The sequence below is a fragment of the Erinaceus europaeus genome, chromosome 3, assembly GCF_950295315.1.
Source record: "Erinaceus europaeus chromosome 3, mEriEur2.1, whole genome shotgun sequence".
Lineage (NCBI taxonomy): Eukaryota > Metazoa > Chordata > Mammalia > Eulipotyphla > Erinaceidae > Erinaceus > Erinaceus europaeus.
This window is the reverse complement of record NC_080164.1, coordinates 113,077,450-113,215,211: the sequence shown is the minus strand read 5'-3', so window position 1 is coordinate 113,215,211 and position 137,762 is coordinate 113,077,450. Positions and strand designations below refer to the sequence as shown.

The 137,762-nt window shown below is 41.1% G+C and overlaps 1 protein-coding gene and 1 long non-coding RNA gene across 2 annotated transcripts; both read left to right on the top strand.

Annotated features, from left to right (window-relative positions):
* Positions 1-21,482: 21,482 nt before the first annotated feature.
* Positions 21,483-69,488, top strand: HPSE (heparanase). The gene is made up of 12 exons (XM_007537490.3): positions 21,483-21,865; positions 31,111-31,256; positions 33,588-33,713; positions 41,848-42,021; positions 44,471-44,639; positions 45,561-45,608; positions 51,991-52,084; positions 52,972-53,078; positions 56,035-56,149; positions 61,403-61,521; positions 64,173-64,316; positions 68,600-69,488. The coding sequence occupies exons 1-12, from the start codon at positions 21,678-21,680 to the stop codon at positions 68,757-68,759; spliced, it is 1,590 nt and encodes a 529-aa protein (XP_007537552.1). The 5' UTR covers positions 21,483-21,677; the 3' UTR covers positions 68,760-69,488.
* A 1,873-nt stretch (positions 69,489-71,361) lies between these two features.
* Positions 71,362-76,371, top strand: LOC132537519 (uncharacterized). The gene is made up of 2 exons (XR_009548985.1): positions 71,362-73,729; positions 74,025-76,371. It is a non-coding gene; the product is annotated as an uncharacterized LOC132537519 (long non-coding RNA).
* The last annotated feature ends 61,391 nt before the right edge of the window (positions 76,372-137,762 follow it).

Genomic DNA, 137,762 nt, shown 5'->3' with positions numbered 1-137,762 from the left:
TATGTTGTGCAAGACACATAGTTCTGGCTACTTTGCTGTGGCAGCCCTCACGAAAGGATGAAAACATGCAAACATATAAATCTTTCACAGAATCGGAATCAGATTTATGAACTTAACACATTCAATGTCAGGAGGGAAATATTCACAACTGATATGACTTTTGAGTTTCATCCTATAAAATAATGAGAATCCAATGACAGCCTTTAATCAGAGTTGTTTTGCTTCTTGTTTTACCCAAAATAAGTAGATTTGAATCACCAAATCTAAAGTTACCATTGTAAATGCCTCTCAATCAAATAACCACAGATGATAAATAAACTAAACCTCATTCAGAAAGAAATGAGTGTCTGATACCATCTAGAAGTCATCTGTGCTGCTCTGAGAGGGTTTTGTGGTGAGCTAATCTTGGGTTGACAGAAGATGACAAGTGGATTAAAAGCACTGACTCCATGTGCACTGCCTCACTGCTGTGGTCACACTTTTGCCTCACTGAGACTTCCTGTGCTTGCAGCTGCCCCGTGGGGAGGAGCATGGGAGACTATCACAGGGAGTCAGTCAGGTCCCCTCTTGTGTCCTCAAAAGTTGCAGAGGAAAGAGAAGTATAACAGTGCTTTGCTTCCTTGGCTTTGGCAGCTATGATTCCGGTGACCCCTGGATAGTAATGAAGCAAACCACAGCACTGGATGCTTGCATACCTCTACTTCTCGTCACCTCCTGTGTGACCTAGATGTGCTCACTTGCTTTGCCTCAGGTCCTTGTTTGTGGTGAGGCAATAGAAGCATCAACCTCATGTGGTTGTTGTGAGAGATGAGTTAAATCTTTATAAATTGTATAGCCTGGCCCAAAGGATTCATTCTGGCTTTATATTAATTATTGTTACTCTTCTTTGGAAGGTGGAGGTGATATGGAGGCCACTTCCCTGCAGTGTAGCGCTCCACCTCTGGCAAGTGCCATCTTGGGTCCACAGGGCTTTTCAGCAGCCCAGTTCTGATGCCCATCAGCTTCTTTCTGGGTGTCCAGAGTGTGGGCTATGGACATGCGTATGTAAAGTCAGCACATCCTGATTCAACCTCTGGTTCACAGGAGAGCTAATTCTGCTCTGTGTTCTTGAGAATCAACCCAGAGGCCCAGAATGGAAGCCTCTCCTCCCGTCTCTTTAACAACTGTGTAAGAACTCAATTACCTATTGAAAAGTCCTTTCTGCATAATGCACATGGGGTGGTGGTTTATCTTATAACTGAATCCTGCATTATCTACTTAGGTTAGCTTTGCTCTCTCTGTGAACCTAAGAAAAGGTTGAATGGCCCATCACGTGCTTCATACTATGTGCACTTAACGCTGTGTTCCACAGCCTGGCCCCAATGGCCCATTTTGAAAGTTTGCTGCCTGAGACAGTGTAGAACACTGCAGAGGCCTGGACTCAGCTGGTGCAGATGAGGAAGAAAGTCTTGAGGAGGCAACACTGAAGGCCCACCTGTGTCTGTGAGTCGCTGGAGGAAAGGACATGGGGTGTTGCGACTGCCCGGCTTAGCCTCTGTTGGGGAATTCTTGAGGATGAGAGATTGAAGGCCCTTGGTCCTTACATTATCCCATACACAGACAGCTGACAATGCGGGTTAAGGCATCACATCAGAGTCATCAGAACTTAACTGAGATGTTACTTGTCTCTGTTGCTTTTGTTATAGAATAAATACTTGCTCCTCCTATGCATATAACCTACCTGAACAAACTATGTAGAAGCTGAAACCAAATTGCTGAGGAGTGGAGACTGACACTTGAAAAGGCTGACGGCCTGCTTTCATTTGCCTGGCATGTCTTTTCCTGTCTTTCTTCTCCTCTGGCTCTACAGATGGCTAACCCACACCCTTGCCTTTGGAACCCTGTCCACAGAAACTCCTATTTCTCCTTCAGTGACATCTTCCTTGTCCCCTGAGACTCAGTTTCCCAGCAAGAAATGGCTAAACCTAGACTACATTCCCAATCTTGGTCAGTCAACTGTGGCAAGAAATATTAACCATCATGTAACACAGATTATTTTTATACTTATACACCAATGTTCATGGGAACTGTCTTTATAATAATCTCAAACTGGGGGCTAGGTGATAGAACCTGGTAGAGTTCACAGCTGTGTTCAAGCCTCCAGTCTCTACCTGCAGGAGGGAAATCTCATGATAAGCACTGCAGCTCTCTCTCGCTATCTCTTTCTCTTTCTCCACCTCTCAATTTTGCCCTGCCATGTCAAGTAAAAAGAAGAGAAGGAAGAAAAAGGAACAGGAGGAGGAAAAAAACTTAAACTGAAAATTTAACCAGAAAATTGTGGTATAGTTACAAGATGGAATACTACTCATCAGCAGGTTAATGAACCATTAATACGCCAGCATTTATACTGTACCTACACATTTATATTACAAAGTGCTATTTGTGCCCTACCATGAGTTAATCTCAAAATAATTTTTGAGAAGCCCCCCCCCCAAAAAAAAAAACAACAACCTAGAAAACAGAGTACATAGTTTATGGCTCCATTTAAGTCAAATTCTAAAGAATGAAATTAACTTATGGTTAAGACACATTCAGGAGACATCCAGAGGTGGGGCTATGGAGCAGCAGCAGCTGTATTTCTCTCCTCTCCTCTCCCAGGTCAACTAGGAATACCAAAGAAAATCATCTAGGACCACAACAACACAGAACTAGAACGACCTCAGGAACCAACCAAATCACCAGAGAGTGCAAATAGGTGTGCTCCTGGACACAGAGGAGCCTAGGGAGAGATTAAGTGTCTGGTAACAGTCTAGCAGTCTACCAGTTGAGACACCATCTCCAGTCTATTTCATGAACAAAAAGATGGCTAAAGGGAAGAGAGGACTCCTTAAGACTCACCAAATGCAACTGTGAGTCTCCACTGCTACTGCCCTCAGAATCAGGAGCAATGGGGGGAGGCCCTGTGCTGACACCAAGGGACAGAGGAAACTCAGAAGATCTATACCTCGGTGGACTAGCAGTGGGGGTATAAGAGTCTCTTTGCATAACCGCTGGGTTATCTCTGCCCCACCCTGTTCTGTCTCTTGGTCAGGAGTGAGGGATTAAGCTAAGAACCCTACTTATAACCTACAGGGAAGAAAAAGAATAAAAGAGGGGTTTAAGCCACTGAGCTCCAACTCAGGGATTAAAATAATATTGAAACAACTGTCAATTTCCACAACTGTGAACCCTTTAATTACCTTACTTAGACACAAGTCAATCCAGGCAGGAGTGATCAGTAATTTGAAAAGTACTGAGAGAGGGACCTCATAGCACACTATATAGAATGGTTAAACCAATAAGAAGAAATATTACAGAAATGAACCAGGACAAGAGTCCATCTAAAAGCCCCCTAAAGGTTGAGACACAAAATAATGAGGTCAACATACAAACACTAGTTAAGGAAATAATCACAGGAGTGAGTAAAGAGTTTGAAAGAATTGTCATCAGAAATGCAGAAACAACAAATGAGACTCTGGAAGAAAATACTAATTATCTCAAGGTTATTAGCTGAAATATGAAATAGCTGAGCTAAGAACACAACTAGCTGAACAAGCTAAAACAGCATCAGAACAGGGTAACAGCATAGATGAACTCCAGAAAACAGTAGAAGGGAGAGAGAAAAGAATCAATAAAGCTGAAGACAGAATTAGCAAGATTGAGGATGTTTAGAGACAACTAAAGAAGAAGTAAGAGAGCTCAAAAAGAGATTAAGAGATACTGAAAACAACAACAGAGACATATGGGATGACTTCAAAAGAAATAATATATGCATTATTGGCTTACTAGAGGAAGAAACAGAGGGAGGGGAAGAAAGCATTCTACAGGACATAATAGCTGAGAACTTCTATAGTCTAGACAACATCAAAGATACAAAAGTTCAAGAAGCCCAGAGGGTCCCAAACAGAATTAACTCAGACTTAAAGACGCCAAGACACATCATATTTAGAGTGGAAAGGGAAAAGCATAAAGAAAGAACACTGAAGGCTGCAAGAGAAAAACAAAGAGTCACCTACAGAGGAAAACCCATAAGATTAGCAACAGACTTCTCCACACAAACACTTGCTAGGAGAGAATGGCAAGATATCTATTGAATGCTCAATGAGAAAGGCTTTCAACCAAGACTACTGTATCCTGCTAGACTGTTACTCAGACTAGATGGAGGCATAAAAAAACTTCTCAGGGGAGTCGGGCGGTAGCACAGTAGGTTAAGCACAGGTGGCGCAAATCACAAGGACTGACATAAGGATCCCGGTTCAAACCCCCGGCTCCCCACCTGCAGGGGAGTCGCTTCACAGGTGGTGAAGCAAGGTCTGCAGGTGTCTGTCTTTCTCTCCCCCTCTCTGTCTTCCCTTCGTCTCTCCATTTCTCTCTGTCCTATCCAACATTGATGACATCAATAACAACAACAGTAATAACTATAACAATAAAACAACAAGGGCAACAAAAGGGAATAAATAAATAAATATTTAAAAAAAAACTTTTCAGACAAGCAACAGTTGAAAAAATCAACTGTTACCAAGCCTACCCTGAAAGAAGTTTTGAAAGGTCTCCTATAAACAGACCACCATAAATATGCCATATATCAGAACACTAAAACTTTACAAGAATGGCGTTAAAATATCTTCAATCTTTTTTTTTTTTTTTTTTTTTAGTACTAACAGGTTATTGGCTTCATAAAATCCCTCCTTTAGGTAACCTAAAGGGTGCACTGATTGTGGTCCCCAACTCTTCACTTTGAAGAACTGCCAAAATGTTTTCTTTCTTTCTTTTTTCTTTCTTTCTCTTTTCTTTCTTCTTCTTTTTTTTTTTTTTTTTACAAGAGCACTACTCAACTCTGGTTTATGGTGGTGGGGGATTGAACCTGTGACTTTAGAGCCTCAGGCATGAGAGTTTCTTTGCATGACCATTATGCTACCTACCCCCACCCCCAAAATGTTTTCCACAGGGACTATGACAATTTGTTTTTTTTTCCTTTTTCCCCAGGGTTATTGGGGGGCTTGGTACCTGCACTATGAATCCACTGCTCTTGGAGGCCTTTTTTATGTTTCGTTGCCCTTCCTTGTTGTTTATCAGTGTTGTAGTTACTATTATTGTTGTCGTTGTTGTTGGATAGGACAGAGAGAAATGGAGAGAGGAGGGGAAGACGGGGGGGAGTGGGAGAGAAAGATAAACACCTGCAGACCTGCTTCACTGCCCGCGAAGTGACTCCCCTACAGGTGGGGACCCGGGGGCTCGAACCAGTATCCTTAAGCTGGTCCTTGCACTTTGCACCACGTGCGCTCAACCCGCTGCGCCACCGTTCGACTCCCAACAGTTTTTTTTTTAAATTTCTTTATTGGGGAATTAATGTTTTACATTCAACAGTAAACAGTTTGTATTTCTATCAGCGGTGTTTAAGAGTTCCCATTTGGGAGTCGGGCAGTAGCACAAAGGGTTAAGCTCAGGTAGCACAAAGCGCAAGGACCTTTGTAAGGATCACGATTTGAGGCCCGGCTCCCCACTTACAGGTGGGTCGCTCTACAAGTGGTGAAGCAGGTCTGCAGGTGTCTATCTGTCTTCCCCTTCTCTCTCCACTTCTCTGTTCTATCCAACAACAATGACATCAGTAACAACAATAATAACTACAACAATAAAAAGGGCAACAAAAGAGAATAAGTAAATAAATAAATATATTTAAAGAGTTTCCATTTATCATTCATGTATCTTTTAAATGTTAAAAATTAATGTATTGTATTTGATAAGATGAAGAGAAATTGAAAATGGAGGGACTGATGGGGTAGGGAGAAAGAGAGATCTCTTCAATCTTTAATATCAATAAATTTCAATGGCCTGAATTCACCTATTAAAAGGTCAGTGGATCAGAAAACACAACCCAATAATATGCTGTCTACAGGAAACCCACCTAACTCAACAAGACAAACACAGTGAAAGGATGGAAAACTATCATGCAAGCCAATGGCCCACAAAAAATGGCAGAAACAGCTATTCTCATATCTGACATGATAGATTTTAAAATAAATAAAATTAAAAGACATAGGAGGGACATTACTTAATGCTCAGAGGATCAGTCAGTCAAGAGGACTTAACAATTATTAACATCTATGCACTCAATGAGAAGCATAGATGTTTGATCTAAAGACATCAAACATCTACTGAAAGAGCTACAGCAATATATTAACAGCAGCACAGTCATAGTAGGGGACTTCAACACCCTACTCTCTCTCAACTTGACAGATCATCCAAGTACAAAATAAAGAAATGAGGGAGCTAAATGAGGAAATAGATAAACTAGAGATGTTGGATATTTTCAGAGTCATTCAACCCAAGAAGCTGGAATACACATTTTATTCAAGTCCACATGGGTCATTCTCAAGGACAGACCATATGTTAGGCCACAAAGACAGCATCAGCCAATTCAAGAGCAACTGAAATCATCCCAAGCATCTTCTCAGACCACAGTGGAATTAAACTAACACTTAACAATCAACAAAAGATTAGTAATAGTCCCAAAATGTGGAAGATCAACAGTACACTTCTTAACAACCTCTGGGTCAAAGAGGAAATAAAGGAAGAAATCAAAAATGTTTCAAGAATTCAATGAAAATGAAGACACAAGCTATCAAAATATTTGTGACACAGCTAAGGCAGTACTGAGAGGAAAGTTCTTAGCCATACAAGCACACATTAGGAAACAAGAAAAAGCACAAATATACAACCTAATTGCACACCTTAAAGATATAGAAGAAGAAGAATAAAGGAACCCTAAAGCAACCAGAAGGACAGAAATAACTAAAGTTTGGGCAGAAATAAGTAACATTGAAGGTAAGAAAGCCTTACAAAAGATCAACTAAAGTAAATGTTGGTTCTTCAAAAGAGTGGACAAAATTGACATTTAGCCAGATTCACAAAACAAAAAAGGGAGAAAACCTAGATAAATCAGGTCATAAATGAAAAAGGAGATAAAACAACAGACACTGCAGAAATTCAACATATCATGAAAGGCTTCTATGAACAACTGTATGCCACCAAGAACTTGGAAGAAATGGACAATTTCCTAGATACCCACATACTTCCAAAATTAAATAAAAAGGAACTAGATAATATGAACATGCCCATCACAGCTAATGAAATTGAAACAGTTATCAAAAACCTTACCACGAATGAAAGTCCTGGACCAGATGGTTTTACAAATGAATTGTACAAAGCCTTCAAAGAAGAACTCATACCTCTATTTTTAAAAGTCTTCCAGAAGATCTAAGACACAGGAATACTCCCTTCCAGCTTCTATGAAGCCTACATCACTCTGATACCAAAAGTAGACAGGGACACAACCAAAAAAGAAAACTACAGACCAATATCTCTGATGAACATAGATGCTAAAATATTGAACAAAATTCTAGTCCACCAGATATAGTAGTATATTAAAAAGATTGTTCATCATGACCAAGTGGGGTTTATCCAGGCATGCAAGGTTGATTTAATATACATAAATCAATCAACGTGATCCACCACATCAACAAAAGCAAGACCAAAAAATCACACAGTCATATCAATAGATGCAGAGAAATCCTTTGACAAAATCCAACATATGATCAAAACACTACAAAAAATAGGAATAGATGGAAAATTCCTGAAGATAGTGGAGTCTATATATAGCAAACCTACAGCCAACATCATACTCAATGGTGAAAAACTGGAAGCATTTCCCCTCAAATCAGATCAGGTACTAGACAGGGCTGCCCACTATCACCATTACTATTCAGCATAGTGTTGGAAGTTCTTGCTATAGCAATCAGGTAGGAGCAAGGAATTAAAGGGATACAGACTGGAAAAGAAGAAGTCAAACTCTCCCTATTTGCAGATGACATGATAGTATACATAGAAACACCTAAGGAATCCAGCAAGAAGCTTTTGGAAATCATCAGGCAATACAGGAAGGGGTCAGGCTACAAAATTAACATTCAAAAGTCAGTGGCATTCCTCTATGCAAATGCTAAGTTAGAAGAAATTGAAATCCAGAAATCAATTCCTTTTACTATAGCAACAAAAAGAATAAAATACCTAGGAATAAACCTAACTAAAGAAGTGAAAGACTTGTATACTGAAAATTATGATTCACTACTCAAGGAAATTGAAAAAGACACAAAGAAATGGAAAGATATTCCATGTTCATGGGTTGGAAGAATTCACATCATAAAAATGAGTATACTACACAGAGCCATATACAGATTTGGTAGTATCCCCATCAAGATCCCAAACACATTTTTTAAGAGAATAGAACAAATGCTACAAATGTTTATTTGGAACCAGAAAAGACCTAGAATTGCCAAAACTATCTTGAGAAGAAAGAGCAGAACAGGAAGCATCCCACTCCCAGATCTCAAATTGTATTATAGGGCCATTGTCATCAAAACTGCTTGGTTCTGGAACATAAATAGACACACTGACCAGTGGAATAGAATTGAGAGCCCAGAAGTAAGCCCCCACACCTATGGACATCTAATCTTTGACAAAGGTGCCCAGACTATTCAATGGGGAAAGCAGAGCCTCTTCAACAAATGGTGTTGGAAACAATGTGTTGAAACATGCAGAAGAATGAAACTGAACCACTATATTTCACCAAATACAAAAGTAAATTCCAAGTGGATCAAGGACTTGGATGTTAGACCACAAACTATCAGATACTTAGAGGAAAATATTGACAGAACTCTTTTCTGCATAAATTTTAAAGACATTTTCAATGAAACAAATCCAATAACAAAGAAGACTAAGGCAAGTATATACCTATGGGACTACATCAAATTAAAAAGCTTCTTCACAGCTAAAGAAACCATTACCCAAACCAAGAGACCCCTCACAGCATGGGAGAAGATCCTTACATGCCATACATCAGACATCAAAAGGCTAATAACCAAAATATATAAAGAGCTTGCCAAATTCTACAACAAGAAAACAAATAACCCCATCCAAAAATAGAGAGAGGACATGGACAGAATATTCACCACAGAAGAGATTCAAAAGGCTGAGAAACACATGGAAAAAAATGCTCCAAGTCTCTGATTGTCAGAGAAATGCAAAGAAAAACAACAATGAGATATCACTTCACTCCTGTGAGAATGTCATACATCAGAAAAGGTAACAGCAGCAAATGCTGGAGAGGGTGTGGAGTCAAAGGAACCCTCTACACTGCTGGTGGGAATGTCAATTGGTCCAACCTCTGTGGAGAACAGAGTCTGGAGAAGTCTCAGAAGGCTAGAAATGGACCTACTCTATGATCCTGCAATTCCTCTTGTGGGGATAGATCCTAGGGAACCCAACACATCCATCCAAAAATATCTGTGTACACATATGTTCTTGGCAGCACAATTTGTAATAGCCAAAACCTGGAAGCAACCCAGGTGTCCAACAACAGATGAGTGGCTGAGCAAGTTATGGTATATATATATACACAATGGGATACTACTGAGCTATAAAAAATGGTGACTTGACCATTTTCAGCAAATCTTGGATGGACCCTGAAAAATTCATGTTAAGTGAAATAAGTCAGAAATAGAAGGATGAATATGGTATGATCTCACTCTCGGGCAGAAGTTGAAAAACAAGATCAGAAGAGAAACACAAGTAGAACCTCAACAGGAATTGGTGTGTTGCACCAAAGTGAAAGACTCTGTGGTGGGTAGCGGGGAGGAGAATACAGGTCTAAGAAGGCTGACAGAGGACCTAGTGGGGGTTGTATTGTTATATGGAAAAGTGGGAAATGTTATGCATGTACAAACTATTGTAGTTACTGTCAAATGTGAAATATTAATTCCCCAATAAAGAAATTAAAAAAAATTATCTTATGGTAACAAATGGGAAGTCAGTAGTTGCTTGAGGGCTGTGGAAAGAAGGGTCGGTTTTTGCTACCAGTAGAGCTTCAGGGGTGAAGGGTGTGCTCCACATATCTCTTGTGTTGTCTGCTTACAAATGTGTAAATATCAAGCCCAGGTGGGACAGTGGTGCTAGGGTTGGACTTTACGTAAGAGATCCTGGTTGGATCCCATGCACGGTGGATGCCAGAGTGATACACTGGTTCTCTCTCTCTCTCTCTCTCTCTCTCTCTCTCTTTCTCTCTCTCTCTAGTAAATAAGACTTTTAAGAAAGAAATTACGTCATTAATATTTGTGTTTACCTATGTCCATAGCAGCACAGTTTGTAGTAGCCAAAACCTGGAATTAAACCAGGTGTCCAACAACAGATGAGTGGCTGAGTAAGTTGTACATACACAATGGAATACTACTCAGATATTTAAAATGATGAATTTCCTTTCTTCACCTCATCTTGGATAGAGCTTGAAATAATTATGTTAAATGAGATAAGTCAGAAAGAGAAGGATGAGTATAGGATACTCTTACTCATAAAAGGAAGTTGAAAAACTAGGTCAGAAGGGAAATCATTGGACTGGAGTTGCTGTATTTCACCAAAGTAAAAGACTCTGGGGTGGGGGGGGGGGAGGATAGGGAGGGCTCAGGTCCTGGAACATGATGGTAGAGGAGGACCTAGTGGGGGCTGAATTTTTTTTCCAGTTTTTAAAATTTTTTATTAGTAATTCAATAATGATTAACAATATTGTAAGATAACAGGGGTACAATTACATATAGTTCCTACCACCAGGGTTCTGTCCCATTCCCTTCATTGGAAGCTTCCCTATTCTTTATCCCTCTGGGAGTATTCAAAATTCTTTTTGGGGTGCAGAAAGTGCGAGATCTGGCTTCTGTATTTGCTTCTCTACTGGACATTGGCAGGTTGATTCATACTCCTAGACTGTTTCTACCTTTCCCTAGTGGAACAGGGCTCTGGAGAGGTGGTGTTCCAGGACAGACTGGTAAGGTTGTCTGACCAGAGACATCGGGTTGCTGTCATGGTAGCATCTGCAGTTGGGTGGCTCCATATGTCTCTTTCCTTTTCCTTCTCTCTCTCTGGGTGCTGATGGAGCTGGAATTCAGAGCCTTCTTATCTTCCTCCTATCACTTCTCCCTCACTGGCAGTATGGATCATGGTTCTTTTTGGTGAGCAGAAGGTAGGAGTTCTGGCTTCTGTAATTGCTCCTCCACTGAATATGGATGTTGACAAGTCAAGCCATACCATGGGGGTTGAATTGTTTGTGGAAAACTGAGAAATGTTACACATGTACAAACTAGTGTATTTTACTCTTGACTGTAAATCATTAATCCTCCAATATAGAAAAAAAACCCCTGCTATATATATAGAAATATTATACTTAAAATGTGTGATTTGTACTTTGTTTCTTATACCTTAATAAAGATAAAGCTCTAAAATTATACTATGACTTTTCCTCAAAAAAGCGCTGTTACTTGGAAGCCCAATAAATAAAACAGAAAGCAGAGCAGGAGTCCCAGCCTTCTTATTTCTGGAGAGAGCTGTGTGCAGAGGTGGGAGGGATAGTTCTCATGGCATGAAAAGCAGTCAGACAGACTATACCATGTGTGTGGCAATATCCTAGGGAACAAAGAATTTGCAACTTTAATGGGAAATTAATTTAACACATAAACTGCCTCCATTTAGGAGTATGACCATCACATGTAAAAAAAATCCTATTTTAATATGAATATCCATCTTCTTATAACAACTCAAAATAGTTCCCTTTAACTCAGGAACTATAGTATTTCCCTTAGCCAAGCAATAAGATGCAATCACTCTGAGAATAGTTATCAACATAACTAGAAAGTTAACTAATGAGGCAAATAAAAATCGAATGTTAGATGTTGCTGGGTGACTGAATCATGCTCAGGATGTTCATTGGGTTATTTGAAAAGGACATTCATCTATTCAGGTCACCACTTACAGTATGATCATTCTGGTAAATGGGGGTAAATAAGACCCTAGTTACTGAAACATTTAAATCTGCTTCCAAAATCTCTAAGCTGCACCTCAGGACTCCAAAGAAGACTCTAGGTAGAATAAATAGCCAGATAAATAATGCAAAGGTACATAGTTTGGGCCAAGATGGAAGGCATCTTTGAGATATGTTGCTTCTATAAAAGATGTATTTATTTATTGAGGGAGAAGGAAAGGGAGAGGAAGAGAGAGAGAACGAGAACCTGGGACTTGCAGGGTCCCAGGCATGCAATTTGATGCTCTAACAAGATAAGTTATCGCTCTAGACCTTTGATGGTTGCTTTATTTATTTGGTTGTTGTTGCTGCATTTTATTTTTCAATCATTATCTTATTTGCAATTCATAGTGGTTTATGAGATTGCAAAATTACAGGGTATAGTTGATGGTTGTAGAAAAGTGTGTTTTACAAGTAGAACCTGAACTGGAGTTGGCATATTGCACCAAAGTAAAAGACTCTGGGGTGGATGGAGGGGAGAATACAGGTTCAAAAAGGATGACAGAGGACCTAGTGGGGGTTGAATTGTTATATGGAAAAGTGGAAAATGTTATGCATGTACAAACTATTGTATTTACTGTCTGTTGAATGGAAAACATTAATTCCCCAATAAAGAAATTTAAAAAGTGTGTTTTGTAAGAAGGGGATCACTGTACATTCATTATACAGGTTTTGACACTGGGTGTTAGTATCCAGGTCATATGAGTTCAAACATGAGATGCATGTTTTAACTTGGGGCTGAGATCCCAAAGTGGTGAATGGGAAATTTAGGCCAGAGCACTAGGTTCCTATTGTCTCTTGGCACATCCCCCAACTCAGCATGATGATTAGTCCTCTCCCCTTCTCTAAAGCACACTTTCTCCGTGGTAGCCACTTGGATTCTTCTTGTCCTCTGGGTGGTTTTGGTACAAAGAAGTTATTTTTGTTGCTGTCTTAATTAATTAATTAAAAATTTATTTCTTTATTGGGGAATTAATGTTTTACATTCAACAGTAAATACAATAGTTTGTACATGCATAACATTCCCTAGTTTCCCATTTAACAATACACCCCCCACTATGTCATTTATCATCCTTCATGGACCTGTATTCTCCCCACCCACCCACCCCAGAGTCTTGTACTTGGGTGCGATATGCCAATTCCATTTCAGGTTCTACTTGTGTTTTCATTTCTGATCTTGTTTTTCAACTTCTTCCAGAGAGTGAGATCATCCCATATTCATCCTTCTGTTTCTGACTTATTTCACATAACATGAAATTTTCAAGGTCCATCCAAGATCGGCTGAAAACGGTGAAGTCACCATTTTTTATAGCTGAGTAGTATTCCATTGTATATATATACCACAACTTGCTCAGCCACTCATCTGTTGTTGGACACCTGGGTTGCTTCCAGGTTTTGGCTATTACAAATTGTGCTGCCAAGAACATATGTGTACACAGATCTTTTTGGATGGGTGTGTTGGGTTCCTTAGGCTATATCCCCAGGAGAGGAATTGCAGGGTCATAGGGTAGGTCCATTTCTAGCCTTCTGAGAGTTCTCCAGACTGTTCTCCACAGAGGTTGGACCAATTGACATTCCCACCAGCAGTGTAGAGGGTTCCTTTGACTCCACACCCTCTCCAGCATTTGCTGCTGTTACCTTTTCTGATGTATGACATTCTCACAGGAGTGAAGTGATATCTCATTGTTGTTTTTCTTTGCATTTCTCTGACAATCAGAGACTTGGAGCATTTTTTTTTATGTGCTTCTCAGCCTTTTGGATCTCTTTTGTGGTGAATATTCTGTCCATGTCCTCCCCCCATTTTTGGATGGGGTTATTTGTTGTCTTGTTGTTGAGTCTGGCAAGCTCTTTATATATGTTGGTTATTAAACTCTTATCTGATGTATGGTATGTAAAGATCTTCTCCCATTCTGTGAGGAGTCTCTTGGTTTGGGTAGTGGTTTCTTTTGCTGTGAAGAAGCTTTTTAGTTTGATGTAGTCCCATAGGTATATACTTGCCTTAGTCTTCTTTGTTATTGGATTTGTTTCATTGAAAATGTCTTTAAAATTTATGCAGAAAAGAGTTCTGCCAATATTTTCTTCTAAGTATCTGATAGTTTGTGGTTAATTAATTTTTTTTGACATCTAATTGCTGCCCAGGTCTGCATCTAGTATTGCAATGAACCAAAATAAAAGAAAGGTGATGGGCAAATATATATATATATATATATATATATATATATATATATGTATATATATATATATAATTTTTTTTTTCTACCAGAACACTGATCTGCTCTGGCTTTTGGTGGTGTGAAGGGATTGAATTTGGGGATTTTGGAGAATCAGGCATGAGAATCCCTTTGTATAGCTACTGTGCTGTCTTCCCTGCCCCTAAATGGACATTGCTTTTAAAAATCTACAATATAAGGGTGGGAAAGATAGCATAATGGTTATGCAAAGAGACTTCTATGAGGGGCTGGGTGATGGCACAATGGTTTTTAAAAACATTTTTTTAGACATTAGGATTTTTTGCGCCACCTGCGCTTAACCCGCTGTGCTACCACCCGGCTCCCGACATTAGGATTTTTTAAAAAAAGAAATTAATGTTTAATGTTGAACTCATTGTACAGAGAGAACTCGGACTGTTGGTGTGACCCCATTCAACTACCTCACCATACTTACTTCCTTTCAATACAATAAAAGAAAATGCATCTAGGTGGTTTCTGAATTTCATATAAGCTACATGTATATGACTGGAGTTTCAACATTTGTTATATTCTACGGGGGATTGTGGCCCCAAAGAGGTAAAGCACTGTAAAATTCCCAATTCTAGCTTGTTTTTTTAATGATGTATTTCCTGTACTCCTTTCCTTTCCCTTCTTTCCTTCCTTCCTCCTTCCTTTCTTTCCTTCTTCCTTCCTTTCTTTCTCTCTCTCTTTCTTTTTTTTATCTTTTTTATTTTTATTTAAGAAAGGAGACATTAACAAAACGTAGGATAGGAGGCGTATAATTCCACACAATACCCGATCTCACTATCCCATCCGCTCCCCTGATAGCTTTCCCATTCTCTATCCCTCTGGGAGCATGGACTCAGGGTCGTTATGGGTTGCAGAAGGTGGAAGGTCTGGCTTCTGTAATTGCTTCCCCGCTGAACATGGGCGTTGACTGGTCGGTCCATACTCCCAGTCTGCCTCTCTCTTTCCCTAGTAGGGTGGGTCTCTGGGGAAGCGGAACTCCAGGACACATTGGTGGGGTCTTCAATCCAGGGAAGCCTGGCCGGCATCCCGATGACACCTGGAACCTGGTGACTGAAAAGAGAGTTAACATACAAAGCCAAACAAATTGTTGAACAATCATGGACCCAAAGGTTGGAACAGTGCAGATGAAGTGTTGGGAGGTACTCACTGCAAACTCTAGTGTACTTCTGCTTTCAGGTATATATTTTGCCCTAGTTTATGGATACGTGTGAGCATATGCTCTATCTCATGGAACCTGGTCTATACCTAGGTTTTGGGACTTTGTTGGGAAGTGAACCACCTGGGATGGAATTTGGGATGTTATTAGAGAATACCATGAAAGGAAATGTCTCACCCGAGTAATAAAACTGAAGGGTTGTCATTCCACACCTGAAGTCTCTGGATATAGTCTGTGGTGAAGCATGCTGAGGTGGCACTGGTTGTGTTGATTAGGTTGCGATCGGCGGATGCAATATTATTTGATAAAAATTGAGAGAAGCATGCAGGAAAGTGAGCCCCACCCTAAGGTTCCAGGACTGGGGGCAATATAGGCTCTATAGTGGAAATGTGAGGTTCTTGCTGTCTTAGGGTTCAAGAAGACAATGGATAGTTATTGTTATCATCACATTATTTGGTAATTGGGTTAACTTTGAAAAGTCCCTTTGTTAGGGTTTGCTGTCTAATACCCAGTATCTTGTATATAGCTGTGCCACCACTTGCTTTTGATCTACCTGGTCTAGGCTTTTGAGACAGTCCGCATATTCACATATTCATATCAAAGACTCAGCCTGTGTATTAAAAAGACTCAGTCTGTGTTTTAAAAAGTTCGAGACATACAATCCATTTCCCGCCTCTCATATTAATTAAATAGTGATTTATATGACTACACTTTAATAGAAGTGTACATAAACACCATTCCCACCACCAAAAGACTGTGTCCCATTCTGCCCACCCACTCCCACTCCACCCCACCACCCTGGGAAGCCAAATGTCCACCCTCCCCCTCACCACAGGGTTTTTATTTTGGTGCCATACTCTCAATTTAGTCAGATCCTGCTTTTAGTTTCCATTTCTGATCTTCTTTCTCAACTTCTGTTGATGAGTGGGATCATCCCATACTCATCTTTATCTTTCTGACTTAGCTCACTTAACATAATTCCTTCTAGCTCTGTCCAAGATGGGTCAGAGAAGGTACGTTCATTGTTCTTAATAGCTGCGTAGTATTCCATTGTGTATATATACCACAGCTTTCTCAGCCACTCATCTGTTGTTGGGCACCTGGGTTGCTTCTTTTTTCTTTCTTTTAGACAGAAACAGGCGGAGAGGCAGAGAGAGTGAAAGAGACCATAGCACAGAAGCTTCCTTTGGAGGCTGGGCTTAAACTTTGGTTGTGCACATGGCAAAGCAGCACACTAAGTAAGCTATTTCACTGCACCTTTCTTGTACTCTTTTTTTTTTAATGACCACAAAACTTTTAAACATTTTAAATCAAAGACATTCCAATTACATGAAAAAAATAGCACAATGTACATTAATTAATTTTTTTGCTTTGCAAAAAAAAAAAAGATACCAAATTCTGTGATATAAGTCAAAAACATTTTGCTATGTGTGTGGATTCTGAAGACTAGTAACTGGATCGTTCTGCAGGGGAGGGCTTGTTCCTTCACCATGTCTGGAATCTCAACTGGAAAGTCCAGGATAGTTTGTATGACTTGAATCACTAGGACTGCAATCATCTGGAAGTTTCTTCACTGGTATGTCTGGTTCCTGGGTTGGGGTGGCTTGAAAGCTTGTCTTATCTGGGGATGTCAACTAAAGCTTCTATATAGGGATCACCAACTCCATTTAACTTAGGTTTCTGTAATCTGGCACATTGGTTTCTCTCTCCCTCTCTGTCTCTCTCTCTCTCTCACACACACAAACTTTACACAGCATGGGGGTAATTGTCAATGCCTAAGAGATTATACTCAATGAAGAGACTTATTTATTTAAAGATTTTATTTATTAATGAGAAAGGAGGAGAGGGAGAAAGAACCAGACATCACTCTGATACATGTGCTGCCATGGAATGAACTTGGGACTTCATGCTGAGAGTCCAGTGCTTTATCCACTCTGCCACCTCATGGACCATAGTGAAAGGATTTCTATACAGGGAAAACCTGAATTTTCTAGATAGACAAGTAAAAGATTATTTTCTGACGACAACTGAAATCAATCTATTGTGTTAGGAGTGTTTTTAGTAACTGACCAAGTGGATTCCTAAAAAAACAAAACACAATTGAAAATCAATGCAACGGGAGTCGGGCTGTAGTGCAGCGGGCTAAGCGCAGGTGGTGCAAAGCACAAGGACCCACATAAGGATCCCGGTTCGAAACCCGGCTCCCCACCTGCAGGGGAGTCGCTTCACAGGTGGTGAAGCAGGTCTGCAGGTGTCTATCTTTCTCTCCTCCTCTCTGTCTTCCCCTCCCTCTCTCAATTTCTCTCTGTCCTATCCAACAACGACAACAACAATAACTACAACAATAAAAAAACAACAAGGGCAACAAAAGGGAATAAATAAATAAAAATAAATTAAAAAAAAGAAAATCAATGCAACAGTCACATGGAAGTGGTCTCTGTTCATCATTTATTATTATTATTTTCCCTTTTGCGGCTCTCTTATGCGGTTATTGTTGTGGGGAGCCGGTGGCTCAAACTGGGATTCTTACGCCTATCCTTGTGCTTTGCGCCCCATGCGCTTAACCCGCTGCGCCACCACCTGACTCCCTCTGTTCATCATTAACTGCATCAGTTCATTTGTAGGTTTTTGTTTCTAAATCATTATCATCATGTAATTGTGAGTTGTCTAATGTGGACATTACAATGAGAAAAGCCTGGACTTGGAATCAGTAGGCTGAGTCTAGACCCACTTTATGTGAAAATTAATTAAAAAAAATAAACTCAATTGTTGAGTACCCACTCATATTGCACTTGGAACTAGGTGTGTTACATATGTCAGTTCAGTTGGTTCTTTTAAAAAAAAAAAGAAGACACTGGGAGTCGGGCGGTAGCACAGTGGGTTAAGCGGAGGTGGCACAAAGTGCTAGGACAGGCATAAGGTTTCTGGTTCGAGTCCCTGGCTCCCCACCTGCAGGGGAGTCACTTTACAAGCGGTGAAGCAGGTCTGCAGGTGTCTTTCTTCCCCCTCCCCCCCTTCCCCTCCTCTCTCCATTTCTCTCCTATTCAACGACGACATCAGTAACAACAACAACTACAACAACAATAAAACAACAAGGGCAACAAAAGGGAAAATAAATAAATAAATATTAAAAAAACTTAAAAAAAGACTGGAATATGCATTATTCCTTTTATTTTATAATTGGGGATACTGAGACTCTAAGAGATTGTAAATGATTCTACAACCTTTCCATGTATTTAAATTGGAATTTTCCATAAAACGGTGAAGTATCTACAGTCTTCATTCCATGAGACAGTTTCTCAGTATCCATATTAATTTTAAAATTTGCAGACAGTGATTACTGTGTACAGTTCTATGGATTTTGAGAAATTCATATGTATGTGACTACTGGTGCTATATTGTTGTGTGACTTAAAAGATTTTCCTTTTTTCTTGTGGGATAGTAAGTGTATGGTTGCACCAGTTTATAATTATTCATCTGTTGAGGAATATCTTTTTTTTTTCAGGAATATCTTGACCAGTATAGCATTTGGTGTTTATAAATCAAGCTGCTAAACTCTCAAAAAAAATAGGAAAGTATCTAATTATAACATACTTCTGAAGTGATAATTCCTGTTTTTTTAATATATTTTATTTATTTATTTTAATGAGATAAAGATAGACAGAGCACTTCTTAGCTTTGGGTTATCGTGGTGCTGGGGATTGAATCTGGGACCTCAGACTTTTTTTTTCTGGTTTTTTGATTTTTATGTTTATTGGAGGAATGTTGTTTTATGAGACATTTATCTCTGGGGCACAGTTTTACATCTTCCCAAAATATCTACCAGCATACCTCACTTCAAAGCTCCACTTCCCTCCACCCTAGTGCCCTGCAGCACAATTTCTATTAATTGTCATATATTCCTCTTTCCTGTGTGCTGATCTAGTCTCATTACCTGGTATAGTGAGTTGAAGCTTAGATTCAAGAGGCAGAAAACCATTTGATCTTGCCTCATTTATGTTTTTCCAGTTTACCTATTAGTGACCTATTAGTGCCCACACAGGCTCACATCTCAGGATGTCACAGAGATTCACTATTAAAAAAAAGGGGGGGGGGTTGGGTGGTAGCACAGCGGGCTAAGTACAGGTCTGCAGGTGTCTATCCTTCTCTCCCTCTCTCTGTCTTCCCCTTCTCTCTCCATTTCTCTTTGCCCTATCCAACAATGACAACAACAACAACAACAACAATAACTACAACAACAACAAAAAAAAACAACAAGGGCAACAAAAGGGAAAATAAATAAAATAAATTAAAAACGACAAAACACTTAAAAAATGTCAGCGACCCATTTTTCTTTCTTTCTTTTAAAAAAATATTTTATTTTTATTTATTCCCTTTTGTTGCCCTTGTTGTTTTATTGTTGTAGTTATTATTGTTGTTGTCGTCATTGTTGGATAGGACAGAGAGAAATGGAGAGAGGAGGGGAAGACAGAGAGGAGGAGAGAAAGATAGACACCTGCAGACCTGCTTCACCGCCTGTGAAGCGACTCCCCTGCAGGTGGGAAGCCGGGGTTTGAACCGGGATCCTTATGCCGGTCCTTGTGCTTTGCGCCACCTGCGCTTAACCCGCTGCGCTACAGCCCGACTCCCAACCCATTTTTCAAATCACCTAAATATCCCAAAGCTTTGGTGTTACTTTTGTATCATGACTGGATCAGTGTCACACAAAGATAGAAGGAAAAGAACCCAGGTTTTTACTTTTCCACCTCTAAGTCTGCTGCCTCATAACCTCTTGGTACCTTAATGGTTGAATATTTAATTGTTGCCCAAGTTCAGTTGCAGGATACAATCATAACTCAGAACAGCTACTGACACACACACACACACACACACACACACACACACACACTTCAAACTATATTCACAATTAACTATATCTTTATCTTTTATATATATTTTTATTTGTTATTGGATACAGACAGAGAAATTGAGAGAGAAGGGGGAGACAGAGAGGAAAAGAGACAGAGAGACACCTGCAGACCTGTTTCACTGCCTGTGAAGTGACTCCCCTGCAGGTGGGGAGGGGGATGGGGAGAGGGCTTGAACTGGGATCCTAACCGGCCTTGCCCTTTGTGCCACGTGCATTACTGCCTGACTTCTTTATCTTTTAAGCTGCTTAAGAATAGACAGATCTATGCAAACTAGATGCACTTTTTAAACAATCTATTTGTATTTATTTGTTGCTTTGTTGATGGTGCAGTCTAAGTGGAAAATTCTTCTGGTTTTGGTGTCATTTACTAAATCAACATATTTGCTGGATGGTTTCTAAGGGTCAGGCACAGAGTCACAGCTTTAGGTAAACCCACCTCTGTTTTCCTGAAGTTCATAATACAGCAGCTGTGGAGCAGTATACATAATGAAAACAAACAAGGTGAGTTGTAGCAAATTCAGGGGCTGTCAAAGTGTGTCAGGTGGAGCTGCTGAAGTAGCTCCCTTGGATAGTGTGCTAGCTGGCCAGGTGCACCACCCAGGTCCAAGCAGGGCCCCCACTGCATTGAAGGAAGTTTTGTTGTATGGTCTCTCTGGGGACTTCAGCTGTCTGCATTCAGCAAAGCTTCTGGGAGGAAGTTTCATTTCAGCTGAGACAGGCTGCTAGCTGCTGGGTTGTGTAACTGTCCTCACATCCCAGTTCTGTAACTTGGACAAAGTCAGCATTTCAGCTCTGGGCTCCTAAGTGTAAAGTGAAGATAATGGGCCCTTCGTAGCGCTGTGGAAATGAGAGTGAAGACAGGAAAGGCGCCTCTTAGGGACGATGGTGGCAGGCAGAAGGTCACCTAACAGGTGCACCAACCCAGCTCAGCTCAGGCTTTTCAGGCAAAAGCCAGCTGCTTGGGGACTGGCTTCCCTGCCAGAGGACAGTGGTTAATGCAGTGCTGGCAAGTTTAGGGAGAAGCTGGAGTTTACAAGCCAAATGCGGGGGCGTGATGTATGTTTACCTGCGGGAGCCCTGCCAGAGGCTCAGAGGACCCGGTGCCACCCAGGTGCGGCCTGAGAGACGGGCGAGGGTTTCACCAGCCTCTCCAAGCTGTGGCTACGTCCTCCCCGGGCGTGGGCGGGACGGCCAAGGGGTGGGAGCGGGGGAAGGGGGAGGAGCAGGAGGGAGGCTTGAGGGCGCGGCGGGTGGCGAGAGGGAGGAGGGAGGAGAGTAGAGGAAGGAGAAAGGAGAGAGGAAATCCCTGCTCAGATCCTCCTGGGCGCAGCCAGGTGAACCTCCGGGGAACCGCAGGTGAATCATCCGGGAGCTGCAGACTAGCCACCCGGAACTGTCAGGTGAACCGCCCCCGGAGCAGCCAGGTGAGCCTCCTCCCGCGAGCGCCAGGTGTGCGCGATGCTGCTGCTGCTGGGCGCGCTGGCCACCTGGCTCCCGCGCGCTCTGGCCGGGGCTCCGCAGGCCGAGGACACAGCGCAGCTGGACTTGTTCACTTCGAGGCCGCAGAGCCGGGTCAGCCCCGCCTTCCTGTCGTTCACCCTGGACGCCAACCTGGCCACCGACCCGCGCTTCCTCACCTTCCTGGGGTAAGCTGCAGTGAAACTAATTGACGAGCACCTCCACCCCCAAACACACAGAGAGCTTCCAGACCACAATTTAGTGAGCATAATTCCTTTACGCTTAAGTTACATCTTTTTAACTTCCTATAGCATCCATCTCCCCAACTCAATTTCCTACTTTTAAGTTTAAAAAACTAGAGAAGGATAGGACGGAAAAAGTGTAGCAATGGGACTGGGGAGGTGGCATAATGGTTATTCAAAGAGACTCTCAAGCCTGAGGCTTCAGAGTCCAAGGTCAATCTCCCACATCACCATAGGCTGAACAGTGCTCTGGTAAAAGAAAGAAAAAAAAAAAAAGTAGCACGAAGGAGAGAACTTTTCTGGGCCTAATTATAAAACACAATGACTGTTCATATTCTCCCAGGAGACACCAGACCCCATCTCTTGGCAGAAGCTACCTCAGATGCTTACTGCCTCCACCCCCATTAAGATACCGGCTTCTTGGTTTTGTAAGCAAGTGTTCACCCTCCTCCAAGACTGAATCAGAGACACAAGAGCACCCTCTTTTCATTGGAGACTTACTTTCTGAATCAGGATGTGAGGGTTCTTCTTTCTGGATGACTGGTGCAATGATAAGAGTGACTTTCTTGTGTAAGGAGAGGAAGCATTTTGTTCCCATCACAGAAGATCACACTAAGTATCTGTCCACAGAGTAGAGGGTGGGGTGGGTGTAGCTTCATTACAGTTCCTCAATCAGAAAGATGCTTGGGCAAAGATGATAAATGGGAAATAGAAGCAATAAGAAGGAGTAATAAAAATAGCTGACACTAGCTGAGGCCTTGTCAGATGTCAGATCCTGTCCTAGTTCATTTCCTCCTTGTTGCAAAACCATGATGTGAGGACTGTCCCTATCCCTGGTGTGGATGTGAAGACATTGAGACTATGGGACATTCAATGACTTGCTTATGAACAGTCAGTTATTACCTGAAGGAACAGAGTTTGAATCCACATGCTAATTGCAGAGAAATGGTACACAAATAGAAATTGATACCAGATATATGTATGTTATAAATGTAATAAAAACAGTTTTTAATGAGAAAAAGAGATACAGAGAGGGAGACATAGAGAGACTAGAGCACTGCTCTAAGTTAGTTTTTCAGAGAAGATAGAAAGGCAGGGAGAAAGAGAGAGATGCACTATCTAAGGAGATAGATCTTGTCAGGCCAGTTTTGTTTTTTATTAAAAAATTTTTGTAAATATATATATTTTTTGCCTCCAGGGTTATTGCTGGGGCTCAGTGCCACTAGGAATCCACTGTTCCTGGAGGCCATTTTTCCCTTTGTTGCCCTTGTTGTTTTTTATTGTTGTTGTCATTGCTGTCTTTGTTGGATAGGACATAGAGAAATTGAAAGAGAAGGGGAAGACAAAGAGGGAGAGAGAAAGACACTTGCAGACCTGCTTCACCATTTGTGAAGTGACCACCCCTGCATGTGGGGAGCCAGGGGTTCCAACTGGGATCCTTATGCAGGTCCTTGCGCTTCGTGCCAGTGTGCTTAACCCGCTGTGCTACTGCCCAGTCCCTAAATAATAATTTTTAATCAATTTATGTTTTTAGGGTTTATGTATGTATGAGAAAGAGAGAGGAGGGAGCAAAAGAAGGCAGATGTGCAGTCCAGCATGTGCGATTTCCCTTCCTTAGGACAAGGACTTTTAAGTTTTGTTACTCTGTGGTTCTTGCCACACGAGTATTTTTAGTCACCCCTCTGAACAGCCTCCTCTGCTTTCCACCTCTTTCTTGTCTAGTTGGGCTTCTTAGTTTGTCATATGAATTGACAAAAGCCCTAAGCCCCTTTTCCATTGTTTTTTCTGCTAAAATTTCAGACCTAGCTTAGTTCCTGTTTGGAGTCTCTGGTCTGACCAGAGAGTCTGAAAAAAGAAATTATTATCTAATCATGACTGGCAATGCAGATAGTCACCTCCATGCACTTTCCTTTACTTCTGCCATTGTGATGGCCCATACAGCTGGATGGTTGAGCTCTTGAGGGCAGAGAGCAGCCTCACAGCCATGTGGGTTGATTATGTGCTCTAAGGTTTTGAGCACCAGACTCACTTGGCCCTGAGTGCAATCCCTTTCCTCTTCATTGCCCTCTCTTTGCCCCTTTTTCTGTCAAAACTCTAGTGCTACTTCTACCTCATCACTCTCAGTCTCTGACTACAGTCATTTTTCAAGGAAAGTAAAATCATCAGACAGAACCTTCCTTGTCTCCCTGCCCTCAAATCTGAGGATGTAACATGTTTGTTTGTCTCTTCCTCTCTCCCCTCAGGATAGTTCTTTCTTCTTCTTTTTTTTTTTCTTTTTAATCGTTTTATTAGTGATACAACAAGGGCTTTCAAGATTATAAGAGTACAGGGATATATAATTTCACACTATAGCCACCACCAAAGTTTTGTCTCACAGTACTAACCACTATAGTTCTCACAGAGCTTTAGAGATAGTTTGGCTGCTAGTGCTACTCTTCCTCCTCTTTCATCTTCTATCTCCTCCTCTTCCTCTTTCTCCCTCCATTCCTTCTTCCTTCTCTCCCTGATTTTCCTCCCCTCTTTCTCCTCCTTTTACCTCTTCTTCTTCCTCCTCCTGTTCTTCTTCTCCTTCCCCTTCTTCCTCCTCCTCTTCTTTCTTTTCCTCAGTTCATGTGTTTTAATTCTCTATATTACACATATCAGTGAAACCTTTCTCTGTAACTGCCTTTTACCTCCTTCCTTCACTAAGGATAATCACCTTTAGCTCCATCCATTGGCCTGAAGGATATAATGCCATCCTTTTCAATTGCAGAGTAATATTCCACTGAATATATATATCTGTTATTTTTTTTGTTTGGTTTTTTTTTTAGCTGTTCATCTTCCAATGGACATTTAGGTTGTTTTTACTCATTGGCTGTTGTGAATAAAGCAGCTATGAATGTGGAAGTGCATATGTCCCTTCAAAGTAGTGTTTTCACAGCCTTTGGATATATACCTAGGAATGGTATTGCTGTATCATATGATATTTCCACTTTTTTTTTCTCTAAGGACACTCCACACTATTTTCCACAAGGCTTACACTAGTTTGTACTCCCATCAACAGTGTAACAGAGTTCCTTCCTTTTGCTCCACATCTTCACCAACACTCATCACTTCTTGCTTTGCTGATGTATGTAGGCTGTTCTCATTGGATGAAATCTCATTGTGGTTTTGATTTGTATTTCTCTACCAATAAGTGAAATGGAGCATTTTTTACGTTTGTGGGCCATATATGTGTCTTCTGTAGAAACTTGTCTACTCATATCTTTTGTGCATTTTTTAAACTGAGATATTTGAGCCTTTTTTTTCTTTTAAAATAACTATTTTCTTTTATATGACAGTGAGAGAACCAGACCATTACTCCAGCACATGTGACAGCAGAGATTAAACTCAAAACTTTGTGCTTGAGAGTCCAGTGTTTTATCCTCTACATCACATGCCAGGTTGCAGGTTTAGTGTGTGTGTGTGTGTGTGTGTGTGTGTGTGTGTGTGCTTTCCTTTCTGATTTCTGTATAAATTCTCCCATCATTGCCAGTTAAAACTGCCCACAGTTTAACAACTAGTTCATGCAGTTCTTCAAATTTTAATAATTAGCTCTTGCAAGCGGGCACATCAGCTCCAGCACACCTCTGCTTTTTTGTCAGAGTCCAGCAACTTATTACTGCCACACAAAAAGTAAAGTAAAAATACCTGCACACTTACTATGAGGGAAAAAAAAAAGTAGTGGGGATAGATAGCATAATGGTTATACAAAGAGCCTTAGGCTCCAAAGTCCCAGGTCTGGTCCCCCACACCACCATAAGCCAGAGCTGAGCAGTGCTCTGGTAAAACAAACAAACAAACAAAACAAAACAAAACAAAACCTTAAATAAAAAAATAAATGGAGTTCATGCAGATACTTTTATGTGTTCCTTTATTATTTCCATGTCGCTAAGGCCTTTTTTCCCTTCTTTCCTGTTTATGATTGAAATATTGTGTCTATGATGAGCTCTGCTCACATGACATACATAGCAGCTGTTTTCAATCTGTGTTTTTGTCAGTGGGCCTCAGTAGTGTTTTCTCAAAACAAGAAAATGCTCTCTTGCAAAGGAGATGAACAAAAAGGCCCTTACTACCCACACTTTACAGCAAACACGTGACTTCCTTTGTTTGACAGGAACCACCCAGCACTGGGTGTCATGTTGTTTAGAAAAGCCTTTGTCTGGCCCACTTGCCCTTGTAGCAGTCTAGGTCCAGCTGTTCAAATATCCTCCACAAAATTGGCAAGTACCCGTGTGCCAGGTACCTGTCCAGGTGATTATCTGCGTGTTGAGGATTCAGAGAAGCCAGGTAAAGCTGCCAGCACACACATCAGGGCTGGTGGTTGGGGGAGGTGGTACATCAGGAAATCAGAGATGTTCATTTCAGAGAGTAGTGAATGCTCTGGGAAAAATAAGGACAGGGAACTGTAGTGGAGAGTGACCAGAAGTGGCACAGTCGCTGACTCTGGCACAAGGCTTTGGGACCAGGTGTCCGGCTCAGACATGCAAGGCTGTTTGTTCCTTCTCTCCAGTGCTAACTTACCGTCTGTTCCCCACAGAGCACCAATTGCTCTTCTACCTTAACTGCCTGCTAAGACCAGTCACACAGGTCTAAATGAACTTCTTCAGGCATCAGCCACCGTTACAGTGCCATGACTGGAACCAGTGCCTGTTCCCAGGCAGTGGACTGGGCTCAGCCTGGAGTGACTCTTAGGGGAAGTTCCTCTGATCAGTTGTGTCCCCACACCTGGGGGTTAGGGGCTGAGGGCTGCGGGCAGAAACCCAGGTCTTTGCTCGTGGTAAAGTGTACACTCTACCAGATGAGCTGTTTTCTGGCCCCATTTGAGACTGTTTTAAAGTATGTGTATGGCTTTAAGCACATTTGCATTGTTGTACAACCCTCACCACACCTGTACTCACTGAACTATAATGCCTTCTTTGCCCTCCCTACAGTTGATTTTTTTAAAAAAAATCATTAGTGATTTAATATTAGATTACAAAATTACAAATTACTACCTATCTTTCTATCATCTATCTTTATTCTTGCTCATTTTTTCTATGGTTCCGCCTTCTCGTCCTTTTTTTTTTGCCTCCAGGGTTATTGCTAGGGCTCCGTGCCTGCACCACAAATCCACTGCTCCTGGAGACCATTTTTTCTCCTTTTGTTGCCCTTGTTGTTTTACCACTGTTGTGGTTATTATTGTTGTTGTTGCTGTCGTTGGATAGGATAGAGAGAAATCTAGAGAGGAGGGGAGACAAAGAGAAGGAGAGAAACATAGACACCTGCAGACTGGCTTCACCATCTGTGAAGCGACTCCCCTGCAGGTAGAAAGCCAGGGGCTCACCGGGATCCCAATGCCGGTCCTTGCGCTTTGCACCACGTGCGCTTCTTCTCTTCCTGTCTTTTCTTTAAAAAATTTTTTTTCACTTATTTTATTTCATTTTATTTTATTTTTTGTCTCCAGGGTTATTGCTGGGGCTTGGTTCCTGTACTACAAATCCACTGCTCCTGGTGGCCAATTTTTCCCTTTTGTTGCCCTGTTGTTTATCCGTGTTGTTATTATTATTGTTGTCGTTGGATAGACAGAGAGAAATTGAGAGAGGAGGGGAAGACAGAGAGGGGGAGAGAAAGATAAACACCTGCAGACCTGCTTCACCGCCTGTAAAGTGACTCCCCTGCAGGTGGGGATATTTAATTTATTTTTACCAGAGCACTGCTCAGCTGTGGCTTATGGTGGTACAGGGGATTGAACCTGGGACTTTGGAGCCTCAGGCATGAGAGTCTCTTTGCATAATCATTATGCTATCTACCCCTGCCCCCTTCTCTTCCTTTCTAAGTCACACCTACACCTATAACTATTTCCAAATGTTGTTCCTTTTTTCCTCTTCTTTCTCTGAGTCCTGATGGAATTGGGTTTCAGAGCCCTCTACTCTACTTATATTCCCCTAACATTTCTCCCGCTCTGGGATTATGAAACAAAATTCTCTATGGGGTATAGAAGGTGGGAATTCTGGCTTCTGTAATTGCTTCTCTGTGGGACATGGACATTGGCAGGTCAATTTATACCCCCAGTCTGTTTCTGTCTTTCCCTATTGGGATAGGAATCCCACAGTTGATTTTTATCTGGGTTTATATCAAAGGATAAATGATTTTTTCTTTTTTTCTTTTTTAAATATTTTATTTATTTATTAATGAGAAAGATAGGAGGAGAGAGAGAAAGAACCAGACATCACTCTGGCACATGTGCTGCCGGGGATCGAACTCAGGACCTCATGCTTGAGAGTTCAAAGCTCCATCACTGCACCACCTCCGAACTTTTTCCTTGTTTACTTAGTCCAAGTTAGCCTTGGAATAGTAAAAAAAAAAAAAAAAAAAAGCTCTGGGGATGCCTTTCCTGGGTGAGGCCCCAGGGTTAAACCTTGGCTTCCTGTGAAAGCCCCATGCTAGAAAAAGTATCCACAGGTGGTGGAGTGGTGCTATGGTATCTTTCTCCTATGCAGCTCTCTCTCTCTCTACTTCCTCTTCTCTCTTAACAGAAATAAAGAATAAGAAAATTGGGGTAGAGAATGGGAAAGCTATCGGGGGAGGGGGTGGGATATGGAGATTGGGTGGTGGGAATTGTGTGGAGTTGTACCCCTTCTACCCTATGGTTTTGTTAATTAATCCTTTCTTAAATAAAAAATAAATAAATAAATAAATAAATATAAAAAAAAAAAGAAAATTGGGTCAGGGAGACCTATTAGCACACAAGATCCTATATTCAACCCTCCTCCCATGCTACTTAAAACAAATGAATGAAATTGGGTCTGGTTATTGTCTGGTGGCTTTGAGGAACCCACAGCTCTGCCTGGGAGCTCTTTGGTGCTGAGTGGAATCCAGGTTAACATTCCTTAGGTCTCATTTTGTGTCTTATTTCCATGGCCAGTACCCACAGTCAATTTAGGGGCCCAAAAATATATTTCAGTTTATTTTTAGAACCAAAGAAAATGAAATTTAAGGTCATAGGAATGTTTTTATACGTGCTATTGAAATATCTACCTTTAGTTAAATTTATTTCTATAAGTATAATTTTAAGTAGTTTTATTTATTTTTTTAAATTTTTGTTTTATTTCAGTGAGAGAGGGAGAGAGAGAGAGAGAGAGGAGAGCACTGCTTAGCTCTGGATTATGGTGATGCTGGGGATTTAACCTGGGAGTTTTAAGCATGAAAATCTTTTTTGCATAATCACTACACTATCTCCCCTTCTCTTAAATAGTTTTAAACAAAGGCAAAAATGCTAAAGCAATTACCAATAGACTCTCATGTAACAAAGCAAACAAAACTGCCAAAGTTGTTTTTTAAGACTTATTAATTTTTTTAATGAAAAAAAAAGAGAAATTATAAAATCAGAACATCATTTTTGGCATGTGATGCCAAGGATCAAACTCAGGACCTCATGCTTACCAGTTCAGGACTTTAGCCACTGTGCCAGTGTGCTACCTCCTGGACTAAAGCTAAAGCCTTATTTACTAATTTATTTATTTTGCCACCAGGGTTACCACTGGGGTTTGGTGCCTGCACTACTTACTGTTAATCCACTGCTCCCAGGAGTGAGTCAGTCTTTCTTTTTCTTTCTTTCTCTCTTTCTCCCTTTCTTTCTTTCTTTCTTCCTTTCTTTCTTCCTTTCTTTCTTCCTTTCTTTCTTTCTTTCTTTCTTTCTTTCTTTCTTTTTCTCCTTCCTTCCTTCTTTCTTTCCCTTTCTTTCTATCTTTCTTTCTTCCTCTCTTTCTTTCTTCCACTCTCTCTTTCTTTCTCCCTTTCTGTTTTTATCTGACAGGACAGAGAGAAATTGAGAAGGGAGGGGAGACTGAGATGGGGATAGGTAGATTGACACCTGCAGACTTGCTTAACCTGCAGGTGGGGAGTGGGAGCTCAAACCCAGGTCCTTGCTATTGTGATATGTGCACTTAACCACCTGACTCCTGCATCCTGTTTTTCTTTTTTTCTTTTTTCTTTCTTTCTTTCTTTCTTTCTTTCTTTCTTTCTTTCTTTCTTTCTTTCTTTCAGCCTTAGGTCAGTTATCTCATTGCTATTTAAGAGGTATTGGGAATTAGGCCCTCCACAAAAGTGCTTTTTTGATTTGAAACAAAACTCATGTGTAAATGACCAAACGGAGTCATTCCAGGAACTACACAGCATGGGCTCTAAGGCTTATGAGCATGAGGAAGCACAAGTGGACAGGGTGACATGTAAAACTTCAGAAATGGGTCATAGGTTTGTTCACTTAAATTCATGACATCTTCATCTTTCTTTTTAAAAAATATATATTTATTTATTCCCTTTTGTTGCCCTTGTTGTTGTAGTTATTATTGTTATTGATGTTGTTGTTATTGGATAGGACAGAGAAAAATGGAGAGAGGAGGGGAAGATAGAGAGGGGGAGAGAAAAATAGACACCTGCAGACCTGCTTCACACTGTGAAGCCATTCCCCTACAGGTGGGGAGTGGGGGGGTGTTCAAACTGTGATCCTCATGTTGGTCCTTGGGCTTTGTGCCATGTGCACTTAACCTGCTTTGCTACTGCCTGACTCCCCATCTTCATCTTTCTAAGGGGAGGTTTTCTAAATCATTCTGAGTCTATTCTGCAGGATTCAGTAACTCACTATGCAAAGATAGGTACCATTCTGGCCTTGACAGAACTGTTTGAACTGAAGGTATAAATAATAGGAACTGAGATCTTCTGTAACTCTAAATTGTGTGACTTAAATATTTAAAAACTTTTCCCCTGAGAGACAGAATTAGGGAGGAGGACCCTAAATGAGCTACCCCTAAAACATACATCTTTGAAGACAATCTGTTTTCCCAAAGAAACACAGAGTTATCTTTCCTCCAGATTCCGCATTCTTATCCACCCACCCACCCCCCCATCAGTCTTGAAAGGCTATATGTCTTTTGAAGACACTGAACATTACTCTATTTGTCAAGCTAAAATAAAAGCTCCTGCCAGGTTAGAGCTCCAAGTTGCCTTCGGTGTCTAGAATAACCTCATAATTAGGATTTAGACTGAGGCAACTATCCCCTCTATGGGGATACAGCTTCTTTCCAAAACCTGTACAGCTCAAGAAAATCAATCTTCCAAGAGAAGGAAGCGTGCTTGCCTGAATTGTTTTGCAAAAACAATTCTAATTTCTTACTGCTGTTTTTTCGTAACAGTTCTCCAAAACTTCGCACTTTGGCCAGAGGTTTGTCTCCTGCTTACCTGAGATTTGGGGGCACCAAGAGCGACTTTTTAATTTTTGATCCCCAGAAGGAACCGACCTTTGAAGAGAGAAGTTACTGGCAGTCTCAAACCAACCAGGGTAAAACATTTTTAAATACACCCTAGATGTTAATTGCCTTGAGTCAGTCTTGAGATTTCCCAGAGAAGATGGTGTCACACCTAACAATTATTGAGAGATTAGGGACTCCCCATGGGGCCTTGGAGATAAAAGGAGGAAGCAGTGGGCAGACTTCCTCCTCCTGATGGTTTCTCTACAGTGAAACTTCCAAAAACGTGTGCTGGGCATCACTGAGCCATTGTGCTGTCAATGGAACTATGAGTGCAGCTGGGGCACAGCTGCTTAGAGAGAGCAGGTGGGTCTGGCATTGTGTCAGAGAAAAAAGGAGGATAAAATGACGGTAGCTGTATCATGAAACTGAAGGAAGCATTTCCAGCTAAAGACTCAGCAGTGATCTCAGCCCATGCTTTTGGAAAATAGCACTGGAGTGAGAGGTGTAGAGATATACTCTGCTCTTCAGGATGGGGTGTTTTTGTTTGTTACCCTTTACCAGAGCACTGTTCACCCCTGACTTTTGGTGGTACAGGGGATTGAACCTGGGGCCTCATACATTCAAGCATGAAAGTTTGTTGCATAACCACTATGCTATCTCCCCAGTACTTTTTTTTTTTTTTTTTTAGTGCTCAGGAACAAACCCAGGGCCTCATATAAGTACAGAATGTGGTCAACCTCAAAGTCACCTCCCTGTCCAAAATTTACTTTATTAATTTTTTTATGAGGAGAGAGACACCAAAGCACTACTCCACCATGCATAGAGTTCCATTTCTTTTGCCTTTGTTGCTGTCGTGTGGTGTTGGGGATCAAGCTCAGGACCTCACGTGCAAGGCACACATACTACCACTCAGCCACCTCTTTGACCTACTGAATATATTTAAGATTTTTACTTATTTTTATGAAAGAGAGAAAGGCAGAGTGCTACTGAGCTCTGGCATATGGAGCACTGGGAGGCAAAACTCAGGCTAAGTTCCCTATGAATGGATTTCAAGACAGTTTATTAAACTGGTTCTCAAACTTTCTTTGACGCTCCATCATTACCTGGAGTGAGTTTGAAGACTTGGATTCCTGGGCTCTTACTGTGAGTCTTGCAAGCTCCTCACATGATTCTGATGTTAGACATCTTTGAGGTTCTCTTGAGAAACCTGCCCTGGAACTGTGAGGAGATGCCCAGTGTCTTTCTTAAGTGCTAAATAGACCAAAATGAAAGTTGAAGCATTAGCCTAGCAATTAGACATTATTTTATTGTAATTCAATGCATGAGTAGATTTTCATCTATTACACATTTCCATTCTTTTTTTTTTTTTTTTTCCCCAGCAAGGAAGGGTTTAGAAAAATTCATCAGCAATGGAGTCAAACTTTCTAGAAGAGCAATCACAAAAAGTAGAGGGGTGGGGAACAGAATTCTCTTGGAATAACAAGTTGGAATAGTTTCTGCTTATAACCAGTCATCCGAGGTCAAAAGTTCTTCAAGTTTAGACAGGAAACTGCTTTGTTCATGAGTGCTCTTTATCCTGTGGTGGTTGGGATATGGGGTGGGGTGGGGGTTGTGTCTGGGATTATTAAGTGCATCTGAAACATCCTTTGTAAGCATGGGATCAATGAATGAGTCCCCAGCTGCCAAAAAGCAAGTGTGCAGTTTCCCAGAGAGGAAGTCACTGGCCATCACATAGCATGTGATAAAGGAGCTTACTCCGCCTGCCAGGATAGAGCTGGGTTTCCAAGGGCCCATGTTGCGGTATCACAAGCTTCAATGAGACCAAATTTGAAATGAAAAAAGTCACCATTTCCTGTTCTGCCATTATAACAAAAGGAAATCACCACAAAGCAGATGTAGTTCATGTAAGATAAATGTCTGTTACTTTGACAGTGAGCTATAAGATCTGAATATGGATTCTGTCAGGGGATTCTCTGGAAATTCCCAGTATCTGAGGAAATTCTTAGATTATCAAATAACTTGAATTTCTGTCCCATATATCTTTTTTTAATATATGTCATTTTTTTCTTAGGGAACCCCTTTCCCCATACCCCCAGTTTTTAGAGACAGGAAGAGAGAGAGAGAGAAAGAGAGAGAAAGAGAAAGGTATCATCGCACTGAAGCTTCTTTCTCCAGGCTTAAACCTGGGTCACAGACATGGCAAAGCAATACACTATCTTGCTGGCCTTCCTTTTTTTTTTTTTTTTTTTTTATGGTGTTTTGTTAGCAAATTTAGCACATATAACAAAATACATCTCCCCCCATCTTAACTTTATAGCCAGAAACTTCATTACCTTGTTCAAGTCCCAGAAATAGATAAGTAATTGCCAGTAAGGGGTTTCACCTTGAAACAGTCTTTAAATTGTTTCTCCTATTTGTAGATGTTTGCAAATCTTGGTCCTTCCCTTTTGATGTGGAGGAGAGGTTACAGATGGAATGGCCTTTCCAGGAGCAGTTGCTGCTGAGAGAACAGTATCAAAAAAAGTTCAAGAACAGCACCTACTCAAGTAAGCAATAAAAGACACCTTACAGATGTTCCATCCACCCTTCCTCCCTTCAATATTTGAACAGTTTGAACCTAGACTTGGCTATAAAGATCCCTGCAGCACTTGTGTAAAGCTCTAGAACACTCAAATGCTACCAAAAGCTAGTAGGAAATATGGAATCCAGAACTTTGTAATTGCTGCTTTCCTTTTCTTTTTCTTTTTTTTTTTAATTTTTTATTTAAGAAAGGATTAGTGAACAAAAACATAAGGTAGAAGGGGTACAACTCCACACAATTCCCACCACCCAATCCCCATAATCCCCCCCCTCCCATGGTAGCTTTCCCATTCTCTAGCCCTCTGGGAGCATGGACCCAGGGTCGTTGAGGGTTGCAGAAGGTAGAAGGTCTGGCTTCTGTAATTGCTTCCCCGCTGAACATGGGCGTTGACTGGTCAGTCCATACTCCCAGTCTGCCTCTCTCTTTCCCTAGTAAGGTGTGTCTCTGGGGAAGCTGAGCTCCAGGACACATTGTACACTCCTAGCAAAATGTAGACATATAAATCAGTAGTTAATTAATATGAGAGGGGGAAATCAATTGTATGTCTCAAAGTTTCTCAAAAGACAAACTCAATCTTTTTAATATATAGGCTGTGTATTTGATATGCGGACTCTCTCAAAAGCCTAGACCAAGTAGATTAGAAGCATCCAATAGCACAGCTATATACAAGATACTGGGTACTGTACAGCAAACCATAACAAAGGGACTTTTCAAAGTTAACCCAATTAACAAATAAAGTGATGATAATATTAACTATCGATTGTCTTTTTGAACCCTAAGACAGCAGGAACCTCACATCTTTACTATAGAGCCCCTACTTCCCCCAGTGCTGCTTTCCTTTTCTTCGCCTGATTTTGCCTGATAGCCAAAGAGTCAGATAGAAATCAAATACAGAAATCATTCATTCACAAGCTAATAATGACCTTTACTGCTCCAAACAACTAGGAAGGAAGGTGTGGATGTATTTGCTGTGTAAAAGTAAACTTTAGGAGTCTGGGGAGTAATATGTGAAAATCCTTAATACCTCACTGTTCATTCTCCCTTCAGGAAGGAGCCCTACTGTGAACTGGTGCCTGGTAGGGAGGGGAATCCTGGGCATAGCAAATGCCTGTGACTATCAGTTAGCTTTCTCTTTTTCTTTCTTTTTGGTTTTGCAAACACAGAAGTAGCTCAACCACCAAATAATTCAAGTCTATTTGCTGAAACAGTTTCTAGTCTTCAAAATGAGATGATGTTGTCACACAGGCTTTAAAGCAGCTAGAAGAGGCAATTTAAAAAATATATTAAAAATTTTTTTTTTTAGTTTTTAAAATTATCTTTATTCATTGAATAGAGACAGCCAGAAATTGAGAGGGGAGGGGGATGAAGGGGGGGGGGAGAGAGAGAGAAAGAGATAGAGAGACACCTGCAGCCCTGCTTCACCACTCACTCGTGAAGCTTTCTCCCTCCTTTAAATTATTTTTATTTTTTGGATAGAGACCACCAGAAATTGAGAGGGAGGGGAGTGATAGAGAAGGAGAGTGACAGAGATACCTGCAACACTGCTTCACCACTTGCAAAGCTTTCCCTTGCAGGTGGGGACTGGGGGCTCGAACCCTGGTCCATGCACACTTTAACATATACACCCATCCAGGTGCACCACCACCTGGCCCCAGAAAAAGCAATTCTTAAGTAACTTAATGTGTTTTTTTTCCCCACCAGAAAGTTGGTGTTTTATACCCAACCAAAGGGTGCTGTTGGTTTATATTTTAGTTAAGGAAATAACTACAGGAGTATTCTTTTGACCTGCAAAAAATAAATTGTCTTGAAGTTAATTTGAGTTAGTTAACATTTCCTTTTCTTAAAAAATGATTTATTTATTATGAGAGAATACAGGAAAGGAGAGGACTAGAAGACTATTCAGCTCTGATATAAGGTGGTGCTAGGGAGTGAACTTGGCTTTCAGGAATAGAAGTTGATGGTCTAATAACTTGAATGATCTCTCTGGCTCCTGGCTTAGTCAACATTTCTAAAAGTTTATTATTCAAAGAAACTTATATATCTTAGTAAGATTTTATGGTATACTACCTACAGTTCAGTGTAGTTGATTGATTTTTGATTTTTTTTTTTTTTTTTTACTAGAAGGTACAGGAAAGAATGGTGACACATGATTAAACAGAAAATAGAAGATTATTAAGATTTTATTAACTTATTTATTTAAAAAAAATTTTTTTTAGTAACACAAGATTTAGAGAAAGAGCAAAAGAGAGAGAGAACCAGAGCACCACATAAATTTCCAGGGATTGAACTCAAGACCTCATGTTTCCAAGTTCAGTGCCCTTACACATTGCTTCAACTCTTAGGTCCATTGTTTGCATTTTGAAGTAGTGGGAAAGACACTCGCATGCTTTCATAGCATTTGTAGTTAAATGAAACTTTGCCAGAGGCAGGGCCATCTCAGATCCCATTAAAGGAATAACAAAGTTCAGTGACTGACAGTGCTAAGGCCTCACTTGTGATAAATCATTGTGACATGGGACTGCCAGAAGATACTGTAGCATTAGGTAGCCTGCAGATTCCCATTTGGGGCTATGGGGGTAACACTGAACATTATACCAGCTCATCTTCATTTTTTTTTTCTATAAAAGACTACCATATATAATTTTCTGGGGCCAGTTTATCACTATCTCACATCTCCTGCTTCCTCTTGAGCTATATGGCTGCCGCATGAGGAGTTGCTTAATTACTGGGTCAGTAAGGCTCCAGCACACTCCTGACAGTGCCAAGATGTACAGTGCAGGTAGTTCATGTGCATTTGGAGGCATATGATTTTTAGTGTGGAATGTCCTACTTTTACCTGCACATCTTTATTTTTTAAATTATATTTATTTGTTTATTGGATAGAAACAGCCAGAAATTGAGGGAAGGGGGTGATAGGGAGTAAGAGAGACACTTACAGACCTGCTTCACCACTTTTGAAGTTTTCCCCCTGCAGGTGGGGCCCATGGGCTTTAAGCCAGGTCCTTGTGCACTGTAATATGAGGCCAGATTCAATAAACCTAATGCCAGTTTGGATACAACAAATGACATTCAATGCTTTAACAACTGGGAGAAAGCCTAAGTTTGTCAGGTAAAGAAGGGACTACAAAATGTGGAAAACGGAAAGAGACTGGCTCACTTCATGATGGTCTTTTTGGTCACTGCCAGGCCACCCTATCACCTGGGTCCCTAGTCAGGGAATCCTTAGATTCCTCCATAGATACAATATGCCTGAACCTCTAATAGATTCCTCTCTCCACCATCACTGGGCATTCCTACAGTAGCATCATTATAATTCCTCGTATATGTGGACTTCATCAGGACTGTGTCCTCACTATGAACAAAGAATGGTAGGGACTGCCCCACTCTCTGAAGGGAGGTTGCAGCATCCAACTCTTCCACAAGAGGAAAACTGGTCTTGAAATGAGTGTAGCCTATGGTGTTCCCAGTTGTGATCATGCACTGCAAACACAGACTGACTGTTGGTATGCATGAGACCCCTTCTGTTTCATTTGGTTTAAATTCCCCCTGCTTAACACTATTCTATTTACATAACCACTTCATTCTATTTACATAACCGCTGTTAACAAGCACCTCCCTCCAGGGCATTGGTTCAATCCCCACTGTTTCATGATATGTTTTTGCTCCACCCCCCCCTCCTTGTCACACCCTGATCCCTTCTTTATCACACCCTGATTTTCACCAGTCACTTTTCTCTCCACCCTCTCTATGTCACATCCTGTTTCCACCCTACTTGGGAAGTATATATAAAGACAGCATTGTGAGTTTTAGAGTACTTTACCTTGAGTTCAGCTTAGCTCATCTTAGATTGTGCTGTGTCCTGCATGAATAAAGAGATACTGCGTACAACCCAGCCATGAGTCCCTGGTCGTCTGTTACCCGCCCGTGAAGCCAGCCCGGCGAAAACAACATAGCCCGGCGAAAACAACATATGGCGCCTACAACATGGGACCGGACCTGTGCAACTCCCAGATAAGTGAAGACTTTGCCTACCTATGCACTATGGTCTTCTCTTCTACTTATGAAGAGGTTTGCCAAAGCCTCTACTGTTTCATCATGAGACAGTTACTCTGTCTCTGGAACATTTTGCTCTGGGCCAAACTTTGTTTCCCTGACCGGGAACTTTGGTTTCTTATGACTGGGATCATAGAGCTTGGGAGATGCACTGAGATTTCTCCTTGGACTTTCTGGATTCCCTCTCCCATGTTTTCTGAGGAAAAGGACTACATTTTGCTCCGGGCCACAGTTTGGTTCTTTATGACTGTGATCGTAGACCTTGAGATATGCATGGGGATTTCCCCTGGAACTTTCTGGACTTCTTCTCGCATGTTTCCCATGGAGAAGGACTACTCTAATTTGAAGAACATTCTCGAGTACCCTGGCAGTTCCCAAGTATGGAGACACGTGGATAGTTCTACTCTCCTGATTGGATTCTTTCTTCAATGGGAAGACACTTTTAAAAATGGGTGCCTGAAGCAATCCAGCAGGAACAGTCAGAAGCACCCTAAATGGAATTTCGAGGACCTTTTTGGACTAGGACGTCCTCCGGGGATTCTTAATCCTACATTGTGAGATCTTGATAATGTGGTTCAAGTTGTGTTTCATAAGAGAATGATTTGAATGACTGAATTTTTGTTTGACATTGACTTAAAAAAAAATGCTGGACACAGCCATGATTTCTAGAGACATCCAGAAACAATCCAAAAAATTGTTTTTTCCCTCCTTTGATTTCTCTTTTACATCTTGACATGAATCTGAAACGTTTAATCCTGAAAACTGTATGAGTTATGGGTGGGGCAGATAGTGCAATGATTATGTTAATTATTCTCATGCCTGAGGCTTTTAACCGTGGTTCTTCTGTTTACCTTTCCACATTTTATTGAGTTTAAACTGTTTAAACAACCTTAAAATCATACTAGAAAGGACTTCCAATTATAATGGAGTTATCAATTATAGTAAACTTCTAATCTGCTACAAGTTTTGTTTGACAAGTAAGTGAATTTCAGCTGTCAAAGTCTTCACATGAAAAAGCATCTACTCAAATGGAATTCCTGGAAATCCATTTGGATCCTGTTCTCTGACATCGCCCACAAGATGGAATGACTACAACACATCCCCGGAAACCAATGATGAGACCTGGCACAACCTGAAGAAACAGATTCACAGACTCCAAAGCTCACTCTCTACAGAAAAGCAGAATTCTGGTGGCTGACATTCCCCATCGAGACAGACGTGCAGCGTTTCGTCCTCTGGCATTTTCTTCTGTGGTCAGCTACTTTGGACTGACACCTCCATCGGACTTACTGGTACACGCTGCTGTGTTTCTCAAAGACTAACTTCAGCCAATTGCCTTGAGACTTTATAGACCATGTCCCCTCGCCTGCAGGCTCTGCTCCAGAGGTAGAAAGCTCCCCCTCCTTATTAGGTTATGCCCACAGAGGCATGAAGCATGAAGCACTCCCAGAGGCAAGAAATGCCCTTTCGCCTGCTAGGCCTTGCCCTTTGAGGCAAGAAAAGCTCTACTTGGCATCACACTGGTTATTGCTGCTCGCCTATTTTGTTTTCCATGTCATATGCCAGTTCTTTTGAAAACGCCTGTACGATATACGTTTCTGTTCACCCCGCAATGGCCATTAGTTAAAAAGAAAGGGGGAATTGTTGGTATGCATGAGACCCCTTCTGTTTCATTTGGTTTAAATCCCCCCTGCTTAACACTATTCTATTTACATAACCACTTCATTCTATTTACATAACCGCTGTTAACAAGCACCTCCCTCCAGGGCATTGGTTCAATCCCCACTGTTTCATGATATGTTTTTGCTCCACCCCCCCTCCTTGTCACACCCTGATCCCTTCTTTATCACACCCTGATTTTCACCAGTCACTTTTCTCTCCACCCTCTCTATGTCACATCCTGTTTCCACCCTACTTGGGAAGTATATATAAAGACAGCATTGTGAGTTTTAGAGTACTTTACCTTGAGTTCAGCTAAGCTCATCTTAGATTGTGCTGTGTCCTGCATGAATAAAGAGATACTGCGTACAACCCAGCCATGAGTCCCTGGTCGTCTGTTACCCGCCTGTGAAGCCAGCCCGGCGAAAACAACATAACCCGTCGAAAACAACATAGCCCGGCGAAAACAACAACTGACAGAGACTCAGAGGTTATACAGACTCATGTAGAAAATGTGAATATATATATATATATACATACACACACACACACACACACACACACACACACATATATATGGGCGCCCTGGGTCAGATTGATTTCATAAACAATTATATTTATATATATTTTCTTCAAGTTTAAGAGCTTCTTTCTGCCTTGATCCAGCTTTCTAGTCTTATTCTCAACTCTGACCATCTTCCCAGACAATATTTTTAGTTTGCCTCCATGTTAGCTATCAAACTCAAGCAAAAAGTACCAAAGTTGTGGGAACACACCTAAAATAGACTTTCTAGCTTCTTTTCACCCTAAAATTTTTATTCTATCTGCCTATTCCTACTTTTCAGTTCCTGCTTATTAAACATTTTGTCCTACTTTTTATCTTACTGACTTTCAGCCACCAAGTTGCAAGTGCTATTATTATTTTATCCTGGACTCCCTGGGCTGATGACTCCCTGGGCTAGAACCTCATTTGTCCAGAACCTGATCCCACTAGGGAAAGATAGAAATGGGCTGGGGATATGGATCGACCTGCCAACACCCATGTCCAGTAGAGAAGCAGTTATAGAAGCCAGAACTCCCACCTTCTATACCCTATAAAGAATTTAGGGAGAGTTTGGCGGTAGCCCAGCAGGTTAAGCTCATGTGGTACAAAGTGCAAGGACTGGCATAAGTAAGGATCCCAGTTCGAGCCCCCAGCTCACCACCTGCAGGGGAGTCACTTCACAGGTGGTGAAACAGGTCTGTAGGTGTCTATCTTTCTCTCCTTCTCTCTGTCTTCCCCTCCTCTCCCCATTTCTCTGTCCTATCCAACAATGATGACATCAATAACAATAACTACAACAATAAAACAATAAGGGCAACAAAAGGTAATAAATAAATAAATATTAAAAAAAGAAAACTTAAAAAAAAAAGAACTTAGGTTCTAGAAGGGAGGCATTGTTACAGGAAGATAACTAGAGGGCTCTGAACTCTAATTCCATCAGGACCTGGAGAGAGAAGAGGAAAAAGGAAGGCCATTCAGAAGTAGTAACAGGTGCAGGTATGACTTAGAAAAGAAGAAAAGGCAGAACCATAGGAAAAAAGGGCAAATACATATAAATATAGATAGTTACAGAAATAATAGTAAACCCATATCTGTGACCTTGGGAGAACCACTGCAGTTTCTATTGGAGGAAATGGGAGCACAGAACTTTGGTGGTGGGAATAGTGTGGAATTGTAAAAAAAAGAAAAAAAAAAAAAAAAGAAAGAAAGTAGAGTTGAAAATTTCCCAGTGGAAATTATGGCCCCTTTGTGACTTGGTCATTTTTTTTTTTTTCACTGCGTATCTCACCCAAAAGAAATACCCTCCTTGAGAATTTGAAAGGTCCCCACAGTGTTCATGAGAATGAGGCCCAGTTTTTAAATTCTGAGTGAAAAACATTTTTTACTGTCTTTCTTCAGTATTGTATAAGCCACACATGACTTTTATTATTTTGTTTTGCATATAATAAAATTTATGAAAATACTCCTTGGCTGAACTTGTGAGTAGAGATCTTCAGATGACACAGGATGGAAGGCCTGGCTTATGTCTGTTTGTGAAAGGTTGGCCTGTACAGGGGTGAGGACTGAGCCCTGCACTGTAGCTTCTCCTGTTCATCTCAGGGCACTGGAACAAGACCTGAGTGCCTGACCAAAGCTTCTGCTACCTTCAAGTACTTGAATCAAACGTTGACACCAATAAATGTCTCATTGATTTAAAATTTTTGTCCTTCATTTATAATTGTAGTCACTCACTAAGATTAGAATTCCTTCAATTTAACAACTTTATTATGAAGAATTAACCTAGAAACCTTCACTTCTGTGGTGATAACCAATCTATTAAATCATAACATTTGTTTTCTTTCAGGAAGCTCAGTGGATATGCTGTATACTTTTGCAAATTGCTCAGGATTGCATTTGATCTTTGGTCTAAATGCTTTACTAAGAACAGCAAACTTACAGTGGAACAGCTCCAATGCTCAGTTGCTCTTAGATTACTGTTCTTCCAAGGGTTACAACATTTCTTGGGAACTAGGCAATGGTGAGTACGCCTGGCGACCTTCATTGATAAGGAGATTCCCTTTGGCATCATGTTTATAACTTTCTTTGTTAACATCAGCAGATATTCTTCTACTTTATTATTTATTTATTTTTCTTTTTTACTTGTTAATTATTTATTAGCTTATTTTGGGTAATAACACAGAGAAATTGAGGAGAGGGGACTAGAGATAGATAGATGCTAGGTAGACAGATAAATGGATAGATAGACATGTAGCACTGCTTCACTGTTGGGTTCCTTGAGGGGAAAGAGCCAGCCTGGCTCCCACTTCTCCATCTGGCCTGTTTGCCACCAGGAGACAGAAGGAGATCGGGGAATCTCGGGCCAGCAGAGGCAGGGGTGAGGGTCTCTCAGCGTACCATGGTGGCAGACGGTACAACAGACCTCCTCAGGGTACCGTGGCGGAGGATGGGACATTTTATTGTCGCAGTTACAAGTTTATAAAGTGGTAGCTGTACAAGGGAAGTAGCCAAGCTGGTCAATGAGACCAATATCTCCTTATAAGGGAAAAGAGAGCAAGGCAATGAGAAGGTATGGATGGTGGTGCAGGAACAGGGAAATAGAAATTTAAAGAAGGCGAAGCCCACCAGAGGGAGGAGGGGTGGGGTGATACAGTGAGGCTGATAGGAAGGTTGGAATTCCCCTGCATATTCTGGCCACATCTTCTTGGACCACAAGGCTAGCATGCCAAGAGGAGTCTGATAGACGAGCTTCCGGGGCGGGCGGGGGTGGGGTGGTGGTGGTGGTGGTGTGGTGTGTGTCAACCATCCATGCTCAAACACATATTAGACCCATGCTTCACTGCTCATGAAGCTTCCTCCCCTGCAGATGGTGGGGAGCAGGGGCTTGAATTAAATCTTTGTGCACTATAATATGTGTACTCAGATGGATGCTCTACCACCTGGACCCTCTTTAAATAAAAAAAACCAAGTGATTATATATATATATATATATATATGTATATATATATATATATATATATATTCATTTGTTTTATTTTAATGAGAGAGAAATACAAAGAGAGATACAAAAACCAGAGCACTGCTCAGTTCTTGGTGCATGTGTTTTAAATTTGATATTAGTGGAACATCTTTCTTTTTTATTTTATTATTTTTTATTTATAAAATGGAAATATTGACAAGACTATAGGTTAAGAAGGGTACAGTTCCCACCACCAGAACTCCATATCCAATCCCCCACCCCTTGATAGCTTTCCTATTCTTTATCTCTCTGGGAGTATGGTCCCAGGATCATTATGGGGTACATAATGTGGAAGGTCTGGCTTCTGTAATTGATTCCCCTCTGAACATGGATGTTAGCAGGTCAATCTGTACTCCAAGCCTATCTCTTTCTTTCCCTAGTTGAGCATGGCTCTGGGGAGGCAGGGCTCCAGGAAACATTGGTGGGGCATCTACCCTGGGAAGTCATGTAGGCATCATGGTAGCATCTGGAACCTGGTGGCTGAAAAAGAGTTAAGATATAAAGCAGAACAAATTGTTGATTAATCATGAACCTAAAGGCTGGAATATTGCAGGTGAAGATTTGGGGTCTCCATTTTGGAAAGAGCTAGTAGATCTATTTTAGGTATATTCCAAGGGACCCATGAATTTACTAGTTTTTGACTGAGCCTGACATCTAATATGCAGGTTGACCCAAGTTATTGTCTGGGGAGATGGTGTCAGAGTTGGAATATTTATTTATTTTTTACCTTCAGGTTTATCATGCCTGTACTACAAATCCACTGCTCCTGGAGGCCATTTTTTCCATGTAGTCACCTTTGTTGTTGCCTTCATTGTTGTTATTGTTATTGTTATTGTTGCCATTGCTGTTGTTGTTGGATAGGACAGAGAAAAATTAAGAGAAGAGGAGGAGACAGAAAGGAGGAGAGAAAGATAGACAACCTGCAGACCTGCTTCACCACCAGTGAAGCGACTCCCCTGCAGGTGGGGAGCCGGGGACTGGAACCTGGATCCTTATTCAGGTCCTTGCACTTCGCACCATTTGCTCTACCACCGGGGAAGTCAGAATGGCTTAGTGGTAGCATCTGTAATGGTCATATGATATAAAGCAAATTGTTTAATAAACAGGTACCCAAAGGTGATTTTTCCAAATTGTTTTATGGGGGTAAATAATGGTTTACAGAACAGTTGTTGACATGAGTATAATTTTCTCATCTCTCCACCTTAGCCACTTCTGCCACCAACTTATATATGTGCTGAGTCTCCAACACTCTCTCTACCCCCTACCACCTCTCCCACATATAATTTGAATTTTACTTCTGTGAAATGTCTTTGTTATAACTAGAAGTGTAATTTATCTTGGCATTGGCTCCTAAATTTCTGAATTTAGAATGTGCTCTTGTATGCTGTTATGCCTTGTTGTAAATAAACATTTGTGGCAAATGTTTATTTTCAGAATTTCTGTCTTTCAGAACCTAACAGTTTCCGGAAGAAGGCTGGGATTTTCATTGATGGTTTACAGCTAGGAAAAGACTTTATCCAGCTGCATAAACTCCTAGGAAATTCCCCTTTCAAGAATGCAAGACTCTATGGACCTGATGTTGGCCAACCTAGAGGAAGGACTGTCAAGATGCTGAGGAAGTAAGAACTGGAGGAAGTAGAACCTTTCTTAAAAAAAATAGTATTTTTCTCCTGCTAATAATCCTCAGCACCAGAGAGGCAGAGCACTGTAGCAAACCAGATTTTCTTGCCTGAAGGCCTAGAGGTCCCAGGTTCAATCCCCAGCACCACTATATGCCAGAACTGACCAGTGTTCTGGTCTACCTCTCTCATGAAAATAACTAAGTAAATAAATAAATATTAAAAAAGAATCCTTGGGGGCTGGGCGGTAGCGCAGCGGGTTAAGCACACGTGACACAAAGCAAGAACCGGTATAAGGATCCTGCTTCGAGTCCCCGGCTCCCCACCTGCCGGGGGAGTCACTTCACAGTGGTGAAGCAGGTCTGGTAGTGTCTGTCTTTCTCTCCCCCTCTCTGTCTTCTTCTCCTCTCTCGATTTCTCTCTGTCCTATCCAACAACAACAGCAATAGTAATAATAATAAAAACAATGATAAACAACAAGGGCAACAAAAGGGGGAAAAATAAGAATCCATGAGGCTGGGGAAATAGCACAACTGATAAGAGCACAAGACTTGCATGCCTGAGGTTCCTGTTTTTATTCTCAATGCCACATATGCCAGGCTGTTGAAATAAATAAAATTAATCTTGAAATAGAAGACATTATCCTTAATATTCCATGTTATTAAACTATTTGCTGCCTAGCTAGATGGTTTAGCAAAAGAGGAGACATGGGTTTAGAATACCAAGGATTTAGGACAAATAGCACCTAGGGTAAAATTCCCTTTTGGATGAGGAAGTTTATGCTTTTCACCAGATTCTAGAGAAGTAAGCAGTCCGTTTCTAGAGAATACAACTTTTGTGCCTATATTGTAAACATGTATTGTGTATACGAGGGCTACATAATAAAATAACAGTATTTTCTTCCTCCCTCCCCCACCCTAGTTTCCTGGAAGTTGGAGGTGGAGTGATTGACTCAGTTACTTGGCATCAGTAAGTATAGTTCCCATTCTTAACACTCAGTAAGTAATGCTAGCTTTAATTTACCCAGTTTTCTTCTTTTTTTAAAAATTTATTTCTTTATTGGGGAATTAATGTTTAACATGCAATAGTAAATACAATAGTTTGTACATGCATAACATTCCCTAGTTTCCCATTTAACAATACAACCCCCACTATGTCATTTATCATCCTTCATGGACGTGTATTCTCCCCACCCACCCACCCCAGAGTCTTTTACTTTGGTGCAATATGCCAATTCCATTTCAGGTTCACTTGTGTTTTCGTTTCTGATCTTGTTTTTCAACTTCTGCCTGAGAGTGAGATCATACCATATTCATCCTTCTGTTTCTGACTTATTTCACATAACATGAAATTTTCAAGGTCCATCCAAGATCGGCTGAAAACGGTGAAGTCACCATTTTTTATAGCTGAGTAGTATTCCATTGTGTATATATATCACAACTTGCTCAGCCACTCATCTATTGTTGGACACCTGGGTTGCTTCCAGGTTTTGGCTATTACAAATTGTGCTGCCAAGAACATATGTGTACACAGATCTTTTTGGATGGATGTGTTGGGTTCCCTAGGATCTATCCCCACAAGAGGAATTGCAGGATCATAGGGTAGGTCCATTTCTAGCCTTCTGAGAGTTCTCCAGACTGTTCTCCACAGAGGTTGGACCAACTGACATTCCCAACAGCAGTGTAGGAGGGTTCCTTTGACCCCACACCCTCTCCAGCATTTGCTGCTGTTACCTTTTCTGATGTATGACATTCTCACAGGAGTGAAGTGATATCTCATTGTTGTCTTTATTTGCATTTCTCTGACAATCAGAGACTTGGAGCATTTTTTTTTATGTGTTTCTCAGCCTTTTGGATCTCTTTTGTGGTGAATATTCTGTCCAAGTCCTCCCCCCATTTTTGGATGGGGTTATTTGTTGTCTTGTTGTTGAGTCTGGCAAGCTCTTTATATATGTTGGTTATTAAACTCTTATCTGATGTATGGCATGTACAGATCTTCTCCCATTCTGTGAGGGGTCTCTTGGTTTGAGTAGTGGTTTCTTTAGCTGTGAAGAAGCTTTTTAATTTGATGTAGTCCCATAGGTTTATACTTGCCTTAGTCTTCTTTGTAATTGGATTCGTTTCATTGAAAATGTCTTTAAATTTATGCAGAAAAGAGTTCTGCCAATATTTTCCTCTAAGTATATGATAGTTTGTGGTCTACCATCCAAGGCCTTGATCCACTTGGAATTTACTTTTGTATTTGGTGAAATACAGTGATTCAGTTTCATTCTTCTGCATGTTTCAACCCATTATTTCCAACACCATTTGTTGAAGAGACTCTGCTTTCCCCATGTAATACTCTGGGCCCCTTTGTCAAAGATTAGATGTCCATAGGTGTGGGGCCTCATTTCTGGGCTCTCAGTTCTATTCCACTGGTCAATGTGTCTATTCATGTTCCAGTACCAAGTAGTTTTGATGACAATGGCCCTATAATACAGTTTGAGATCTGGGAGTGTGATGCCTCCAGTTCTGTTCTTTTTTCTCAAGATTGTTTTGGCAATTCTAGGTCTTTTGTGGTTCCAGATAAACATTTGTAGCATTTTTTCTATTCTCCTAAAAAATGTGCTTGGGATCTTGATGGGGATAGCATTAAATTTGTAGATGACTCTGGGTAATATATTCATTTCTATGATGTGAATTCTTCCAACCCATGAACATGGAATATCTTTCCACTTCTTTGTGTCTTTTTCAATTTCTTTGAGTAGTGACTCATAATTTTCAGTATACAAGTCTTTCACTTCTTTGGTTAGATTTACTCCTAGATATTTTATTGTTTCTGTTGCTATAGTAAAAGGAATTGATTTCTGGATTTCAATTTCTTCTAAATTAGTGTTTGCATAGAGGAATGCCATTGACTTTTGAGTGTTAATTTTATAGCCTGACACTTTACTGTATTGCCTGATGATTTCCAAAAGTTTCTTGCTGGATTCCTTAGGTTTTTCCATGTATACTATCATGTCATCTGCAAATAAGGAGAGTTTGACTTCTTCTCTTCCAATCTGTATGCCTTTAATTCCTTGCTCCTGCCTGATTGCTATGGCAAGAACTTCCAACACTATGTTGAATAGTAATGGTGATAGTGGGCAGCCCTGTCTAGTACCTGATTTGAGGGGAAATGCTTCCAGTTTTTCACCATTGAGTATGATGTTGGCTATAGGTTTGCTATATATAGACTCCATATCTTCAGGAATTTTCCATCTATTCCCATTTTTTTAGTGTTTTGATCATAAAGGGATGTTGTATTTTGTCAAAGGCTTTCTCTGTATCTATCAATATGACCATGTGGTTTTTGGTCTTGCTTTTGTTGATGTGGTGGATCACATTGATTGATTTACGTATATTAAATCAACCTTGCATGACTGGGATAAACCCCACTTGGTCATGATGAATAATCTTTTTGATATACTGCTGTATCCGGTTGGCTAGAATTTTGTTCAATATTTTAGCATCTATGTTCATCAGAGATATTGGTCTGTAGTTTTCTTTTTTGGTTGTGTCCCTGTCTGCTTTTAATATCAGAGTGATGTTGGCTTCATAGAAGCTGGCAGGGAGTATTCCAATGTCTTCAATCTTCTGGAAGACTTTTAAAGTAGAGGTATTAGTTCTTTGAAGGTTAGGGTTAGGGTTAGAATTCATTTGTAAAACCATCTGGTCCAGGACTTTTATTTTTGGGCAGATTTTTGATAACTGTTTCAATTTCATTAGCTGTGATGGGCCTGTTCATGTTATCTACTTCCTCTTTACTTAGTTTTGGAAGTTGGTAGGTATCTAGGAAATCGTCCATTTCTTCCAGGTGCTCTAGTTTGGTGGCATATAGTTGTTCATAGAAGCCTCGCATGATATGTTGAATTTCTGCAGTGTCTGTTGTGATATCTCCTCTTTCATTTACTATCCAATTTATTTCTCTCTTCTCCCTTTTTTGTGTTGTGAGTCTGGCTAAAGGTTTGTCGATTTTGTTCACTCTTTTGAAGAACCAACATTTACTTTCATTGATCTTTTGTATGGTTTTCTTATTCTCAATGTTATTTATTTCTGCTCTAACTTTAGTGATTTTTGTCCTTCTGGTTGCTTTAGTGTTCCTTTGTTATTCTTCTTCTAGGTCTTTAAAATGTGCAATCAGGCTATTTATTTGCACTTTTTCTTTTTTCCTAATGTGTGCTTGTATAGCTATGAACTTCCCTCTCAGTACTGCCTTAGCTGTGTCCCAAATATTTTGATAGCTTGTGTCTTCATTTTCATTGAACTCTCAAAACATTTTGATTTCTTCCTTGATTTCCTCTTTGACCCAGAAGTTGTTACGAAGTGTACTGTTGATCTTCCACATTTTGGGACTATTACTAATCTTTTGTTGATTGTTAAGTGTTAGTTTAATTCCACTGTGGTCTGAGAAGATGCTTGGGATGATTTCAATGCTCTTGAATTTTCTGATGCTGTCTTTGTGGCCTAATATATGGTCTATCCTTGAGAATGACCCATGTGGATTTGAGTAAAATGTGTATTCCAGTTTCTTGGGATGAATCACTCTGAAAATGTCCAATAGTTCCAGTTTATCTCTTCATTTAGCTCCCTTATGTCTTTATTGATTTTCTGCATGGATGATCTGTCAAGTTGAGAGAGTGGGGTGTTGAAATCCCCTACTATAACTGTGTTGCTATTAATATATTGCTGTAGCTCTTTCAGTAGAAGTTTGATGTATTTATATGGCTTTTCATTGGGTGCATAGATGTTAATAATTGTTAAGTCCTCTTGATTGACTGATCCTCTGAGCATTAAGTAGTGTCCATTCCTATCTTTTTTAATCTTACGTATTTTAAAGTCTGTCGTGTCAGATATGAGAATAGCTGTTTCTACCTTTTTTGTGGGCCATTGGCTTGTATGATAGTTTTCCATCCTTTCACTTTAAGTCCGTGTTTGTCTTGTTGAGTTAGGTGGGTTTCCTATAGACAGCATATTGTTGGGTTGTATTTTCTGATCCATCTTCCTACTCTGTGTCTTTTAATAGGTGAATTCAGGCCATTGACATTTATTGATATCAACGATTGAAGATATTTTAATGCCATTCTTGTAGAGTTTTAGAGTGTTTTGATGTATGTCCTATTTGTGGTGGTCTGATTGTTTATAGGAGACCTGTCAGAACTTCTTTCAGGGCAGGCTTGTTGATAGTTGATTCCTTCAACTGTTGCTTGTCTGAGAAGGTTTTTATGCCTCCGTCTCGTCTGAATGACAGTCTAGCAGTATACAGTATTCTTGGTTGAAAGCCTTTCTCATTGAGCATTCGATAGATATCTTGCCATTCTCTTCTGGCCTGTAGTGTTTGTATGGAGAAGTCTGCTGCTAATCTTATGGGTTTTCCTTTGTAGGTGACTCTTTGTTTTTCTCTTGCAGCCTTCAGGATCCTTTCTTTATCCTTATTCCTTTCCATTCTAAGTATGATATATCTTGGTGTCTTTAGGTCTGGGTTAATTCTGTTTGGGACCCTCTGGGCTTTTGAATCTTTATGTCTTTGATGTTGTCTAGACTAGAGAAATTTTCAGCTATTATGGCCTGGAGAATGCTTTCTTCCTCTCCTTCTCTTTCTTCCTCTGGTATGCCAATAATGCATATATTGTTTCTTTTGAAGTCATCCCATAGGACTCTGTTGTTGTTTTCAGCATCTCTTAATCTCTTTTTGAGATCTCTTACTTCTTTTTAGTTGTCTCTAATTCATCCTCAATCTTGCTAATTCTGTCTTCAGCCTCATTGATTCTATTCTCTCTGCCCTCTACTGTTTTCTGGAGTTCATCTATTTTGTTGCCCTGTTCTGATACTGTTTTAGCTTGTTCAGCTAGTTGCGTTCTTAGCTCAGCGATTTCAGCTTTCAGCTCTCTAATAACCATGAGATAATTAGTATTTTCTTCCATAGTCTCATTTGTTGTTCCTGTATTTCTGATTACAATTTTTTCTAATTCTTTACTCACTCCTGTTATTATTTCCTTAGCTAATGTTTGGATGTTGAACTCATTATTTTGTGTTTCACCCTCTGGAGGACTTTTAGCTGGACTCTTGTCCTGGTTCGATTCTCCAATATTTCTTCTTGTTGTTTTAACCATTTTATATATTATGTTATGAGCTCCCTTTATCAGTACTTTTCAGATTATTGTTCACTGTTGCCTGGATTGACTTGTGTCTAAGTAAGTTAATTAAAGGGTTCACAGTTAACAGTTGTTTCAATAGTATTTTAATCCCTGAGTTGGAGCTCAGTGGTTTAAAAGCCTCTTTTTTTTTTCTTCCCTGTAGGCTGTGGGAGCCTGAGGGCTTTTAACCTATCAATAGGCTTCTTAGCTTAATCACTGACTCCTGACCAAGAAATAAAGCAGGGTGTGGCAGAGATAATCCAGTGGTTATGCAAAGAGACTTTCACAACCCCTCAGCTATGCCACCGTGGTATAGGTCTTATCCTGAGTTTTCCTCGTTAGATCTCTGCCCCTGGTGTCTCTCCCTGTCGCTGCTTCAGATTCTGAGGGTAGTAGCAATGGGGACTCAGAGTTGCACTTGGTGAGTCTCTGGGGAGTCCTCTCCTCCATTAAGCTGTCCACTTGTTGGTGGAGCAGACTGGAGGTGGTGTCTCAAGTGATAAACTGCTGGACTGTTAGCAGTCACTTAATCTCTCCTTACGCTCCTCTCTCCTCTCTGTCACCAGCCACACGTGTTGTACTCACTGGTGATTTAGTGGGTTCCTGTGGTCATTCTAGTCCTGTGTTGTTTTGGTCCCGGGTGGTCTCCTTTGGTATTCCTAGTTGATCCGGGAGAGGAGAGGAGAGGAGAGGAGAGGAGAGGAGAGGAGAGGAGAGAAAGGGATCTGCTGCTGCTCATAGCTCCACCTCCGGAAGTTCCTCTTACCCAGTTTTCAACTATTTCCACTTAGCTTCTAATTGACATAGTTCAGATAAGTATCTTTTCATGTAGCACTCACTAGAACTTGAAGGTTAATAAAGTGACAATCTAAACTTATTTTAAATGATTTGATGGTCGATATAAGAGCAAAGCACACTGTCAGTCAGCTGGTGAAACAGATAAGTGGTTTAAACAAATATACTTGCCATAGAGTAGGTAACTCTTGTGTGAGTACTTGTGCTATGTATGACCCCGTCTTCTTGAGACAGTATAAGTGAGTCCCTTTCAAGATGGCCCTCCTCAACAGAATTTCTGCTTTTCTTTATAATAGTGGGTTGCAAGAAGTCAAGAGGAGGTCAAGGCCATTGAATTAACTAGAACAGAATGTAAAGCTTTTATCTCTTTTTCCCCCCCCGAATATTTTCTGGACAATTTAGCTACTATTTAAATGGACGAATTGCAACTAAAGAAGATTTTCTTAATCCTGATGTTTTGGACACTTTCATTTCATCTGTGCAAACAACTTTCCAGGTAATAGCCATTTTTTTCCCCCTAGTTTGATGTAACACCAGAGTTCTTACTTTGTAATCCAACTAGTCCCAAATTGTACCTCTATCTATAGTTACAAATTTGTCTTATCTGATAGAATATGTCCTAGATCTTATTCACATTCAGATGCCCTTAACACAAGTTTTAATCTCTGTATTTTATTTATTTATTTGTAATAGAGACAGAGAAGTTGAGAGACAGAGAGAGAGAGACACCTCGTAGCCCTACGTCTCTGCTTGTGAAGCTTCCTTCTGCAGGTGGGGACTAGGGACTTGAACCTGGGTCCTTATGTACTGTAATGTGTCTGCTCAAACAGATAGGACACTGGCCAGCCCCTATTTTTGTATGCTGATTATAAATTAAAAGTACTTCCAAATAGCTTTTTAATTTTTTATTTAGTTTATTTATAAAATAAAAAATAGAAAATATCGACAAAACCATAAGATAAGAGGGATAAAATTCCACACATTGCCCACCACCAGAGTTCCATATCCCATTCCCTCCATTGGAAGCTTTCCCTGTTCTTTATATCTCTGGGAGTATGGACCCAGGATCATTATGGGGTGTAGAAAGTGGAAGGTCTGGTTTGTGTAATTGCTTCTCCGCTGAACATGGGTGTTGGTAATTAGCTTTTTAAGTAGAATTAATTCTCATGGGTCATCATAATGGGAGTATTTACATTTCCTGCCACACTTAGTATTCCAATAAAAGTATATTACCCAAGACCTAAATGACTATGAATATATTTTTGTAAATATTTTGGATGAGTAGGCCTGGGAATCAAAACAAGATTTTAATTGTTCTTACTCTTCAACAGCATAATTGGGTAGCTTGTTTGTAATTACTAAGGATACTTTCCTGCTCCTTAGGTTGTTAAGGAAACTGGAACCCACAAGAAGGTCTGGTTAGGGGAAACCAGTTCTGCCTATGGGGGTGGAGCGCCGTTGCTGTCCAACACGTTTGCAGCTGGCTTTATGTGAGTGACACAGTGTTTCCCTTGCAGAATGTAGTGCAGTGTTTGCCTGTCCTTCTCAGTGGATGCAGTTTGTTAGCCAAAAATCTGATTTCAGAAGGGTGCTAGGGGCCAGGTAGTAGCACACCTGGTTAAGTACTCACATTATAGTGCACAGGGACCTGGGTTCAAGCCCCTGGTCCCTACCTGTAGGGGGAGGCTTCACAAGTGGTGAATCAGGGCTGCAGGTGTCTCTCTGACTTTCTCCCTTTCTATCTCCCTCTCCCCTATCTCTAACCAATAATAAATAATATTTTTTTAAAAAGTTGCTATGACTGAGTCCCAAGATTTGTGTCAGATCCCCTGAGAAAATGATGTACTATAGCTTGCTGGATATCTTTGGGAAAGCTTGTCTCAAATAAATTATTTTTTCCTCTAATTGCTGAGTCTTGGTGGCTGCACTTCAAATCCACTGCTCCTGGAGGCCATCTTTTTACATTTTTCTGCTGTTGTTATTGTCAGTGTTGTTGGATAGGACAGAGAGAAATCAAGAGAGAAAGGGAAGATAGAGGAGGAGAGAAAGACACCTGCAGACCTGCTTCATCGCTTGTGAAGTAAGCCCCTGCAGATGGGGAGGGGCGGGGGAAGAGACTTGAACCGGGATCTTTATGTCAGTTCTTACTTTTTGTACCATGTGTGCTTAACCCACTGTGCTACCACCCAGCCCCCTGAAATGAATTGCTTTTATGGGGGCCAGGTGGTGGCACACTTGGTTAAACATACATGTTACAGTAGACAAGGACTCAGGTTCAAGCCCCCAGACCCCACCTGCAGGTGAAAAGTTTCGCAGTGCTGCAAGTGTCTCCCTCTCTCTCCCTCTCTTCCATTCCTCTCTATTTCTGGTTGTTTCTATCCAATAAATAAATAAAGATAATTAAAAAATGAATTGCATTTATGAATGCCTTTATGAGTCCATTTATGAATAGCTATTCTTAAGAGCTACAGATAAGGGGGTTGGGCAGCAGGTTAAGCGCACATAGTGAGAAGTGCAGTGACTGGTGTAAGGATCCTGGTTTGAGCCCCCGGATCCCCACCTGTAGGGGAGTCGCTTCACAGGCGGCGAAGCAGGTCTGTGGGTGTCTATCTTTCTCTCCTCCTCTCTGTCTTTCCCTCCTCTCTCCATTTCTCTGACCTATCCAACAGAAACAACAACAACAACAATATTAACTACAACAATAAAAATAAGGGCAACATTAGGAAAATAAATAAATATAAAAAAATTTTTTAAAAAAAGAGCTACAGATATATCAAGAATGTATTCCAATAAAGAAGCACATTAAAAGAGAGTGCTTTTAGGACTTTGCCACTGGGGGAGGATACTTCCTTTTACTTTACTTTAATTTATTTATTATTGGATAAAGACAGAACTTGAGAGGAGAGATAGAGAATGACAGAGATAGAGAGACTGCATTACCACTCATGATGCTTCTCCCCTGCAGGTGAGACCAGGAGCTTGAACCTGCCTCCCTGCATACTGTAATGTGTATGCTTAAGCAGATGGGCCACTGCCTGGCCCCAGAAGGATACTTCTTACACAGAGCTATAGCCATAGATTCCCAGGCAGTTTAAAGCCTGTCATACCGTAGAGGCTGCAAATGAATTTAAAGATTTACTAACTCACTTCATTATTCAACCGCCACAAAAGTGATTGCTTTAAACAACTGATTTACCTACATTTCTTGAATTTCATACTATGTGTGTTTAACCCGATGTGCCACCACCCAGCCTCATGTTTACCTACATTTCTGAACACAACCAACACTCTTAATCTTCACATTCAACTTTACACTCTTTTCTGTCTACCCTCATCCTTATAAACCCAGGATATGGAATAGAAATAGAAATGGTGATGTCTGGTTTTTTTTCACTGGCTGAAAATGAAGGGGGACATAGATGGTAGCGCACACAATAGAGCTTAGACATTACTATGTGCAAGGACCTCAGTTCAAGGCCCCATCTCCCCACCTGTAGGGGGTAATCTTCACAAGTGGTGAACAGGAGGGATGCAGGCCTTTCTTTCTCCCCCCCTTTCCTCTTCCTCTCTCAATTTCTCTCTGTCCCATCAAATAAAGGAAAAAGCAGCATCCAGAAGTGGTTGATTCACCACACAGGTAGAGAGACCCTGTGAATAACACTGCTGACAATATAGAAGGAGGGTCATTCCTAACAGTTTAGATGTAATGCACTCAATGTACATCTGCTACCTGTGACAACAAGCAGCCTTTTCCTGGGATTGGGAATATGGAACAGAAATAATTGTCTATAGGGGTGGAAATTTGCTTTGCATTATAGAAGTTGCCTTACTGAGAAAGGGGTTCCATGGTCCTGGAGGTGGCGCAGTAGATAAAGCATTGGACTCTCATACTTGAGGTGCTGAGTTCAATCCCTGGCAGCACATGTGCCAGAATGATGTCTGGTTCTTTCTCTCTCTATCCTCCTGTCTTTCTCATGAATAAAGAAATAAAAAAAATTAAAAAAGAAAGGGGTTCCTATGATGTATCTATAGCTTTTCATTATATTTATTATAGCAATCTGTAATTATGATTTATAATTATAGTTGTAAGAAACTATTAATAGTGTTCTGTTTGTCTTCATGCTGAAGGATAGGAAGAGGTAAGGGAAATTCTCCTTTGTTTGTATTTTATTTTAATTTTATTTTTGAGAGGGATGCAGAGAGAGAGACAGAGAAACACCAGAGCACTACTTAGCTCTGGCTTATTGTGGTACAGGGAACTGAACCTGGGACTTCGGAGCATCAGGCTTGAGAGAGGGAAAGTCTCATTTGAATGACTGATTTATAAACCATGCCACCTTTATGATTTCCTGCCAATTCTGCCACCTAGATAATTAAATGAGGAGGGCATGTGATTGAGTTGAATTGTTCTCCAAACCTGAGAAAAGTCGACTCACTCTATTCTAGGTGGCTGGACAAACTGGGCCTATCAGCCAGGATGGGTATAGAAGTGGTGATGAGACAGGTACTATTTGGAGCTGGAAACTACCACCTAGTGGACGGAAACTTTGAACCTTTACCTGTAAGTGACAATTGTTTTCTATTTCAGTGAATAGAATGAGGTGCGTGTGTGTGTGTGCATGTGTGTATGGGTGTGTGGGGGCACCTGTATTTAGAGATCAGTAGTCAGCCCTCTCAGTCAGTTTAATGCCCACAATAAAAGCAAACTCTATGGAATGGTGAACTGAAAGAAATCTCAGTGGTCATTCTAAGAAGTCAAGACACAGGAATGACTTTCTTTTTTTTTAATTGATTGCACAGCACAATGCATTTTTTCTTTTTTAGAAGCCTTTTATTTTATTACTTTTTAAATCTGTGATTAATGCTTGTTTACAGGATTGTAATATTGCAAGGTATAGTTCCACACTGCATTTACCTAACTTTCATGTCCCCACCCTCCCAAGATTGCCATCATAGTTCTCATGGAGTCTTAAAGATAGTTTGTTTGCTTTGGGGTTTGTTTATTTTTGCAAGTTCACGTGTTTCAGTTCTCTAGATTGCACATAGGAGTGAAACCATCCAGTAGTCTTTCATATCTTTACTTATTTTGCTAAGTATAGTCTCTTCTAGTTCTATTTTTTCCCTCAGGACACAGTGCCATCTTTTTTAAAATTATTATTATTACAGAGTAGTATTCCATGGAGTATATATCTCATAACTTCTTTATCCAGTCATCTGATGATGGGCATTTAGGCTGCTTCCACTTTTTGGCTATTGTGAATAATGCAGCTATGAACATAGGGGTGCATATGCATAGGGGTGCATAAGTTAGTGTTCTTTGGAAATAAGTGCCTAACAATAGTATTGCTGGGTCATAAGGGTGATTCCATTTTTATTTGTTTAAGGGCTCTTCATTCATTGTTCCTACGAGCCTGTACCAGTTTACATTCCAACAAGCAGTGTAGCAGAGTTCTTTTTCCCTCCAGTCTTGAGAGCACCTGTCATTTATATATTGTGGGATTTTGTTCAAGAAGAGTAATTTGAAATGTTAGAATTCTCATTTTGCAAGATAAGCTTAGATCAAGAAACGTCTTACAAAACAAATACAAATTAAAATAGCCTTCTAAACCCAAAGCTTAACTTTAAGCTAAGCCAATGTGGTCTATTTTCTTTTAATCTCACTCTATTTTGTTAACTTCAGAATATTTATGAATAAATGTCTCATTTCAATCCTACCTCCAGTTGTATCTGGTGCCAAATCAGAAAACAGAGTTTTTATTCAAAATGCTGCCCAGAAAATGTGTGTGTGTGTGTGTGTAAATTTGAAGTTATATAGATAAAGCCCTGAGAAGTATGACCTTGACTTTCATAGTCTAAATGTCATCTCAGGATATCTAGTTTCTAAAAATAATTCTAAAAGAATGTTGTCAGAAAGGTGAGACATTTTATAAAAAGCACACGCAAAGTATAAGCTCACATTTGGTGTCATATAAATAGATGTCCTTATCAAATTGGTTTTAACCTACAGTGACATAAGCTTGTGGCTCACACAATTCTTAATTTTAAAGACAAAATCATAGAAAAATAACCCTGTAAAATCATAGAAAAATAACCCTGTAAAATATAGAAAATATTATCATAGAAAAATAACCCTGTAAAAATGAAGTCTGTCTTCCCCAAACATATGAATCATGAATCATTGATAGAGGTATAGCTAACATGATAATTTCATCAGGAAAATATACAAAAGCTATTTCTTTTAAAAATTTTTCATATTTTATTTATCAATGAGAAAGATAGGAATAGAGAGAAAGAAGCAGATATCATATTGGTACATGTGCTGCTAGGGTTTGAACTTGGGACCTTATGCTTGAGAGTCCAATGCTTTATCCACTGTGCCACCTCCCAGACCACAAAGTTGTTTTATTTTTTTATTAGTGAGTTAATACTGATTTACAAAATTATGTAATAACAGATATAAATCCACACCATTCCCATTCCCACCACCAGAGTTCTGTGTCCTCATTACCTCCATTGGAAACTGTAGTTCTCCCAAGGTCAGAGACGTGGGTTGATTATTTCTATGACTGTCTATATTTATATATATTTTTCCATTTTTTTCAGCTGAGATCAGGCATGGTCGGGTATTGCCATAGACTTTGCCCATTTTCATATGGTCCTATGGAGGCAGACTAAAAATATTGTCAGGGAAGATGCTGTCAGATATAAGAATAGAACTAGAAAGCTGGATTAGGGCAGAGAGTAGCTCCCAAACTTGAAGAAAGTATATAAGTATAATTAACTTTTTACCCCATTGGTCTGAGTTATCCAAAAGGTTTTTCTTTTCTTTTTTTTTTTTTTTATTTAAGAAAGTCAAAAGGTATTTCTAACCACCTCCCTTACCCTCCCTTTTGTAATCTCTGGAACTTCACTACTCCAGCTCAACTTTGTCAGATTCATAGATGATAGATAGCTAGCTAGACAGGTGACAGGTAGATGATAAATAGATAGATCATAGGTAAATGGTAGGTATGGATGGATGGTAGGTAGATAGATGGGATGAATAGCACTGAAGCTTCCTCCATTGTGGTGGAACCTGACTCAGCACTGCGTAGCCTGCATGGAAAATCGGGCACACTGTGCAGGCGAGCTATTTTGGCCCACCTTAACCTTTTCTTAAACAGATTTTGAACAAGAGAGTTAAATAATGCATTTCTGTAAAATTCACTCTGAATGTAATGTCCAGAAATTAGGTCACTCTTCACAAATCTTGCCAACTACATATTTTAAATGCCCACACATAAGGCTTTAAGTTTAGCACCATTTGTGTACGCACTGATAACTCTTCTTCCCCAAGGCTCACTGTCCACTAGAAAGACTTTACAGAATACATCCACCATTAAGCCTGTTTTCTTGAGTTATGTAGTATGGAAAGAACTTAGAGACAATTTCTGGCTGAGGATATTCATATTGGGAAGAAGATTTATGATTAAGTAGCAGCACACAGAGTCCCTGTGTTACTTTGAAAGAGTCCTCTTCCAATTGTGGCTCTCAGGCAGGAGGAATAGCCTGCAGGTAGGGTGCCTGCAGTGCCATACACATGACCCAGATTCAAACCCTGACACCATAAGAGAAATACTGTTGGCAGAAAAGGAAGCTTAAGTGTCTCTCCTGTACCAAATCTATCTATCATCTATCTATGTATCTATGTCTGTCTGTCATCTAATCATCTATATATCTACCTATCATCTATTTTTGGCCCTTTCATTTTTTATCTTAACTCTCTTTCTTTAATGATTTTTAAAATATTTTATTTATTTATTATTGGAAAGAGACAGAGAAATTGATGGGGAGGGGAATATAGAGAGGGAGAGAGACAGAGAAACACCTGCAGCCCTGCTTCATCACTTGTCAGGCTTTCCCCCTGCCTGAGACTAGGGCTTTGAACCTGCATCCTTGTGCACTGTAATGTGTGCACTTAACCAAGTGCACCAACACCTGACCTACCCTTCCTTCCTCCCTCCCTTCCTCTCTTCTTCCCATCCTTCTTTCCTTCCTTCCTTCCTTCCTTCCTTCCTTCCTTCCTTCCTTCCTTCCTTCCTTCCTTCTTTCCTCCCTTCCTTCCTTCTTGCTCTTTCCCTCCCTCTTTCTTCCATTCTTCCTTCCTTCCTTCCTTCCTTTTTCTTTCTTCCTTCCTTTCTTTCTCTCTCTCTCTCTCTCTCTTTCTTTCTTTCTTCCAGCAAGAAAGAGAGAGGAGAAAAACAAATAGAAAGAAGAAACACCACCATTTGGGGTCCAGGTGGTAGCACACCGAGTTAAGCACACATAGTATGAAGTGTAAGGACCTGTGCAAAGAGCCTGGTTCGAGACCCCTACTCCCCACCTGCAGGAGAGTCACTTCACAAGAGGTGAAGCAGGTCTGCAGCTGTCTGTCTTTCTCCCTCTCTGTCTTCTCCTTCCCTCTCAATTTCTCTCTGTCCTACCCAGAAAATTTAAAAAAATGGCCACAGGAGCAGTGGATTCATAGTGTGGGCACTGAGCCCCAGTGATAACCCTGGAGGGATAAATAAATAAATAAATAAATATGTAAACAAATAGTACTATCATGGGTGTCCCCTGAAGATGGGGACCAATGATTTGAAACTGGTTCCTCATTTTGTTTGTTCAAATCAGAATCTGGGATAGGGGAGACAGCATACTAGTTTTGCAAAAGACTTGCATACCTGAGGATCCATAGACCCTGATACAAACCCCTGCACCATCATATGCCAGAACTGAGCAGTGCTTTAGTTAAAAAATAAGTAAGAAAGAATATGAACAGTCCACGTGTTGCATTTGATTGACATATTTCTTAGATCTGTTATCCTTGAAGTTTCTTTCTCACTCTCTCTCTCTGGCCTCCTTGTGATGTATTAAAAGAAGTCATTGCCACATTGTCATCTCTTAAATAGATGCTTTATTTTGAAGTGTTCATGTGTGTGTACACTCATGCGTATGTAAGAGTTCTGCTTTGCAGCCTGGGAGGGAGGACTCTGGCTGCTAGAGTGATGCTCTTGTTCTTTCTCTCTTTTCTCTAATGTAGATTAATAAATATATCAATCTCTATTTTAAAGTTCTGCTTTGAATTTTTGGATGAGCAATCATCAGAATTATTTAAACTTTCTCTGAACAATGAATTGGATTTTTTTTTTGCTGCTGTTGTTTTGTTTTGACTTATTTTATTTGATTGAGGGGGTTAATGCTTTACAGAGCAACCGTTGACATATGCATACAATTTCATTATATAATAGGCCCCCAGAGTTTTCTTCCTATCCACCCTCTCCCCTCCTCCCCAGAGTCTTTTGCTTCAGTGCAGTACATGTTCAATCCATGTTTCCCTTTGTGCTCTCCCTCCCCCAAATCCTTTGTTTTGGTGCAACTTACCATGTCCAGTCCATGTTTGACTCTCTGTTCTCCCTCCCTGTCCCTACTTGATTAAGTCCTGATAATAAGTAAGATCATTTTGGTATTTGTCCTTTTTTTGGCTTATCTCACTCAACATGATGCCCTCGAGTTTCATCCAAGAAAATGCATGGGAGACAAACCCATCATTTTAAACAGCTGAGTAGGATTCTTAAATTCTGGCTCTGTGAATTGTGGGAAGAGTCCTTCAGTGATAAAAGCAGTAAAGAAAAGATATAGCTCCTAAATTCATGGGAGTAACAGATGACTGCTATTAAAATACTCTATAATAACTCTCACACTCTTTCTAGGATAACTGTTTGACAGTACTTGTGATGAATAAGAAATAAGTAAATATCTCTTTATCTCATCTTTTCCCAACCCTCCAAACTAGGATTATTGGCTGTCTCTTCTGTTCAAGAAACTGGTGGGTACCACTGTGCTATTGGCAAAGGTGAAAGGACCAGACAGAAGGAAACTTCGAGTCTACCTTCACTGCACAAACACTGACCAGTAAGTATGCAACACACCCTTCATCCACCAGGAAGCTTAATTTAGTAAGTATGTAGCTTCTTATTCTAACACCCCTCCCTTTTTTAAAAAATATTTTATTTATTTATTAATGAGAAAGATAGGAGGAGAGAGAAAGAACCAGGCATCACTCTGATACATGTGCTGCCAGGGATTGAACTTAGGGCCTCATGCTTGAAGGTTCAATGCTTTATCCATTGCACCATCTCCCAGACCACGACAGCCTCTTTCCTTTTTCACTCAGCTGGGTTAAGATGTCATTGTTCTATTTTTTTTTCTTTTTTGTATTTCTAATGACAGGAGGTAACTAGGAAGGATAGCTTCACTATAGGTATTTGCAGCCCAACAGAGATTTACAAGCAATTTTAATTTTCATAATCTATAATAAAATTAGACTGTGAATCAAATACATTAAGAATAGGGCCCATGTATAAATATGGAACTCTTTTTTTTTCCTCCAGGGTTATCTTTGGAGCTTGGTGCCAGCACTATGAATCCACTGCTCCTGGCAGACATTTTTCAATTTTTTTAATAGGATAGGATAGAGAGGGACTGAGAGAGGAGCGGAAGATAGAGAGGGTGAGAGAAAGAGAGACACCTGCAGACCTGCTTCACTGCTTGTGAAGCTTCCCTACTGCAGGTGGAGAGCAGGGGCTGGAACTAGGATCCTTGTGTTGGTCCTTGTGCTTCATACTATGTGTGTTTAACCAGTGTGCTACCGCCTAATTCCCCATGGAACTCTTTTTTTCATTAATGATGATGTCATTGACTGACTGTGACTATAAATGTGAACTCATATGAATGAATATCATCATACTTGGTAAATATGAGAAGGAATAAGAATTAAAAAAAATTTTATTTATAAAAACGAAACAGTGACAAAACCATAGGATAAGAGGGGTACAATGCCGTACAATTCCTATCAGGAATAAGAGTTTTTAAATGGAGGAGGATAACAACACTCTTTTTTTCCAACTTAGTTCCTGGAGCTGACAGGCCTATAGATGCTTATAATTCAGTACTCTAACCTTAGGAAGCAGAAAACATTCCTAAACCTCAGAGATGTTTCTTTTTTACTTAATTTAAATCTTCCCTTAATAATAGAATGGTACGTAGCCCCAAAAGTCAACTATGATTTCCAGTTTCTGGTGGAGGTGATTATGTGGGTGCTGGGGTGCCACTAGGAAGAAGCAGGAAAATGGATTGAATGAACAAATTCTGAAAAGTGTGTAGATTTACTTTTCTTGTTTGCTGCAGTTTTTTCCATAAAGCTAGAATGATCCCCTGTTGATGTGCTTATTGATTTGAATGTATAAAATTTGTGTTTCGCTGTTTAACATTCCTCTGTTTGAACATGGATGAACTGATTGGCTTCCTAGTAACTCAGCCTTGTAAAGAAGTAAAGAGCTCAGCGCACTCTAGCCCAGAAAACTGTGGTGTGAAGCACTATATATATTCTTTTTAAATTATTTAGGATAGAGACAGAGTGAAATTGAGAGAGAAAGGAGAGATAGAGATGAAAAGGGGCAGAGACACCTACAGCCCTTCTTCACCACTTATGATGCTTCCCCATTGCATGTGGGTTCTAGGGACTTGAACCCGGGTCACTGCACACTGTAATATGTGTGCACTATCAAGTGCATCACCACCTTCCTGGCCTGCTATCATTTTCTTTTTCTTTTTATTTATAGGGTTTCATTGGGGCATCACCACTGCATTTTTTCACCACTCTGGGCACATTTTTTTCCCCTGTACACAGAAGGTGAGAGACAGTAGGGGAGAGACAAAGAAAGAACAGAGACATCACATTACTGCTCCACTAGTGAAGTTTCCTTTTTATATGGTATCCCCTATAATGGTCAGGGCTTGAAACCCTAGTCCTCACCAACGGTAATGTGTACAGGGATCTCCTGATTCCTGATATATATATATATATATATATATATATATATATATATATATATATATATATATATATATATATATATATATATTATGTGTGTATTTATAAGAGAGAAAGAGACCAGAGCAGTGCTTTACTCTGGCACATGCAATGCTAGAGATAGAACCCAGGGACTCAGGTTTGCAGGTCCTGTACTCTACTTGTGGAATCATTTCCCCAGAACAATATTTCTAACTAAATTTTCCAATAGGTGTTTTTTTTTTTAATCACTGGAACTTCGATGCTTTGGGTTAACATTTTTCAGACAGAAAGACAGAAATAGAGAGGCAGAGGAGGAGAGAAAAAATACCATGGCACTTAATACCGTGGCACTTTCCCCACCTGCATTGGGAAAGCTTCACTGGTTGTGAAGTAATTAATATTGCAGATGTCTCTCTTCCTTTCACCTCTTTCTCTCTCCTTTCCCTCTCCATTTCTGTTTTGATCAAATAAATAAATAAAAACTATAATTAGAAAAGCAGACACCCCCCTACCAGGTAAGCTTGCCTGTCTTTTGATCTAATACTGGTTTAACATCACCATACGAGGAAGGATACAAAGAGGCCCAACGTCATTAATACTGAAATTTAGTATGTGTGGTCATTTTTGTAATTACATTTCAATTGCTTCAATTAGATACTTTATTTACTTCAATTAGATATTTTATGAAGTTAATTCTATGTTCTTTCAGCCCAAGATATAAAGAAGGAGATTTAACTCTGTATGTCCTAAACCTTCACAATGTCACCAAGCGCTTGCAGCTGCCGTATTTATTTGACAAACAAGTGGACAAATACCTTATAAAACCCTCAGGGCCTGATGGGTTACTTTCCAAGTGAGTAATTTTCTTGTTCACTTCAAACTTTCACCAAATTTATTGGTGTTTATCAGAATCAAGTGTTGACAGGAAAAAAACCCCAAAGATTGTAGATTCTAGCAGTTCTTAACATTCAGCAAGTTTATCTGTGATTACTCATCAGTCCAGATATCACAGGAAGAATTCAAAGCAGAGAGATAAAAATACAAGTTTGTAGTTATGTAGGGAATAGTATGTATTTCAGAGTAAGTTGACATATCAAGCTCTATTCGGTGCATTTGTATATTTGCTCTCGAAATACTTCAAATTCTTAGTAACTATCACTGAAGCTAACATGCCCAAATGCAAAGCAAACTAAGTCAAAAGGAAAAAGAAGCAGGTTTGAATGACTTCACTGATGTGTGCGATATAAGGCTCTATAATTATTGAATAAACAAAAGTAATTAAAAAATAACAAACCAGTGGATATTAACAACAGAACTAAGATTATTTGAAAAGAAGAAAATGAGGGTGTGAGATGAGGGGATGTAAAAAAAATTGGTGGTTTTATTAATAAATACTTAATGAAGAGAAACACAAAAATTCATATATATATATATATATCTGCTAATAAGGGTATGTGGTTTGATGTGAGCTATTTTTTCTTTTTTTAAATTTCTTTATTGAGGAATTAATATTTTACATTCAACAGTAAATACAATAGTTTGTACATGCATAGCATTTCCCAGTTTTCCACATAGCAATACAACCCCCACTAGGTCCTCTGTCATCCTTTTTGGACCTGTATTCTTCCCCCCACCCACCTCAGAGTCTTTTACTTTGACGCAATATACCAATTCCAGTTCAGGTTCTACTTGTGTTTTCTCTTCTGATCTTGTTTTTCAATTTCTGCCCGAGAGTGAGATCATCCCATATTCATCCTTTTTGTTTGTTTGTTTGTTTTTGTTATTTTTACTTTTTGCCTCCAGAGTTATTGCTGGGGCTCAGTGCCTGCACTGTGAATTCACTGCTCCTGGAGACCATTTATTCTCCCTTTGCTGCCCTTGCTGTTGTAGCCTTGTTGTGGTCATTATTGTTTTTGTTGATGTCGTTTGTTGTTGGATAGGACAGAGAGAAATGGAGAGAGGAGGGGAAGACAGAGAGGGGTAAAGAAAGATAAACACCTGCAGACCTGCTCCACCGCCTGTGCAGTGACTCCCCTGCAGGTGGGGAGCCGGGGGCTCGAACTGGAATCCTTAGCTGGTCCTTCCACTTTGTGCCACATGCACTTAACCTAACACTGTGGCCCCCATATTCACCCTTTAGTTTCTGGCTTATTTCACTTAACATGATTTTTTCAAGGTCCATCCAAGATCGGCTGAAAATGGTGAAGTCACCATTTTTGATAGCTGAGTAATATTCCATTGTGTATATATATATATATATATATATATATATATATATATATATATATATATATATATACTACAACTTGCTCAGCCACTCATCTGTTGTTGGACACCTGGGTTGCTTCCAGGTTTTGGCTCTTACAAATTGTGCTGTTAAGAACATATGTGTACACAGATCTTTTAGGATGGGTATGTTGTGTTCCTTAGGATATATCCCCAGGAGAGGAATTGCAGGGTCATAGGATAGGTCCATTTCTAGCCTTCTGAGAGTTCTCCAGACTGTTCTCCACAGAGGCTGGACCAATTGACATTCCCACCAGTAGTGATATGAACTATTATGTCATGTAATGGGTGTGAAACTATATTCTTTAAATCTTATAAATTTAATTTTTCTATTATTATTAGATAATACAGAGAAAAACTGAAAGAGGAGGGAGAGATATAGAGGGAGAGAGAAAGACAGACACCTGAAGAACTGCTGTCTGTAGATAGGGAGCAGGGGCTCAAACCTGGGGCATTGTGCACTGTGAAGTTTGCTCGACTGGGTGCACCACTGCCTGGCCCCTTAAATATTATAATTTTAAATACCAAGGTTAGATGGAAACCAGCCTTTCTGCTAGCTGATAGGAAAGACAGAATGTGAGAAAACTTTTAAAATGAAAAATTTGAGCAATGCTAAATTGTAGATAACTAAACGTCTAACATTAAGTAACTAAGTAAATAAACTAGTAAAGCTCCAATAATGGGATTCTTTGCAGCCTTTAGAATGACACAGAAATGAGTGTTTAATGGTGTGAACAAAGGCTGGCATGTGTTAATAGGAAAAGGATTAATGTTTGTTAAAAGTTTTAATATTTATTTATTTATTTTCCCTTTTGTTGTCCTTGTTGTTTTTTATTGTTGTAATTATTATTGTTGTTATTGATGTCATCGTAGTTAGATAAGAGAGAGAGAAGTGGAGAGAGGAGGGGAAGACAGAAAGGGGGAGAGAAAGACACCTGCAGACCTATTTCACCACCTATGAAGGAACTTCCCTGCAGGTGGGGAGCCAGGGGTTCCAACTGGGATCCTTATGCCAGTCCTTGTGCTTCACACCATGTGCACTTAACCTGCTGTGCTACCGTCCAAGTCCCAAGGATTATTTTTTTAACATTAAAAAGATATTTTTTATATATTCCCTTTTGTTGCCCTTACTATTTTATTGTTGTAGTTATTATTGTTGTTGTTAATTGCTGTTATCTTGTTGGATAGGACAGAGAGAAATGGAGAGAGGAAGGGAAGATAGAAAGGGGGGAAAGAAAGACACCTGCAGACCTGCTCGTTAAGTGACTCCCCTGGAGGTGAGGAGCTGGGGTGGGGTGTGTGGGGGGGGGCCACGTACACTTAACCTTCTGTGCTACCACCTGTCTCCTGAAAAGGATTAAATTTCAAGAGGCTATGTACAGTATGTAGTTATTTTTGCTTAACTAAAAATGTGTATATATCTAACTACTAAAAATGGTTATGATGAATCAGTAGGTTACTTTTGTTATAGTTATTTATCTGAATACAGATGGTAATGAATGCTTTCACAGTGCCTACTATATATGATGAATTCTGCATATTACATTTATTGATCTCATGTACATATATGACATACATATGATATTAATCTTCCAAATATTACATAAACAAAGTGCTAATTTTATTTATTTTAAAAAGCATTTGGGAAAAAGACAGTAGAGACAGAAGCACTACTTTGGATTATAGACTGTCAGGACAGCTAATAGCAGACTGGAGCATTACTCCATACACTCTTTTTGTTGTTGTTGCCATTTTTGCCAGTTTACTGATCTAATAATTCATACACTCTTGTTTGCATTGACTTTGTTGCTGTGAGCACACATTATTTGATTAAAATAATAAAACGCATAAGAAAATGCTTGTCATTAGCTGTCTTCATTTTTTACTCAGTTTTGAATTTAAGTTCTAGCAATACAAAGAAAGCACCTTTATTTATTTATTTATTTATTTTTTGTGATCCGTCATTTAACCAAACACAGTCATTTTTTTCCTTTCATTTGAAAGGTACAGGCTCACATGCATACAGCTTCGACTTATAGTATCAGTAGCCACAGCATTGTAATATAAATGTATTTCCTCTTCCCTATGATCTTCTTAGTACCATTTTATGTTCTGCAGCATACTTTAATGAAAGAACAGAGCATGTAATACACATAATATACAAAATATGTATCAGTCAACTATTGATGTTCTTGGCAAGGATTCTAGTCAATAGCAGGCATTAATTGTTAAAATTGGGGGAAATCAGGAGATATTCAACAATTTCAAACTGTACTGGATCAATGCCCTTCCTCCCCATGATGCTCAGGATTAATTGTACGCTCCATCAAAATACCTGAACATAATAAGACAATGTGGGGAGGGATGCTAGAGGGTTTATGAGCACAGCTACAAGTGTGAAATTTTACTGATGATCAAGTCTATATTGAAATCGACATTCACATTCTGTTATGTATACAAATATCATTTACAGGAAAAATGTTTTCAGTGCTATCTCATTAGATAAAATTACTACAAATTCAGGTGTTATATATATCATGTTTAACATTTTTATAAATCCATGATATTTCTTGGTGTGAATTTTCTGTGAGGTGAATATTTAGTGAATATTCAGAAAATATTTCAGGCTACAAGGTCACAATGTCCCTGTCACAACTACTCACTCTACCAGTATGGCTTCAAGACCATTTAGGTCAAATACCTAACTGATAATAGAGTTGAAATACAAGTAATTCTGTGTGGGCTGTCATAAAAGGATGCTAGAGCTGAAAAAAATCTCATGATTTGTGTAGGGTGGGTGGGATCTACATGACTTTTCTAACTTTGCTAACACATTTCTTCCCTTTGCAGATCTGTGCAACTCAATGGTCAAACTTTGAAGATGGTGGATAATCTAACTCTGCCAGTTTTGACAGAGAAGCCTCTGCGTCCAGGAAGTACACTGGGCTTGCCACCTTTTTCTTACAGCTTTTTTGTGATAAGAAATGCCAAAGTTGCTGCTTGCATCTGATAGTGAAAGGCATGCAATCCCCCCAAGATTCGACTCTTAAAATATAGTGAAAAGAACAAAGGAGAACTCCAACTACAGTAAGGCAAATCAACTTGAGGCAGCATTAGGGTGCTAGGACACTTTCAGTGCTAGAATTAGCACACTGTTTTGTTCTAAGTAGACCACAGCTGATAATGATAGTTAATAATACTCTGTGCCAAAGACTATACTTAGTACTTTGCATGTATTATTTTTATTTAAGATTGTTAAAAATGTATATAAATGCTCCCAATACAGCCAGGAGTCAAGGTAGTGAAGGATGTATTATTAGTTGTAAGAAAATGCTTAGTTTTTTAAAGTTAGCAGATGATTGTTGGATTCTTCCTCGATGGAACTCCCAACAGAATTAGTTCCTATGACAACCCACAAATTGCCACACACACATACACACAAAGAGAGAAAGAGAGAGAGAGAAAAGGGGTGTGTGATTCCTCTGTACAGTGAAGTAAATTCAGTTGCTGCTGCTTTTTTTTGCATTGTTTATATTTGTTAGCAATGGTATGGAAGATGACACATGGCTAGACCTGTTATTATGAAAAAGTGATTAATGAAGATTATTATAATGAAGAGATTAGATAAATTTCAAATGAAAAAGAACTACAAGTACAACTGATTTGTAAATAGAAGAGTAGTAAAAGATATACTTCTAAGTCAGATCTTTCCTTTTTATAGCCCCTAGCCCCAAATTTTTTTTTAAATTTTTTTTTTATTTAAGAAAGGATTAATTAACAAAACCATAGGGTAGGAGGGGTACAACTCCACACAATTCCCACCACCCAATCTCCATATCCCACCCCCTCCCCTGATAGCTTTCCCATTCTCTATCCCTCTGGGAGCATGGACCCAGGGTCACTGAGGGTTGCAGAAGGTAGAAGGTCTGGCTTCTGTAGTTGCTTCCCCACTGAACATGGGCGTTGACTGGTCGGTCCATACTCCCAGTCTGCCTCTCTCTTTCCCTAGTAGGGTGGGTCTCTGGGGAAGCTGAGCTCCAGGACACATTGGTGGGGTCTTCAGTCCAGGGAAGTCTGGCCGGCATCCCGATGACACCTGGAACCTGGTGACTGAAAAGAGAGTTAACATACAAAGCCAAACAAATTGTTGATCAATCATGGACCCAAAGCTTGGAATAGTGGAGAGGAAGTGTTAGGGAGGGTACTCACTGCAAACTCTAGTATACTTCTGCTTTCTTACTTTGGTGCCATACTCCAAACTCAGTCAATTTCTGCTTTGCGTTTCTACTTCTTCTTCTTTTTTTTTTTTACATGCATAACATTCCCCAGATTCCCATTTAACAATACAACCCCCACTATTTCATTCATCATTTTTCATGGACCTGTATTCTCCCCACCCACCCACCCACCCCAGAGTCTTTTACTTTGGTGTAATACTCCAATTCCATTTCAGGTTCGACTTGTGTTTTCTTTTCTAATCTTGTTTTTCAACTTCGGCCTGAGAGTGAGATCATCCCGTATTCATCCTTCTGTTTCTGACTTATTTCACTCAACATGATTTTTTCAAGGTCCATCCAAGATCAGCTGAAAACGGTGAAGTCACCATTTTTTACAGCTGAGTAGTATTCCATTGTGTATATAGACCACAACTTGCTCAGCCACTCATCTGTTGTTGGACACCTGGGTTGCTTCCAGGTTTTGGCTATTACAAATTGTGCTGCCAAGAACATATGTGTACAAAGATCTTTTTGGATGCATGTGTTGGGTTCCTTAGGATATATCCCCAGGAGGGGAATTGCAGGGTCATAGGGTAGGTCCATTTCTAGCCTTCTAAGAGTTCTCCAGACTGTTCTCCACAGAGGTTGTATTAATTGACATTCCCACCAGCAGTGCAGGAGGGTTCCTTTGACCCCACACCCTCTCCAGCATTTGCTGCTGTTACCTTTTCTGATGTGTGACATTCTCACAGAAGTGAAGTGATATCTCATTGTTGTCTTGATTTGCATTTCTCTGACAATCAGAGACTTGGAGCATTTTTTCATGTGTTTCTCGGCCTTTTGGATCTCTTCTGTGGTGAATATTCTGTCCAAGTCCTCCCCCCATTTTTGGATGGGGTTATTTGTTGTCTTGTTGTTGAGTCTGGCAAGCTCTTTATATATGTTGGTTATTAAACTCTTATCTGATGTATGGCATGTAAAGATCTTCTCCCATTCTGTGAGGGGTCTCTTGATTTGGGTAATGGTTTCTTTTGCTGTGAAGAAGCTTTTTAATTTGATGTAGTCCCATAGGTTTATACTTGCCTTAGTCTTCCTTGTAATTGGATTCGTTTCATTGAAAATGTCTTTAAAATTTATGCGGAAAAAAGTTCGGCCAATATTTTCCTCTAAGTATCTGATAGTTTCTGGTCTAACATCCAAGTCCTTGATCCACTTGGAATTTACTTTTGTATTTGGTGAAATACAGTGATTCAGTTTCATTCTTCTGCATGTTTCAACCCATTGTTTCCAACACCATTTGTTGAAGAGACTCTGCTTTCCCCATATAGTAGTCTGGGCCCCTTTGTCAAAGATTAGATGTCCATAGGTGTGGGGCCTCATTTCTGTAGCCCCAAATTTTTAAAAACTTATCTAATGCTGGTTTATAATACAGTAAGATTTTAGGAGTACAGTTGAACATTTATGCATGTGTGGGTATGTACAGCTCCCCACTCTTACCAACAGTGTTCCTGTGTCAACAAAGAAATGGAACCCTCTTTCTACCACCATGTCCTAAGGTTTTAAGGTTAGTAAAATGTGTATAAGTGCTCCCAATACAGCTAGGATGTATTATTAGTTGTAAGTCACTTGGTTCCCCCTAGACCTCTCTGATCACCAAACCAGCATGAAGTCTGAGGCACTTTTTAAAAGTAATTTTCAGAAGCTTGAGGCACTTTTTAAAAAGTTACTTTTGTCACAAGATTGATTGCTTTCATTCTGTAGTTCTTATATGAGTAACACTCATATATCTTGTAATTGTCTTTTTTTTAATTAGTGATTTCATTATGATCAATAAGATTGTGGAATAAGAGGGGTACAACTCCATACAATTTCTTTCAACAGAGTTCCATATCCCATCCCTTCCATTGGAAGTTTCCCTGTTCTTTCTTCCTCTGAGAGTATGAACCAAAGATCTTTATGGAGTACAGAAGGAGGGAGATGTGGCTTCTGTAATTGCTTCTTTACTGGACATGGATGTTGATAGGTCAATCAATACCTCCAGCCTATTTCTATATTTCCCTATTAGTGTAGGGCTCTGGGGAGGTGGGGAGGTCATCTGTCCAGGGAAGTCAGGTTGGTATCATGGTAGCACCTGCAACTTGGTGGCTGAAAAGCATCGATATAAAGCAGAACAGGATTGATGGGGTTCACTGTTAATGATAATCGTCTTTCACTTCTTATTTTACTTAACGTAATTGAGGAGTAGAAGTTTTATCTTAATGCACTAATATTTGTGTATTAGTTTTTTTTTTTTTTAAATCTACCTTCAGTGCTTATTAATCATTGGAAGCTTTTGCTTATGTGTTGCAGAAAATCCTGCTTCTCAAGTGTCTTAAGTAATAAGGACAATTATAAACCCACAGCACAAGAAATTCAAGCAGGGTGGACTCCACAGCCCAGTTTGTCAAGAAGGAACCAGATTCTGTCTATCTTTCTGCTTTGCCTTCTTGAATGCTGGCTTCATTCTAAAATTGGTGCAGGATAGTGGTGACTATTTCAAGCACCCAGACAGACCTGGCAGTAGCTAGACAAAGAAGATGAGCTTCTTTTTCTCTATCTCCTCTGAAGTCTTGAAGAACCGTTTCTCAAACTTCAAGTCTTTTTGAGTCTTATGGACAGAATAGATTGGGTGGCCATTCTCCCCTGTGAATTACCTCCCCTTTAATCAATCACCTGTATTGATTTTTTTGTTTGTTTTTACCCTAACACTTCTAAACTTTGTCTTCAGGCAGCAGCAAAGCTTGAGTCTGGGCCCTCAGAGTCTTAGAAACTTAAACCTTTTTGCATAGCTGTTCTCTTTTCTCACCCCCACCCCTAGTCTGTGTATGCTTTGGGAACAGAAATACTGGGAAGTCCTTAGCACTGACCTCTAATTTTGTGTTTTTTCCCTCCTTCCTTCCTTCCTTCCTTCCTTCCTTCCTTCCTTTCTTTCTTTCTTTCTTTCTTTCTTTCTTAGAATTTATTTATTTATGAGAGAGATAGGAGGAGAGAGAGAAAGAAGAACCAGATATCACCCTGGTACATATGTTGCCGGGGATTGAATTTGGGACCTCATAGTGAGGTTCCAATGCATTATCCACTGTGCCATTTCCCAAACCATATCTAGTTTTGTGTTTTTCAACATTTAGAGGATGTAGTGTTTCTTCTGGTATCTTCATTTGTAGGGATGTAACCCTCTATCTCTGCCAGCTAAAAATAGTGCTTAATTAAGAACATATTTAAAGAGCTAAAGCTGAAACTTTAAAGTTTGTATGCTTCAGCACCTTTGAGTGTTATAAGTAAATGGTTTTTGTATTTTCACATTTGATAAAGTAGTTTTATATCCTTTTTTTGAAATCCATAATATTTAATTAAATATCGGCAGTACAACATAACATCTGTATGACAGAAACTGCTTATGTTTTGTTAATATATACAAAAATATTCTGATTTTATCATTTTTTCTATTTTAGTTATCTTTACTGATTGGATAGAGATATTCAGATATTGAGGGGAGGGTGGGGAGATAGAGAGGAAGAGAGATAGAGAGACACCTGTAGCCCTGTCTCTACATTGTGAAGCTTTCCCCTTGCAGGTGGGAACTGGGGCTTGAACCTGGGTCCTTGTGCACTGTAACATGCTCTCTCAAACAGGTATGCCACCACCCGGCCCCCTATTTTATTTATTTTTTCACTTGTAGAAAAATCCATTTTATTAATGTCAAGTTAATAGTTTTCTCTTGGGAGTCGGGCTGTAGTGCAGCGGGTTAAGCGCAGGTGGCGCAAAGCACAAGGACCGGCATAAGGATCCCGGTTCGATCCCCAGCTCCCCACCTGCAGGGGAGTCACTTCACAGGCGGTGAAGCAGGTCTGCAGGTGTCTATCTTTCTCTCCTCCTCTCTGTCTTCCCCTCCTCTCTCCATTTCTCTCTGTCCTATCCAACAACGACAACAACAATAACTACAACAATAAAACAACAAGGGCAACAAAAGGGAATAAATAAATAAAATAAATATTAAAAAAAATAGTTTTCTCTTACAGTTAGATTCCCTTATTCCCCCCCCCCCCCAATTCTATCCTCAGGTCCTGATGGAATTGGAGTTCAGAAAACCTCTATTCATCTTCCCCCTAACATTTACCCCTCTGGGAGTATGAATCAAATAAAAAATATTTATTTATTTATTATTGGATAGAGACAGAGAAATTGAAAGGGGAGGAAGAGAGAGAGTTAGAGAGACATCTGCAACCATGTTTCACCACCTGTGAAGCTTTCCTCCAGGGGCTTGAACCTTGGTCCTCGTGTACCGTAATGTATGTGCTTAACCAGATGTGCCACTGTCTGGTCCCTGAACAAAATTCCTAATAGGGTGCAGAAGGTGGACGGTCTGGCATCTATAATTGCTTCTCTGATGGACATGGGCATTGAAGGGTTGGTCCATATCCCCAACCTGTTTCTGTCTTTCCCTAGTGGGGTAGGGCTCTGGACAAGTGAGGTTCCGGGATACATTGGTGAGGTCATCTGGCCAGTGAAGACAGGTTGGTGTCATGGCAACATCTGGAACTTGGTGGCTGAAATCAGTAAGATATAAAAAGGACAAAATGTTTAATTAACAGGAACCATAAATTAGGAATAGGGATTTTAGGGTGAATAGAAGTTAGAAGGTTTTCTCTCTCTTTTTTTTTTGCCTCCAGGGTTATTACTATGCATCAACTGCTCCTGGAGACCATTTTCCCCATTGTGTTGCTCTTGTTGTTATTATTATTGTTGTCATTGCTGTTGTTGTTTGACAGGACAGAGAGAAATCAAGAGAGGAGGGGAAAACAGAACGGGTAAGAGAAAGACACCTGCTGAACTGCTTCACCACTTGTGAAGCAACCCCCCTGTAGCTGGGGAGCCACGGGCTTCAACCAGAAGCTTAAGCCAGACCTTGTGCTTTGCGTCATATACACTTAACCCACTTTGCTACTGCATGGCCACAGATGTCTTTTCTTTTTTACTTATGTTCTTAGGGGCCCTTGGCTCAGTTAGATAGGGCAGCATGAGTCACAAGCCCTTGGTGCTAAACACAGTTTCAAAGCTCTTTCTTATATACCTAATAAAACACCTACAAATACAAATTCCTAAGCCTCAAAAAACATCTTTTAAAACAGTGACAGTAAAACTAATGCATGTGTAATACAAACACAATGTTTCTTTTTCAAAGTTGTATTTTTTACTTAGTGAGTGAGAGGTAGAATGCCAGTCTGGATGTACAGTGTGATGTTTCAAAGTTGGCAGAGGATCAGAGGGTGGGGATGTATATTGAGCAAAGGTGACACAGAGATCAGAGCAGCAGTGGGACATAGGAGTTCTAGGTAGAGGGGTGGAGGGGTAGCTATTGTAAGCCAAGATAATCACAAATAAAAAAGGCTGAATAAATAAAACATATCATAAGTAATAAGCAGTAACTGTTAACCCTCAGGAAAAAATCATATTTGACATCTAGAGAAGCTTTTTCCAGATATATCATTCATTCAAACAGGTACAGGGTCTGTTTTGTTCAAAAGTAAAGCCTCACTATCTAGAAAAATGCCCGAAAGTACAACAGGGACTCGGTGAGTAGCATGTAAACTATGTTACCACTAGTTTTTAATGTACTAGATATCTGAAATAGAATAATGAAAGTGAAAGGACATTCAGAAGATCTAACATCATAGTCTGAGCTATTTTCATAAGTGTTTTCTAAAAGTGAGGGACAAAGATAGAGCCACAAAAACCTACTGGGTTATTCACAGAGGGATTTCATAAGTCTCAGAGTAAGTATTAAGTCCTAAGGTTGTATTTGGACCATAAATATATAGGAGATGATATGCAGAAAGTATCTTTGGACTTATTTCTCTCATGCCTCAGGCAGATTCTAACAAAGATGAGCTGGCAGTGCCAGGCAAATGCCTTCCTGCCTGCTGAAGTGTCTGCTATTTACTATTTATTTAGGATTGTTTTCAAGCTATGGTTGGCATTTATTTCATCAGTCACTGAGCAGTTCTGGAATGGAAAAACCTTACTCTGGATTTTTTTAAAAAATACTTTTTCATGCCCTGTATGTAGAAAAGCATTTGTCTGAAGTGAATTTGTTTTCCTCCCCTGTGTTCTGAGACCAGGTTTTAAGGTTCAGGATGTTTCAGTCACCATAGAGCTTTAGTTAATATTCACATTTTTTTTTCTTCAAAAAATAACCGAGAATCTCACATGCTAGATCCAGTTTGTCTGCTTGATCTCTGTTTCTTGGGAATATTTTCAAGAGATTTTATTGTTAAAGGTGCTCTGTAGTAGAGCACTTTTTAAGAAATGTGATCTGCTGTTATTAAATTGAGATCATATCTTTACATTAAAGGTACTAAAACAGCCTATAGCACATTGTCATATTTCTATTGGTATAGCCAGTGATTCCAATCCCAGCTGACCATATACTTATGCTTTTATTACTCTGTTGCTGCTATTTTTGTGTGTTTTGATAATTCTATTTATCTATTCTATTTATCTATTTTATCTGAAATGTTTTCTAATAATCATAAAGTGGACCAGAACTTTTGAAAGAAAAAAATTAGAGAATAAGGTTGAAAGAATTTGTAGTTCACAGACACTGCCACCAACCACCACCAACAAAAAGTAGCAAATAAAAAAAAAGTAGCAAATAGTTAGAACTTCTAAACTTTAAAGCAAAAATGACAAGGTGGCTGCATTTGACAAGATCTGACTATCACATTAGCTACCTACAGAATATTTCTTTTCTTTCTATTTTCACAAGAACTGATAGTGCAGGAGAGAGGAAGCAAGAGACAAAACATGGTATCAAGAGGGCACCACTCTGACACATATAGTACAGGGGCTGGAACCAGGAGCCTTAGGTGGACATATTTCCCTCAGGTAGGCAAGTCCTGCACTCTGCCAGTGGATTCATTTTCCCAGCTCTAAATCTATTTTAGCATGATAAAAATGTACATCTGCTCAGTGCAAATTGGCATTTTGGCAAACTGGCAAACTGGCGTAGTTGGAAGGTATGCCAGTGACTACATGTACATAGCTATAACCACACTGTCCTTTCATTTCATTTCAGTATCTACTTGTCAGTCTTCAAATCTGTACAAATTACTACTAGTAATTATAGCAAATCTTATTGAACTGAATTATGTGGAATCATTAAGTTTTTAAGAACACATGTAATTTCCATGAGAAAAATTTCCTACATTGACAATGTTCCTCCTCCCTACCTGTATCTCTAGATTCTAGTCTTCTGGAAATTGTATTTGTTATATTCTGTTTAAGTTACAAATATCAAAAATATCTCTTATTATTTGTAATAGACAGAATATATTTTTAAAATTACTCCTTGAAAAATAAAAAAATAAGTTGTTTATATGTCTGTGTTTACTAGGTTGGAAATAACTCATACTATTTAAATTAAAAAGTGATTTTGCTTTTGGTAGTTATGTATGAAGGTACTTTCCAGGTTTAAAAAGAATACCAGAAGTGAAGACATTGAATTTTCTTGGGCATAAAATTCTCAAGCTGCTAATGTTACTTTGTAATTATGTGGAACCTTTCATGACAAAAGAAAGTATGTTAGGTCTTGATTGCTAACAGTTTGCTAACATAGTTTATGTAGTACGTGTGTGTGTGTGTGTGCGCGCGCACACACACACACACACACACACACACACACACACACCAGGGCTTTATGCCATTCCACTGCTTTTGATGAGTTCCTTTTAATTTTCTTTTCTTTATTTTTATTTAAAAATATTTATTGATTAATAAGAAAGGAGAAGAATGAAAGAGAGAGAGAGAATTACTCTTGCACATGCAATACTGAGACTCACTGTGTCCACTCTCTAGCCACATGTTTTCTTTTAATTTAGGGTGGAGAGAAAGAGGGAATCTGATACTTATGCTCTTTTAGTCTCTGACCCTCAACTTCTTTCTTAGGCACTGCATCACCTAACAAAGGGAGTTGACTTCCTCAGATGATTTTATAATATTAGACTGATAGAGCACACCAACTCTCTCTCTCTCTTTCTCTCTCTCTCTCTCTCTCTCTCTCTCTCTCTCTCACACACACACACACACACACACACACATACACATACACACATACATATACACACACACACACCACTCCCTGCAAAAAGGCAAATCTGTCTACTTTAATATTTAAGTTAGATTTATACACACACACACCAAGGTAGTTTACATTTTAGTCTACTGATAACAAAGAGTTAAACAAGTTAAACTTGATTTTTAAAAAATATTTATTTCCTATTTGTTGCCCTTGTTTTTATTGTTGTTGTAGTTATTATTGTTGTTGTTATTTATATCATCATTATTGGATAGGACAGAGAAATGGAGAGAGGAAGGGAATACAGGGGGAGAGAAAGAGAGACACTTGCAGATCTGCTTCACCGCCTGTGAAGCAATGCCCCTGCAGGTGGGGAGCTGGAGGCTTCGAACTGGGATTCTCATGCTGGTCCTTGCACTTAACCCGCTGTACTACCTACCACCTGACTCCTACTACTTGATTTTTGTTTTCTAATGAAATATCCCAATTTTCTTGCAGAGAACTTCAAATTAATACAATAAGATATCAGTGTGAGAACTTTAGTGTTACACAGTGTGTGCATGGCGCCCTTTGTCTTCCCATCTGATACCTGGGCTCTTGCTCTCTGGGCATAATCCCACCAGCAGGGGTGCCATGCTCTGTGGGCTTCTGCACCTTTCTTATTTCTTTTTTCTTGTTTTTTTCCTTTGCCATCAGGATGATGACTGGAGCTTGGTGCCTGCATGGTGACTACCACATCTGGTGGCCTATTCCCTCTCTCTGTCTCTTTCTTTGATAGAGGTTGAGGCAGATACACACACACACACACACACACACACACACACACACAGAGACAGAGAGACAGAGAGAGAGAGAGAGAAAGAGAGTCCTGTACCACTGATGCACTGTTTAAGAATCTTTCCCCAGGCAAGGTGAGACCTGGGGCTTGAATCTGTGTCTTAGCACATGATACTGTGTGCCCTCTGCCATGTGCATCAGTACCTGGCCCCTTGCCTCACCATTCCACCATCAAGGTACCATTCTGGGTGTCCTCACCTTTGTCTCCACTGGATTTATTACAGTGTCAATCTAGACCATATTTTTATATTATTTTATTGGGAAAATATTGATTAATAGGACTGTTGCAGTCTCAGATGGATGGTAAACCCACTTGGTTGGGGGTTCTGGCTTGTGAGGGCTCTTGCAGGAGAGCATGTTGACATAGAAGGGCAGGACATGAGAGGGGAAAGGTGCTGGTATGGGGAGAGGTCTCTGTGTTGAGTCACAGGTCACAGTCATAGAGCAGAGGGTGCACAAGCAAAGTCCTTCTGGCCTGGTTCTCCTGTGTCCTCAGGTTTGTGTTTTCAGAATCTAGAAGAAAAGCATCAGATCTGAGAGCAGTGGTGTTATTCTCCACAATCTGGGAAGCAAAATGATCTATGAAGCTAATTTTGCATATCTTGATTTTTTTTCAATATTTATTTAGATAGAGACAGAGAGAAATTGAGACGGGAAGGGGAGATAGAGGAAAGAGACAGAGAGACAGCTATAGCCCTGCTTCACCACTCGTGAAGCTTTCCCCCTGCAGGTGGGGACTCCTTCCATGGCTTCCAGTTTTATTATGCATTCTAAGAAGTTGAGGCAATGGGGAATCAAGCTGTTCTTCCTACCCTCACCCCCACCCTAATATAAATCATTCGAGATTCCTTGATGTTGGTTTTCTATCAGGAAGGGTGCTAGGTTTTATCAAAAACTATTTCTGTGTCAAGGGTTCTCAGCTCCATGTAGGAAACTTCCAGGACAGGTGAGACTGAACAGGAGCCTCCTCAGAATGCTGAGATGTGTGTGATATTAGGGACAAGGGAAGAAGAAAGACTGTTGTTATTTGGAGACAGAGCCTAGCTCCTTGACTGAATTGTGAGTTTTGCCTGCAATTGTCTCTGTAGGACTGGGTCAAATGACTGCATGGACCATATATCCCCCATGGGTTGGACATATCCCAGTCTGGCTCTCGAGCATGAAGGTGTTTCAGAGGCCAGGGGTAGAGCGCACACCTTGCATTCTTGAGGCCCTGGGTTCCCTCCTCAGCACCACAGAATTGGCAGAGAGGTGCTCGGGTCAATATCTCAAAGAATTCTTACAATGAATTTATAACCTGCAACTGCGGAGACTGTTCTCTCTGTAACAGATCACGAGGAGATGGTGTGAATATCTGAGTGTCACCTATAAATATCTCTTTAATTTGCATCAATCATTCTTTGCATAATGTCATTTGAATAAAAGTATTTTGAATGGCCATTGCATTATAACATGATTTGGATTCCAGGGGTGTGTCATCAATATCCTCTCTGCACTCAGGAGCCCTTTGGGAGGGACCCTTCAGTAGCTTTGACTTGGAGCAGAGTGACTGTCAGGTGTAAAGTACTGTCCCAGCAGGGCTGTGAGTGGTAGTGGGCATGGGATGGTGGGAGAGCTACCCATTCCTCTAGGCTGAGCTGCCTCTGAGAGAAAGATAAAGGCAGCAGGGCAGAAAGTGCTTCATAACTGGCAGGCGGCGCTGTGTGGGGGCACAGCTGGTGGGATGTTGCCATGTGTGTTGTGAAAGGACAATGGAGCAATCCCCTGCCCACAGTGAGAATGCCTAATAATAATGGTGCATGGCTTTGCACCCTAAAGCCACCCATGGATCCATGAGTACACAGAGAAATGACCCACATTCTGTGATGAGCCTGACAGAGAGACATGCTCTTTCACCTCTGTGCTGGAAGACCAGCCCCATGACAGTATCTGACTCATAGAGATCATGGCAGCAGGTGAGTTTGGGGGAGGCAGGAGATCTGTCTACTGGTATGAAAATTTACCTGTGATCCTTCAGAGAGGAAAGCAGTGGAAGTGTGAGGTTTATAGGATGATATCTGTAACAGCATCAGCAAATTCAAAAGCAATTGAAATCATCCCAAGCATCTTCTCAGACCACAGTGGAATTAAACTAACACTTAACAATCAACAAAAGATTAGTAATAGTCCCAAAATGTGGAAGATCAACAGTACACTTCTTAACAACCTCTGGATCAAAGAGGAAATAAAGGAAGAAATCACAATGTTTTGAGACTTCAATGAAAATGAAGACACAAGCTATCAAAATATTTGTGACACAGCTAAGGCAGTACTGAGAGAGAAATTCATAGCTATACAAGCACACATTAGGAAACAAGAAAAAGCACAAATAAACAGTCTGATTGCACACCTTAAAGACATAGAAGAAGAAGAACAAAGGAACCCTAAAGCAACCAGAAGGACAGAAATCACTAATGTTAGGGCAGAAATAAGTAACATTGAGAACAAGAAAACCATACAAAAGATCAATGAAAGTAAATGTTGGTTCTTCGAAAGAGTGAACAAAATTGATAAACCTTTAGCCAGACTCACAAAACAAAAAAGGGAGAAGACCCAAATAAATTGGATACTAAATGAAAGAGGATGATATCTGTGTGACTCTTGAGTCACTGTGTGTCCTACTTTTTTTGATTGTGCATGCTTATATCTATAATGGCATTTCAAATGCAGTCTTCAATAGACTCTAAGATCACTTATGCTGGAGGGGAAAAGTTTAAAATTGCTGACAACTGGTGTGCTGTGATCAAACACTTAAAAAGGGGAGAGTTGAGGGTGGGGTGGGGCACATGTGGTAGTACAGTGTGTTAATCACACATGGTGCTAAGCACAAAGCCCTGCAAGGATCCCCGTTCAATCCCCTGGCTCCTAACCTGTAGAGGGGTCACTTCACAAGCTGTGAGGCTGGTCTGCAGGTGTTTATGTTTCTCTCCCTCTCTCTGCCTTTCCCTCTTCTCTTGATTTCTCTCTGTCTTATCCAACAAAAACAGCAATAATAACAAGGACAACAAAATGGGGAGAAATGGCCTTCAGTAGCAGTGGATTTGTAGTTCAGGCATCGAACCCGAGTGATAACCCTGGAGGCTACAACAACAAAAAGAAAAAAAGGGGGAGAGGGAGAGTCAGGACACTTGTTTATGTGACTATTGTTGACACCCTGGTGCAGTCTTTTCCCTCCTGGTGATAGATGTCTGCACCACCAGCTCAAGTCTGTCTTCACCATTGGACACTGATACCCAGTGCCCTGGGCAACTGTGTGTCCCAAGCAGGCTGGCTGTGCATGGGGTTCCAGCAGTGCTTCCTTCCCCACAGGAGAACAGCCTGGAGGACCAGCTCATGCACTCAGCCTGCACAGCCCCCCATGACATGATCAAGCTGTGTGCTAAGAGGGGGCAGGTGAACATGTGATGGGATGACTGTGCTGTCCCCTCAGGTGGGGCCCCTACTCTGCCAGGTATGAGGCCCGAGGGCTGCTGCTCAGGACTCTTCTGCTGGCTGCCACTTCTGCGAGACCTTGGAGCTGACCTTCAGCTTAGAGCCAACCCCCTCTTCCTCCTCTATCTTCTCACCATTGCATTAGACCAGTAACTCTCCTCAGCACAGGTAAAGTTAAACTGTATCTTGCCTAATCATTGTGTTTTTTTTTTTAGTTATTTATGCCTAGTTTTAAGGCTTTATAGCAGAAAATGACCCCATCAGTATGTAGATTTCCAAACAAAATGTGAAATTTCATGGTCCGGGAGGTGGTACAGTGACTAAGGCACTAGACTGTCAAGCATGAGGTCCTGAGTTCAATCCCCAGTAGCACATGTACCAGAGTGATGTCTGGTTCTTTCTCTCCTGTATTTCTCATCAATAAATAAATAAAATTGTTGTTAAAATTCGGATGCTCTAGCTGGCCGGGCTAGCTTCACGGGTGGGTAACAGAGACGCGGAGACAATGGCTGGGCAGGGAAGCTGTATTTCTTTATTCAGGAACAACGATTCATAAACTAAACCAAACTAATCACCAAACAGAACTCTGCTGCCTCTTACCCCTGTGGCAGCACCAAGCACTCTCTCACTCTGCAACTCTCCAACTCTCCAACTCTCGAACTCTGGAACCCTCTTGGGGTTCCTTGGGGCAGGGCCAAGTGGGCCCGCGAAATTAGCAGGACTGATCCAATTTTCTTGGCAGGGGAGAGCTAGAACAAACCAATGTAAAGCATACAACAATTCCCCCTTTTCTTTTTAACTAAATGACTACAGTATCAAGGGTGTGGGGTGAACAGAAACCTACATTGTACAGGCATTTTTTAAAAAAGAAACTGGCACAAACACGTAGAAACATGTAAGCAGGTAACAAGAACCAGTGTGCTGCCGAGGGAAGGCCTGAGGGGGCCATGTTTTGCCTCTGTGGGCAAAACTTTATCAGCTTAAAAAAACATTTCTTGCCTCTGGGGGGCGTACTTGTCTCGACAGGCATTTGCATGGGGGTGGGGAACGGCCTAGAGTCCCAAAGGCAGCTGGCTGCAATACTTACTATGAAACAAAACTTATTAGCATAACCATAGCGCAATCTAACGTTTCTAATAGAGAAGGAATTTGAGACTTTTACATATCAACAACGTCTTTTTAACTTTTGTTACACCCATTTAAGATGGAGATGTAACCTAGGTGTGTGCAGGAAAGGAAACCTCAGGCATGAGAATAATTAGCATAGCCATTGTGTGATCTACCATTTCTAATAGAGAAGGTAATCGAGAGTTTTATATATCAACAAGTCTAACTTTTTGTTATACCCATTCAAGATGGAGGCACACCCTAGGTGTGCGCAGGTCTTTAGACCAACTTAGTTAAAATATATTGATTGTTAACTAATTTTTACCTCAGACTTTAAATGTAAGTTAATTTTATCTTTATGAGAATTACGTTGAAAACCTTTTTCATTTAACTTTGACTAATAAGAATTTAGCCTTAAAGTTACTGTTTACCAAACTTTAAACATACACATAAACATGGTCATTAATGCACAAGGAGAGAAACCTTTGTTACGAAGACATGTCATTTCAAACACGAATTTAGATATGTACTGTCTTAGTTGTTGGGGGGGTGCGTTGTCCAGTGGTGGTCTCTTGGGCAACTTCACTTCTAGGAATTGCAGGTTGCGATCTCTGTACAAATCTCTGCGTACTCCAGCTTGTCTGCCTTCAGACCGGACCGGCAGCTAGAGATCTCGTGTGCCCAGTTTCGGCAGGGAGCCCGGGGGTCCGGGAGGTCCGGGATCGTTCCAGAATTCATAGCACAAGGGCGGGCAGGCCAGCCTTGTAGAAGGCGCGGGCCGAGGTGCCCAGGGGTGGCAGCCATGATAGGCCACCGCGGCCCTGCCCCATGGCCCTGTCATGTCTGCTGCCCTGCTCGCAGTGGCCGAGCAGCATGGAGGGATCACACGTCCAGTGCCCTGCGCCACGCAGTGGAGATCCGGCTCCTGTGGGCTGGCCTGCGTGCTGGCATTGGGCTCCTGTGTGGTGGCATTGGGCTCCTGTGTGTTGGCATCGGGCTCCAGCGTGTTGGCATCGGGCTCCTATGTGGTGGCATCGGCCTCCTGTGTGGTGGCGTCAGCCTCCTGTGGGCTGTGGGGCTGCGGGGCTGCGGGCGCGGTGCGCGGGGTTGAATGGGCGCAGCCGGCTGACTGGCTGTTTAACCAGGTGGAAACAGCAGCTCCGCACCTCGCCTCTTGCCCGCTGGCTATTCCCGCTGGCTGTTCTGAGTTCGCCTGAGCGAGTGGAAACCACAGAGTGGTCCAGAGATAAATGTTCCAGAAACAACAAAACAGTCTCGTGAAGAAAGAGCAGAGGCCTTTGGAGATCTCTTCACAAGCAGAAGAGAAGGCCATAGTACATAGGTAGCCAAATTGTCTTCACTTATCTGAGAGATGCGCAGGTCAGGTCCACGTGGGTGCCATTTGTTGTTAAAATTCGGATACTCCAGCTGGCCAGGCTAGCTTCACAGGTGGGTAACAGAGATGACCAGAGACATACGGCTGGGCAGGGAAGCTGTATTTCTTTATTCAGGAACAACAATTCATAAACTAAGACAAACTAATCACCAAACAGAACTCTGCTGCCTCTTTTCTCCGTGGCGGCGCCAAGCACTCTCTAACTCTGCAACTCTCCAATTCTCAAACTCTGGAACTCTGGAACCCTCTCAGGGTTCCTTGGGGCGGGGCCAAGTGGCCCATGAAATTAGCAGGACTGATCCAATTTTCTTGGCGGGGGAGAGCTAGAACAACCCAATATAAAGCATACAACATAAAATATTTTTAAAAACCCAAAATGTGAAGTTTCTGGGGTTCAAAATTAGATTGCTTTGATCCATCCAAGTGGGAACATAAACTTTAACCATCATGGGTATATTGTGAGGTAAAGGCCCTTTTGAAATTTGTTGCACTCACTCCTACTGAACTTGAATTCCTCAGCTCTTGACAAAGCTGCTAGGACTGAGTTTGATGCAAATCTTACCCCTAAATATAGTTATAATTGTGATGCTATAGATCTATATTTCTTTTCTTTTTAAAATAGTTAATAGTTCTTTATTTTTAAAAAATTTATTGGGCAAATTAATGCTTTACATTTGACAGTAAATACAATAGTTTGTACATGCATAACATTTTCACAATTTTCCATATAACAGTACAACCTCCACTAGGTCCTCTGTCATCCTTTTTGGATCTGTATTCTCCCCCACCCCCACCCCAAAGTCTTTTACTTTGGTGCAGGTTCTACTTGTGTTTTCTATTCTGACACATTTATATTGCTACTAATGTTCTCCCCACCAGGAAAAACAAACGAACATGAATTTTGGTCATGGGGCACTTGTTCTCATCACTCCTCATTTTCACCACTCAGTTGTGTTTTCTGGAGAGGTTACTGGTTCCACTCTGAACAGAGAGGTTGGCATGAAAGTAACCACAGACCTGAGACTGAACCTGTGGCGCCCAGGAGAAATCCAGGTGTGAAAAGGAAATGACAGTTAGTTCCACCCAGAGAGATCATAGTATAGAGATGATGACCTAACAGTCTCCTCATCGAGGACGAGCAGGACCACTAGGACCGGTCCTGGTTGCATCATTACAACCCAGTGATATTTCTTGAAATAGAAAGTCTTTGATTTTTCTCTCTTGCTATTTATAGGTTACCATTTTGTCATGAAGAAGTAAATGAAGAAGTATAGAGACTCTTTTTGTCCTCTCACAGATAATATGTGGATAGTATCATCTCAAAAATCTTTCATTCATTGCTTTCTGTTTTCTAAAGGTATTTTTTGTAAACTTTATTGATTTATTGGATAGAGACTGCCAGAAATTGAGAGAGAAGGAGATAATAGACAGGTAGAAAGACAGAGAGATGCCTGAAACACTGCTTAACCACTCAAGAAGCTTTTCCCCTTGCTGCACTTATTGAGTCACTGCAGACTGTTGCACAGTTTTACCATCAGATATATATTTCCCGCCACTTATGGATACATGTGTACATATGCCTTATCCCTTGGGCCCTGGCCTATATCTAGGTTTTGGGGCTTTCTTAGGAAGTGCACCCCCTGTAATGGAACTAAGGAGTCCTGTGAACTAGGAAAGGTGTCACCAGATTATTGTGCTGGAGGGTTGACACCCCAGGCCTGGCTTCTTTGGACACAGTCTGAAGGGAAACATGTGGAAACTGGTTGCCACCATTAAGTGAGCCAGTCTCTTGCCCTTTTGCAGCTTTTGAAGTCCCTGCTATGAGAAATTGTATTATCACCCAGAAATGGAGACTTATTTTCACTGCACAGATAGATGCAAGGTCTCCTGGGACCTTGTGTTGTTTGTTTTAGGGAAGAGGGAGAGAGCATCTTCATTTGTGCAAAGGACCCTTGTCTCTTGCCATACAGTAGCATGAGATGCTAGTACTGAGATGTAGACAACCAAAGAGAGCAGGGTGTGTTTGTGGCATTGTGTGAATGCTGACTGGTCAAAAGAGAAGATGTATCTGATAACTTATCACTAACTTCCTAATCCATCCTTTCTTGTCAGCTGGCTTCCTCTTGAGCCATGTCAATACAGGTCACAACAGATATTTTAATCTATAGTTATTTCTCTTCATAATAAGCTAGCATTCTAGTGCTAATAGGCATTGAAGTCACAGTTTATTATTTTTTAAATAATACTAGTGTTCTTTTCCCTTTCTCATCCTTGTTTTTAATACTAATAAGTAATAGTAGATATGCCAACATATTAATTTCTTAATAATAGTTTTTCTCTCTGCTATCTCAGTATTCCCCCTTGCTTTACTGCATATTTATGTTAAGAATATGTAAACATGCATTATTTGGGGATATTTTAGATGAGCTTTATTTTTTTTAAAAAAAATTATTACTGATTTAATATTGATTTAGAAAATTACATGTCAACAGGGGTATAATTCCATACCATTCCCACCATAAGAGTGCTGAATCTCCAATCCCTTTATTGTTAACTACAGCAGTTTCCCTAAGGTTTGCAGATAAGGGTTAACTATTATTTCTACAACTATATGTCTATATTTCTATATAATTGCTACCCACCACCATTTTTTGAGGTCCCATCTCCTCTTCCTTTCCAAGCTGCACATAGCCCTTTCATTACATCCAAATATCCCTCTCTTTTCCTCTTCTCTCTCCAGGTCCTAATGGAGATGGAGTTCAAAGCCTTCTTATCCTCTTCCTCCCTTCACTTCTCCCCCACTGGGAGTATGAATCAAAACTATTTTGGGGTGCAGAAGGTAGGAGTCCTGCCTTCTGTAATTGCTTCTTTGTTGGGCATGGACACCGGCAGTTTCATCCATACCCCCAGCCTCTTTCTATCTTTCCCTAGTGGGGTAAAGCTCTGGAAAGGCAAGGCAGAAATTAACTTTTTAAATAAGAAGTCCATGATCTGGGTGTTAACAGGTTTGATTTCTTCTGAGGTCTCTTTCTTTTTTAAAAAATTTGTTTTATTTATAAAAAGGAAACATTGAGTAAACCATAAGGTAAGAGGGGTACAACTTCACACAATTCCCACCACCAGAAGTCTGCATCCCATCCCATCACCTACCCTGATAGCTTTCCTAGTCTTGAACCCTCTGGGAATATGGACCCAAGGTCCTTGTGGGATGCAGAAGGTTGAAGGTCTGGCTTCTGCAATTGTTTCCTCACTGAACATGGATTTTGACAGGTGGATCCATACTCCTAGCTTGTCTCTCTCTTTCCCTAGTGGGGAAGGACTCTGGGGAAGCGGAGCTCGAGGACACATTGGTGGGGTCATCTGTCCAAGGAAGTCTGGTGGGCATCATGCTGACATCTGGAACCTGGTGGCTGAAAAGAGAGTTAACATACAAAGCCAAACAAATTGTTGACCAATCATGAACCTAAAGGCTAGGATAGTGCAGATGAAAAGTTGGGGGGTCCTCCATTTTGTAGATAGCTAGTAGGCATATTTTAGTTATATTCCACAGGGCCTGTGGGTATACTAGTGTTTTTTTTTTTTTTTTTTTTTGCCTAAGCCTGAAATCTGATGTGCAGGTGGATCCTAATTATTGTCTGGGGAGATGATATCATGGCTGGCAGAAAGACCAGAAAGCTGGATCAGGGAAGAGAGTAGCTCCCAAATATGGGAAAGGGGTATACATTTTGTTGACTGTAAACCCCATTGATTTGATGTGATCTGGGGCCTATAATTAGCTTAGGAGCCTATGTGACCTCTTCATCCCTCTAGATCTGAGCTCACATTCTATGGTCATGAGTAGGAACATTCCATGCTGCCCCAATATCAGGACCCATCTTCCTCAGGTGTAGCATAGAGTATGTTGTCCATGCTCCCTTCAGAGAATGGAATATTCTCTACTGTTGTTGATCCAAGTTGAGGGAAAGGTCCTATGGGGGTCTACAAAGGGGTCTATTGTGTTGTTCCTGATAGGAATGACCGGTAACAATGGAGAGAGGGATTTATTCAATTTCTAGGCCCATCATGTCTGTTTGGGAATCTCAGTACTCCCCAATTAGGGCCCCAGCTGATGGGTTGGACTGATAGTGACTAAAGAGTCGTCATTAAAGTATGCCAACCAGTCTTTTGCCCTTATTCAGCTTTTGCATGCCTTGCTTTGATAAGGTTAGCTTTGGAGTGAGTGAGGGAAATGTAATAGGAAGTAGGTGAGGAGGGTATCTAAGTAGACACTATTTCTTTCATTATGAACTTGATACTGGCTCACTACAGACTATTGTGTATTTTTGCTTTCAGGTATATATTTTGCCCTAATTTATGGATACATGTGAACATATGCTCTATTTCACGGGACGTGGTCTATATCTAGGTTTTGAGACTTTGTTATGAAGTGAAACACCTAGAATAGAATTAGAGAATACCATGAAAGGAAAGGTCTCACCTGAGTAATGAGGGTGAAGTGTTGACATTCCAAGCCTGACGTCTCTGGACACAGTCTGAAATGAAGCATGCTGAGGTGGTACTCATTGTGTTGATTAAGTTGGGATTGGCGGATGCAAGATCATTTGGTATGACTTGAGAGAAGGATGCAGGAAAATGAGCCCCACCCTAGAGGTTTCAGGACTGGGGGAAATATAGGCTCTAAAGAGGAAGTGGGAGGTTCCTGCTGTCTTAGGGTTTAAGAAGACAATAGTTATTGCTATAATCACATTATTTGGTAATTGGGTTAACTTTGAAATATCCCTTTGTTAGGATTTGCTGTATCATACACACCATCACCATAATTTATATCATTTGACATTATTTGTATATAACTATGCCACCGGTTGCTTTTGTTCTCCCTGGACTAAGCTTTTAAGAGCGTAAACATATCAAAGACTCAACCTATGTATTAAAAAGACTCAGTCAGTGATTTACAAAGTTTGAGACATTCAATCAGTTTTTCCCCTCTCATATTACTTAAATAGTGATTTATATGACTACAAATTAATAGGAGTGTACATAAACACCATTCCCACCACGGAAAGACTGTGTCCTCTCCCCTCCCTCCCACAACCCATGAAGCTGAACATCCACCCTTACCCTTAACCCAGGGTTTTTACTTTGGTGCCCTATTCCAAATTAGATGAGCTTTTTTTTTTTTAATTTCCTTATTCTGGAATTAATGTTTTACATTTGACAGTGAATACAATAGTTTATACAAGCATAATATTTCCCAGTTTTCCATATAACAATACAACCCCCACTAGGTCCTCTGTCATCCTTTTTGGACCTGTATTCTCTCCCCTCACCTCAACCCCAGAGTCTTTTACTTTGGTGCAATACACCAATTCCAGTTTAAGTTCTACTTGTGTTTTCTCTTCTGATCTTGTTTTTCAACTTCTGCCTGAAAGTGAGATCATCCTATATTCATCCTTCTATTTCTGACTTATTTCACTTAACATGAATTTTTCTAGGTCCATCCAAGATCAGTGGTGATTTGGTAGGTTCCTGAAGTTATACTAGTCCTGTCTTATTGCGGTGTCCCAGGTGGTCTCTTTTGGTATTCCTCTAGATGAGCTTTTAAAGGTGACTTATACACACACTTGGCTTTAGTAAAAATTACTGTTTTGTTGTAAGCACTATATACAGAACTATAACTTGCTTTCTAGTGGTTTGTTATTTGTACATTGGGAGACTCAAGCAAGGGTCTCATTTGTAACTGACCAGCTAAATCCACTATTTGGGGGACCCTTTTTTCATGATCTTTGATGGAGCTTTCTGTCTATGACATGACATTTTGTCAGCAACATTGAGTTTAAGGCAGTACATACATGTGTCCCTCTTTCTTGTGTGTCCAATAGTTTCTTCATGCAACCCAGCTCAAGAGATTTCTTCACAGGGTCTTTCATCCTTCAGCATAGGGCTGGTGAAGTTGTATTTCCAAAGGTGATGCCAAGGATGATTTGTATAAATCTCTATGGATTCTTCCTAATGTTCTTAATATTAGCTAAACCAGCCACCAGGGGACTCTACCCAATCTTTTATTCTACCCCTTGATTCTTAATATCAGCACCTCAGATGTTTTACCCAATGTCAGATAACAAAGAAACCTGTCTAATGAAATTCCCTTCATGTAAAAATAAATCCCATAGAAACCACTTAAACTGTAGCAAGTCTTAGAGACAAGGCCTAGCAACAACATGATTCATTTTGTCAGATTCTTCAATGAGTCATGGTTACAGAAGGCCTGGTACAAATGCCTTACCCTTTCCTGGTGCAGTTTTCATTTTCCTAAGTCCATTTTATACTTCACCTATGAGTCTCCAGTGTTAAGGTATTTCTTTTTGATTGTCAGCTATAGATCTGTCAAGTTGACACAAATATTAGGTTAAATTTGCCTCTTCTATTTTAGGGTTCTATATGCCTGGGACCAGCTTAATTTGAGTGTGGTGTATCCAAGGTTTGATTCCATGTAATTTTACTGATGAGTGTGCAGCTAGAAGTCCCTGGTAAGGACCAGACCTAGTTGATCTTCAGGGTGGTTGTATTTTCCATGAGTTGAGTTGGTTCTTGTGTCCTATGTGTCTCTTGGTCTCTGCCTGTCTCTTGGTTCTATGTGATGCAGTAGCACATATCTTGGGAAATGTAACCTCCTGCAGTGTAACAGGTTTCCATTAGCCCACACTTCTGGGTACACCTTTTTACACTGCCATCTAGAACACTTAGTGGGTTTTACTTTAGTGGAACCTGAATATCTAATTTTCCTGGAGCGAAGATAATCTGTGTGTATAGTTTGGTAGCAAATCTCAGTCCTCAAAGGTATGGGGCATTCAGGGACATAAAAAAAGCTAGTTGAAGGCGAGTTTCTCCCATGAGACAATCCAGTGGCTGAAGAGGAGGCCTATTTGAAGCAATTCCTGATCCCCCAGTAATAGAGTCCTGTCTATCCAGATGCATTCTGCAATTTGTCCACAAGGCAGCAGAAAATCACCAGGAAACCAGGCTTTCTAAGTATTTCCAGGAATTTGGAATCTCAGACTTTTACACTGTGAATTTTATTTAACATGTGAGATGCACAAATTATTGAGAAAACTGTTTTTTTCCTACGAGATGCTGACTGACTTGATATAGAAAGGTTTTTATTTAATTGTTTGTTTAGTATTTTTTTCCCATAGTATGTCTGTGAGTTTAGGTATCTATTTGCAGCGTTCCTGATCCTCTTTGCCATTTCACATGGGTAGTGAGTGTGTTTCAGGAAGGGGGTGGGCTAGAGCAGATGTATTTTGAAGGAGATAAAGAGACAGAGACAGAGAAGTAAGGACGCCACAGCACAGCTCTTCCTCTGGTGAATCTCCCCCTGTGCAGGTGCTCTCCTCTGGTGGCCGGGTGTCAGCCTGAGCACCTCCACGGTTGCTCTATTCTTTCCTCAAATGAAGTTCCATAAATATTTCTTTTTTTAATATTTATTTATTCATTCCCTTTTGTTGCCCTTGTTGTTTTATTGTTGTAGTTATTCTTATTGTCGTCATTGTTAGATAGGACATAGAAATGGAGAGAGGAGGGGAAGACAGAGAGGGGGAGAGAAAGATAGATACCTGCAGACCTGCTTCACCAGTTGTGAAGCGAATCCCCTGCAGGTGGGGAGCCAGGGGCTCAAACCCGGATCCTAACTCCGGTGCTTGTGCTTTGTGCTACCTGTGCTTAATCTGCTGCTTTACCACTGGACTCCCTAATATTTCTAATGTCTAAAGGATAGAGTGGGAGTTTGAGTCTCTCTGTTCAGATGCTTAGTGTGGCATGAGGCAGCAGCAGACCACCATATTCCTGGGTATTTCTAAGCATTTTATGGACTATGAGGTGTTCAGATTTGGTAAAGTAGATTTTTTAAAAAAATTATTTCTTTATTGGGGAATTAATGTTTTACATTCAACAGTAAATACAATAGTTTGTACATGCATAACATTCCCCAGTTTCCCATTTAACAATACAACCCCCACTATGTCATTTATCATCCTTCATGGACCTGTATTCTCCCCACCCACCCACCCCAGAGTCTTTTACTTTGGTGCGATATGCCAATTCCATTTCAGGTTCTACTTCTGTTTTCATTTCTGATCTTGTTTTTCAACTTCTTCCAGAGAGTGAGATCATCCCATATTCATCCTTCTGTTTCTGACTTATTTCACATAACATGAAATTTTCAAGGTCCATCCAAGATCGGCTGAAAATGGTGAAGTCACCATTTTTTTTCCATTTTTTTTTTATTTTTAAATTTTTTATTTAAGAAAGGATTAGTGAACAAAAGCATAAGGTAGGAGGGGTACAACTCCACACAATTCCCACCACCCAATCCCCATAACCCACCCTCTCCCATGATAGCCTTCCCATTCTCTAGCCCTCTGGGAGCATGGACCCAGGGTCGTTGAGGGTTGCAGAAGGTAGAAGGTCTGGCTTCTGTAATTGCTTCCCCGCTGAACATGGGCGTTGACTGGTCGGTCCATACTCCCAGTCTGCCTCTCTCTTTCCCTAGTAAGGTGTGTCTCTGGGGAAGCTGAGCTCCAGGACACATTGGTGGGGTCTTCAATCCAGGGAAGCCTAGCCAGCATCCTGGTGGCATCTGGAACCTGGTGATTGAAAAGAGAGTTAACATACAAAGTCACCATTTTTTATAGTTGAGTAGTATTCCATTGTGTATATAGACCACAACTTGCTCAGCCACTCATCTGTTGTTGGACACCTGGGTTGCTTCCAGGTTTTGGCTATTACAAATTGTGCTGCCAAGAACAAATGTGTACAAAGATCTTTTTGGATGGATGTGTTGGGTTCCTTAGGATATATCTCCAGGAGAAGGATTGCAGGATCATAGAGTAGGTCCATTTCTAGCCTTCTGAGAGTTCTCCAGACTGTTCTCCACAGAGGTTGGACCAATTGACATTCCCACCAGCAGTGCAGAAGGGTTCCTTTGACCCCACACCCTCTCCAGCATTTGCTGCTGTTACCTTTTCTGATGTATGACATTCTCACAGGAGTGAAGTGATATCTCATTGTTGTTTTTCTTTGCATTTCTCTGACAATCAGAGACTTGGAGCATTTTTTTTTATGTGTTTCTTAGCCTTTTGGATCTCTTCTGTGGTGAATATTCTGTCCAAGTCCTCCCCCCATTTTTGGATGGGGTTATTTGTTGTCTTGTTGTTGAGTCTGGCAAGCTCTTTATATATGTTGGTTATTAAACTCTTGTCTGATGTATGGCATGTAAAGATCTTCTCCCATTCTGTGAGGGGTCTCTTGGTTTGGGTAGTGGTTTCTTTTGCTGTGAAGAAGCTTTTTAATTTGATGTAGTCCCATAGGTTTATACTTGCCTTAGTCTTCGGTAAAGTAGATTTTGAAAAGTGAATCACACAGATTCGTCACAAAACCAGTTTCTCCTGTGTTGTGTTGAATGATTTGGCATTTACAATTGTTATTAGTTACTGATTCACTTAGGCATTTATTTGTTTTTCCATGATCCTATTGTTATTAATATTATTCTATTTATGTTCCTGTACCAAGCAGTTTTGCTTACAATGGTCCTATAATACAATTTGAGATCTGGGAGTGTGATGCCTCCAGTTCTGTTCTTTCTTCTCAAGATAGTTTTGGCAATTCTAGGTCTTTTCTGGTTCCAGATAAACATTTGTAGCATTTGTTCTAATTGCCCTAAAAATGTTGCCGGGCTAGCTAGTGTGGTGGGCTTCTTCCCGGGTTTGTACTCTCTGGGTTGGAGATAACAAGGCTGGGCCAGCCTGGGTTGCTACTCATTCAGCGGCATGAGGGAGAGATGACTCATGAACTCATGGAAGTGTGGCAATGCAATGTCTTTTTTTTATGATTTATTTAAGGAGACATTAACAAAACCATAGGGTAAGAGGGGTACAGCTCCACACAATTTCCACACCCGATCTCTATACCCCATCCCCTCCCCTGATAGCTTTCCCATTCTCTCTCTGGGAGTATGGACCCAGGGTCATTGTGGGTTGCTGCAGGTGGAAGGTCTGGCTTCTGTAACTGCTTCCCTGCTGAACATGGGCGTTGACTGGTCGATCCATACTCCCAGTCTGCCTCTCTCTTTCCCTAGTAGGGTGGGTCTCTGGGGAAGCAGAGCTCCAGGACATATTGGTATGGTCATCAGTCCAGGGAAGTCTGGTAGGTATCCTGTTGGCATCCAGAACCTGGTGGCTGAAAAGAGAGTTAACATACAAAGCCAAACGAATTGTTGAATAATCATGGTCCTAAAGGCTGGAATAGTGCAGATGAAGTGTTGGGCGGGGGTACTTCCTGCAGACTCTTGTGTACTTCTACTTTCAGGTATATATTTTTCCCTGGCTTATGGGCACATGTGAACATATGCTCTATCTCAGGGGACCTGGACTATATCTAGGTTTGGGGACTTTGTTGGGGAGTGGACCACCTGGAATGGAATTAGAGAATACTATGAAAGACAAGGTCTCACCCAAGTGATGAAGCTGAAGGGTTGTTATTCCACTCCTGAAGTCTCTGGACACAGTCTGAAGTGAAGCATGTTGGGGTGGGACTTGTTGTGTTGTTTAAATTGTGATCCGCAGATGCAGTATTATTTTATTTGAATTGAGAGAAACATGCAGGAAAGTGGGCCCCACCCTAAGGTTCCAAGACTAGGGGAAATATAGGCTCTATCATGGAAATGTGAGGTTGCTTCTGTCTTAAGGTTCAAGAAGACAATGGTTAGTTATTGTTATAATCTCATTATTTGGTAATTGGGATAACATTGAAAAATCCCGTTGTTAGGGTTTTCTGTATAATACCCAGCATCTGTGTATAGCTGTGCTACCAGCTGCTTCTGTTCTCCCTGGTCTAGGCTTTTGAGAGAGTCAACATATCAAAGACTCAGCCTATGTATTAAAAAGACTCAATCTGTGTTTTAGAAAGTTTGAGACATATGATCAATTTTTTCCCCTCTCATATTAATTAAATAGTGATTTATATGACTACACTTTAATAGGAGTGTACATAAACACCATTCCCACCACCAAAAGACTGTGTCCCATCCCACCCACCTACCCCCACCTCCACCCCCCTGCCGCCCTGGGAAGCCTAATGTCTACCCTCCCTCTCACCACAGGGTTTTTACTTTGGTGCCCTACTCTCAATTTAATCAGATCCTGCTTCTAGTTTCACTTTCTGTTCTTCTTTCTTAACTTCTGTTGATGCTTGGGATCATCCCATACTCATCTTTATCTTTCTGACTTAGCTGATTTAACATAATTCCTGATAGCTCCATCCAAGATGGGTCAGATAAGGTGGGTTCATTGTTCTTAATAGCTGCATAGTATTCCATTGTGTATATGTACCACAGCTTTCTCAGCCACTCATCTGCTATTGGGCACCTGGGTTCCTTCTAGGTTTATCTATTACAAATTGTGCTGCTATGAACATAGGAGTACACACATCTTTTTGGTTGGGTGTTATGGAGTCCTTGGGGTATATCCCCAGGAGAGGAATTACTGGGTCATATGGAATGTCTTTGTCTAGCCTTATGAGAGTTCTCCAGACTGCTCTCCAGAGAGGCTGGACCAATTTACATTCCCACCAGCATTGCAGAAGGGTTCCTCTGCAATGCCTTTATTGATCAGAGAGCCAGCACTTTTAAACGATAGACTCGGAAGTGGCAAGTTGGAAACGGAAATAGCTGAGAAGGGGATGGAGAAAGGTAAAAGTGGGCTACAAAGGTAGGAACTTCCTTAGCAACTGTTGTGAGGGTTTTAACTGGTAGGATTAATATTAACTTGCAGGCAGGGAAGGTCTTGAGGTGGAAAGAAAATAGATTAAAGGAATGAAATGGGTGGGGATCTCTTAGGCAAAACAATGATTATGTTGATAGGCCATATTATCAGGAATGCAGGGTGCTTTGTGAGGCTCCTCAAAATTACCTGACAAAATGTGGTTGGGATCTCAATGGGGATAGCATTAAATATGTTTATGGCTCTGGGTAGTATATTCATTTTTGATGAGGTTGCTTCTTCCAACCCATGAGCATGAAATATCTTTCCATTTCTTTGTGTCTTTTTCTATTTCCTTGAATAGTGACTCATAATTTTCAGTATACAAGTCTTTCACTTCTTTGGTTAGGCTTATTTCTATATACTTTTTGTTTTGTTGCTATAGTAAAAGGAATTGATTTCTGGATTTCATCTTCTTCTAATAGTGTTTGCATAGAGGAATGCCACTGACTTCTTTGTGATAATTTGTAGCTTGACACCTTACTGTGTGGCCTGATGATTTAAAAGAATCTTGCTGGATTCCTTAGATTTTTCTATGTATACTATCATGTCATCTGCAAATAGGGAGAGTTTGACTTCTTCTCTTCCAATCTGTATCCCTTTAATTCCTTGCTTCTACCTGATTGCTATGGCAAGAACTTCCAACACTATGCTGAACAGTAATGGTGATAGTGGGCAGCCCTGTCTAGTACCTGATCTGATCTGATGGGAAATGCTTCCAGTTTTTCACCAATGAGTATGATGCTGACTGTAGGTTTGCTATATATACACTCCACTATATTCAAGAATATTCCATCTATTTCCATTTTTGTAGCGTTTTGATCATAAAGGCATGTTTTATTTTGTCAAAGGGTTTCTCTACATCTATTGATATGACTGTGTGATTTTTGGTCTTGCTTTTGTGGATATGGTGGATCACTTTGATTGATTTACGTATATTAAACCAACCTTGCATGCCTGGGATAAACTCCACTTGGTCATGATGAACAATATTTTTAATATACTGCTCTATCTGGTTGGCTAGAATTTTGTTCAATATTTTAACATCTATGTTCATCAGAGATATTGGTCTGTAGTTTTCTTTTGTGGTTGTGTCCCTGTCTGCTTTTGGTATCAGAGTGATGTAGGTTTCATAGAAGCTGGAAGGGAGTATTCCTGTGTCTTAGATCTTCTGGAAGACTTTTAAAAGTAGAGGTATGAGTTCTTCTTTTTTTTTTTTAAATTTTTTATTTAAGAAAGGATTAGTGAACAAAAGCATAAGGTAGGAGGGGTACAACTCCACACAATTCCCAACACCCAATCCCCATAACCCACCCCCTCCCATGGTAGCTTTCCCATTCTCTATCCCTCTGGGAGCATGGACCCAGGGTCGTTGAGGGTTGCAGAAGGTAGAAGGTCTGGCTTCTGTAATTGCTTCCCCGCTGAACATGGGCGTTGACTGGTCGGTCCATACCCCCAGTCTGCCTCTCTCTTTCCCTAGTAGGGTGTGTCTCTGGGGAAGCTGAGCTCCAGGACACATTGGTGGGGTCTTCAATCCAGGGAAGCCTGGCCAGCATCCTGGTGGCATCTGGAACCTGGTGACTGAAAAGAGAGTTAACATACGAAGCCAAACAAATTGTTGAGCAATCATGGACCCAAATCTTGGAATAGTGGAGAGGAAGTGTTAGGGGGGTACTCACTGCAAACTCTATTGTAGTCCTGCTTTCAGGTATATATTTTGCAGTAGTTTATGGATACGTGTGCACATAAGCTCTCTCTCATAGAAACTGGTGTATATCTAGGTTATGGGACTTTGTTAGAAAGTGAACTACCTGAAATGAAATTAGAGTGTACTATTAAAGGAAAGGTCTCACCCGAGTAATGAAGCTGAAGGGTTGTCATTCCACACGTGAAGTCTCTGGATACATTCTGAGGTGAAGCATGTTGAGGTAGCAATCGTTGCTTTGGTTAGGTTGTGATCGGCAGATGCAATGTTATTTGGTTTGGATTGGGAGATGCATACGGGAAAGTGGGCCCTATCCAAGGGTTCCAGGACTGGGGGAAGTAGGGGCTCTATAGTGAAGATGTGAGGTTCCTGCTGTCTTAGGGTTCAAAAAGACAATCAATAGTTAATATTATCATCACATTATTTGTTAATTGGGTTAACTTTGAAAAGTCCCTTTGTTATGGTTTGCTGTACAGTACCCAGTATCTTGTATATAGCTGTGCTATTGGAAGCTTCTAATCTACTTGGTCTAGGCTTTTGAGAGAGTCCGCATATCAAATACATAGCCTATATATTAAAAAGATTCAGTTTGTCTTTTGAGAAACTTTGAGACATACAATTGATTTCCCCCTCATATTAATTAGCTACTGATTTATATGTCTACATTTTGCTAGGAGTATACATAAACACCATTCCCACCACCAAAGGACTGTGACCCATCCCTCCCGCCCACTCCCACCCCCCACTGGCCCAGGAAGCTACATGCCTACCCCTCACCACTGGGTTTTTACTTTGGTGCCCTACTTACAATTTGATCAGGTCCTGCTTTTAGTTTCCCTTTCAGATCTTCTTAGTCAGCTTCTGTTGATGAGTGGGATCATCCCATACTCATCTTTATCTTTCTGACTTAGTTCACTTAACATAATTCCTTCTAGCTCTGTCCAAGATGGGTCAGAGAAGGTGGGTTCATTGTTCTTGATAGCTGCATAGTATTCCATTGTGTATATATACCACAGCTTTCTCAGCCACTCATCTGTTGTTGGGCACCTGGGTTGCTTCCAGGTTTTAGCTATTATGAATTGTGCTGCTATGAACATAGGAGTACACACCTCTTTTTGGTTGGGTGTTATGGAGTCCTTGGGGTATAACCCCAGGAGAGGAATTATTGGGTCATATGGAAGGTCCATGTCTAGCCTTCTGAGAGTTTTCCAGACTGCTCTCCACAGAGGCTGTACCAATTTACATTCCCACCAGCAATGTAAAAGGGTTCCTCTGTCCCCACATCCTCTCCAGCATTTGTTGCTGCTGTCCTTTTTGATGTATGCCATTCTTACAGGAGTGAGGTGGTATCTTAGTGTTGTCTTGATTTTCATTTCTCTGATAATCAGTGACCTAGAGCAGTTTTTCATATGTTTGTTAGCCTTTTGGATCTCCTCTGTGGTGAATGTTTTGTTCATTTCCTCTGCCCATTTTTGGATGGGGTCATTTGCTTTTTTGCGGCTAAGTTTGCTGAGCTCTTTATATATTTTGGTGATTAGTTTTTTGTCTGATGTCTGGCATGTGAAGATCTTCTCCCGTTCTGTGAGGGGGCTCTCTGTTTGTTTAATAGTTTCTTTGGATGTGCAGAAGCTTTTCAATTTGATGTAGTCCCATTGGTTTGTTTCTGCTTTGGTCTTCCTTGCAATTGGGTTTGATTCATCAAAGATGTCCTTGAGGTGTATGTGGGAAAGTGTTTTACCGATGTTTTCCTCTAAGTATTTGATTGTTTCTGGTCTGACATCTAGGTCTTTGATCCATTTGGAATTGATTTTTGTTTCTGGTGAGATAAAGTGGTTCAATTTCATTCTTCTGCATGTTTCAACCCAGTTTTCCTGGCACCATTTATTGAAGAGAGCCTCCTTTTTCCATTTAATCCTTTGGGCCCCCTTATCAAAGATTAGATGCCCATAGGTGTTGGGATTTACTTCTGGGCTTTAAATTCTGTTCCACTGGTCTGTATGCCTATTTTTGTTCCAGTACCATGCTGTTTTGATGATGATGGCTTTATAATATAGTTTAAGGTCTGGGAGTGTGATGCCTCCATTTCTGTTTCTTTTCCTTAAGATGGTTTTGGCAATTCTAGGTGTTTTCAGGTTCCAGATAAATGATTGTAGTATTTGTTCTATTCTCTTAAAGAAGCCTGGTGGAACTTTGATGGGTATTGCATTAAATTTGTATATGGCTCTGGGGAGAATATTCATTTTGATGATATTTATTCTTCCAATCCATGAGCATGGGATATCTTTCCATTTCTTGGTATCAGTTTCTATCTCCTTGAGTAGCGACTCATAGTTTTCAGTATACAAGTCTTTCACTTCTTTGGTCAACTTTATTCCTAGGTATTTGATTGATTTTGCTGAAACAGTAAATGGGAATGATTTCTGGATGTCTTCTTCTTCAGATTTAGTGTTTGCATAAAGAAATGCCACTGATTTTTGTACATTGATTTTGTAGCCTGATACCTTGCTATATTGCCTAACAACTTCCAGTAATTTTCTACTGGATTCTTTAGGTCTTTCTATGTATACTATCATATCATCTGCAAATAGTGAGAGCTTGACTTCTTCCCTTCCAATCTGTGTCCCTTTGATTTCTTTCTCTTGCCTGATTGCTATGGCAAGAACTTCCAATACTATGTTGAAGAGTAACGGTGACAGTGGACAGCCCTGTCTAGTCCCCGATCTGAGGGGGAATGCTTTCAGCTTCTCTCCATTGAGTATGATGTTGGCTGTAGGTTTGCTATATATAGACTCCACTATCTTGAGGAATTTCCCATCTATTCCCATTTTCTGTAGAGTTTTGAGCATGAATGGGTGTTGGATTTTGTCAAAGGCTTTCTCTGCATCTATTGAGATAATCATGTGGTTTTTGGCTTTGCTTTTATTGATGTGATGAATGACATTGATTGATTTACGGATGTTGAACCACCCTTGCATTCCTGGGATGAATCCCACTTGGTCATGATGAACAATCTTTTTGATGTGTTGCTGTATCCGGTTGGCCAAGATCTTGTTTAATATTTTGGCATCTATGTTCATCAGAGATATTGGTCTGTAGTTTTCCTTTTTTGTTCTGTCCCTATCAGCTTTTGGTATCAGGGTGATGTTGGCTTCATAAAAGGTGGAAGGGAGTATTCCTGTTTCTTCAATCTTATGGAATAGCTTAAGAAGTATGGGTATTAACTGTTTCCTGAAAGTTTTGTAGAATTCATTTGTGAAGCCATCTGGTCCAGGACTTTTGTTGTTGGGGAGATTCTTAATAACGGTTTCAATTTCTTTGTCTGTGATTGGTGCATTTAGATTTTGTAGTTCTTCTTGGTTCAGTTTTGGAAGTGCATAGGTTTCTAGGAATTGTTCCATTTCTTCCAGATTCTCTAGCTTGGTGGCATATAGTTCTTTATAGAAGTTTCGCAGGATTCTCTGGATTTCTGTGGTGTCAGTTGTGATATCTCCTGCATCGTTTACAATTCTATTAATTTGAGTCTTCTCTCTTTTTTGTTTGGTGAGTCTGGCTAGGGGTTTGTCAATTTTGTTTAATCTTTCAAAGAACCAACATTTGGCTTCATTGATCTTTTGTATGGTTCTTTTATTTTCGATGTTGTTTATTTCTGCTCTAACTTTAGTGATTTCTGTCCTTCTGGTTGCTTTAGGGTTCCTTTGTTCCTCTTCCTCTAAGTCCTTGAGGTGTGTAGTAAGGTCGTTCATTTGGGCTTCTTCTTGGTGTTTAATATGTGATTGTATGGCTATAAGTTTCCCTCTCAGTACTGCTTTCGTTGTGTCCCAAATATTTTGATAGGTTGTGTCTTCATTTTCATTAGTTTCCAGGAACATTTGAATTTCCTGTTTGAGTGAGTGTCTGACCCAGTGGTTCTTAAGGAGCATGTTGTTTAGTTTCCAAATTCTATGTCTTTTAATAATTTTCCGTTTGTTGTTAAAAGTTAGTTTTACTCCACTGTGGTCTGAGAAGATACTTGGGATGATTTCAATGCTCTTGAATTTATTTATGCTGTCTTTGTGGCCTAACATGTGGTCTATCCTTGAGTATGTGTTGTGTGGATTTGAAAAAGAAGGTGTATTCCAGTTTTTTGGGGTGGAGGAGTCTGAAAATGTCCAAGAGGTCTAGTCTGTCAATCTCTTCATTCAATTCTCTTGTACCTTTATTGGTTCTCTGCTTTGTTGATCTGTCTAAGTGTGAGAGTGGGGTATTGAAGTCTCCCACTATTATTGTATTACTATTGATGTATTTTTGAAATTCTTTCAATAGGTGTTTAATGTATTTAGATGGTCCCTCATTGGGTGCATAGATGTTAATAATTGTTAAGTCTTCTTGGCTGATTGATCCTCTAATCATTATGTAATGTCCTTGCCTATCTTTTATTACTTTGTTTAATTTAAAATCTATCGTGTCTGAGATGAGAATGGCTGTTCCTGCCCTTTTTTGTGGACCGTTAGCCTGTATGATAGTTTTCCATCTTTTCACTTTAAGTCTGTGTTTATCTTGTTGTGACAGATGGGATTCTTGCAAGCAGCATATGGTTGGGTTATGTTTTCTGATCCATCCCCCCACCCTGTGCCTTTTGATGGGTGAGTTTAAGCCATTGACATTTATTGATATTATGGATTTAATGTATTGTAGTGCCATTGTTCTAAAAAACAATTTGTTTACTCTGATATATTACAAGTATTATAGTGATGTTCTTGTTTATAAGAGGTCTTTTAGTACCTCTTTCAGGGCCGGCTTGGTGATAGTTGCCTCCTTTAACTGTTGTTTATCTAAGAAGGTTTTGATCCCTCCATCTAGCTTGAATGAAAGTCTAGCAGGATATATTATCCTTGGTTGAAACCCTTTTTCATTCAGGGCTCGATAGATATCTTGCCACTCCCTTCTGGCTTTTAGAGTTTGAGTTGAGAAATCTGCAGAAAGTCTTATGGGTTTTCCCCTCTATGTGACTTTTTGTTTCTCTCTTGCAGCCTTTAGGATCCTTTCTTTATCCTTACTTCTTCTCATTGTGACTATGATGTGTCTTGGTGTTTTCAGGTCTGAGTTGATTCTGTTTGGTACTCTCTGGGCCTCTTGCACCTTGATATCCTTTCTGTTATTCAGGTCTGGGAAATTTTCTTGTATTATTTCCTCTAGAATGTTTGCTTCCCCTTCCTCTCTTTCTTCCTCTGGCAGGCCAATTATACGAATGTTACTTCTTTTGAGATCATCCCATATGTCTCTGTTGTTGTTTTCAGTGTCTCTCAATCTCTTTTTAATCTCTTTCACCTCTTTCTTAGTTTTCTCTAACTCATCCTCTGTCTGACTAATTCTGTTTTCTGCTTCTGTTAGTCTGCTTTCCCTTGCCTCAGCTTCTTTCTTCATTACAGCTATTTCAGCTTTCAGTTCTCTAATTGTCTCAAGATAATCAGTATTTTCCTTGGGGGTCTCAACTGTTGTTTCCCTAATACTGCCATTCCTTTCCTCCAATGTTGTTTTCATTTCTGTGATTAATAAGTTTATTATTGCTTGCATACTTTTCTTATCTATGGTTACTTCTGACTGATTTGTGGTTTCTTCTGGGCTCTTGTCTTCATTCATTGGGGTAGCAGTTTTATTTGTTTTTAATCTACCCATTTTTTTTAATTTATGTGTTTCTCTCTCTCTCTTTTTTTTAATGCTCTGTTGTTCCTCAGTTGTTGTGTTTTGAGCACAAGTAACACTGTACTAAATACCTTTATGACAATTGCACTCACCAACCTCCGGAATTACAGTAGCAACTGAAGTAAGTATTGAAGGAGTTTAATCGTTACCAGTTAGCCAAACAATTTCTCCAGTCCGTGAAAAAATAGTAACCAAATCCCAGTGAAGAAAGAGAAAAGAAAGAGAGGATAGCAAGAATAGACAGTTATGCAAATCTACTATCCAGTGTATATTCTAGGGGTAACAAGAGTGTAAAGGGAACTAGAGCAGAGATACACACATAGAGAGTCCACTCTGGGTCAGATTTCTTCCCCAAAGTAATTCACAAATTCAGAAAGGCAAAGAAGAAAGAAGTGTATGACAAGATATAAATAAATAAATAAATAAAAAATAATAATAAAATAAAATAAAATAAATAAAAAAAAGAGATAGAGAGAGATAAGAGAGAGAAAAGGGAGAAGATAAGAAGAAGGGTTGTAATTAAAGAGCAGTGCAAGGAACTTCCCAAATGTGTATCAGTGAGTTTAAAAAAAAAAAAAAAAAAAAACAAAACCTGTTTGGTGGTATGGGGTATCCTGCTAGTAGCTGGTCCCAGGCACTGCTTATGGGGGGGGGGCGGGCGGTGGGAAGGATGTATGCTTGAAAATTAAAAGGAAGAAAAAAGAATTTTTCCCCCTACTCTAATTCTTAACCCAAATTAAGTTATAGACACTCCCTTGGTGTCACCGCTATGGCCCCTTACTGGCTGGCCTGCTAAAGGCAGAAAATCCTATTGTTTACACGAGATGTGTCCGGAGCTCGAACGCTAGCTGCTTCCGTCCGCCATCTTCTGGGAAACCCCCCCCTCCAGACTTTTTTAAAGGATTTCTCAAAAATGAAAACTAGCTCCAAGTCCTTTGATCCAATGAGAGCTATACTCAAGAAGTCTTTGGATCCGCTCTCAGGGTCGTGGTGGACCCTGGAGACTCCCAAGGGAAAGCCCCCGAGCTAAAGTGCTCTCTCCGGGTCCTCTGCCCGCCGCGCTCTGCAACCGGCGGAGGAGCCGCCTTCCTGGGCGGGCGGAGGACAATGCCCGGCGCACTCGCCTTGCCCGGCGCCCTGGGAATTCTGGAACCCCGCTAGTCCGTGTCACCTTTACTCTAATTCTTAACCCAAATTAAATTGTACTCACTTTTTGGTGTCACCCCTTATTAACTGGCCTGCTAAAGGCAGAAAATCCTACCGTTGCCGACGATGCGATCCGAGCGCTCACTGTTAGCGACTTCTCAGTCCGCCATCTTCCTCTCCCTCAGTATGAGTCCTTCTTTGAAGGCTTTGTAGAATTTATTTGTAAAACCATCTGGTCCAGGACTTTCATTTGTGGAAAGGTTTTTGATAACTGTTTCAATTTCATTAGCTGTGATGGGCATGTTTATATTATCTAGTTCCCCTTTATTTAATTTTGGAAGTATGTAGGTATCTAGGAAATTGTCCATTTCTTCCAAGTTCTCTAGCTTGGTGGCATACAGTTGTTCATAGAAGCCTTTCATGATATGTTGAATTTCTGCGGTGTCTATTGTTTTATCTCCTCTTTCATTTATGACCTGATTTATCTAGGTCTTCTCCCTTTTTTGTTTTGTGAATCTAGCTAAATGTTTGTCAATTTTGTCCACTCTTTTGAAGAACCAACATTTACTTTAGTTGATCTTTTGTAAGGCTTTCTTATCTTCAATGTTACTTATTTCTGCCCTAACTTTAGTTATTTCTGTCCTTCTGGTTGCTTTAGGGTTCCTTTGTTCTTTTTCTTCTATATCTTTAAGGTGTGCAATCAGGTTGTGTATTTGTGCTTTTTCTTGTTTCCTAATGTTTGCTTGTATGGCTATGAACTTCCCTCTCAGTACAGCCTTAGCTGTGTCACAAATATTTTGATAGCTTGTATCTTCATTTTCATTGAACTCTCGAAACATTTTTGATTTCTTCCTTTATTTCCTCTTTGACCCAGAGGTTGTTAAGAAATGTACTGTTGAGCTTCCACATTTTGGGACTGTTACTAATCTTTTGTTGATTGTTAAGTGTTAGTTTAATTCCACTGTGGTCTGAGAAGATGCTTGGGATGATTTCAGTTGCTCTTGAATTTTCTGATGTTGTCTTTGTGGCCTAACATATGGTCTATCCTTAGGAATTACCCATGCGTATTTGAGTAGAATGTGTATTCCAGCTTCTTGGGTTGAATGACTCTGAAAATATGCAATAGCTCTAGTTTATCTATCTCCTCATTTAGCTCCCTCATTTCTTTATTGATTTTTGTACCTGGATGATCTGTCAAGTTGAGAGAGAGTAGGGTGTTGAAGTCCCCTACTATGACTGTGTTGCTGTTAATATATTGCTGTAGCTCTTTCAGTAGATGTTTGATGAATTTAGATGGCTTCTTATTGAGTGCATAGATGTTAATAATTGTTAAGTCCTCTTGATTGACTGATCTTCTGAGCATTAAGTAATGTCCCTCCTATGTCTTTTAATTTTATTTATTTTAAAATCTATCATGTCAGATATGAGAATAACTGTTTCTGCCTTTTTTGTGGGCCATTGGCTTGCATGATAGTTTTCCATTCTTTTACTTTGAGTCTATGTTTGTTTTGTTGAGTTAGGTTGGTTTCCTGTAGACAGCATATTATTGAGTTTTGTTTTCTGATCCATCTTCCTACTCTCTACCTTTTAATAGGTGAGTTCAGGCCATTGACATTTATTGATATTAATAATTGAAGATATTTTAATGCCATTCTTGTAGAGTTATAGAGTGTTCTGATTTATGGCATATTTATGGTGGTCTGTTTATAGAAGACCTTTCAGAACTTCTTTCAGGAAAGGCTTGGTAATAGTTGATTCTTTCAACTGTTGCTTGACTGAGAAGTTTTTTTATGCCTCCATCTAGTCTGAGTGACACTCTATCAGGATACAGTAGTCTTGGTTGAAAGCCTTTCTCATTGATCACTCAATAGATATATCTTGCCATTCTCTTCGGGCCTGTAGTGTTTCTGTGGTTAAGTCTGCTTCTAACCTTATGTGATTTCCTCTGTAGGTGCTCTTTGTTTTTCTCTTGCAGCCTTCAGTATCTTTCTTGATCTTTACTCCTTTTCATTCTAAATGTGATGTGTTTGGTGTGTCTAAGTCTGGGTTAATTCTGTTTGCCACCCTCTGGGCTTTCGAACCTTTATAAGTCTTTTATGTTGTCTGGATTAGAGAAGTTCTCAGCTATTATTTCCTATATAATACTTTCTCCCCCTCCCTATCTTTCTTCCTCTCGTAAGCCAATAATGCGTATATTATTTCTTTTGAAGTCATCCCATAGGTCTTTGTTTTTGTTTTCATTATCTCTTAATCTCTTTTTGAGATCTCTTACTTCTTTTTTAGTTGTCTCTAATTTGTCCTAGATCTTGCTAATTCTGTTTTAAACCTCATTTATTCTATTCTCTCTCCCCTCTACTGTTTTCTGTAGTTCATCTATTTTGTTCCCCTGTTCTGATACTGTTTTAGCTTGTTATGCTAGTTGTGTTCTTAGCTCAGCTATTTTTGCTTTCAGCTCTCTAATAACCTTGAGATAATCAGTGTTTTCTTCCAGAGTCTCATGGGGAACAAACCAGGGTCAAGACTGTGCGCATTGATAATCTTTGATAATTGCCACCATAGGCAAAAGGATCTGTTTCTAATTAAATTCTCCTTTATCTCCCAGGAGAAGTCCTACCCAGCCAAGAGCCCCAGGTCCAAGTGTGTGGCTCTGCTGTGAGAGAAACTCCCCTGGATGGGAGCTCAGTGCCCTGGAGGACAGTGTCTGAGACAGACCCAGCTTGAGAGACCTGCAGGAGGCTACAGGGTCCTGTGAGAGCAGCACTGAGAAGCACCCCTGCTCCTTGGATGCCTCTGGCAAGCTCAGCCACGAGTTTCTGGTCATCTCTGTTTCCTGCCCGTGAAGCCAGCCCCAGAGAAAACGGCATAATGGTGCACCAATGTGGGACCTAACCTGTGCATCCCCCAGATAAGTGAAGACAGTTTGGCTACCTATCCACTATGGGCTGCTTTTCTGCTTGTGAAGAGGTTTCCAAAGGCCTCTGCCCTTTCTTCATGAGACTGTTTCACTGTTTCTGGAACATTTCATTCTATGCCACACTCTGGTTTCCGCCCGCCGCCCGCCCACAGGAGCCGGCTTGTTGTTGCATGGCGCGGGGCGTTGGGCGTTGGCTCCCTCCACACTGCTTGGCTGCTGGGAGCAGGGCAGCAGACATGGCAGTCAGGGCTGTGCTTTCTGCACGGCCAGCCCACCTGCCCTCCTGCTGTGAAGTCTGGGCAGATCCGGGACCACCCAGAGATCGTGGGCTCCCTGCCGGGACTGGGCCCCCTGGCTGAGATCCCCAGCTCGGCTCTGAAGGTAGAGGAGCTAGAATACACAGAGATTCGTGCAGTGATGGCAACCTACAATTCCTAGAAGTGGAGCTGCGTGGGAGGCCACCTCCAGATGGTGCCCCCCCCAACAGCTAAGACAGTATAGATCTAAACTCGTGTTTAAAATGACATGTCTTCATAACAAAAGTTTTTCTCCTTGTGTATTGAAGACCATGTTTATGTGTGTGTTTAAAGTTTGGTAAACATTAACTTTAAGGTTAGAAATGTAAATTTAAGGCTACATTCTTACAAGACAAAGTTAAATGAAAAAGGTTTTCAACATAATTCTCATAAAGGTAAAATTAACTTACATTTAAAGTCTGAGGTAAAAATTAGTTTAAAAACAATATTTTAAAAAACAATAAGTTGGTCTAAAAAACCTGCGCACACCTAGGGTGTGTCTCCATCTTGAATGGGTGTAACAAAAGGTTAAATAAGATGTTGATATGTGAAGCTCTCAAATACCTTCTCAATTAGAAACAGTGGATTGCACAATGGTTATGCTAATTATTCTCATGCCTGAGGCTCTAGCAGTGGTTCTTTGCCTCACCACATTTTATTGCACTTAAATTGGTTAAAGAGACTTAAAATGAAACAAAAAAGACCTTCCAAATTTATAAATATACTTAAACCAATTATAATCATTGAATTATCAATTGTGGTAAACTTCTAACCTGCTACAAGTTTTGTTTCATAAGTAAGTGAATTGCAGCTGTCAAGTTCTCTACAGAAAAGCATTCCAGCAGCTGACCTTCCTCATACAATGTTCCATCCCCTGGCATTCTTCCGTGGACATCTGCTTTGGACTGGCACTTCTATCGGACTCACTGGTAGACCTCTTGGACACTTTGCATAAAACTAGCATCTTCCCTTTACACTGCTGGGTTTCTCAAAGACTGACTACAGCCAGCTGCCATGGGACTCTATAGGTCATACCACCCATGCTATGTAATGCCCACAGAGGTAGGAAAGGCCTGTTGAGGCAAGAAAAGTCCACAGAGGCAAGAAAAGCCCACAGAGGCAAGAAAGGTCCTTTAGCTTGATAAAGCCTTGCCCACAGAGGCACGAAACGCCCCCCTCAGGCTTTCCATTGGCAGCACACTGGTTCTAGTTGCTCGCTTACTTGTTCCTCCATGTTTGTGCCAGTTTCTTTTTTTTAAAAAAAATGTCTGTACGATATAGGTTTCTGTTCACCCCACACTCCTGATACTATGGTCAATTAGTTAAAAAGAAAAGGGGGAATTTTTGGTATGCTTCAAATTGGTTTGGTCTCCCTCCCTCCGCCTCCGAGAGATTGTGGTTTAGTCTTTGCCTTTGTGTGCTTCTCCCTTCTCCCCGCCCCCTATCATACATACTTTCTGAGTTCCTGCAGCTGCCCCCAGAGGAGAAAGATGGAGCAGCTCAGCCGTGTGTTTCTGGTCATCTGTTACCTGCCCGTGAAGCCAGCCCGGTGAAAACAACATCAGCTGTTTCTGCTTTCAGCTCTCTAATAACCTTGAGATAATCAGTGTTTTCTTCCAGAGTCTCATTTGTTGTTTCTGTATTTCTGATGACAATTCTTTCAAATTCTTTACTCCCTCCTGTGACTATTTCCTTAACTGATGTTAGGATGTTGACCTCACTATTTGTGGTTCAACTTTTGGGGGGGGATTTTAGCTAGATTTTTGTTCCTGTTCAATTCTCCAATATTCCTTCTTGTTTCTTTAACCATTCTATATAGTGTGTTTTGAGGTCCCTCTCCTAGTAATTTTCAAATTACTGGTCACTCTTTCCTGGAATGACTTGTGTCAAACTAAGTTACTCAAATAGTTTACAGTTGTGGAAATCAACAGTTGTTTCAGTATTATTTCAATCCCTGAGTTGGAGCACAGAGGCTGTTAAAGCCTCTTTTTTTTTTTTTTCCTTATAGGCTAAGGGAGCCTAAGTCTTTTTAAACTGTAAGTAGGCTTCTTAGTTTAATCACTCACTCCTGACCAAGATATAAAGCAGGGTATGGTTATGCAAAGAGACTCTCACTCCACAAGGATCCTAAGTTCCGGGTTAAGTTAAGCTTCTTTGCCAAGCCGGGGTGTACTGCTGGGCCCTGTGAGTTTCTAAACAAGTCCTGTTTATAGTCTGCAGTTTATGAAGCAATTATTCACCATGTTCCCATCAGGAGAACAATGTGGAAAGGCTCCAAGCACTCATACCCACTGGTAGGCCACCAAGGTGTAGATTCTTCTCCTGAGTTTCCTGGTCAGTTCTCTGTTTCACTATGTCAGCACAGGGCCTCCCTTCTGCTGCTCCAACCTCTGAGTGCAGTAGCAATGGAGACTCACAGTTGCATTTGGTGAGTCTTTGGGGAGTCCTCTCCTCCCTTCAGCAGCCTTTTTGTTGGTAAAACAGACTGGTGCTGGTGCCACAACTGGTAAACTGCTGGATTGTTATCAGCTGTTCAATCTTTTATTAGGCTCCTCTCTGTCCATGAGCCACACATATTTTCACTTTTCAATGATTCCTGAAGTCATTCTAGTCCTGTTTTGTTGTAGTCCATGGTGATCTCCTTTGATATTCCTAGTTGAGTCGGGAGAGAAGAGCCCATGATATTTTTATGCATGTGGTAGATGCTGCAGAAGAAAACTGCTTCTTATTTTTAATTGAGGGAGGAGATGTGTGTCAAAGAGACAAGAAATGGTAACAGTGGGTGATGGTAAGTGGATGGAGGAAGAGACTGAGGGAGAGAGAGGAGTGACACCCAGCACATCTCCCTCTTGTGAATCTTCCCCTGTGAAGGTGCTCACCTGTGGAGACTGGGTGCCTGATCCCAGCTGCAAGTGCAGGTGGAAGTAGGCACTCCCCAGGGTGAGCTATCTCCCAGCACCATGGCTTAGAGAACCTTGATAGGTCTTTTTGTCTGTCTGCCTGCCTGCCTGCCTGCCTGCCTGCCCTTTTATCTGTGTCTTTTAGTTTCTAATTGCCATTAAGCTATTGGTGGGGCTCATTTTCTGCAGGATGAATCAACACTTTTAGTGGCCATTTTCTCTCCCTCTCTTTCTCTCTCACTTTCTGTTTCATAGGGTAGAGAGAAATTGAGAGGCGAGGAGGAGATAGAGAGGGTAAGACACCTGCAGCTCTGCTCCACTGCTTGTGAAGCTTCTGCCCTGTAGGTGGACTTCTTCTCTTGTGTTTCCTAACTTATTGAAATATTCTTTGATTCTTGAATAGGTTTCTCAATTTTGTGCAGCAGACTCTTGGGGAGACCACACAGTGAGTTTTCTATAGTGTTTCTCTGATAGCCCTTCTATATCTAAATTTTCCTAGAGTCCTTCTGTTTCAATTCTTACTTTCCATATTTTGAAGTGTGCTTTTGCAATTTCTCTGCTCTCTGCACTTTTACTCTGCTGGTTATTGCTGAGCCAGAAGGTGGTGATATTGTCCTGATTACTGGGTTTCACTTTGTTTATATACTAGGTGGTTATTCTTCTTATTTCCTTAAGCTGTACTCTACTATGTGTGGTGTGTATATATGGCATCCCTGTGGCCATTTCAGCCTGAACTCAAGTGTCAAGGCTACCTGGCAGCTGTGCTCAAAGAAGCAGGGCTCAATTAGCCATTTAGCTTCTTACTGCAGCATATTACCTTTTAGCTGCCAGTTGCTGCAAATAATCTTGCTGTATGTATGCCTTAGTTAAGGGAGGTAGACCAGACTGCTTTTGGTCAGATATTTTCCCCACCACTGTGGTGTGTGCTCACCACCATCTTAGTATACCTACAACCCTGAGGTCATGGATCAAAGCTCAGAGATTCCCCTGTCTCACAGTTAACACTGTATGCTGCTCTGACCACTGCTGCCCAGAGGCAAAATGGTGACATCTATTGCTAGAGCTCTGGACTTCAGAATGGCTTTTGTTATTTGGTATCTCCCATGGTTTAATATAAATCTAGTGGGTTTAGTATCATTTCTTCAAAATATATATCACTGAAATATCCAAAATAATTCTCAAATCTGTACATTGCTTTATTGATATATTCATATCAATAGAGACATTTTATAAAATTAATTATTTTATTATTTTTATTTATTTATTGGCTAGAGACAGAAAAATCACTTTAATTTTTTTCAGTGTAATTTTTTTAAATTTTTTTATTTATAAAAAGGAAAAATTTACAAAACCATAGGATAAGAAGGGGTACAACTCCACACAATTCCCACCACCAGATCTTCATATCCTATCACCTCCCCTGATAGCTTTCCTATTCTTTTACCCTCTGGGAGTATGGACCCAGGGTCATTGTGGGATGCAGAAGGTAGAAGGTCTGGCTTCTGTAATTGCTTCCCTGATGATCCCAACTTAGTCAATACGAGTACCACCTCAGCATGCTTCAATTCAGACTGTATCAAGAGCCATCAGGCTTGGAATATCAACACTTCATCCCCATTACGTGGGTGAAACCTATCCTTTTATAGTATTCTCTAATTCCATTCTAGGCAGTTCACTTCATAACAAAGTCCCAATAACTAGATATAGACCATGTCCCGTGAGATAGAGCATATGTTCACATGTATCCATAAATTAGGGCAAAATATATACCTGAAAGCAAAAGTACACAATAGTCTGCAATAAGTCAGTATGAAGTTCATAATGAAATAGTGTCTACTTAGACTTAGATACCCTCTTCACCTACTTCCTATTACAGTACTCTCACTCACTCCAAAGCTAATCTTATCATGCAAAAGCTGAATAAGGGCAAGAGACTGACATACTTTAATGATGACTCTCTAGTCACAATCACTTCAATTTTTATCATGTATGGGGTGTCTGTCTTGACTTTTTTATATTTCATTTATTATTGGATCAAGATGAGAGAATTTAAGAGGGGAGGGAGAGAAAGAGAGAAACAGACACCTGCAACTCTACTTCACCACTCATGAAGCTTTCCCCCTACAGGTGGGGACCAGGGACTTGAACCTGAGTCTTTGCACAGTCCAGTGTGTGCACTTAAGCAGGTGCAACATCGCATGGCCCCTGTGATGACTTTTTCAGAAAGAGAAAGGAAAGAGGGAGAGAGACAGAGAAAGGGAGGGGGGAGAAGGAGAGAGAGGGAGGGAGGAAGCAGGGAGGGAGGGAGAGAGAGAGAGAGACCTTAGTACTGATGCATCCTCTAGTGCTGTGGGGTGGGGCTCTCACCTGGGCTGTCTGGTGGTGTGAAGTCTGGCCTTGTGCTTGGCTAAGCAGGTGCACTATCTAGGTGAGCTCTGCTGCTGCTCAGGGGAGGGACAGGCACTGTACATCATGATCAAGAGCAATTAGCTCTAATGTGGGGATCAGTTCACAGTATCAGCAGAATACTAAGCACTATGTTGTACACCTGAAGGTAATGCAATGATCCTTGCCAGTTATAGAAAAAGAAAAATATTGGGTGGTCGAATAGTATTCCTGAATGAATGACTATTTCTCATCAAAGTGACCATTAAATTCTTCTCTGCTTATGTCAACTAAGCTGATTTGCTTTTTTAGAGAAACAAATCAAAATCTTTCCTGTTCTGACAATATTAGAATGCTACGATTGCATAAAATTTGCAAACTAAAACAGCTTTAAAGGGCAAAAGTAAAACAAGCATAAATACTCCCAACAGCAGCAATAACTACTACTACCCCCAAACCAAAACAATATCTCAAAACAGAAACCTAGAGGGAAGTTACTGGAGTAAAATCTGTCCTAACCAGGACACAGGTCCTGAGAAAGAGGAATTCTGGGTGATATCCCTCCCCACCACCACAAGCTGCCTACTCAGAGCCAGGGCCAACTGCCACTCATGGGGGGGGGGGCGGGGGGGAAGGGATTTCAGGTAGAAATGGCAGTTTGGCTTCAGTGAGAGAAGCTGACTCTGGGCCCAGCAGACTGAATGGCTCTCCAGGTAGGATCACTGAGGAGGTCAAGGGCATAAGTGGGAGAAAGGGAAAAGGACCAACTCAGCATTTACAAGGTGAGGAGGGAAAGAGGACAAGATGGGGGGCAGGTGGAGAGGATGGGTGCCAGTGCTCTGAGAGGGGGTCCCCAGGCCTTGTCAGACTTGGGGGCCTGTCTCTGCACAGGCCTTGAAGCGGCAGAAGGACTCTTCCTGCGCGAAAAGGAACCAGTAAGGGTTTGATATGGGCTGGAGGAGTGTGATAGCCTCTGGAAGAGCCCCCAATACACACTGGAGTCCCCCAGGACATTAGCCTGGCCCTGGCACAGCACCTATGGCTGGAGACTGGGGTGCAAGGGCTGTGTAAACCTGTGATTTAAGCACAGTTTGGGGGCCCAAATAACACAATCAACATGTGAACTCTATCCTCTCACCCCTTGAGAGCTCAGGGTGCTGCTCACCCCATGAGCGCTGGAGAGTGCAATTGGCGCTTGTCTGGGACTGGTCCCACCAGGACGCGGGAGCCCAGACCCCACTGACTTCAGGTGCACCTTCTGATAGAAAGGACTCAGCATCTGCTGATTTACATCCAGTCTGAGGCCACATGCTTTCTGGACTGGGGTGAAAACAAAACCCACTCTTTCATCAGTTCATGAAGTGGCACCAGCATGGTGGAAGCAGACTTGTAAAGAACATGGGTCTCAACTTTGGAGACATAGATAATAATCATGCCAACATGCATTCATGCTCATATATGCAAAGTTATGTTTACAAACACAACTTGGTGACATAGATGTTTAATACCTATAGATGACCCTTACTGCCTATGATTATCTCTAGTGTTTTGAAGATCTGTTGTGAGGCATTTACCCATTCATTATTTAAAAATTTTTATTTATAAAAAAGAAACATTGACTAAACCATAGGATAAGAGGGCTACAACTCCACACAGTTCCCACCACCAGAACTCTGTATCCCATCCCCTCTGGTGATAGCTTTCCTATTCTTGAACTCTCAGGGAATAGGGACCCAAGTCATTGTGGGATGCAGAAGGTGGAAGGTCTGGCTTCTGCAATTGTTTTCCTGCTGAACATGGGTTTTGACAGGTTGATGCATATTCCAAGTTTGTCTGTCTCTTTCCTTAGTGTAGAAAGGCTCTGGGGAAGCAGTGCTCCAGGACATATTGGTGGGTTTGTCTGTCCAGGGAATTCTGGTAGGCAATATGCTAGCATCTGGAACATGGTGGCTGAAAAGAGAGTTGACATAGATAGCCAAACAAATTGTTGACCCATCATGTTCCTAAAATCAGGAATAGTTCAGATGCAGAGCTGGGGGGTCCTCCATTTAATAGATAGCTGGTAGGCATATTTTAATTATATTCCAAAAGGACTGTGGTTATACTACTTTTTTCTTTTTGCCCTTGAGCCTGAAATCTGATATGCAGGTAGATCCAAGTTATTGTCTGGGGAGATGATGTCATGGCTGGAAAAAGGACCAGAAAGCTGGATCAGGGAAGAGAGTAGTTCCCTAATATGGGAAAGGGGTATAAATATTGTTAACTGTAAACCCCATCGATTTGATGTGATCTGGGGCCCATATTCAGATTAGGAGCCTATATGACCTCTGCATCCCTGTAGATCTGAGCTCACATTCTGTGGTCATGAGTAGGAACATTCTTGCTTTCCCTTTTTTCCTTTCTCTTTCTTTTTCTTTTGGATTTGGTTTTTATTTACCAATTTCTTTGGGGGCCTCTGCTCTGAAGTAAATGCTTGATGGCACATTAAATTGCATTTGTAGAGTGGACAGGAAGCCCAGACATGGCTCTGTGCACAAAATGCAAAAAGATAAGAAATGAACACTCACTGGTTTTCTATGGACACTTTGAATGGCTTTAGGGTGTACTCTCTAGCAACACAAAAATTAGTAAGGACACAAGAAACAGGTGAGAGTAGTTGGGAGCAGTACATTGTCTTCCATCTTTCTTTTTAGATGTTTTTTTATTATCACTATATATTTCCCTGGGGCTCAATTCCTGTAAGACAAATCACTACCCCAGGAAGAAATTTTTATTTTTATTTTTCATTTGATATTTTATTTTAAACAGATCAATATTCTGCTCTTGCTATGCTGGTGCTAGGGACTGAACTTTGGTCATTTGGGTTTCAGGCATTAGGGACTTTCTACATTTGGTAAGAGAGACAGACATTGAAGGGAGTAGAGAGGGAAGTGAAAGAGAACCAACCTGCAGACCTGCTTCACCTCTCATGAAGTATTCCCACTGGAGATGGGTACTGAGAGTATGAACCCCGGCCCTTGCACACTGTACTGTGTGCATCCAACCAGGTGTGCCACCAACAGGCCCCTGTATTTTCTCTTTTTATTGTTGTAGTTATTATTGATGTTGTCATTGTTAGATAGGACAGAGAGAAACGGAGAGAGTATGGGGGGACAAAAAAGGGGAGAGTAAGATAGACACTTGCAGACATGCATCACTGCCTGTGAAGCAACTCCCTTGCAGGTGGGGAGCCCGGGGCTCAAACCGGGATCTTTCTGCTGGTCCTTGCGCTTCACACCACGTGCCCTTATCCTGCTGTATGGCCACCAGACTCTCCTGCATTTTCTCTTTTATCTATGTAAAACGTTGATGCTGTTATAAAATGAGTAGAAAGCAAACTTACTTAGTAATAGAAATGGAGGCTTCTGTACTATATTTTGTAGTGGTTAAATGATATTGCTAACCCACAGAGGTTAAAACAGACAGGTTCATTATGGCAATTCATCTGCTAAGTAGCCAACCGAACAAAACAGAAAACTTACCTGATCAGATGTGTGCATGCCCAAGTTCATCACAATGCTTGGTGCCAGATTTGGAAAACCATCCAAATGTCCAAGCACAGATGAGTGGATAAGGGAATTAAGCAGATATCTGGAATGGATGCTACTCAGCTTTAAGAAACAATGGCATCTGTTCTCTTGTGAATGGCATTGGAGGGGGTCATGAATAAGTTAGAGGGAGAAGAGCACATAGCTGATGAGCTGGCTCAGAGGTGGGTCTAAGAAGCAATGCAACAGAAGAGTGAATGATCAGTCAGCTGTGGGATGTCTCAGTAGATCCGTGGATTCCCCAGGGCAGAGGGTGGTTTATGTTTTGTTTAACAGAGGGGACTAACATAACAGAGGGTCTCTTTCTGGATCCTACTCAGATTCTAGCTATGGGATGCATCAGTTTCCTCATTGTTGGAGAAAAAAAAAACAAAATGAGAGTAAGAAAGAGGGCAGAGAGCACTGTTGCAGCACTCACAGAACTTCCCTTCCGTCCAGGTCTTCCTTGAGGGTCAGATTAGTTTCTAGGAAAAATTTGTTTTTAGATGTTAAAAGTCAGATTTTTGGTTCATTTGTTCTGATGTCAGTACACATTTCTGACTCATCTCTGAGCAAACACACCATCATTTTAAGTACACGAATGCCAGCCAAAGTGGACTTTTATTTAGTATTGAGCAGGAGGAAAGTGAGGTCATATGAGTGGTGGTGATTATGTGAAAACTGCACCCTTCCAATATTGCTGTCAGCTCCATTACATCACATTTCTCTGGGGAGTCAGCATACTGGTTCTTCAAAAGGTATTTATCTCAGGGCATCTGGCGGTAGCTCAGTGGGTTAAGCACAGGTGTCGGAAAGCATAAGGACTGGGGTAAGGATCCCAGTTCAAGTCCCCGGTTCCCCACCTGTAGGGGAATTGCTTCACAAGTGCCAGGATAGCCTGAGGGTGCTTCTTCCCGAGTTAGTGCTCTCTGGGTTGGAGAGAACTCAACTGGAGCCGATCTAGGCTGCTGCATGGGAGAGGGATCAGGAACTCGTGCCGCACTAACTTTGCAGGAGATACACTCTGGAACTCTCAGAGCTGGAAAGCAATTTCCAAGTGTCTTTAATCAGAAGAGCAGCTGTATTTATACTCTCCAAGTAGGGTGGAAACAGGATGTGACATAGAGAGGGTGGAGTGAAAAGTGACTGGTGGAAGATCAGGGTGTGACAAGGAGAGGGGGCGGAGCAGGTGAGAATTCTACCACTGAACCACCAATGCCCTGGAGGGAAGGTGGCGCTTTATGTAAATGTAAAAGTGATTTATGTAAATAGACCACAGCTTTGAGTGGGATCAAACTAATCTCATAGAGACATACTGGTGTTTAAGCTGGGGGGAGCTGGCATACTATCCAACACACAAGTGGTGAAGGAGGTCTGTAGGTTTCTATTTTTCTCTCCCCTTCTATGTCTTCCCCTCCTCTCTCCACAATTCCCTGCTGAGTCAGAATATCTTGGTTTGTTGCTTTTGTAGGAATCAGGAGATAGAACTCATATGTGTGATTTTGTGTGTGGCAGGGCTGCTCTCAAATCAGGGGAAGAAGCTGGGTAGGAGAGAGAAATGAAGGCACAGATACTCTGACTTGGGGTTGTCTGAACCTGATGGGCTGCATTCTCTGGATTAGCATTCTATAAAAATAAGGTCATGGTAGGCTGGGAGCACACAGTACAATGGGTCAATGACACTGGAGTCGACAGGATGGGGCCCTGTGGTGGTGTCTGAGGACATATTGTGTAGGAAAGCCATTTGGTTCCTTGTAGGGAGACTGTCGTGAAGCTCAACAGGGAAGTACTGGGCATTGGCAGTTGACCACAAAGCCAACACTTTGAACTCAACTAGACTTTTGAGGGGAATGTGGGAGAGGACAGTGTCTTCTGTCTGGATCTAGGGACTTGTTAAATTTTGCAGCTGGGCAGCTTGCCAAACAAAGGTCCTGTCTGATGGGTGCCAGAAGTGGGGGTGGGGGTTGGTGCAGTGGCTTTGGGAGGCTGTTTCCCTGTCTTCTGGGATTCTACCAGGGCAGTGGGGGGAGGTGCAGTCAAGGAGGGAAAGCAGCTCTGGTGGGTTGCATGTTGGTTCAGGGGTTGAGCCTTCATTGTGGGAAGTTTGCTGCACATTTGAGTGATTATGGGAATCTGAACCCTCCTTGGGCATGTCAACCATCCTTGGAATCTTAGCTGTCCTGGGAGTCTGAGCCTTACTAGGGTTTGAGCCTAGGTTTCTAGGGTGTTGGACATTTGTGGACATTTTTGTGTTGACAGGAGCTGCCTATGGGATCAGGCCATAGTGGGGGTTGAGTTTTTGTCTTCTGGGGTTCACAGAAGGTCTGTTCAGGGTGTTGTTAGTACTCCAGGTTCTGCTGGAAGGTGACCATCTGGAAGATGTAGAGCTCAGACTCTACTCAGGCTCCATCTTCAGCTCTGACCCAGGGCTTCCTCCTCCAGCCCCAGTGGGAAGGTTCAGTCTAGGTTCTCCTCAAGGAATCCCTCAGAGGAGAAGACTACCTGGGGGACCCCTGCCTCTTTGTCTGCACACTGCAGGTCTCACCCTGATGGCTACCTCTTTCTCCCCTGACCAGCTCCTCCTCCACCAGGATGGAGTAGGCCTCCTCTGCCACTTCCAGGAACCTCAGGATGTTGGGGTGCTAGAAGGTGCCCAGCACCTGTAGCTCCTGGAGGAAGTGCTATAGTTAGGGCTGGGTCAGAAGGTTCTGATCTGCAAACCTGATCTTCACTGGGACCCCAGTAAGCCTATGGTGACCTCCACACATGCTACTTTTTACTGCTTATAGGTCACCTAGTTGTCCAAGAGGGGCAGGTGAACTACTGACCCCACTGAAGCTGTCATGGTGTGATCTCACTACTCTGAGTAAGGCAGCTGGTGAAGGAGGCAGAAGTCTGTGTTCCGCAGCTCAGTGAAGCAGGCTTCTTTGCTGGCTTGAGGCTCAATATGTTTTTTTTTATGTAAAATTTGTAAATCTAGATTTCAAAGTCCAGCATTATCAACATATATTCGGGCGGGCATTCAGTCCTGGTCTCTTCACTGCATTGAAGTGGCTGGGAAGGATTCCAAAGGGGCCTGTGGGAAGGGACCCATCTTCTGCACCGGGGTGTCAGCTGCTTGGGAGCAACCTTGTTGCTGAGCAGCCAGGGAAAGCAGAAGAGGCACCTTATGGCTCTTTAGAGCTCTGTCTTTCGGGATCTGGGAGTTGCAGTGGCTCTGGGAGGCTGCCCAGCTGCTTCCTGGACTTCCTGGGTCCCCTCCCGAGGAGGGGTGAGGCTGGAGTGTCTGGGTGGAGGTGATGAGGGAGGGCAGCTCTGGGGCACTGGATCTGGAATTTCTGGGGTTGGAGTAAGGACTGAGCTGTGGTGTTCTGGTGTGACTGATGTTGAAGACTCCACCCCAGGCTGGGGCTCTATCTCTGTGTCTTCTTCCATGCTTCTTCCTAGCTCTGGGGTAGGGGTTTAGGAGTCCACCCCAGGCTGGGGCTCCATCTCTGTGTCTTCTTGCGTGCTGTGTTCACTTTGCATTGGAGTCCCCAGTGCAGACCCAGATTCTGTGGGGCACCTCGGAGCATCCTCCTCTTCTGGGCACCCTTTGGGCCTCACTGTGATCATAACAGTTTCTTGGTGTGAGGTCCAAGGGTGCCTCAGGATGTCCTGGGCGGTGCCCGCTGCCTGGGGTCCTGGTGGAGTAGTCTGCTGAGGAGGTGGCGTAAGATAAAGGGGGTCTTATAGGGGATGTGGAGGGCCCTTCGAAGGTTTTTGTCCTCCTCCACTTTGAAGTCTTTCCCCAGGAAGGGGAGGGTTCCTAAAGCCATCTGGTAGAGGAGGACTCCCAGGCACCAGAGGTCACTGGCGGTTGAGGGGCGCTGCCCCAGCAGGACTTCCAGCACCATGAAGACGTGCTGCCCCCAGGCCATGTCCAGAGCAACTCCCACACTGCCCATCAGCACCTCCATGACGGAGAGCTTCACTCTCCCCTCCTCCGTCACCAGCACATACTTGGCCTTCAGGTCCCCGAGGCTGAGATCCCGGCGGTGGCAGCACTGGATGGCGAACGTGATCTGCCTCAGCAGGCTGCGGGCCTTGGTGTCAGCCAGGATGGGGCGCTGGAGCAGGAGTGTAGCCAGGTCCTGCCCCTGGGCCTGCTCCTCCAGTACAAGGAGGCAGTGGGCCTCCTCCACCACATCCAGGAGACTCAGGACGTTGGGGTGCTGGAAGGTCCCCAACACCTCTAGCCCCCGGAGGAGCTGCTGGACCTTACAATCGGACAGTTGACTCATATCAACGTCCCAGGTCTTGACCTGGGCCCCAGTCAGCCTATGGTGACCTACAGGTGCGCCAGATGTCACTTGTAGGCCACCAGTTGCCCAATGTCAACCGCTGACTGCCAGGCCTCACAGGAGCTGGCATAGTGAGAGCGCTGTCTGCTCTCTCTAAATATCGGCTAAGGGAGAGGGACTCTAACACTAACCCAAGAACCACCCTCACCCACTAAATCTAATATCCCGCAACAACAACAACAATAATAACTATAACTAATATGATAACCACCCCCACCCCCAAAAATATATGTAAAAACAGCTAAACTCTACTCACTCTACTGAATAACAAACATATATACAGCTATCTACATAAATATGAGCAAAGGAGCAGGGGTGGAGGGGAGGAGGGGAGCTGGACGCGGAGGGAGGAGGTAGAGAAGGAAGGAGGGAGGAGGCAGGAGGTGGAGGAATAGAGGGAGAGGGGAGGGAGGTTTAGGGGAGGAATAGGAAGGGGTGGCAAGGGGAGGGAGGTAGGGAGAGGAGGGTAAGGGGAGAGAAAAGAAAGGGAAGTAAGGGAGAGAGGTGGAGATAGAGGTAGAGGAGAGAAGCGTGGAGGTGCGGAGTGGAAGCGGTGGTGTGAAGGTGTACTTGCTCTGGTCCCGGTCAACTGCAGGTCACTGCGACAGCTTCCTGAGTGATCAAGACCAAAGGCTCAGCCTTCTCAGGGCCTTATATAGGGTTCAGCGGGCATGACATCACAATGTCTCCTCCTGAGCGTGTGGCCCGCTGTGGACCAATCCCACATAGGCTTGAGTTGCAGTGACATCTCATTGGTTCACAATGTTGGTGCAGTTGCTCTTCAGGGGGAGGAGCTTGAAAGAGCTGCCTGCTGATGGCGCTAAATGGTCCTGACTCCATTCTAAGCGAGTGAGGAAGGACCTGTGCAATGCTTCCCAGGCAACCCTTAGTTCAAAGTCCACTGCCCTCAGGAGTTACCCTTCAAAGGGTCATTTCGTCATCTAGTATTCAAAGATGATGATTTGCAGGGCCAGCCAGGGGCACACACATAGGAGAGCACACGCTTGAGTATGGGTGAGGATCAAGGTTCAAACACAGGTCCCCATCTGTAGGGGGAGGGGGGGACGGGGAAGCTTTGTGAGTGCGGTGGCATAAATGCTGCATATGGTTTCTGCCAGTGGCATAAATGCTGCATATGGTTTCTGCCAGGTTAATGAAATGCATCTGTTCCAAGAGTAAAGCAGAGCAAAACCTCAGTCACCAGGCTTTGGCTGAAGACATCAACAATGAAAGGGATGGGTGTGTAGCTGCCAGTCTCTCTGATGAGGAGTATTGGCAGAATTCTGACCTTGGCCGGTGGTACACCCTGTTCAGTGCACACATTCCCATGCACTAGGATCTGGGTTGAAGTCCCCGGTACCAACTTGTTGGGAAAAGGCTTCAAGATTGTCGAATCAGTGTTGCAGGGCTCTCTCTCTCTTTCTCTCTCCCTCTTTATGTGCCCCTCCCATCTCAATTTCTTTCTGCTCTATGAAATAAAGAGAAGATTGAAAAAACAATATCCTTAGAGTAGGGTTTTTCTCTGGGTTCTTCTGTGCACAGCCAGCCAGACTCTCTAGAAGCATGTTCATGTGGTGGCCCGGACTGGCTGGGCCATGAATGAGGGGGCGACAATGCCCTCTCTTTCTCTGCTGTCACTCCTGTTCTCTCCTGTCCTCTCTTATCTCTGCTCTCAGCTTTCCAAAGTCATTGCAGATCTGCTATGAACTACGTCGTCTACTGAGAGAGACCACCTTGCTCTCTGTACATCATCCTACCAGAGAGGAGGACAGAGAATCTGGGAGGATTTCATTTTCTTTCCAATTGCAATTCTGTTTTTTTTTTTTGAGAGTGTTAATGCTTTAAAGAACAGTGATTGACATATACATACAATTTCATTATATGCCAGGCCCCCAATGTTTTTATCCTCTCCTGACCCCTTCCTTCACCTGAGTCCTCAGTTTGCTTTGGTGCAATACGCCACGTCCAGTCCATGTTTTTCTTTGTGCTCTCCCTCCTCGTACTTACTTAAGTCCCACTAATAAGGGAGATCATCTGATATTCATTCCCTTTTTGTCTTATCTCACTGAGCATAATATCATCAAGTTTCAGCCATGAGGATGCAAAGGAGACAATTTCATTTTCTTTTTCTTTCCAGTTTTTTTTTTTAATTTTCTTTCTAAATAGGAAACACTGACAAAAACTATAGGAAAAGAGGGGTACAACTCCACACAATTCCCAACACTAGAACTCCATATCTTATCCCCTCCCCTGATAGCTTTCCTGTTCTTCATCCCTCTGGGAGTATGGACCCAGGGTCATCTGGGGTGCAATAGGTGGAAGGTCTGGCTTCTGTAGTTGATTCCCCGCTGAACATGAGTATTGGCAGGTCGATCCATACTCCCAGCCTGTCTGTCTCATTCCTTAATGGGGTGGTGTTCTGGGAAAGTGGGGCTCCAGGACACATATGTGGGGTCATCTGCTCAGAGAAGTCTGGTTGGCTTCATGTTAGCTTCTGGAACCTGGTGGCTGAAAAATCAGTTAACATATAGAGACAAACAGGGAGGCAGGGTTACTAAGCAGCAGCAGCAGCAGCAGCAGCAGCAGCAGCAGCAGCAGCAGCAGCAGCAGCAGCAGCAGCAGTGTTTCTCTCCTCTCCTCTCCTCTCCCCTCCTCTCCTCTCCTCTCCTCTCCTCTCCTCTCCTCTCCTCTCCTCTCCTCTCCTCTCCTCTCCTCTCCTCTCCTCTCCTCTCCTCTCCTCTCCTCTCCTCTCCTCTCCTCTCCTCTCCTCTCCCGGGTCAACTAGGAATACCAAAGGAGATCAGCTAGAAGTCCCTGGTGAGGACCGGACCTGGTTGGGTGCAGTTGATCTTCTGGGTGGTTATTTTTTCCATGAGTTGAGTTATACCCTGTCTCTTGGTTCTATGTGATGCAGTAGCACATACCTTGGGAAATATGACCTCCTGCAGTGTAATAGGATTCCATTAACCCACACTTCTGGGTACACCTTCCTTATGGTGTAATCTAGAACACTTAGTGGGTTTTACTTTAGTGGAACCTGGATATCTAATTTTCCTGGAGTGAAGATAATCTGTGTGTGTAGTTTGGTAGCAAATCTCAGTCCACAAAGGTATGGGGCATTCAGGGACATAAACAAAAAGCTAGTTAAAGGTGAGTTTCTCCCATGAGACAATTCAGTGGCTGAAGAGGAGGCCTATTTGAAGCAATTCCTGATACCCAAGTAACAGAGTCCTGTCTATCCAGATGTATTCTGCAATTTGTCCAAAAGGCACAAGGCGGCAGAAAATCACCAGGAAACCGGGCTTTCTAAGTATTTCCAGTAATTTGGAATCTCAGACTTTTACACTGTGAATTTTATTTAACATGTCAGATGCACAAATTATTGAGAAAACTGTTCTTTTTCCTACGAGATGTTGACTGACTTGGACTAGAAAGGTTTTTATTTAATCATTTGTTTAGTATTTTTTCCCATATGTCTGTGAGTTTAGGTATCTATTTGCAGGGTTCCTAATCCTCTTTGCCATTTCACTTGGGTAGTGGGTGTGTTTCAGTAAGGGGGTGGGGTAGAGCAGATGCATTTTGAAGGAGAGACAAAGAGACAGAGACAGAGAAGTAAGGATGCCACAGCACAACTCTCCTTCTGGTGAATCTCCCCCTGTGCAGGTGCTCTCCTCTGGTAGCTGGGTGTCAGCCTGAGCACCTCCACAGTTGCTCTATTCTTCTCTTAAATGAAGTCCCATGAATATTTCTAATGTCTAAAGGATAGAGTGGGAGTCTATGAGTCTCTGTGCTCAGGTGCTTAGTGTGGCATGAGGCAGCAGGAGACCACCACATGCCTGGGTATTTCTAAGCATTTTATGGACTATGATGAGACTTGGTACAGTAGATTTTGAAAAGTGAATCACACAGAGTTGTCACAAAACCAGTTTCTCCTGTGGTGTATTGAATGACTAGGCATTTAGAATTATTAGTTACTGATTCACTTAACCATTGATTTGTTTTTCCATGATCCTATTATTATTATTTTTCTATTCATGTTCCAGTACCAAGCAATTTTGAGGACAATGGCCCTATAAAACAATTTGAGATCTGGGAATGTGATGCCTCCCAATGTGTTCTTTCTTCTCAAGATTGTTTTTGCATTGTGTAGGTCTTTTCTGTTTCCGGATAAACATTTTTAACATTTGTTCTGTTCTCCTAAACAATGTGGTTGGGATCTTGATAGGGATAGCATTAAATTTGTAGATGGCTCTGGGTAGTATATTCATTATGATGAGGTTAATACTTCCAACCCATGAACATGGAGTATCTTTCCACTTCTTTCTGTCTTTTTTAATTTTCTTAAGTGGTGACATAATTTTCAATATACAAGTCTTTCACTTCTTTGGTTAGGTTTATTCATAGATACATTATTGTTTTTGTTGTTATAGTAAAAGGAATTGATTTCTGGATTTCATCTTCTTCTAATTTAGTGTTTGCATAGAGGAATGCCACTGACTTTTATTTATTTTTATTTTATTTATAAAATGAAAACACTGACATACCCATAGGATAAGAGGAGTACAATGCCACACAGTTCCCACCACCAGAACTCTGTATCCCATCTCCTCCCTGGATAACTTTCCTATTCTTTATCCCTCTGGGAATGTGGACCCAAGGTCATTGTGGCATGCAGAAGGTAGAAGGTCTGGCTTCTGTAATTCTTCCATGCTGAACATGGGGGTTGAGTGGTGGGTCCATACTCCCAGTCTGCCTCTCTCTTTCCCTAGTAGAATGGGTCACTGGGGAATCAGGCTCCAGGACACATTGGTGGGGTCATCTGTCCAAGCAAGTCTGATGGGCATCATGCTGGCATCTGGAACCTGGTGGCTGAAAAGAGTTAACATACAAAGCCAAAGAAATTGTTGAACAATCATAGACCTGAAGGCTGGAATAGTGCAGATGAAGTGTTGGGGTGTACTCACTGCAGACTACTGTGTACTTTTGCTTTCAGGTATATATTTTGCCCTAGTTTATGGATACGAGTGAACATATGCTCTATCTCAGAGGACCTGTTCTATATCTAGGTTTGGGACTTTGTTAGGAAGTGAAGCACCTGGAATGGAATTAGAGAAACCTATGAAAGGAAAGGTCTCACCTGAGTTAGGAGGCTGAAGGGTTGACATTCCACACCTGAATTCTCTGGACACAGTCTGAAGTGAAGCATACTGAGGTGGCACTGGTTATGTTGAAGAGGTTGTGATCGGCAGATGCAATATTATTTAATATGAATAGAGAGGAGCATGCAGCAAAGTGAGCCCCACTCTAAAGCTCCAGGACTGGGGGAAATATAGGCTTTATATTGGAAATGTAAAGTTCCTGCTATCTTAGGGTTCAAGAAGACAATAGATAGTTATTATTATAATCACATTATTTGGTAATTGGGTTAACTTTGGAAAACCCTTTTGTTAGGATTTGCTATATCATTCCCAACATCTTGTATATAGCTGTGCCACCAATTGCTTCTGATCTCCCTGGTCTAGGCTTTAGAGAGAGTCAACATATCAAAGACTGAGCCTATGTATTTAAAGGTTTGGTCTGTGCTTTAAAAAGTTTGAGACATACAATCAAATTTTCCCCTCTCATGTTAATTAAGTAGTGATTTATATGACTACAAATTAATAGGAGTATACATAAACACCATTACCATAACCAAAAGACTGTGTCCCATCCCACCCAACCACCCCCGCTCCACCCCACCACCCCAGGAAGCTGAATGTCCACCCTTACCCTCAACCCAGGGTTTTTACTTTGGTGCTCTACTCTAGATTTAGTCAAATCCTGCTTTCAATTTCCCTTTCTGTTCTTCTTTCTGAACTTCTGTTGATGAGTGGGATCATCCCATACTCACCTTTGTCTTTCTGACTTAGCTCACTTAACATAATTCCTTCTAGCTCCATCTGAGATGGATCAGAGAAGGGGTGGGTTCATTGTTCTTAATATCTGCATAGTATTCCACTGTGTATACATACCACAGCTTTCTCAGCCACTCATCTGTTGTTGGGCTCCTGGGTTGCTTCCAGGTTTTAGCTATTACGAATCATGCTGCTATGAATATAGGTGTACACATCTCTTTTTGTTTGGGTGTTATGGAGTCCTTGGTGTATATCCCCAAGAAGAATTGCTGGGTGATATAGAAGGTCCATGTCTAGCCTTGTGAGAGTTCTCCAGACTGCTCTCCAGAGAAGCTGGACCAATTTACATTCCCACCAGCAGTGCAGAAGGGTTCCTCTGTCCCCACAGCCTCTCCAGCATTTGTTGCTGCTGTCCTTTTTGATGTATGTCATTCTCACAGGAGTGAAGTGGTATCTCAATGCTGTCTTTATTTGCATTTCTCTGACAATCAGCAACCTGGAGCAATTTTTCATGTGTTTGTTAGCCTTTTGGATCTCTTCAGTAGTGAATGTTCTGTGCATATCCTCTGCCCATTTTTGGATGGGGTCATTTGATTTTTCTGTTGCTAAGTTTGCTGAGCTCTTTGTATATTTTGGTGATTAGTCTCTTGTCTGATGTATGTCATGTGAAGATCTTCTCCCATTCTGTGGGGGGGTTTCCTTGTTTGTGTGATAGTTGCTTTGGCTGTGCAGAAGCTTTTCAATTTGATGTAGCCCCATGGATTTGTTTCTGCTTTAGTCTTCCTTGCATTTGGGCTTGTTTCATCAAAGATGTCCTTAAGGTTTAGGTGGGAAAGTGTTCCACCAATGTTTTCCTTTAAGTATTTGATAGCTTTAAGGTCCCTGGTCCATTTAGAGTTGATTTTTGTTTCTGGTGAGATAAGGTGGCTCAGTTTCATTCCTCTGCATATTTCAACCCAGGTTTCCCGGTACCATTTATTGAAAAGAGCTTCCTTTCTCCATTTAGTACTTTGGGTCCCCTTATCAAAGATTAGATGTCCATAGGTGTGGGGGTTTAGTTCTGGGCTTTCAATTATGTTCAGCTGGTCTGGGTGCCTATATTTGTTCCAGTACCAGGTTGTTTTTATCATGATGGCCTTAAGAAGCTTGGTGGAACTTTGATGGGTATTGGGTTAAATTTGTATATGGCTTTGGGGGGAATATTCATTTTGATGATATTAATTCTCCAATCCATGAGCATAGGATGTCTTTCTATTTCTTGGTATCATTTTCTATTTCCTTAAATAGTGTTTTCAGTATACAAATAAACTATAAACTATAAACATAGTTTTCAGTATACAAATCTTTTACTACTTTACTCAGGTTTATTCCTAGGTATTTTATTGATTTTGCTGCAAGAGTGAATGGAAGTGATTTCTGGATGTCTTCTTCTTCAGATTTAGTGTTTGCATAAACAAATACCACTGATTTTGTAGCCTGACACCTTATATATTGCCTAATAACTTCCAGTAGTTTTCTGCTGGATTCTTTAGTTTTTTCTATGTATACTATCATATCATATGCAAATAGTGAGAGCTGACTTCTTCCCTTCCAATGTGTATTCTTTTGATTTCTTTCACTTGCCTGATTGCTATGACAAGAACTTCCAATGCTATGTTGAAGAGTGATGGTGATAATGGAGAGCCGTGTCTAGTCCCTGATCTGAGGGGAAATGATTTCTGCTTCTGTCCACTGAGTATGATGTTGGCTGTAGGTTTGCTATATATGGACTCCACTATCTTGAGGAATTTACCATCTATTCCCATTTTTTGTACTGTTCTGAGCATGAATTGGTGTTGGATTTTGTCAAAGGCTTTGTCTGCATCTATTGAGATAATCATGAGATGCTTGGTTTTTCTTTTATTGATGTGGTGAATGACATTGATTGACTTACATATGTTGAACCAGCCTTGCATTCCTGGGACAAATTCCACTTGGTCGTGATGAACAATCTTTTTGATATACTGCTGTATCTGGTTGGCCAGAATCTAGTTTAATATTTTGGCATGTATATTCACCAGAGATATTGGTCTTTAGTTTTCCTTTTTTGTTGTGTCCCTATCTGCTTTTGGTATCAGGGTGATATTGGCATCATAGAAGGTAGAAGGCAGTGTTCCTGTTTCTTCGATCTTGTGCAAGAGCTTTAGAAGTTTAGGTATTAGCTGTTTCCTAAAGGTTTTGTAGAATTCATTTGTGAAGCCATATGGTCCAGAATTTTTGTTGTTGGGAAGATTCTTAATAACTGTTTCAATTTCTTTGTCTGTGATTGGTGCATTTAGGTTTTGTAATTCTTCTGGGTTCAATTTTGGAAGGGTATATGTTTGCAGGAATTCTTCCATTTCTTCCAGATTCTCTACCTTGCTGGTGTATAGTTCTTTGTAGAAGTCCTGCATGATTTTTTGGATTTCTGTGATGTCAGTTGTGATATCTCCTCTATCATTTACAATTCTATTAATTTGAGTGTTCTCCTTTTTTTTTCTCTTTTTTTAGTGAGCCAGGATAAGGGATTTGTCAATCTTGTTTAATTTTTCAAAGAACCAGGATTTGGCTTCATTGATCTATTGTATGTTTTTCTTATTTTTGATGTTGTTTATTTCTGCTCTAATTTTAGTGATTTCCGTCCTTCTGGCTGCTCTACGGTCCCATTATTCTTCTTTTTCTAAGTCCTTAAGGAGTGCAGTATGGTCATTTATTTGAGCTTTTTCTTGTTTTCTAATATGTGATTGTAAGGCTATAAGTTTCCCTCTCAATGCTGCTTTAGCTGTGTCCCAAATATTTTGATAACTTGTGTCTTTGTTTTCATTTGTTTCAAGGGACATTTGAATTCCTTGCTTGAGTGCCTCTCTGACTGAGTGGTTCTTAAGCAGTATGTTGATGAGTTCCCTAATTCTGTGACTTTTAGTAATTTTCTGTTTGTTTTTGAATATTAGCTTTACTGCATTGTGGTCTGAGAAGATACTTGGGATGATTTCAGTGTTCTTGAATTTGTTGATACTGTCTTTGTGTTCTAACATGTGGTCTATCCTTGAGGATGTGCTGTGTGGATTTGAAAAGAATGTGTATTCCAGTTTTTTGGGGTGAAGGACTCTAAAAATGTCCAGGAGGTCTAGTCTGTCCATCTCATCATTTAATTATCTTGTTTCTTTGTGGATTCTCTGTTTTGTTGCTCTATCTAAGTGTGACAGTGCGGTGTTGAAGTCTCCCACTATCATTGTATTACTATTGATGTATTTTTGTAGTTCTTTCAGTAGGTGTTTGATGTATTTAGATGATCCCTCATTGGGTGCATAGATGTTAATACTTGTTAAATCTTCTTGATTGACTGATCCTTATGTAATGGCCTTGCCTATCTTTTATTACTTTATTTAATTTAAAATCTATTGTTTCAGAGATGAGAATGGCTGTTCTGGCCTTTTTTTGTGGTCCAATAGCCTGTATGATAGTTTTTCATCCTTTCACTTTAAGTCTGTGTTTGTCTTGTTGGGTCACTTGGGATTTTTGCAAGCAGCATATGGTTGGGTTGTGTTTTCTGATACATCCTCCCACTCTGTTCCTTTTAGTGGGTAATTTAATCCATTGACATTAACTGATATTATGGATTGAATGTACTGTAATGCCATTATTCAACAATTCTTTATTTTCTCTGATATATGGCAATTATTATAGTGATGTTCTTGTTTATAAGAGGTCTTTTAGTACCTCTTTTAGGGCAAGCTTGGTGATGGTTGCCTCCTTTAACTGTTGTCTGTCTGAGAAGGTTTTATCCCTCCATCTAGTTTGAATGAAAGTCTAGCAGGATATATTATCCTTGGCGAAACCCTTTTTCATTCAGGGATCAATAGATATCTCTTCTGGCTTTTTGAGTTTGAGTGGAGAAGTCTGCTCATAGTCTTATGGGTTTTCCCCTGTATGTGACTTTTTGTTTTTCCCTTGCAGCCTTTAGGATCCTTTCTTTATTCTTGCTTCTTTTCATTGTAACTGTGATGTGACTTGATGTCTTCTGGTCTGGGTTGATTCTGTTAGGGACTCTCTGGGCCTCTTGAATCTTAATGTCCTTTCTGTTGTTTACCTCTGGGAATTTTTCTTCCATTATTTACTCTAGAATATTTACTTCCCTTTCCTCTCTTTCTTCCTCTGGTTGGCCTCTTCTATCAATGTTACTTCTTTTGAGATCATCCCATATGTCTCTGTTGTTGTCTTCAGTGTCTCTCAATCTCTTTTTGAGTTCTTTTGCCACCTTCTTAGTTTTCTCTAGTTCATCCTCTGTCTGGCTAATTCTGTTTTCTGCTTCTGTTAGTCTGCTTTCCCTTCCCTGAGCTTCTTTCTTCAGTTCAGTTATAATACTAGCTTGTTCTGCTGGTTAGTTTTTTGGCTCAGCTATTTCAGCTTTCATTTTTCTAATTACCTTGAGGTAGCTTGTATTTTATTTGAGGTTCTCCTCTGTTGTTTCCTTGATTCCTATAGCACTTTCCTCCATAGTTGTCTTCATTTCTGTGATTATTAGGTTTATTATTGTTTGCATACTTTTCTTATCTATGGTTACTTCTGACTGATTTGGAGTTTTCTGGGCTCCTGTCCTGATTCATTGTGGTAGCAGTTTTATTTGCTCTTGATTTAACCTTTTTCTTATTGATGTGGTTTTAATTTTTTGGTTCTGTCATTCTTCAGTCATATTACTAAAGAACCTTATGAGAAGTTCAGTCACCAACCTCAGAAATAACATCAATAGTAATTGAGGAAAGAATTGATGCAGTTCATCCAGTCTCATTTAGCCAAACAACACCTCCAGTCCAAGGAAAAATAGCAACCAAACAAAAGAATAAGAAAGATACAGGAAAAAAGGGAAAGCAAGAATAGAAAATTATGCAAATCTACTGTCTACTATAAATTCTAGGGATAGAAAGGGGAGAAAGGGAAGTAGAGTAGACACACACACATAGAGTCCACTCTGAATCATATTTCTTCCCCAAAATAATTCACAAGCGAGTATCAGTGAATTCAGAAAACAAAAGGAGGAGGATGGAAGAAAACAATAAAACAAAAGGAAGAAAGAAAGAAGAAAAAAGGAAGAGCAGTGAAAGGAAAGAGTTTTTTTTTTTTTTTTTACATTAGCTAGAAGCAGGGAAAAAGAGTGGAGAGAAGAGGTAGAGAGAAACAAGTTCCACTCACAACAGATAGGACACCCAGTCACCTAGCAATGGTAAAAACAACAACAGTTAATTTTGGTCATCCTGAAGAAGATGGATTGAAAAAGAACATGTGTATATAGTAATAGTAGTAATAAAATAAAATAGACCAGAAAACCTCTAACAGTCAGATTGCAGCTTCGACCACTCTGGATTGGCTGCAGGCATCCTGAGCAAAGACATCCAGTTATAAGAATTAACCAAAACAACAACAACAAAAAACCCCTCCAGATAGTCTTTCCCAGGCAGGGCAAAGGCTCTGATTGGTCAGGTATTTTGTTCTTCAAATAAAGTTACAGTCATTTAAAAAAAAGAGAGAGAGAAGTTAAAGGAAGAGGCTTGGAATGATATCCCTGGGAAGCCAGGAATCTTGGTAAAGACAATATCTTAGCAGTGAGCCTTCTAGGAGCTGCTGTGCTGTTCCTGGGGCCTGGTACTGAGGTGTGTGTGTGTGTGTGTGGGGGTGAGCTCAAAATAATTAAAGGATTTAACTTTGTCCCCCTGACCACCATTTGTCAGCCCAAGAGAGAGTTATGGGACTGTATTTTGGTGTCACTCTGACCAGCCCGTGTTCACCCTCCTACAGAGAGCCCAGTACGTACCCTATGCAGTTGAGGATCCCGTGTTGCAAACTGCTGCCTCTTGGAGCTCACTGCAGCTCCAAAGTCACCATCTTGGCTCAACCCGGGTCATCCGTTTTTTAGATAGCTAGTAGGCATATTTTAGTTATGTTCCAAAGGGCCTGTGGCTATACTAGTTTTTTTTTTTTTTTCTTCTTTCTCTTTTTTCCCATGAGCCTGAAATCTGATATGTGGGGAATCCAAGATATTGCCTGGGTAGATGATGTCCTGGCTGGAAAAAGAACCAGAAAGCTGGATCAGGGAAGAGAGTAGTTCCCTAATATGGGAAAGGGGTATAAATATTGTTAACTGTAAACCCCATCGATTTGATGTGATCTGGGGCCCATATTCAGATTAGGAGCCTATATGACCTCTGCATCCCTGTAGATCTGAGCTCACATTCTGTGGTCATGAGTAGGAACATTCTTGCTTTCCCTTTTTTCCTTTCTCTTTCTTTTTCTTTTGGATTTGGTTTCTATTTACCCATTTCTTTTGGGGTCTCAGCTCTGAAGTAAATGCCTCAGGCCACATTAACATGCATTTGTGGAGTGGATAGGATGCCCAGACATGGTTCTGTGCACAAAATGCAAAAAGATAAGAAATGAACACTCACTGGTTTTCTATGAACACTTTGAATGGCTTTAGGGTGTACTCTCTAGCAACACAATAGTTAGTAAGGACACAAGAAATGGGTGAGAGTAGTTGGGAGCAGTGCATTGTCTTCCATCTTTCTTTTTAATGTTTTTATTATCACCATAGTTATCCGTGGGACTCAATTTCTGTAGGACAAATCACTATCCTAGTCAGAAATTTTTTTTTTATTTTTCATTTGATATTTTATTTTATTTTAAACAGATCAATATTCTGCTCTTGCTATGCTGGTGCTGAGGACTGAACCTTGGTCATCTAGTGTTTCAGGTATGTGGAACTTTCTACATTTGGTAGGAGACAGAGAGACCCTGAAGGGAGTAGAGAGAAGTGAAAGAGAGCCAACCTGCAGACCTGCTTCACCTCTCATGAAGTATTCCCCACTAGATGAGTACTGGGAGTTTGAACCCCAGCCCTTGCACACTGTACTGTGTGCACCCAACCAAGTGTGCCACCAACTGGCTCCTGTATTATCTCTTTATATATATTTTTTTTCTTCTCTTTTTTATTGTTATTATTGATGTCATCGTTGTTAGGTAGGACAGCGAGAAATAAAGAGAGGATGGAGAGACAGAAAGGGGGAGAGAAAGATAGATTCCTGCAGACATGCTTCACCGCCTTTGAAGCAACTCTCTTGCAGGTTGGGAGTGGGGCTTGAACTGGGATCCTTATGCTGGTCCTTGTGGGCTTAACCTGCTGCATAACTGCCCAGCTCCCCTGTATTTTCTCTTTTATCTATGTGAAACATTGATGCTGCTATCATAAAATGAGTAGAAAGCAAGCTTAGTTAGTGATAGAAAGGGAGGCTTCTGTACTGTATTCTGTAGTGGTTAAGTGATCTTGCTAACCCACAGAGATTAAAACAGACAGGTTCATTACGGCAATTCATCTGCTAAGTAGCCAACCGAACAACACAGAAAACTTGCCTGATCAGATGTGTGCATGCCCAAGTTCATCACAATGCTTGGTGCCAGATTTGGAAAACCATCCAAATATCCAAGCACAGATGAGTGGGTAAGGGAATTGAGAAGATATGCAGGATGGATGCTACTCAGCTGTAAGAAACAGTGGCATTGGCTCTCTTGTGATGGCATTGGAGGGGGTCATGATCAGTGAATAAGTTAGAGGGAGAAGAGCACATAGCTGATGAGCTGGCTCAGAGGTGGGTCTAAGCAGCAAAACAGCAGAAGGGTGGATGCTCAGTCAGTTGGGGGCTGTCTCAGTAGATCCCTGGATTCCCAAGGGCAGAGGGTGGTTTATGCTTTTCTTTAACAGAGGGGACCAACATAACAGAGGGTCTCTTTCTGGATCTTGCCCAGATTCTAGCTATGGGAGGCATCATTTTCCTCAATGTTGGAGAAAAAAAACAAAATGAGAGTAAGTCAGAGGGCAGAGAGCACTGTTATAGCACTCACAAAACTTCCCTTCCATCCAGGTCTTCCTTGAGGATCAGATTAGTTTCTAGTAGAAATTTGCTTTTAGTTGTTAGAAGTGTAATTTTTTTCCATTTGTTCTGATGTCAGTACACATTTCTGACTCATCTCTGAGCAAACACACCATCATTTTAAGTACACAAATGCCAGCCAAAGTTAACTTTTATTTAGTATTGAGCAGGAGGAAAGTGAGGTCAATATGAGTGGTGGTGATTATGTGGAATCTGTACCCTTCCAATATTGCTTTCAACTCCATTACATCACATTTCTCTCTGTGGAGACAGCATAATGGTTCTGCAAAAGGTATTCATTTCAGGAAGTCGGGCGGTAGCGCAGCAGGTTATGCGCAGGTGGCACAAAGCATAAGGACAGAGGTAAGGATACCAGTTCGAGCCCCTAGTTACCCACTTGCAGGGGAAATGCATCACAAGCAGTGAAGTAAGTCTGCAGGTCTTTTATTTTTTATTTCTCCTCTATGTCTTCCCCTCCTCTCTCCACTTCTGTCCTATCCAGCATCAACGACGTTAATAACAACAACAATAATAACTACAAAAATAAAAGAGCAAGGGCAACAAAAGGGAATAAATAAATAAATAGTATTAAAAAAAACAAAAGGTATTTATCCCAGACCCTCTGGCGTCCCAGGTTCAATCTCTCCTACCACCAGCTCTGATCTGTCACTCTCTGTGCATCATTCTTTTTACAGATCTATTTTCTCATTAAAATCAATATTAACAGAATAGATTTATTTATTTTCTTCTTTAAAAGTATATTTTCTTTGTTGGAGTAAACTTAACTTTAATGAGAGAGTGAGGCCCAGGTTATTTTGTAGTGCAGGAGAGTGTGTCTCTGACCCTCTCTGCAGCCTCTCCCCAGCCGCCTTCTCTGTATAGAGGACTAGATTGAATTCATATGTGTGCTTTTGTGTGTGGCAGGGCTGCTCTCAAATAAAGGAGAAAAGCTGGGTGGGAGAGAGAAATGAAGACACAGATACTCTGACCTGGGGTTGTCTGACCTGATGGTTGCCTGCTCTGGATTAACATTCTATGAAAATATGGTAAAAGTAGGCTGGGAGCACACAGTATAATTGGCCATGTTCTGTGACCCCATTCAGTGACACTGGAGTAGACAGGATGGGGACCTGTGGTGTCTGGGGACGTATTGTGTAGTAAAGCCATTTGGTTCCTTGTAAGGGAGACTGTCACTAAGCTCAACAAGGAAGTATTGGCCTTTGGCAGTTGGCCACAAAGCCAACACTTTGAACTCAACTAGACTTTTGAGGGGAACATGTGGGAGAGGGCAGAGTCTTTTGTCTGGGCTAGGGACTTGTTCTGTTAAATTTTGCTGCTGGGCAGCTTGCCAAACAAAGGTGTGCCAGGCTAGTGTGGGGGTGCCTCTTCTCAGGCTCATACTCTCTGGGTTGGAGAGAATGTGACTGGAGCCAGCCTGTGCTGCTAATCACTCAGTGACTCGAGAGAGATGACTCAGGAACAGAGCTTGTGGTGTTGAGGAAATTCAAATCATTATTGATCAGAGTCCCAAGGCTTTTAAAAGTCGGACCTGGAAGTGGCATGTTGGAAATGGCCATGGTTAGGGAAGGAGCAGAGAAAGGCAAATGGGGGTGGAAAGGGAGGGACTTCCTTAGCAACTGTTGCAAGGGTTTTAACTAGTAGGATAAATAATACCCTGCAGGCAGGGAGGGTCTTGGGGGTAGAAAGAATATAGGTCAAAGGAATGGAATGGGTAGGGATCTTTCAGGCAAAACAATTATTATATAGATAAGGGAGCAGGCCATAGTATCAGGAATGCAGGGTGCTTTGTGAGGCAGGGAGTCTGATAAGACAAGGCAGACCTTGGGGGCTTTTGTCCCTCCTTGCTTGACCTCTCTCAGTAGAGAAAGAGAGACTGACAGGGTGGATGTCCCCTCAAGTCAAGCCCTGCCAAGCTCAACCACATCCTCACAATTTCCTGACATTGGTGCTGTCTGAAAGGTGCCAGAAATGGGGGTGGTGTTTGGTGCAGTGGCTTTGGGAGGCTGTTTCCCTGTCTTCTGGGATTCCCAACAGGGCAGTGGGGGAAGGTAGAATGCCTAGGTGCAGTCATCAAGGGAAGGCAGCTCTGGTGGTTGAGTGTTGGTTCAGGGGTTGAGCCGTCATCCAGGGAAATGTGCTGCACATTTGAGTGATCCTGGGAATCTGAACCCTCCTTGGGCATGTCAACCATCCTTGGAATCTTAGCTGTCCTAGGAGTCTGAGCCCTGCTGGGGTTTGAGCCTGAGGTCTAGGGTGTTGAACATTTGTGG

Coding starts and splice junctions, on each gene's coding strand:
- HPSE (XM_007537490.3), top strand. CDS start 21,678: ATGCTGCTGCTGCTGGGCGCGCTGGCCACCTGGCTCCCGCGCGCTCTG. Junction 52,085..52,971: donor CTGTGCAAACAACTTTCCAG/GTAATAGCCATT, acceptor CCTGCTCCTTAG/GTTGTTAAGGAAACTGGAAC. Junction 61,522..64,172: donor CACTGCACAAACACTGACCA/GTAAGTATGCAA, acceptor ATGTTCTTTCAG/CCCAAGATATAAAGAAGGAG.